Source organism: Xiphophorus maculatus, chromosome 17 (genome assembly GCF_002775205.1).
Source record: "Xiphophorus maculatus strain JP 163 A chromosome 17, X_maculatus-5.0-male, whole genome shotgun sequence".
Classification (NCBI taxonomy): Eukaryota; Metazoa; Chordata; class Actinopteri; order Cyprinodontiformes; family Poeciliidae; genus Xiphophorus; species Xiphophorus maculatus.
Genome location: NC_036459.1, coordinates 11517842 through 11662020, shown reverse-complemented (window position 1 = coordinate 11662020; position 144179 = coordinate 11517842). Strand labels below are relative to the sequence as shown.

The following is a 144179-nucleotide window of genomic DNA, read 5'->3' as shown; positions in this document are numbered from 1 at the left end:
ATGACTCAACATAACGTCCTTTACCAAAGACATTGCTTTAAAGGTGCAACACGTGATTTTAGTCAAACACTCGGCGCGTCACATGAGAGCTGGTCTAAAACGTGACCCAAGATTGAAAGAATACAGACTTGTATATGTAGGTTAAGGCCTACATGTGCACTTTTTTACAGGCGTTTAAACTCTTGTTATAACGCAAACAATAAATCCGCCAGTCGCATGGCGGCGGCTCAACATATTTAGGCGGGACGAGGTTGCATAAAATGACTTTGGTCTGTTCCCCATGAAATGGGGATCAGAACTGCAATCAATGGTATGACTGGGGAAAGTTTTCAGAGGAATAGACAGAAATAAATCATACTTGAGATCTGAGCAGGTTTCTGATTGTTTAGCTTATTATTGGTAAAGTGGCAAACCAGCTTGTTCTGCGTTTTGAAATGGGGGAACGAATTAGCAGAATTAGCTCCCTTGTTGAATAAATGCAGCACAAATATCCTACTTAGGCCCACCTAACTCATAGAGCAAACAACTATCAGTTACTTGGTACAGTCCAAAGACTCGTCAGTCAAGATATGTATTTGAACTGATGCTAAGGTGAGGGAGTTTCATGTGTTGCCTTTTCAGAGGTCCTGAAAATATTCATCCCTGTGAAGACAAGGCTCCCTGTTCAGAGACCAGCCAAGAGCGGCTTCACGCTGAAATAAATGGAAGCCATGGATTTTGAGTTAAAACCTAAAACTCTGAAAATATTTCCCCCTTTTTGTTATGTATAAAGGTGATTGAGCGTATTCAGCAGGTACCAGAGGATTAGGATTTTTTTTTTCTATTATTCTGTTTGTCCACCTCGAGGTGAGATGAGAAAGTGTGCACTTAGTGCAAAACCTTACAAATGCTCTCTGGGAGAGGAACTCATTGAAGGAAAAAAGCAGACGTATTTCCCTTTGGCTTTGTAGGCGTTTCCAGATGTGAGATCTTTGCAAGGATCTGTCTTTTTTTTTTAACCATTCCTTCCTGCTCTGAAGAGGGGACCCTCAGCAAAAAGGACTCATACTCATGAGTGGACAGAAAACGAATGCGACGATGCCAGCCGGACCCCAACTCTTCAAGATCTACAAGGAACATTTCTGAGATGGAAAACATGTTCGTAGTTTAGAGTCCGTCTCTGCTGAGTTTGGACTTATTTCAAAGCGCTTGGATGGCGTGTCTTTGTACTTGACAACTTTTAGCAGATCACATTTCATCTCTCACCTTTTTCTTTGACACACACACAGAGAACTTGCGGTCCACTGTCTGTGATGGATAAGATGTCTGCTGAGAGGTTTATCTGATTTTTCCAGCATGGGTGTGTTGAACGTGGCTTTGCTTGGCTTAACTTTATCACCTTTTTTTTTTTTACCTCTTATACTTCATCCCTGTTTGGCTCTACACCACTTTCACTCTTGGCTTAACTTCCCTTTCTTTTTCTGTCATGTTTCAAATCAACAAATGCATTTTCATATGAGAGAGTGAGCGCATAAGGCACATGTGACAACACGACAAAGTCACTCATTTATGACAACCTGCGGCACCCTCGACAATAATGTACCACATGAAAATGCAACTGTTTATTTATTTATTTTTTGAATTTACAGTTAGGCCTTCTAAGTTTATTTTGGGTATTGAGCATGAGAAAATAAATAAATAAAAGCAGGCAAACATTCCTGAATACTAATTAATATTTCGAAAATTTAACAAAACCTCTCTGAATGACTTTTACAGGAGCCTAACATTCTTACTAGTTTTCTATTTGCACATATTTCTTTGAACGTGTAAACATTTCGACCGCAGCGTGACTCATTGAAAACTTTCTCCGTCTGTGCCAGCTTTCATCATTTTGGAGAGTCGAGCACCGCGCCGCCTGACACTCCCCATTTGTCAGACTGGCCTCTCCGCATGTCAGGATGTCAGTTCGGCGGTTACCCGTTGCCAGTCAAAGTTTCGTTCCCAAACTCGTTTCTGTCCCACGGACTGCGTCTCCCCAACCCTCCCCTGCGTCCCCTCCAGTCATCAGCCGGACGGAGGCTGGTTTCGGCGCCCCAGCCGCTCAGCGTCTCTCCTTGGCAGCTGTTGGCGGTTTTCTTTCAAGTGGGAGAGATTTTTGGCGATGCTTTTGCTGCGTTGAAAGATGTTTAAGGAACCTCCCCCCTACCACCACCACCACCATCCAAAGGCTATTTCACCCCTCCTTCCCACCAGCCATTCACTCCTTACCTCACACTTACGGTGATATGACATGACCTCTAATGGGACTCTTTTCTTTTCTTCTTCTTTCATCAATCTCTGCTCTCTTCCCCCCCCCCCCGCAGGGAATCTCCTGAGATGTTTAGGCATCAGTCCATCCCATATCCAGAAGAAAAACAATGCGGTTTTCCGCACTTTGTGTATTGGAGAGCAAAATCATTTCTTCCCATTACCATAAATCTGCCATGGCATGAGACATTATACACTATTTCAGAGAACAACTCAATAACCCAGTAAATGCTTGAGTGATTTGTTTAAATTTATGGCCGATATTGCTCGTGAAACTGTTTTCACTCTCGTCTTTCAAGCATAAAGCCGTTAAAAGTGATAAATCAGCTAAACATTGCCCTGCGCGGTGTAATAAGTTTGTTCTTGTATTTCATTACTACGAGAACTGATGGTTAATTGTTTGTTTTTTATTTTTATTTTATTTTATTAGGAAGTCCAGCTGACGAGAAAAATCTCGACCACAAAAACTTTACGGTTGTTTGCAGCAGTGCTCATTTGAAGCTCCGTACATTTTGTAACGTAAACCTTACTGTATTTGGTTGTCAAACTCTTAATCGCAGTGTGAGGGAAAAAATGAACAGTTTTCTAATTATTTAATAAAATGAAAAAAAAAGATTCTGAAACATAAGGCGAGCATTTATATTCGTCTTTCAGTCGATACCCCGGAAATAATCCATCGAAATCACGTAAGTAAATAGATTACATAACTGTTTGACTTAATATCAGATTAAATATCTGCACTGTGATGATTTAAATACTTTTTTTTGACAATATTAGTGACAAAACAGCATTATGAAGACCAAGGGCCTCAGCAGGCACATTAGATCATGGAGACGTTTAAAACGGATTTGGTTATGAAACGATTAAACATCTCGCTTTTCAATTCATCATCTAAGAAACGGTCCAGCATCTAGTTCCAAGCCTTGCTGTTGGGTTTAATGAATGTTGTATATAAACACTTAATATGAGCTTGACTTGAGCTTCATGCTGAAACATGGGGTCCCAGATGGGCATGTTTATTTCCATCATAACTGGTTCGCTTTCTTTAAAACAACAGAAATGCTGCATCACAGATGATGCTCTGACAAACAGATTGAAGAAAAAAAAACAAAAAAACATTGGATCATTTCTCTACAGTGAAAAAACGAGAGGGTGAAATAGGAAATACGCAAAATATAAAGCTTGCAGAAGAAAAGCATTTTTGTGGTTTTAGACCATTTGAGTGCCGTATTGCGGTTTCACCCCTTATTTGTCATCCACATTGCAGCTACAGAATGTCGGTGTTTTTTCCCCCGCATCGTCTGTTATTTCCTTTTCGCTCTTGTAATTTGGAACTCTTTATGTGGTTTTGAGCTTCTAAACTTTAATTTCCTCTTGTTTTTGTCAAGTTAATTCCCCGTTTCCATACTCGTATTATCGAAGCTATTCTTTAAAGTGCCAGGAACATGTTCTTCATTAGAAGCAGCGGATTTGCTGACTTAATCATCCATCACACGATTTTCTTATGTTGGCAAATATATCGGCCCTGAACAGTGCTTTGCTCCCGAGTCTAAACATGAAGGAATCAAGTGCATTTTACACAAAACCAGGTCCAAGTTGTATGCCGGTATGGTTTGATGAACCACATTTTGTATACCGCATGTGTACTGGGATCAAGGGTGTAAAATTTAAAGAGTTCAGCTCTGAAATTCTATGAGCATACAGTTGATCTCAGAGTGTTGTTGCATTTTTTTTATCCATAACTTAATTCAAAGAAGGCCCCTCTGATGTCCTTTGTTTCCGGCATCTCATCGAAACGACTGCAAGCCGGAGATGCAATGACATAACATTTTGAAAAGTCGTGAAACCAAAACCATATTTGTGCCAGAAATGAGATAATTGGATTAATGAATGTTTTTTTTGTTTTGTTTTTTTTTTAACTGCAACTAATCAAAAATCTCAGATCTTGGTTTTAGAAAAAAAAAACATGCTTATAGAAAATTGTAACAAGTAAAAAGTTGAGCTGTAACACTTCGGCATCAATGCTTGTTGTGTCGAATGCAATAAATTGCGATTAGATTATGTTCTCTTTGCACCTCTTGCCCTTATTTCATGAATGAACTATTAAGATATTTATATTTAACAGACTAGTCTGACTCACAAACATAAACATGAATTCCTTCTAGGGTTTGAATCTGAAAATGAAAACTTTTCAGCTTTGACTCGTTCCCATTTAAACTGGTTCCACTACAGATTATCTCATAGTGGCATCGCTGCTCCTTCAATCTTTGCGTCTCATTAAGTTCACAGGCCGACCTCTGACCCCGCGCGGCAGCTGAAGCGCTACAAGGGCTGCGCGTCCGGGGTGTAACACGGAGCCAAGGCACACACTGAAAGTGAGATAGTTATCATTTCCGAAGCGTCCACATGACGGATTGGGATCACAAGCAGGCGATACCTGGAAACTGGACAATCAATACGGGCAGTAAAAACCACTATCTACTCAGTAGCTCTTTAAAAATACTTCTGACTGCAGTGTCTTCGATTGTTTTGCACCTCAGAGTCTGATAATCCACTTGCCAACCGACTAGAAACTCCAGTGTGTGTGGCCACCGTGGTGGCTGCCGCGTCTGAGTGCGTGACGTGTGAAATTCCTCCCATACCAGACGATCACGCAGACTGGAAGAGACGGAGAGAGAGGAAAGAAAGGGGAGCCAGACCTGGAGACTCTAAGTTTAGCCACAAGTCTTATCCAATGACACGGCAAGGCTTTGTTCATATTCCCTGCCTTTTGAATGCACAATATTTAAACAGAAGAAAGGGTTCAAGACGACGGTCCGATTCATCTTCTGAGAGTATAGTAACGAACAAATGTTGTCAGACCAACTTATTTACTAACCGTGATTCCAATTGGAAATCATGAAAACCAACATAGCCCATGAGTCCATCTTAAACCAAATTACGATTTGACCTGCAGAACCAAGAAATCTCTTAAACAGAAACATGAAGCAATGAGATCGCAAATGTGCCAAAAAAAAAACCTGATTTCCATGACGGACAGGCATAACATGGACATTGTTCGTGAGCCCTGATCCTATCTGAGTGTGCTCTGACGGAGTAATTTTGTTAGGCCAATCAATCACCCAAAGCTATAGAAATGATTTTGTAATGTGATAGATATGACTTTTCTTTATACATTTACTTTAGGGCATATTGAGTTTGTTTCTCAGATTGGGAGTTCTGCTTTTGTCTCATTTCCAGAGTCTTGGGAAAATGCTCTTTGGAGAGAAGAGACCAAAGTTGGACTTTTGGTACTGAGTACGTCCCTTAAAAACTAACTAATCTTCCAGTTATATTAAGGTGGTGATGGTATGGGGCTCCACTGCTGTCTTATGTCTTTATAATTAAAAACAATTATGCTCTCAAGCAGAATGTGAATATTTCATTAAGATAAAGAGTTTTGCAGCAGAACAATAATCTAAAGTATACCAGCATCTGCTGGTGGTTCATAGAAAGAAAAGAAAAAAATAACGATATGAAAGTTTTGGACTAGACCACAAGAAGTCCAGACTTAAGACTCAACTGAAATCTTGTTGCATAGCTTCAAACAGGCATTCCAGCTTTAAACCCTCAATGTGGTTGAGTTAAAACAATACTGGTAGAAAATCTGGAAATGTGTCATAACCGCTTGAAATGCTTTTTCATAATTTGATACTTTATATTTACCACAGCAGTCAAGTGATTAAATCAAGAATTTATCAAAGTAGGCCTTTAGAGATTTTCATAAAGAGAAATACCATACCATATGTATTATTAAGTCAATGCAGACATTTTTTTATTTTTTTTTTAGGAAACTCACAAAAAAACCAAGAAATCACACAGGCCTCTCAAAGCAATGACAGACTGCAGAGTCGCTAAAGCAAAGACAAAATGAGCAAATATCCTTCTATCTTCACCCATTTATTTTCTTACTTTACGGTGCAGCGACAAAACTAAATTACCACCGAATAAAAGCAGAAGAGAAAAAAAGCAAGTCTGCGAAACATCTTGCGAACAACAAATCCCGGCCCCCAAAACCCTAAGCCTGAAAGATGATGTGCACGCATGCACATCTGCACACGCTTCTCAGCAGCCAGATTTATAACATCCTCCAACATGAGGGAGACGGATGGCGGCGCATAGTTGCGTGAGCGGGAAGACGAACGGTGAAGTTATAAAGCAGAGCGCAGAGGGCACGGGTGACATTGTAAGTCTTATCCAGGCCTGCTACGTGCTTGTTGCGGCGTAACAGGAATCAGATGCGGCTTCGGCTTTGTTGTTGTACCACCATCGTTTTTATGAGCATAGAATGTTTGTAGTTCGGTGTGCTTCCCTCCCCCCCGCCTCATTTGCTCTAGGCGAAGGGTTTGTGCATCGCCGCCCGCGCTGATGAACTTGATGACTTGTAGTTAGAAACTAAAACAAAAGTACATTAAGAACAAAAACAAACAACAACAGGTATTGCCTTATTGCTTTGCCTCCTTGGAAAGCCTCCATTGCTGTTATGGTAACACAGTCGAGTGGAAGTCAAAACTGTTCTTCTCATCTAGAACAAAAAAAAAAAAGATAAAGCTTTGTGTCTTCTGGTGTGCCATGCTTAAATGCTGCCAGACTTCCCTTTATTGATTTAAAAGGCTCACAGGTATTCAGCTCACTTTTATGGGTTTGTCTTATAAAAACTACATCCTCCTTCCACTGCATGGAAAACCACCTCTTAAATCACGGCAATAAAAAGCTCACTGTCTTCTTTCCAGTGTTTCCCATTATTTCTCTAGCGTGGATTTTTTAATTTTCTTTTTTTTTTTTTTTACATTTCCCTTACCACTAATGGTCTCATCTTTAAGCTGCATTGCGTCATGCTCTCTACGTTTCTTCTTCTTTGTCTTTTGCGCAAATTCAGTTCACAGCCGACCGAGACGACGAGTTAGTGCCCTGCAAAGTGTTCTGCAACGAGCCTTTCCACACTCACTCGTGGAAGCAGCAGGATGTCTGTGCAAAGTTTTTTTTTTTTTTTTTTTTTTTGTACTATGAGCCATAAAAACATCATCCAACTTCTACAATGTCTGGTTTTTTTTTGTGATTTTTTTTTAATGTGCTCTACTGCAAAAGAAAACAAAACTGTGTAATATTTAACATGCACCGTCTATTATTAGTTGTGTATGAAATGAGCTTCAAAGCAGATTTCCTGGAGCCCCTTTGCAGGAACTCTTCCCACAAGCATCTGTTGAACAGTGTGTTCACACTGTAATTAACACCGCCCTCAAATTTTTTCTCGTCTTCTTTTTTTTTTTCACGCACCATAATCGGTTAGAAATATTTATTCCACTGTAACTTTGCACATTTTATGGAACTATGTACATTTTTCCCCACAATGAACAGACAATTTATTCTTTTACCCATCATTTTTCATAAAGCCTTTTCTGAATTAGAATAAATTATATCTGTTCATAACCAAGTAACTTTTTTACGAGTAAAACATTTAAGTTAACAAATGTATATATATATATTATATTTTGGGTGGTTGCTGTTAGAAACAATACTTCTAGTAAACGCACTAATCATCCGTTTTAATTCACACTAAATAAAAACGGTAACTTTTTGCAAGCATACAAGAATATGCTTGCATATTCATATTCTTGTTTTTGCAAGATTATGCAAGCATATTCTTGTATGCTGATATGAATCAGCTAGTGTTTTTCTTTTTGTTTCTACAAGAATAATTAGTACATCTCATGAGGCAAGGATGATGTTTTTATTTTGTTTTTTTAAGGCAAAAATTTCACCACATATGGCATGAGCATGGAACCGAACACCTGGATAAAATGGCTGAATTGCCTTCTCAGCATGCAGTCAAATTCCCCAGACTGCTGCCAATTTTTTTATTCTTTGATTCCAATTTAAAAGTTGCAGGACACCAGCTTACGAGGACTAGAGTTTGACAGACATGCACTAAAAAAAGACACAAAGACACAAGCTAGCAGCTGTACAGAGTACAACTACTCTTGAAGAGGTTGAACTTTGGAGATATGTTGTTTTGGGGTTTTTTTATGTCTCACACAAATGCTTCAGATCACTAAAGAAATAGCTGGGATTAGACGAAAACGAAATAAATAGAAAACGCAGGTCCTGAGTGATCCAAAACAATCTTGTCTAATGTGAAAATTTGATTGCACTCTTTGTTAAATAAAGAAATAACTATGCTTGGTTCCATTTCACGCCACACTGGTTTAATTTGGGAAAACTGGAACGTTAATTACACAGAAAATGAAGCATCCTTAGACATCTTAACCAGAAACATATGCTCTTATCTAAAGAAATTCAGGAGTTGATATGTAAACCTCAGTCTGGAATGTTTATGAAGCGCATTTCTATTGCTTTGGGACTCTAGTGAACCACAGTGGCTGTCATTATCCACAATTGACAAAAACCTGCAACACTGCTGAACAAGATCCCAAACCAAAGGCCATTTTATGAAAGCGAAAGTATTTCTTGCTTCCACCCTGTAAGAACGGCAACATTGCAAAATATTATTTCGCGTCCATAGAAGACCGTTCTCCCTGCGCATTTCTGAGTTGGCGCGAGTAATTTAGAGTCTACAGAGGTGAGGAAATGCCTGCCAGGAAGATCATATCAGCCCATACCTGCAGATTTGCAATAGAGCCTGTCCCAAACTATTAGCCAATTATCTTTCTCTGTCTCTATTTTGTCTGAGTTTTTTTTCTCTCTATCTCTCCCTCTCTCTTGCAGAGTGATCTCAAAATGATTTGCTCCTCTCCTTGCATCCATCTCTTTCTTTTTCCAAAGAAGAAAGCCGTCAGATCTCACCCATGCCATAATTCAGTTGACTGCAAAGTCAGGCTGGTCCGTCAGCCCAGAGCTACATTTCACCTTCTGGCAAAGACTGAGCTCTCTAATCTATTCGCAATCTCCCAGAAAGCCACTGCTTACCCTTTCCAATCTCTCAAGACGGCATCCACACTTTTGAAATGTTATGATGTCCTAGCAGACAACAGAGTGTGACTAATAATTAACATTTAGGCAGTTTAATGGTTTCATAATCACTTAAAAATGAAGCTGGCCTTCATTATCCCTGATTAACGGACTTTGACAACAGGAGCTGAGTCACAGTGACCTGAGTCAGGCTAGCTAGCCTGTAATTAACTGCAAAGGGAGTCAATGGACATCTCATATCAGCAAATCACAGAGATAATAGCAACACTAGCAACATTACGGACACAGAGATAGTTCTGCATTTGTCTGGAATGTGGCAATGACCCAGATAAGACAACCAAGCCAGCTGCTAATGGTATCTGCATCTTGACCTCCTTTCTTTCTCACAATAAAGACCTTCTACTTCAATCCAGCATTTTAATTTTATGCATCAATCTCCTCCCTATTTTTATTTTTTATTTTTTAGCTTACTTGCTCCTTTTTACTCTTTAACTGCCACAACATTATGCTTCTTATACTTCTCCCATTTCAGCAAAGGGAGATTAAAAATAGCTTTAAAACGTCGTTTACGGTGTAGAATCTGAGCCGCATTTCATGAGGGCACAAGAAGCTGCCAACAGTGCAGACCGACGCCACTGTAACCAGCCCATGCACACCGATAACGGGCGACTCAGCAGATGGAAATGTACCATGATGTCAAAGATTACCTGCGATAACATTAGAACTGTCGGGGCTTGTTACAGAACAACATCCGTGGGTAGCGGAGGTCAGTCCAAAAGTGTTGTTGCTGATACCTTTGTGTGTTTTCGCTAGTGTGGAATTGCATGGACCTGGGACCGGTACCCACAGTTGGGGAGAGCACATGGTGTTGGGGGAAAAACAGAAGCAAATCCTTGTTAAGCAGACCACATCCTCCTCGCCCTAAAGTCCTACATGTATAAATATGGGAGGCTAGAGTAGGGGGTGGGAATATTTATTACAGGGACAGCAAGAGATGATAAGCGCGAACATCCGTGGGAACAAAATGCTAAATATTATTTGAACAGGATTTACATTTTCCTATGCAATCCTTAGCCACTCATGGCCTCGTTAATTAGTATTTGACAACATGACTTGTAAAGCCTCCAAATGTACCCGGTCTTTATAGAGTACTGTGAGAATGGCACTCAAAATCTAACCGGCGCGGAGTCACAGAAATAGCGACAACAGTCTAGAGTTAATCCGCTTTTTCTTAAAACCGTTACAACAGTTGAGGGGAAATGTCAGAGCAGGTGTTTAACCTTTCACAAGTTCCCTGCGTTTCCTACGTAAAATAATCTGCTCTCAGCCAGGAAATCTTCTTGAAGACCATCAACAACACATTGTTGCTCTTGAGCCAAAAAGAAAAAAGAAAAAGAAAAAGCAGACATCAAAGTCTTTGCAGGGACAACATCCCAGACCAGCATCCAACTACTCATTTTGACTGAGTTGTGTTTGGTTGCTAAAGTCAGCAAGCAAAGCCAGAAGCAGCAATTGCAAAGAGGACCAAATTCCCATTCTGGCTGAGGTTTACATGTGCACAGCTGTGTATTGACACGGGTTTATAGCGCTCTTTGTTGCTGCAAACATTCTCTACGACTTGAAGGTTTGACCAAACCGTGAGCCAAGACAAAAATGTGTCCAGGCTAAGCCTTGGTTGGCGATGGTTGGAAACTGTGTGCCAACGTACTAAAGTACTAAAGTGCCTTTCATGAAATTCCACCATCTACTTAAAAACTTAAGTCTTTGTTCAACTCAATCTTATTGTTAGAGGCTAATTAAGTAAACAACCTTCCAGATCATACGTTGAGTCTCTGACCAATGCCTGTTTTTAATGTATTATAAAAGAGAAACTGACCTACCACCACTGCATGAGGCAGCGATAAATCAGGAGCGACCGCATCATGTTAGGATAAGCTTGAATTGCAGATGAAGTATGATGTAGTGAAATAAACACAAAGACTACTGCAGCACATTCTGCTGGTGCAAGAAGATCAGTGTAGCTTGAGGATCCTCATGTGTTAGTCCAATCAAAGAAACCAGTTACATAGAATAATATAATGCACACTCAGTGTCAAGCAGATTAGGGTGATGAAAGTTAGAACAATTGTGGTTGCAATTTATTTTTTGCCATTTTGTAAATACGAAGCAACTTCCTCAGAGGTTATCCACCATGCTCCCTTCGGTTCAATAATCCCAGTTGTACGTTCTGAAAGTATATAAAACTGGGTCATCTTAGTTGATCTAGTATAGTTGCATTAATCCATTTGTTATGTGCGGATTCCTTTTAATTAAACAAAATGAGATTGTGACTACAAACTCTTTCACCAAGAACCTTTTGGGTTGTTTTTTCCCCATGGCTGTTTTTCTTGGGTTAAGTGGCATTATGTCCACCTCATGTCTTTTAAAACAGAAAGGACAACAGAAATGCAAAGAGCACGAGTAGATATGCTGGTGCCACACTCCGCCCGTCTCGGTGGTGTTTTGGAACGGCGCCACTGAGCGGTCAATTTAAAGACGCAAACATGTCAACATATGTACAGTCTCTTCCTGTGCCACGTCTTTCATATGGAAAAACCCTCATAACCCAACATCATGTTCAAATTTAAGTGGTTTACAACGCAGCATGACACTGGTATCCCATTGTGACTGAAGCCTTCATCCATTTTACAATATGGGCACTATTTGTAGGAAATAAGCGTTTTCAAACTTTGCTGAATGCGCTTTTTCGCGATAAAAAAAACAACTGATGTTTGAATTTTGGCGTCAGATATTTGATTTGAGGTCTTGTTTGCCTGTGTGTGTGTGTGTGTGTGTGTGTTTTTCTTTTCTTCTACGTGTGTGTGGTGAAAGAAATGCCAACGGAGGACAAGGCAGCAGGAAGGAGAGAAGCACAGAGGAGAGCTGGCTGTTAGCAGAGATAATGGGAACCAGACCTGGTGGTAGAGAGAGAGAGAATTAAACTGCTCAGCACAATGGCGTCACCACTTATAAACTCTTCCTGACTAGTTCAAACTTATCAGGTTTTCCGTTTATACTACACATGTATGTACAGAGCCGGCAGATTGAATCTGATGAAGTGTTTGATTTTGATGATGCGCAAAAAGACGATTAAAATAAAATCAAAAGCTAAAAGGAAATTGCAACTGAAAGCTCATTAAATTAACCCATTACCCAGAGGAGCATTAATACAGCAGTGTCCCTCAGCTGTGGTATGAAAACACGTATCGCATATGGAAAGTAATCATCACTGGTCGCTAAGATGCACAAGCACTTGTCTCTTGCTATGTGCAAAAGATGGGTGTTGAAGGTTTTACCATTTTTCCTGAGCTTCTACAAAGGGGGTCAGCGGAGCCGCTGTTTATTGACCGCATGAAAGGATATTAGCTACCAGCAATGCTAGCACATCTAGAGAAATTGCTATTAAGAAAGTCAAAGACAAAATTCATAACAATGTCTACTCGAGCTACGAAGGAAGCATCTCTCTCTCTCCTTCGTTCAGTCCACACGCAGTGCCACAAAGTGTTTGCCAATTGCTGTTGGTGATGGTCAGGCCGAGAGGTTGGTGGAAGCTACGTGGGAATGGGCAGTGCTTGGTGAGAACAAGCGTCTCTCCTTGGAACGGGAGAATGAAGGCTTCTCCAAGTGTGCATGAAGGAATCATAGGAACACTCCAGGAATGTTTTTGATGATGAACGACATAACAGATAGCTCAAAAACGTCTATTTTAAATAATACACCCTCTATTATTTGATTTATTTTTAGCGCTGCCTCTGCCTCTGCTGTGGTTCAGGTCTAACTTCAGCTACAAACATGACACACCAGGATGTTTTAATCCATTCTTGTGTTTAGCTTAGTCAATTGCATGTTTCTACAAAAAGGCCCGTTTCTTCACCAAAGGCACTGGAAACCGTTTTCGAATTCATGGCATCAAAAAGTCTCTTAAAAAAAAAAAAAAGAAGAAGCAAAACAAAGAAGAAATAATTGGTGGATCAACAGGGAAAGTGGTCGTAGGGTTTTACCACAGGATTCAAATCTAAAGAACAGTGACTTCCCAGACGTCGAAGCTACTTCCAATGATCTCCTTCATTAGTTCATTAAATGAGCTGGAATACTAAAATGGTTTTCGGTACATTTAAGGATTACTAGTTTCACCGTTGTCCTCTTCACTCGTAACACCCAACCTTGTACACCCGGGCTCCAAGGGGTCGCATATGTAACCCTGCGGACGGTTTCAAGGTTCAGGGTGGCTTCAGAGCGGCGAAGGTCGCGACCTGCTATGTCACGCTCTAATTATGATTGTCATGTTGATTGAGAAGAGGGAGAGAGACGGGGAGAATTAGCAAGCTAACATAAATTTCAGCGACGAGTACTGGGGTGCGCGTATGTTTGTGTGTAGGTGGGGAGTGAGTTATTTTGTCCTGGGGCGAGCGGAAACCATTGTTTAAGCCGCAGCTCTCTTGTCTAAGAAGTGTTTGCTGTTGCGGGAAGGCTGTGGTTTTGGAGTCAGAGAACAGGAACGCAGTGTTGCACCAACAGAAACCAAGAGAAAGTGAGGAGGGGAGAGAAACCAGATGGAGGGGTAAAAGGCCTGGGAGCGAAGCAAAGGTGGATCGACACAAGAAGGGTGCAGGAAAGTGAAAGAAAAACTGGACTGCAGCCAAAGCTGAAAGAGAAACAGATGATGAGAGATTTAAAAAAAAGCAGATTGATGCTCGATGTAAATGTACACAGACAACCCTGAAAACAGTAGCAAAAGTTCATGTAGGAAGACGTGGAAAGAGGTGAATCCTCTTTTCCCTTTTTCCGTGATCTTTCTTAACCTTGGGCTGCGTTTAGCCTCGGGCCGGCCCGCTGTAGGAATTTACAGTCCAATGGGCCTGCCTGCTAATAAAACACATGTGGGCTTGCAGAGGAATGAGGAGGGTCTGAGAACAGCCTCTTTCTGTATCTATGCATTTATAGTTCGTGCACAAATACACACAGTGCTATGAAAAAGCGTTTGCCCCATGAAAGACCGATTCAGAGTTGTCTTTTTTTGTCACTATATCAGAAAACAATAATAGTAAATCCAAAAATCAGTTGACAAATGAGGGGGAAAAAAGCGACACAAACCAACGTAGATCCATCTAAAATCTAAAAACATGATGCGCCACCCTTAGTAGGATCAACTGCCATCAAGTGTTTACAAAAACTGGCAGTGAATCTTTTGCATTGCTGTGGCTCGCTTCTGCTTCTGTCACGTTGTCAGGTTTAAGGTCATCCCATGTAGATTTAAGTGTGAACTTTAACTGTGTCACTTCAAAATATTCTATTTATTTACTGAGCTATTAATTAGTGGATTTGCCTTGGGTAGTTTATTTGTACTGACCAGATATTCTCTTTTGAATAACCTGGGAGAAAGAAGAATTTATGGTTCCATAAACTTTAATAAGTCACTTAAATCAAATCAAATTTTAGTTGTATAGCATATTTGAGCAACAAGGCCTTTTAAAGTGCTTGACATCACAAAAACACCTGAAAATGCAAAGTTCAGGTGGTGAACAACCACAACTGTTCCGACTATCACACTCCCACCTCCATGCTTGACTGAAGGAATGATGCTCCTTTAATGAAATGTTGTTTTAGTCCCTTACTAGATGTAGTAAAATGCACACCCTCCAATTTACATTTTTTCTCATCAATCAAAAAAAAAAAAAAAACAAGGTTAAACACATTTAATTTTCAATAATCTTTGTCCATACTAGGTTTAGAGAGCAGAAAAATATTCTAAAAAAACCCATTTGGAAACCAAACCCTACAGTATTTGGTAATAAATGTTCCATGAACATCACCGATTTTCTAAAAGGTGAACAATGACCAAAGCAAAGTGATCTCAAAACCAAGTAAGACTAGTGCGGTATGTCTCTTGCTGTTAGAAAAAACTCAACTGACAAGAAGAACCTATTAAGCTCATAAAACTTGAGCTGTTTACATTCCTAATCGTAAATTGTGAAAGGTCTCCATCCTGCTTGCTCTTTAGTTTGGCCTCTCTTTTGAGTGTTTCTCTCGTGCTCTCGGTGATTCATCCCCCAGCTGTCCGCAAAAAATGTCCCCGCTGTGCAAAAGCGCTGGAGGATTATCCCCTGCATGGAGAAACTTGCAATTAAAAGGTTTTATACAGTTGTTTCAGGAGAAGTATGTGTCTAACAAACTCTCTCCTGTTAAAAAAAGGATGCCCGTTTCTTGAGTGCGGTACGGCTTCCAGCAGAGACCCTGCGTCCAAGCGGGGTCTTTCTGAAGTTTTTAAGACTCCGGGGGGGTCAAGAAGAAGGAGACAGAGATAGAGGGCCCTTGTCACCAAAACCTCTCAAACTTCTCTACCAAGAGTCTGCAGAGATGCATATCTGGAGAACAGAAATATGTTCAAGCTGGTCAGGACTTCCATCCAACAAGACATTACTGCTCTTTAAGTCCAGGATGGAGGAATAACTCCAGCCTGCAACGCCATTACTTTACAATATAGTCATCACGGATAAGTACATGTTAACAATCCTCGTCTTGCAACACAGTTATGACGCACTGGGGGCCATCTGCCATTGATGGTTGTCTGCATTCCTTGTTATGAAAAAGCTCACAGCCACCCCCCATCTCTCTTTTGTAAAATCCAGAAGAGCTTTCATTAATTAATTGATGAATGCAAGAATGCTTTAATATCTCATCCAACAGGATATGGGATTAAATACATTTTTAGCCCAAACATCGACGTAACTCAATTAAGATTGAGTAATTGTTGATGTAGATTGATATAGAGTCCAAATCCGATCCAACAATACAGATATTAAAGTTGATGCCTTTAGGCATCTAGAACTAAAGACAAACTTGCTGAATTTAAAACCCGGCATCTGGAGACTTAAGCGACTTGGAATGGGGCGTGCTTGGTGGGACCAGAGAATTAGTTTGAGATGATAGAACGACAACAGTTGCTAAAATGCCAGTTGTCGTAAGTAAATTATGTAGACATTCTGTCTGAATCACAACAAATCACAATTCACAAAGGATCATTAAAACTCAACCATCCTTCCAGTCGTGTATCAGAAGTTCCTGCAATGTAGGAATGTTCTGTCCTCCAGTGAGTTCCACAGTCCCAATTGAAATAGTGACAAGTTGGCGCACAACATTTTCAAAGAGGGTAAATTGACCCAGACCCCCTGACTCATTTTAGCTGATGGTCTACACTACGGCCTGTCAACAGCTATGTCACTCCAAATCTTTTTGACCTGTCCGAAGTATTTCAGTCGCCATCGAGCTGAATGTGTTTTGACATCGAGACGGAATCCATCTAATGTCATTTTGGGATGTTATAAACAGAAAACATTGTTGGGACAGAGTTTTGCAAATGTCACTTTGGTTTCTCAAGCTATTCTGCATCAAATGGACATGAGCAAGGAGGTTGGGAGGGAACTGGGTTCATTTTAAGGTTAGAGCTTAATCTGTACATTATGAGGAAGAGAGCAGACAATAATGGAGGGGCTGTGCAGGGGGGCGGGGTCCCCTGATGACATATTTTCCAATGATAATGGGGGGAACATCGGACAAGTCTGTGCAACAGCACAGTATTTCAGAAACTTGTTGGGGGTTGGGGTGTTTACAGTCAGATGTTCTGTATGATTTATATGCATCATACAAAACATCAGACTGTAAATTGCATACCATAAAAATATCTTTTTTTATTTGTGAAAGGAGGGGTTTGGACTGTTATATTGTAGCTTATATAGGTCAGTTCAGCTTTGGAATAGATGAGAGACCATTACTAAACCCGCAAATGTTTCAATGAGGTCACTGCCTCATTAAAACACAGACATAAAAACCTTTTTATTCAATTAACCAGACTTGGTGAGGTAATCATGGATAACAATGCGAGACAGATTTCGTATTCTAGTCCTCAATAGGTAAAGGAGATTTGAAGGAGCAAGCAGTTGGAGACTTTTAAGGGGTTTATTGGATGTTTTTTTTTTTTTTGGCCTTGTCTGGCAGAAAAACCTCAGAGGATTTCAGGAAATAATCTTACATGTCATAGAGCTCTAGGGTTTAGTGCATTTAGTCAGACCTCAGTCAAAAAAAAAAACAAGGACAAACTGTCATCTTACATCAATATGATGAATTTAAATACACTCCAGGATAAAAGCACAGTTCTGAGTGGATTCCAGCCAGAGCCACAGAGTAAATATAGCTATAGGCATATCAATATCAGTGCTCCGTTAATAGAGCCTGTGCAGACCTGGCAGTCATTACAGCCGTGTGTTGCATTAAATTGGTCTAAGATGTTATGACTTGTAAGGCAGCTACAGTTGCACTGTGAGAGTAAAACATCTTGAAGGCAAGTGGAGAGCAAATATAAAAGCACGCTTAAAAAAAAAAAAATTAAGCTCACTTGTCAACGGGCCGTCTTCCCTTGACAAGGGGAAGAAGGCCTTCCCCTTGTCAAGGGAAGGCAAGGGGAAGGCCTTCCCTTGCGTAGTTGCATCACCATAAGCTTTGCAAAATGCTTCTCACGTGGCTGTGTGCTCTGTTTCCTCATAGGCAAGGTGTGGTGTGTGCAATAGAGGATTTGAAATATGTTTTTGCTTCGTTAGCGAGTGAAGACAGAAGGGAGCAAAAGATTGAAAGACAGGTCAGGGTGTAATCACTTAACAGCAGGGCCGTTGGAGAATCACATGGTGAGGTTGATTTACTGATGCATTTCAGTGTAAACCTTCACTTAATTAAACAGGCTTATCCAATACAGTTGCCAGTGAGTGTGTAGTAGTTTTAGCATGGGACACTCTGGAATTACAGTATTTCCACAGGTTTCCCTTTTGTACCTATTACTTCTGTGACCTGACAAATGTCCAACATGCCAAAGTTGCAAGCTGCTAAAGTCTTACGGCACACAAAACCAAAAGAAAAGAACAAAAACTCCAAAATGGGACTGTAGGTGGACTTGCTAATGAGTTAGCCGAGATGATTTCACGTCATAAATATTTTATGATGCCTAATCTAATTAGAAGCTACATGCGGTTCATGTCATTTTTGTCATATTTAGAACAAACGCTTCAGCCGTTCTCTAACATTTGGAGACTGACCAAAACAGGAGATGATGATGATTTTCGTCGTTTGTGAGCTGACGCTATAGTGTTCTGTCATGAATCATTTGGATAAAGGCCTTTCCTGGCAGAGGAATCCCTACATTGTCATCATACAACAAGATGATTCAAATTAAATAGGTCATTTTAAAAAATATTTTCTGGGTCTCAATTCTAGAAGAATAAAATGCCATTAGTCAGCTACTATATCAGTTTATGCTTTTCTTAAATTTTTTTTTTTAAAAGAATAAGTTGTGAATAGCAATTAAAAACAAAAACCATGTCCAATTGCTATATTTCCTTTGTGAGTAACAACTGTCACAATTTAAAGCATTTTAAAATAAAATTAATCCTTCCTTTGTTAATGTGCCATGAATTAGTTGGAGACTAAAAAAAACAACATTTTTTGGGTTTTTGGGTGTCTGCAATATTCCTTCATATAAAAAAACTGACTGACTATAAAATCTGTCATAAAATGTTGCTTCCTCGGACTCCCCTTAATTTAAAAAAGGTCCAAGCCAGAAATAATTTAATTTAAAAAAAATCTCATAAATTTACTTGGGCTAAACATACTTGTCTGTGGCCCCATTTGCAAACTGTTTGTTCACATAAGCTGCAACATGACATTTAACTGCAGTGTACATTGAGATTAAGCTGTTAGTTTGCAAATTGGATAGTCAGAAGATCAGAAGGGACAAGAAGTCTGAGTGATTTCTCTCTTGTAATGTGATTTAATCTTGGTGTAGACGTACTCTTTCTAATGGTTGTTACAAAAAGATTAAAACCAGATCTCTGTACGCTGGTTAGACTGGTATGGGTTTGTGGTGGTGCTTAAATCACATTTTGGCATAAAACATTCCTGTCAAATGAGATTTTGTTTTTAATCCCTTGGGATGATTTTACCAGGCTTTTCATTCAAGAATCACGTCAATAAATCTCCAATAATGTTCTCTCTACATACCGAGGTGCAGCTTAAGCGGAACCTGAATACAACACAAACATGAAAGGAAGTTTGACAAGCAGACAAAAAGAGTCTTAAAGTCAGAGAAATCCCAAAATCCACAATCGGAGAAACGTCTAACAATGCAGAGCTAATGTCGGCCTGTCAGCGTACGCATGAAAGTGAATGGTGCTGAGGAAGATTAGGCAAGAGGAAGCAAGTCTTCTAATTGGCAGCAAGCAGCAGGTTGGCTGAGTTGCAATGTGAGGAGGTAAAGAAAAATTACCAGGAATATTTGGTCAATAAAGAGGGTTCACGAAAGAAGACAAAGTAGCTGTAAACTTCAGAGTGTTAAGTAAATATCACGGTCATTGGTTTTTGGACTGAATAGAAAAGGGTTTAAATCATGTAATCATGATTACCTGATTAACATTTCCAATCTTATACACATGGTGGGTTTTCTATATTTACTCTGTGAATTGTGTTTGCACCTTTAATAGGAGTTGAAGGAGGGATTGTTAAAATACAAAAATAATAATTCAACAGGAGCTTGAACAATTCTTTTAATTTTTTTTTACATTTTAACGCCCCGGCGAGTGCGTACATTTCTTCTGCTTCGGAAGGAACGAGCTGCTTTTCTCAGAGGATACAGAAAGACCAACAGTGGTGATCAGAGCTTGACTAGACAAAAAAAAAAAAAAAAAAAAAGCAGATTTTTGAGTTGGAGTAGAAACGAGTTGTTTCTTTCTTGCTCATATTAAGTCACGTATTTGCTCTCCAAAATGTTCCGAGCTGTCCGACAAAAGCGAAAACAGTCGACATGTGACAGGCGCATAATCCCGAATGCACAGACTGCAAAAAACAAAGAGCTGACTAATCCCGAGCGCAGCAGAATGTGGAGCATCAGATGTTACTGTATAACAGCTCTTTGTGTTACTGAGCCTACTGTACGTGTTGCAACCATTTTCTCACCGCTCGGCTTGGCTCTGCTATTCGTGCTTTTAAAAAAGAAAAAGGAAAAAAAGAAAGGCTTTCCCCTCATCTAATTGGTGTTGGCTTACACAGTCCCTGAGGTGATGGAGAGACGTCTGCTGCTCTGCAGACTAACTTAGCAATTAACCTGCCAATAAAATTTTTTCACTATAAATAAACATGGCATTGCTTAATTTAATGGATGAGCAGCTAGCTCTAGGCCAAGAAGCTTCTGTTTCATATTTAGATTGAGCAGAAAAGCTGTAGGAGGGAACGCCACCCATACAACTGGGATGAATGTTGCTGCGAAGAACTCGATAAAGACAAACACATGGTAACTTTTGTACGTGCATCCAAGCAGTGATGGTTACTCATGCAAAAGAGGCTAATCGAGCAGCAATACCCCCGCCTCCCCAGTTGCTGTAGCTGCTTTAAGAACCAGTGCTGGCCTGTCAATATGGGCTCCCAACCAAAACTGAAAGAAAAGAAAATTTTGCATCTATATCAAAAAGGATAAATTTGGTCCCACTTGAGCAGAGCTTTTATTTCCCCCTCCCCACAACAATGGCTTTCTACTTACCAGATTTGCCAGAAGTGCATTAATTTTTCTGATCCTCTTTCTTCCCTATTCGGTCACTAGCAAACCCTCAAGGCCTTCACAGAGAAACACTGAACTTAAACAAAGATTTAATTACAGCTGGTGATTTGCTTGCACCAGATTTTAGACAAGCCAGGCCAATCCAAAATGCATGACGCAGATAGAAGAACGTTGAAAACTTTGCGTCGCTTTCTTCCCACTTTGCATTGTGCGTAGGCACGGCAACCTCCCAACACGTAATGGAGTCTGTGGCCGTGATGTAGAGAAATGTGAAAACGTTCGGAAGGTACGGATAGTTTTGCGGGGCACCGTATGAGTTCTGCATGAGCCGTTTGCCTCAGGAGGCACATGTGTTAAACATTTGCCTTAATCATCCTGGTATAAACATTTTTTTGGGGGGGGAGACTTTTATGGGGTTTCCAGGGGGTTAAAAACATTAGGCACAACACCTCAGCATGCAGGGAATCTCAAAGTAGCTCCATTCTCTTGTGCCTAGTTACATAAATAATTGGAAAGGCTTTTTCATCGGGGTAATGTAATGAGTTAAAAGTAATTACCAAGTTTCCCTTTCAGTTTCCTTTTATAGGAACTTTCATCCATTCTCTGTTTGGCATTTCTCCATGCTTAGATTAGGCCCTCTTTGCCTCCAGTCTAAAAATGGCCTGACTGAACAGAGCATGAAGGCAAAGCTGGAGGACTCTGTCCGTACCTTATGTTGTTTAAAAACTGTCATTTTTATCCCTCCTTTCAGTAATTAACCCCCCATGGGGCCATGTGCTTGGCCCCGCAATCGTTTTTTGTGTGTGACTCAAACGGGTGTGGATAACATGCGCAGGCTTTATAATGGAGTCTGTTGGGTATTTAGGGATCATCCGTGGCAAACAAAGGAGAAAAAGGGTGTGAGCGACACATTTTGCAACACACAGAACACTTGCAGATGGTCACTGGAGGAAGGAGAAAATAAAAGATGAGAGCGAAACAGGAATTTTTCAAATTACTCAGAAGTTCGACTGAAATTCGTTCAGGCACGGGTGATGGTTCCGTCTAAGTCAGCATATGTTTTCATGTTTTCTTCCCCCTGCCTGACTAAGTCAATAGAAATCGGGCCAGCAAGTCACTGAATAGTGTCTTTATTCCTCTTGGCCTGCTACACCAAGAAGCTTCTCACAATTTTCTCCAAGGTGGTCTTCAAGCGTTCGCTGCGAAAAGAAGGGAGTTACTCATCGAAGTCTCGTCTTTTTATTCGAAACGACAAGATTAGCAATGCATGACGGAGGATGTTTCCTTCCAGTTGCCTTGAAAAGTGGATCTGAAGGGAGAGCCGTAACATTATTTAAAAAAAAAAAAAGGCTGTCATGTAATTAGCAGGCGGTTTCCATGAGCGCAGACATGGCTTTTTCAAGGCTGCAGACCTCAAACTGTGGCGACTCTTGCCACCAATCTGCTTAACTGGTTGCGGTGTCGGAGCAACCGGGGCACACAAAAGTGAGACATAATCCAACATGATGTATGGCTTCACGTTGGGGTGGGAGCAGCCTGGACGGAAATGCACATCCATCAAACCAGCAGCCGATCCGTTTAGCCGCTGACTAAACACTTTAAATTGAGCCTGATTTGATCGACTGCCGCAAAAAAAGGGGACGCTTGCAAACAAAATTTGCGAGATATGCCGGCTAAGTAGCAACAACCTTGGCGTGCGTGCGTTTGGGGAGTTGAAGGTCATTCGAAATGAATGGATCATTAATAACTTCGTACTTATTGAAGATGATGGTTGAGGGGAATGTACAACATTGTGTTCCTGCACCATTGCTGGCAGTCTTGAGTATAGATGTTCACGGAAATCTTTACAGGAATAATTCTGACCTTTTTAAGCTCGAGTTGTAAGAAAAGTAGCTGAATAGTAACAGCTAGTCGGAGAGGTGCCTGATGATTCGCTCATTTTAGCAATTTCAACACAACTGCAAATTAAAATGTTTCTAATTGTAGTTGTATTAGGAGATTGTAATCATCCACACTGTCAAAAGGGACTGTTTTCAAGTTTCCCAGCTAAACAAAATCCACGTTTCTCTGCCAGCATCCAGTTTATGAGCTGGTTGCAAGTTCAGAACAACTAGTTTTGTTTTGGACACTGTTGTCAATACGCCATGCTGATAAGGTCGCTCACACAAATGTAGATGTTCAACAGTAAATAAAAATAAAATTAAAAATACTGTGAACTGCTTCTTTCAGTTGTGTTTTTCCAACAGTTCCAGTTTTAAGCTTTTAGGCTTTTTTGTTGCTCAACTATCAGATTTCTTCAAGCTATTTTCGGACTCAGGACAAACTTCATCCACTTCACTTAAATGTTATGTTCTCCTATCTTTCCCGGTAAACATACTGAAATTAAAGGCTGGACTTAATCTTCTTTTTTTCTTTCTTTCTTTTTTTTGGGAATCCCAACAAAGGTTTAAGCTATTTTAGAGTTTTTTTAAACATAAGCCAAGAAGTTTCTCCCCTTGTTTTGATGCTAAGAAATCTGGAATAACCTGAAAGTCTCCACTAAAATGATGAGAAAGGTTTCATGTTTTCCTATCCGTGACTATTTGCAGAAATTTCTCCCCCTCTAGCTCTTCCAGCCATCATCAAAGCAGCAGACCCTTTAGTCCAAACATTCACCCGGTGAGTTTTACCTGCCAGTTCCGCAGTTTTAAGCTGCTCAGGAGCACCAATGCCAAATGGTGTGAATCAAATCAAAGAATGTTTCTCTGTTTAACGCTGTAAATATTGGCAACTTAATATCGCACATTAAAACCCATGGACATCACCCATAAGCTTCATGTGGAGGTAGGTCTGTGTTTTTGGAAAGACAACAAAAGTTCTGATGAGCTAATTATTATTTTTTTTTGCAGGACAGCTCTTATGACATGAAAGCAATGCATGTAACCGGGGCAAAACGAGAGCTTCTTTTTTCGAGTATGGTCCACGCAAAGTTTGGGGCTGTCAGATTCAATGCACTGCTTAATATGTTGACCCAAGCCGGTCGGTCCCGGGTGTCGCCATCGGCTCCCTTAAGGGTAGAGGACCTTTAACCCCTGCTGGCAGTCTGGGGGTCGTCGCTCTTTGACCTCGGCATTTACAAGGGTGCATTCCCTCTGAGAAAGCTGAAGGCGGTGAGCATTCGCACTTAGCACCGGCGCGCACACACATACGTTAAGACGCATAAACAGAATCGAAAATGCCCGCTGATCTTCTGCTGCCAAGTCAGCAAAAACAAACTCTTCGTTATCATAATCAGGTTTGACTTTGAAGGGGATTTTTTTTTTTTTTTTTTTTTTAATTTTTTGGTGAACATTATTAAATTTCCCCAGAGTCACAAAGTCTGCCCTGGGTTTATTAATTAGTGCAACATGCACTGAGTGATTTACAGCCAGAGACTTTGGTCTCGGAGTTGAGAGCGGTGCAAATGGGTATCATTAGTCTGCAAGACGCTCTAAGTGGCGGCCCGACTCGCATAATGAAAGCTTTCATCAGGTATCTGGGAGGATTGGTTGAGTCAGGCTCGTACGCATGAATACATGCGTCTTCCCCTCAGTGAAAGGACTGCATGTTGCTCTGCTTTTTCTGCCATTTAAATGCTTTAGTTTGTGTGTCATCGGTTTCCTGCCTTGAGATGACTTATATCTCGTATCAGCTGGAGAACGTTTCAGTGAGATTCCAAAAAAAAACATTTAAAACAACCAAGCGTCAACTCTGGGGCTCAAACATCTGTAAAACAAATAAGTCCTGGTACTTCTTATCCTACACTATGCGGCATTGTAATGTGTTATTTTCTGAAATAAAAATGTGAAATTCCAAAAGTGAACTGTTCAATCGTCCGATGCCGCTAATCCCTGAAAATATCCAGCAGAAACAAAATAGCAAAATGCACAGGGAAAAAAACCCACTAATGCAAGTGTAAATATAAGAAAAAGGAAAAAGGCCTGATTGATGTCTTTCCTGTTTAATCATAACTTCAATAAAGTAAGATAAAAGATCTCAAAAGCAACAAACTATACACCGATCTAAAGAATCTAAAAACAGACTGAGAAACAAAGTCACTAAGATCTAGAAAGATTAGCAAAATCATTTTTAAGATTCGTTTAATTTGGGTCATGTTACTGACATTTAATACGGATCTAATTATATTTCAGGAATTGGTAGAATAATTAACATCGTTTTTCATGATCTCTGCTGGCTTTCACATTTCTCCAAATTGTACATCCAACTAAGTTTGCGTGAATAAAAACCTGCTTTTTAAAAATTTTTTTTGCACACCCGTCTCTAAATGTCACACTTTTTTAAATCACAGTTACACAGCGAGTTGAGACTCACACAGCAAAACGTCCTGAGCTCTCTGCATGTGCACTGTGTAGATACAAAGCAGCCAATTAACAGCAGACAGCACCGGTTCATCATTAACACTGCGATTCGACAGAGAGAGAGAGAGAGAGAGATCTCTAACCTTATGTAATCCGTGTACATCCTGCAGGCTTGTCATCTGTTGGTGAATTAATCATTAAGTCGTGCTGCTGCACTGGCCGCAGATTTTTATTTATTTTTTCCCAAGCTGTGTTTCAAGCTGTTCTTTTATGTAATAAAATCAGATTTTGTCTCTAAATTGAGAAATGAATAATTTAGGACGGAGGGGGGAAAAAAAGAAAAAGAGCTAGACAGGTAATCCGTTAGCGTTGCTCCGTCCTTGCGGCTTATGCAATTAAGATGCTATCATTTTGCCCACATTAAAACATTTGGCCATTACCTCACGAAAAACAGACCAAAATTAGGCAAAAGAAGGACAGCTTATCCAAAGGGACATCTACTGATGGCTTTCGCTCCTCGGGGACTCATTCATCGCGGGAGATTTGATGTCAGTTCCCGCCCTTCCTGTGTCTGCGCACAGATGCTCCCATCGAAAGGCCCAAAACCTTCTTTGCAAAAAAAAAAAAAAAAGGTAAAATTTCTCTCCTTTACGAGCGAGTGCAACGCCGAGGAAGCAGCCTGGTGCGGCGGCGACGGTGAATCAGAGTTGGCAGGAACACGGCGAGGAGCAACAAACTCACACGGACACGCCGAGGTCCCACACATGGCGGAGCACCAGGTGATGAAAAAAGCTCCACCGGTCAGCATTAGAATCACCATGTTCACCGTTTGTGGTTCCAGCCCCTCCACTTTCCAACTTTGTTTATTTACCTTCCGTAATTTGTTCTCACCACACACACACACACACACATAAAGACGTTCCTTTTAACACTATGGGTTTTGCACAATATTCCAAAAAAAAAAAAAAAATCAAGTCTCAACTAAACAAATAATCTCAGCAAAAAGCTGCATTTGGAGACCTGCTCTCACAAAGTTGGGTTTGTCTGAAAACCCGTATTAAAGGTCATAAAGGCTGGGATGTTTTATATGAATTGAGTCCATACTATAGCAACAATTAGAATTGTGTGCACTTCAACAAACTTTAAGGTGGAGTAGCGCAGAAACACGATGTCTTTGGAATATACGTTTTACAAAAATACACAGATTATAAGGTCTGCTCTGATGATTCTGCTAGAATAAAAGTTACACATATGGATGCACACCCAGCCAGCTGATTATTGTAAAAGACACCGTCACAAACGGGTGTATTGTGTGTCACTTAGGCGGCAGTTCAAAGGCCTGGTAAACAACGCACGGGCTCCCAGGGGTGGAATCTGCGCAGTTTGTCAAGAAATGCAAGCTGTGAATGGAGGTGAAATAAAAACACCAATCCAAACAATTATCCGTCGCCCTTTTCATCTCTCCTCTCGCACACCTGAACCCATGTACGAGAGCGGTAGTCCACACCCAGAAGGAGTCCCGAGAGGACTTGGTGCGGGTTTACAGTTACAGCACGAGCATGCTTGGATAAACCGGCACTCACTTAAGTTCTCAAATGTGTTATTTTACTAAAAGCTGTTCTGCAGAATTTATTAAAGGTAAATATGTTTCAGAGCCAGAAAGCTAAAAAAAATCTTTACAGTATTAATCAGTAAATCCCACTTTGAACACAAAAAGACAAACATAGTGAACTTTTTTAAGATGTAGCTTGGATGATCATGCAAGACAGAAAAGAATGGAGAACTCCTTTTTTTCCCCCCCTCGAAGATCCTTCATATTGAAAAACTGTGTGAGATTTGTGAAAATAAAACGATGTACATGACAGATTTTCCTAATTCAAAACAGTCTCTCTCAGTTGACGTTTTGCACCAGAATTATAAAACAACTGGAATCTGTGTGGGGAAAAAACAACAGATTGTTTGCATATTCATTTTTTGCTTTATGAACACTACTCTTGTCTTGGATGGCCATTATGTTTTGCAATGGACCTCCAATCTGTCGTCACTCTTTGGAAACATTTAACTCCATGCTTGGCTGGGTTGCTTGTTTTTCTTTTCTTTTCTTCTTTTTTATAGCATATTTATTTACTTCGGACCTGGAAATGGCTATAATCACCAGGAGCCTGCATTCAACTGAGAAAAAAAAAGCAATAAAACTGATTAAAAAAAACGTCCTTAACTTACATAGATGTATGTTGATCTACCACATCCATACTGTTACAACGGAGAGTTGGGGCCACGCTACGAAAATAGAAACAGTGGAATTACACGAATAAAGCTGTGGAATTGTCTTAGAGAACTAAACAAGCCATGTGTTAAAATGATAACCTTAAATAATCTGATTTTTCACGATTTGTATTTGAATGTAAAAATATAAAGACAGTAGTAGACAGTCTTATTTTTTTTTTCTTCTCTAGACTCACTTCCCATGCCATGGCTTTCAGTACATCTATAAGACAAGGGAGGGACAAAACACTTAGGGCCATAGATTTTAAGTGGCAGAATGATAGATGGATCAGACACATGGGAGGCATGTTCAGAGGATACAAGCCAAAATTTCTGTCGGAGGCAAAAATCCAAGAGAGCACTTTCTCAAATCCCACCCTCCTCCTTCTCCTCCTCCTCGTTCTCGTCCTCCTCCTGCTCCTCCTCCTCGGAGAGTTTCATTCCCTCCCATTGATGCTGTACTTTCCAGCCATACTTTCCCTATCCTTAAAATCCCCCCTGCTCTGCTCTCCCTCACTTTTTATGGCTCTCCTCTTTCCCAATGCCCTCCATCTGTCTCTGCTCCTTTCCCTCGTCTTGCTGTTCTTCCCCTTCTCTCCTCCACTCATCACCGAGGCGATGACAGAACTTCCCGGGCACATGTTGCTAAAACATCCAGAGTCTGTGGAAGAGCACCAACACACACAGACACCGATACGCTAGATACATGCCGAAGGGATTAAAACAACTGTCCTTCACCAACCTAGGTGATGGGCCATGCACGGGAAGCAAACTGAAGTCTGTGCGTCTAACATTTAACCAAGACAATCCAAAATACCCTCTATTCTTCTTCTCTAAGAATCTCCATTCAGTTGTTTACACACAACAAAGTAAATGAGTTGGAGCATGAGTTCGGAGTTTGTCACTGAAACTGAACTGAAAGAAGTACTCTGAGGAAGATGGCATTAAAACCAAACTACAACTAAAATGGCTTGTTCTGTAGTTCTTTCCTGCGGCTCAGTTTGTAAAAATGCTACGACTTGCAACAAAAAGCACAGAATAAATTCTCATGCCACAGTTAGGCGTGATTACTAACGGAACTGCACAACCAAGAAACCACTTAAATAGAACCTGTCTGACAACATGGGCTAAAAGATCTGAAAAAGTGTTGGGATCTAAAGAAACATGAGAACAGATGAGATAAATGGCAAACTACATTGAAAGCCATTATCTGCAAATGGGAAAAACATGAAACGGAGGCAAACACTTCAACAGCACCATTCATTACTATAAGAAAGAGATAGGGCAATGAAGAAATCAATTAAAGAGTTCAGAGGAAAGAAGCACTGCTAAGTAAGACGAACAAGATCTGTCTTATAGTTGCCAAAAAACATGTTGTTGATGATTTTTGCAAAGATATTCATGGACAACAATATGCTTGGGGAGGAGTGTCTGGACATCGGATATGAAGTTAATAGTGCATTTAAGAAAACAACTTTATGTTGACGAACTCAAGCCAAATTTAGATGCTGTGGCTTAACCTTAAACAAAATTCGGCAAAGAAGAGTCAAACAAATTTCCTCTACAATGTAGAAGTCTTGTTGCCATGAAGGTGGTAGTCCTTACTAGGGTGCCACAAACAGCTCTTACGAGTTTATCACATAGGGCGGGGTTAGTCTACTTTATTCAAAGGACTGTGTGTATTGTGAACCATGGTTGTGGAGGGTTGTTGATCTGGGCGTGTTTTAATGAAAATGTAAGCTATGGGACTTGCGATCAGTCTATATCATGAATTTCTTGACATACCAACAATTAGAGTCACGTTTTAGGCCATTTGTTAGACAGCTGAGGTTCGACAGAACAATGCTGTCAAGCCTAGCAGAAAAATTGTACTGGTTGCAAAACAAATGGGAAATTACAGGGTGAAGTAAAGAATGATTACTTTGAGTTATTGGTGTTAAAAGCTCTCGAATCAGGACGTAACCGCTTGTTTGAGCTCATGCGCCTTGTGCATTTTGACTTATGAGATTTATTTTGTATATTTTAAGACCATATAAAGAACCAGCTGAGTCTTCCTGATGTTTACCAGCTTCAAATAAAATGTTGCTATGACTGCATGTCTTGGCTTATTTAATAGTGAATGATCTCTCCGGATACACCGAGTGAACACTTGGCGTCCTTATCTACCTTATATGTCAACTATTTGGAACAATAAAAAATATACGTATTTGGATTACGTGAAAATCATTTTTCGTAAACGGCTCTGTGAATATATCAGACATGTTTCCTTGTTGCCAGATGTTTTTTGTGTTTTTTTTATTACTCAGGGAAAATAATGACTGTATTATCTGGCCAGAAATCTACATTTGTTTACTTTCTAGAGCCAGCAGGGAAACTTGCTTTCCCACTATTCAGAACTGCAAAGCATTAGCTCAGCCCTCGCACGTTTCTCTGGCTGTTGTTCGACGAGAAGGCATGAAACCTAGCATTGCATTTGCACTTGTCTATATCAAGGCAGATAAGTTGCGCGGGTCCAGATTACTGATTACATCCTTTGTACAGTCCCATGCATCGATCAACTGAAACTAACACCGGTGTGAATTGCTCTGAGTGTGAGCGGTCGAAGTACTCGGTGGTGGATGAGGACAACTGTCTGTGTGTGTTACATGTGTTTCTCATTGCTTTGTTCGCCTATCTGAGCCTGTCTCTCACCTCCAAATCTCCGGGGACTTATCCAAAGGGAAGTTTGAGAGAACTTTGAGGAATAGATTGTTCTTGCGTTACAAATGCAAAGGGAAAAACTGAAATATTTGATAGATTTGCTTTTAAATTTAAAGCAGAACCCCTTTCTGCTCATCCAGTTTTTCAGCCGCAAGCATTAACGTATAAATATTTTTTTTATTTGATGTGATAGACAAACATAAAAATGTCTATGAAGTGGAATAAAAATTATAACAAAAAAACTTATATCTCTTTCAATTAATCTAAAAGACAAAAACCAGCCCCCTTTACTCTGGTAACCCTCAACAAGTGCAACCAACTACCTGCAGAAGTCGCATAGGAAAGACTCGGTACATCACCCAATTCATGACAAACTCTCTCCAGAACTCCATTGAATTCTGAGGTAAAAGTGAGACCTTTATGTAACCTGGAGTGCGAACTCCAAAAGTCTCCTCAGCTCACTTCCTTGACAAGTCCTTAGAACTCAGGAATGATGACATTGTTGCCAAGCAAATATCAGATTGTTTTACGCAACAGTTTGAAAGTTTCTCTGCGAGACAAAAGGAAAAAAAAATCTTTCCCCAAGACGCTTTAGTTTGGAGAACGTTCAAAGAGTTTTCACATAGATTATTTGTCTTATATTTTATCTCTCTCCAAGGGGCTGCAGTTTTGGGACTCTAGGGAGGATCTGAGATACTTGGCTGCTGTTGTAACAGTGACAGGAAAATTCATTCCTGGACTGCAGAAGACATTTGTTTTCCTTGGCCTCCCAAGTCGAGAGTACAGTCCAAGGTCCCTCCCGCCCCTTCGTGATTCTTCGCTCTCCTCCTCTCCTTTCCTTGCTTGCTTTCACCCTCTTTCTGATCTCGAGCCTTGCCCTTGGCTGACATCCCTCGGATTTTCAGTGAGTGGTTGTGCGCACACGTGTGATTGTGTGTGAAACATTCCTGAGAATGGACTCAGGAGCTATGTGCTGTCACACACTTCCTCCATGAGGTCCACAGCCTAAAAGAGGAGGAGGAGGAGGAGATGAAGATGCTGTAGCAAAGGGGGAAAAAAAGACCCAAACTAGGTGAAACTTGTGCTGAAGTACAACAGAAAAATAGCACATGATCAGATTCCACCTCCAGAGACTAAATGTAAAGCAATTGAGTGTTTGAATGAAGTGATTCTGTCATGCACACTTGTTGAAATCCAGTACTTTTTTTTTTCTTTTAAGCTAAAACATAACAGTAGGTCGCCATTGTTGTCACTCCCTCCATTGTGTATATGCACAACACGCATCTACAGTACTACACATTATGGGTAGAAGTCTATGAAGAAAATTAGCTCTCAGTTTTTCATTTTTTAAACACTTTTTATTACATAACCCTGTAACAAGTGCATTTTAAGGAATGTACCAGTTATCTATATACAGATAATCATTCTGTATGTTTTTGGTCATTTAAATTGGGTATTGAGACAAATCAGCTGTATTTCGGACAAAATAAGTTTTAATTATGCAATATGTTGAAAAGCTTTCTGCAGTCTAAACCATCAGAACATGATCTTTTGTTTTAAAGGACACTCTGGCATGTAGTGTCAAACATTCAAAAAGAGAACTTTTTATCACAGCGAGGTTTTCAGCACGTATCTTGATCTGGAGGACAAAATGTTTATCTGACCAGATTTAAGTCATAACTAACACAGTATGAAACAGGTTCAATCATAGGTGTTTGAATGAAACACAAATAACCCTAGCTATTGTTTCATTAATATAATTAGGTAAGTGATTCTGTGTTGTAAAAAAAAAACTTTTTGACCCACAAAGTTCCCAATAACCGTATCATCATATCCCTTCAATGCCTCTTTTAGCCATGTCGCTAAAAAGCCTGGAAACAAAGACTGAAAAAGGAGCGGCAAAAGCAAATGAGGTGGATAAGCAGTGCTATCCAACAACTGATAGGGTCATCCAGGATATTCTACTGTAAGAAATTGTCTCTACTGCCCAGATAGTGAACTGTTAGCATGTCAGGATAGTAATGAGACTGTTATACATTTAATCAGAGGCTTATTCTGGTTTGTTGCAAAACTGACCACTACTGGAGCTCTATCCTGCCCACAGTATCACCATCCACAAAAAAGATCCACAAAGAAAATTCTTGAATGAAATGAGTTACAGCAACATTTAACTACAGCTGATAAATGACAATTGATTACCTGAGTAAATGCAATGAACAGTTTTCAAGTTATGATTTCCGTTAAGAGAAAAAGGCATTCCTAACCAACTTGGCCAGATGCAAAACAGTATTGCATCTGACAACATCTGACCGGTCATGTGAATGAAAAATATATAAAGTAACTCAGAGGAGTAGACATGAAAGCATCTTGTCACTGTTCATATAATTTAAAATAAAAAGGTTATTACATGTGCTCACCCAAATAAATGAATCATTTAAGCAAAGAGTTGCTGTTTTATCTTAGGTGCAGTGGTTGTATATGAGCTGAACTTACTAAAGTTAAGCCAAACTCCCATGAGACCATGTATGGTCATGGACTGTTGAGTAAAACACTCATTGCTAAGGTATGCCAGCTATGGTAGCTCCACTGCTGGAGGCCCTGCGCAGGTTGGAGGTAGCATTCCGGATGCGATTTGTGATTTTTGCCTAATTAGAGGTGTGTGTGCCTGTGTAAAGTCTAGATGTCTTGAAGTCTTGATGTGCCCTCAGCTATGACCAAGACATCTACCTAATGGGATTACAGTTTAACCAGGCCATTCACTTGTTGCTGCACACCTGTGAAAAAAGTAAGCGAACTGTCAGGAAACGGACCCTGCAGGGGAGCGGACGATGTTGATCTACTTAATTCAACTACTACCTCTCAGAGGAGGCAGAAATTCCAGAAATGGGCAAGGGTTATGCATTTGCAGCCTTTCCTCTCATAAAAATACCTGAATGAAATGACTTGGCTTCGCTGGTGTCACTCTATGTTCCCCCTCAAAGGTCTGCTTGTCTTCTTCAGGTGCAAGTTTCTTTTGAACACTAAGTTTTAAATAAAGGAGTATCCTTGTGAGCAGAATGTGGTGCAAGAGCATTAAGACCTTAAATAAGGAAGTCTTTGTTAACTAAATGTTCAGTGCAGAGCAAAAAGTATTCATACCTCTTGAACCTTTTTTGACATTATCACGTAGTTTTCCACATTAAAAAACTAATAAGAAAAACTAAAATATGTGCTTTACCTTTAAATTCAACCCACTTGTCTAATGCCATGGACCAGAGCAGCAAATAAGATTTATTGTACCATTATTTTCAACAATGTGTTTGTTTTTTGCCACTTCCCTTACACTTCCCTAATCCATCTCTACTTCTTTGAGGTATTTACTGGCAGCCAGCAAAGTAATAAAGATTGCATCTCTCTCTCTACCCTAATCCAGTTTGTCATGATGGCAGAAATAACACAAGCAGGTAGACACATGATGGGGATGAAACAAATCATTGATCAGAGAGATAAATAAAAGTGACAGTAACTAAGCGGGTATGTTGCTACTGTAAGATCTATAGTCAAATTAGGACAGGGAGTCCTGATCACTGTCTCCGTTAAGATATTGTTAAGAAACTGTCGGATGTTAGGGATGTTCTGGAAAAACAGCCCAGCTTGCCATGGTTTGACTGACAGTTTTCCTTCAAACCAAATCTCGGACTACTTACTTCACTCTCGCAAAAGATTTTGGTGCAGGGTTGTACGGGGTCACAGTAAATAGAGTCCACAGAGTCATGACCAGGAGAATGAACCAATTTTTGTGTTGTAGAGGAATTAATCCAGGCTTTTGAGATCAAATTTCGGTTACAGTTTAGGCTGCGAGTTATCATGCAGCCTTCACGAGCAAGATTGTAGGGAGAAATTAGTACCAAACTTTAAATTACAATGGTTTTAAAACACAACTGGGTGCAGATAACAATGGGGATCCCTACTTGATCATACACATTCGAACAAGCCAAAACATAATAGAGTTGACAATGGACCCCTGGTATTCGCGGGGCTTAGGGACCACAGCCAACCCGCAAATAGATAAAATCCACCAACAAGATTAATGTTTGGAGTCGAAGGGAGACTTTTGAACTCAACAACAGCAGCATGGTGGCGGGAGCATCATGCACAAGGTCTGTTTTGCTTCTTGACAAACTGATATTGTCTCTTACTTCACCTTAAATCAACAGCTGTAAAGTTGAAACCTGGACTTAATGGGGTTTTCCAACATTGCGATAATTCCAAGCACACACGGAAACTTCTTCAGGAATGGACACACTGGGAAAAGGAATGCTTCAAATAAATCGATAAATGTGTGTTTTTAAACCTCTGCCCAGATTTGTACCACAACACTAGTTGTGGTACAATGTGTAGTTTGGTTTCCCAGCTGGTCATGACCCAGCACAATGTGGCTCAGTTTACCCTACAGGGTTAAATGTCAGTTAAATACCCAAATTCATTCGTCACATTAATGACCCGGTGTTTAGTTTTGTCGTGTTTTTAATATCCAGATATCACTTTTCAGAGCTCTTCTGAATCCCTCGGCTGCACTCTTTTGTTTTAATATTGCAACGTTTTCATGCATTATCGCTACTACTTCACATTTGTCTGCCGCAAATTAATTACCAAACGTGAGACGTGATGCAAAAGTCCAACGGCTTTTCAATCCCCAAAAACATGAAAAATCTGGGATAAGCAAGCAGGCCGCTGCATGACAGATGGCGTGGATGCCTTTTATCTGTTATGAAAGCCAGATATGCTGATTGGAAGATAAACCGCCTTACGTTGCAGTTTGCCATTCACTGCACATGACACCTAAGCCAGCATCACAAAGTGTGCAGACCCACATCAATCTGGATTGTTTTCAAAGCAGTGTTCCATAAAGATGACGGAGAGAAAGCGAGATCAGAGATCTACCAGCCCGGTGTGCCCGACTTTGTGGCTTTTATCAACCAGCCTGCGGTTCCGAACTCCAGAAGGTTGCAGGGTCAGGATTTATTGACCCGGAGGCCGCTTTTGTGCTCTCTACACAGCACTGATCCTCACTTCCTTTCCAGCTACATGCGTTGGCCTATAGGCTTACCTTTCATGCCCTACTCCCCTTTTCTGTGTCTGCTGTAAATAGGCTTACAATGTTACAGATGTCTGTGAGAGGGAACACAAAGAGCTAAGGGGAAGCACAGAGAGTGGCTCTATGCTACAGTGAGGCAAGGAGAACAGGTGGAAAGAGAGTCATCTGGATGCAGAAGATGATACGATTTCCCAAGGAAAAGCTAAGGTGCTATACGCAAGACCGCTTGAAGTTCGCGCAACACTCTCGGTAAGTTAAGTGTAAGAGTAAACAAGCAAAAGTATGCCTAAAGTATGAACTGTAAACTGCAAATCAAGCTGTCAGGACGTTAAAGCAGCCACCAGCAGGGTGAACGAGGGCGTTCCGTGCGGTTCTTACTGTGTGGGCTCACTGGCTGGCAGGGACAATGAGCCATACTGTTTGACCTGCCCCAGTCTGTCTCACTGCCAGCTTTACGGACATTCAAAAAGACCCACGCTCACTCGCCCGAATTCAAAGCCTGGAATGAAAACTCAATCCAAAAGCTGAGCCCTTCAGATCAGCATCTAAGGCTCCGACTTTATCTTTGGCAACACTGCCAGGGTGGACCCTTTGACCTGTGGAGATAGGCACAAGCCCCTCGCAAAAAAAAATGAAAAGACGTTCCTGTACATCTGCAACCGTCCATACTCTAGATGCATAGGACCAAATCTTCAGGTGGGTACCTGAGCCTGGTCGACCAAATGCGTCACCATAGATTCTTATGCAGATTTCCTGAGGTATCAGTATGTCATTGTGCTTTCTCAAAAGAAATCAGTGTTGGGTAGCAACAGCCAGTGCTGCTTTGCATTCCCACTGAAGCACCTTCTTTGGATGGGATTATTTAAAGCCAATCACTTCCTCCAGTTAACAAGTCCACAGAGTAAAATCACTTAACCCACTGCGAACCTATAAAGTTTAGTGAGCTGCTCTTACTAAACTACATGAGAAGCAGATTTTCAAGAGAATCACTTTTCTAATGTACGTTTTCCTCCACAATTGTTGGCAACCCCCGCTCACCTTGAGTCCAACTTTCAATGTGACCACATGTTTTCGATAGGGGAAAAAATTCCCACAATTGATCCACACAAGGAATAATTGTGAATTCTTTAACTGCCTAGCCCAAGTTATTGGGACCCTTTTCTTGCTTATACTTTATACATCTTATATTCAACTGGAACAACAATTGATTTTCTCATTTGACACTTTATAAGGTGGTAGTAAACATAGAGAGGAATATTTGTACAAATGTTAGTCTCTAGATTTTCCAGAGTTCTAGTTTCTCTCTTATAATCTGTTTCCCTCAGCTCAAAGGAGAGAAAGACTAAATGATGAGCTATTTTCTGTGTTTTTACTTGTTCGTATTTCAGCATTGAGGATGAAATGCTCCCTAACAAGGCTTCTAGAGTTGGAAGGTCAAAATGCCAATGGTCAGATGTTTGGTACGGTATTTTAAATGGGATTTGCTAACTAGTACTGACAACATCTCATTTATGAAGTAAATGTAGCAGTACTGATGTTCAGATTTGTTAGGACAAATCATTTTAGTACACAGATTCAATGCTTTTAGAGGTATTTGGTGCAGATTTGAGCCTTTCTAATCACATTTACAGTCCCACTCTTGGAGAAGTATGCAAATCATCTGCGATGACATGCTGCTGTTTCATCCTCACTCGCCTACACATTCCTACCGGAGCGAAACCACGTAAATTAACTTTGAAAACCCACAGCTGAGCACTGAAATGCTACAGTAAATGATGCAGGAAACACAGTATGACATTTTATTTCCAAGAAAAGAGCAGGCGGTCCTGTGACTCAAGTTCACTTGGATGTCAATTAACGGCTCATTAAACCTGCAAGCAAAGGAGTGTGCGCTGGTTTACAAAATGTGCTGGGTGTCCTGGCTTTTCTTTTATAGTTGGTTGTACAGATCATAACCAGCAGTGTTTGTCTGTATAAACCATGTGCACCACTGATCTTAACTTATTAGGACTGAATTTGAGGAGGCTTTTTGTGTCTTGTTGTAGGATTGTGTCGGTGAAAACAAATAGGAAATAACAGCTTTTTATTCCTTTCATCAAACTAATTTATCAGTCTGGACCTTGCTGATATTGTTTATCCAATCTAAAACTAAATTTGCATATTCACTGAACAACTGAAGCCAAGAGCATTTTCTGATTTAATTACGACAATTTTACTATTAGTTTGAACTTATCTTGTCCATATAGGAGTCTCAACTTTCCTAAAAGTGCATGCCATGCATAAATGTGTTTCTACACCTCTAAAACATATGGGCTCATGAATTGGAACCATACAAAATGTTTAGGTGCCATGCGTGCGTATGTGTGGGAGGGAAATAGAGGCGTGGGGATCTGCGCGTTTCAGCCAATTGGCGCGCAGCACCACAAATGTGTTTTCTGGACGCCTTAACTCCGTGCCAGAGCTGCGCATCACTCTGCCCCCGTGGTGCGCCCCTCACTCAACCTCTCTCCGGCTCTGCGCATCGTCATGCACCGAGATACTTCGTTCCTGAGCTCCTCCATGACTTGAGTTGTGATTTTTATTATCTTTTCTTCTTCTTTTTTTTGCCCTTTTTTCCCCCTATTTGCCTGGATGCGTCAATAGTTGTGATTTCTACACTTTGATTTACGGATTACTGCGCCTGAGTTGTTTACGTCTTTGGAGGTGAGTGTTTGTTATATGAGGTCTTGTGAAATTTAGCGGTCGTTTTTTTATGCTTTCTTTTTTTTTTAAACTGTCTTTGCCATTGGTTGACTTTAGTTTGAAAATGCATGTTGAAAAATCGTGCAGTTTATATTATCTACCAATAATACTTTCAACGTAAATGTGAGCGTAAAGGTGCACTAAATGTAGGGTTCCGTGTGAGTTTCCAGATGTGTGGACTCAGCTGTTGCTTGTCACTCAGGTGAGCTCGTTTCAGCCCCTCCATCCCCCCCAACCCCACATACACCCACCCCTCTTTTTTTTATATTCTTGCCGGTGTGTTTTGAACTCTTGAGAGACCCCATCGGTGTTGACAGACCGCATTCCAAAATCCACAGAAACTCTACGAGCCACATCTCTGCAACCGCGCCGTCCACAAAGTCCACAAACCCCTCGTCCTCCTCTCCACACTACGATTTCAAATATTTTACGATCAGACTACCGGAAAATCGATGGTTTATTATTATTATTATTATTATTATTTTAATTGTATTAATTTATTAGTATCTATTTTTTTCTTGTGTGTGATGTCAAAAGAAAAGGGAGTTTAGATTAACTTTTCTCTTTCAAACGAAAGAGTCCAGTGGTGGCACCTAGTGGTGGCAAATATGCTGTACCGATGTTTGGTGCTTTCCATGTTGTAGAAATATTCCCAACTTTTTTTTGCTCTGTAAATAGAAAAATATCTAAAGCGCAGCAACACTGTGTATGTAGCATGTAACCTGCCTTGTAGTTAGCAGATCTGGAGGTGTTTCCCCCACCCCCCGCTGTGGGAGGCAGGCTTTGCTGGGGGTATCCACTCTCTGCAATGCTAAGCCTTTGTTAATGAGTATGTATCCCTGTCCCTTCTCTGTGTGTGGCACCGGCTCTAAGTGCACGTGGATCCAGGTGTCCATTACGTTTAATGCTCGTGTGCGTGCACGCATGTGTCCTTTTTCCTCCTGTGTATCTGCACTCCTGTCGCTACTTGCGTGTTTATGCATGTGCGATAGAAATAGGTGCTTGGACTCACGAGTTAAGCTGCTGTTAATTGGTTAGCCATTTGGACCACAGGGGAGACTGGAGTCAGGATGAAGTCATAGGGATGTTTGGCATGATCACTGCCTACTAAGGGATATATAGACTGCTTGTTGCTAATATAGATTCCCAAAAGACTCGTAACACTCCCATCCATAATTGAATCTTTTGTTGAAACATTTTTGTTGTCTAAAAATGCAGCAGTTAGCTAGATTAAAGTCACTGTGGAAGGGAAGACAGGAACTTAAAAACTGGATGCAAAAGTAATGGAATAATAATAACTTTCAATGTAAATGTTTTATGCACTACCAAATACTGTTAAAAATGATTTAGTGCGAAATATCTTGTGGCTGTTGTGTCTAGTCTGTGACTAAGCAGTGGTTGGTCAATTTCAACCCCAACCAAAATGTGCAGCGACTATAGGGGGTCTAAGTCCAAGTTTGAAGTATTTTTGTTGAAATAGTTCAAAAGGAAGTCGTCCTCTATCTGCTGCTATTTGTGCAACAAATTGTACTCTAGATAAACTATAGCAAATAAACATTACTGAGAGTTTATCCCAATGTTGTCACCACACACTAAGCCTCAAAATCAAGAATTCCACACTAAAATATTCAACACATTACAATTTATTTGGCACACCAATGCTGTCTGTTTTTTTTCCAAATCACTTCTTGCTAGCTGTAGCATCCCAGTATTAACACCATACATCCCAGGCAACCGTTTCTGGTGAACCAGAAAGTTGCTCCTTGCCTGTCTGATGCCCAAACGATCCAAGTTTTATATACAATTTCAACATCCGAGAGGCTGCGATACTGTTTCAAAGGTTCATTGAAGAGCTTTGAGAAGATTTGGAGTCATTTTGCCACTCATAAAATTACTTTATAGAAGTAGTTAAATATTAACAGATTGATTATTGGTGCTTCCCAGTCTTGCCAAGAAAGTTAAGAATGATTTCCAAAAATCAGCACAATTTGTTTTCTTAATGTGGGAAGTTTAGCCCAAGACCTTTTATTGGTTTAACAAACAGTAAGATGGATGAAAAGTTGAACGTGTCGTGGGAAGGAAGGGAGAAGGATGTGATGCAGATCTTGTTGAGAGGACCCTCAAGAGTCGTAGCTGTAGCTGGAGAAGTGCTTAGACTTTTGAAGGCCGCATTGAAATTTTATTACAGAACTGCTTGTGTTGTGTTTGTGGACAGTTTTCAACTGGCAAACTTGTTTTACAGGAGCTTCACCAACAGCTCTCCTCTTTTTTCCTTCCTGTGAAACCCAAAAAGTCACAGAGGAAATCCAGCTTGAAGATTGTTTTTGATATTGTTGGACACTCTCCTGGAAAACCTTTTTTTTTTTTTGCTCAGCGACCAAGCATGCCTGATTTAGTGCAATAAGATCTTGTGGAAAAACACATTGTCTGATCGCAAATATAACGCCGAAGACTTCAATGTGGACAGTGATTCTGCCTAGAACTGCAGAAATTAAGTCAGAAAAAAAAATTAAATTGATTTTTCTCTGTTCCTACTGTGACTTCAAGAACATTCTGTTCCCTAGAATTTGGCTTTTTGAGCAAAATTGCATCAGGATAAAAAAAAAATAAAACACTAATAAGAACCATGAGCTCAGATTGGACGCTTGAGTGAATTTATGTGTGTTAAAGTAGAAAAAGAGAAACACAAGAGACTTCCCTTTAATAGAAAGTCTGCACTGTTCTGTACAGAGTATACCATGTGTGCGTACAGGACAGTTTATTCTGTCATACTGCAAAACAATCAAGTCCATAAACCATTCTAAACCTTCACTTCCACCTTCTATCCAGCACAAACTCATGCACACACACACAGCTTCGCAAACAACTCAACACACTCAGTGCAAAGGGCCAAAAATTAAGGGGCCAATAGAGGGAAAAAAGTGAAGCAATCTCATCGTGTCATAAATACGATGAGATTGCCTGATTTATGACATAAGGTAATTAGTTCTAAAATTGTTCAAGCTAAAACTAAGTAGGTGCTTTTCAGGTAAATGCAAATGCAAATACATACTCTACGTTCGTAGAGTTTGTAGAGAGACAATATTTTCGGCATTCGCTTTGAAGGAAGTTGCTGCATTGTTAACTGGTGTATCACTTCGACACGCTCAATTTGACCCTTACGCGCTCGTCCAGGTAGTCGGGGATCTTGCTGTGGTACGTCGTATTTATAGGCACTAACCGTTATGAGATTCTCACGTTTCCACAAATCTGAAACAATATAGCCATCCTACACAATTTAGATGTCAAATGCACTTTTCCAAACTCGACTTTCTGGAGCACGCTGTCCTTTAGTTAATTTTAAAAGCGTAAAATAGTCAAGTTCATGACAACATTTGGGTGATATTTTGCTGCAGTTGGTTAGGAGGGAAAGACTCAACATAAGGTCAGGTAGGGATTAAAATCTGGAAATACAAATGTTTCCATACTCTTATTGCCTTGCTCACACTTATAAGAATGCACAAGATCTCTCATGTATATAACATAACCTAAAGGCCTAATTTGAAAACCAAACAGAGAAAAATCTTTGAAGTGCAACACTGATTGTTAAAGTTACAATGATATCTATACAATTTACTGTGCTATACATATTTATATAGAAATGCTCAATAAACAACTAGTATAATTACTAATCATTACTTAATTACCACTAACCACTGTCAGGCATCAGTCTTGATCATGGATTTTCATGTGTGTGGGAGGGCTTGGTCAGTAGTCCTTCGTGTACAAACACTTAGTGTAATCTTTGCGCTCATTGAGTGGTTTCAGACCAAACCCTTCAGGCCGCATTGGCTCCAGAAACCTAGTATTATGGTTAGTTTGTGGGTTGGAAAAGTAATCCAAGGCTTAGCAGACTAGGAGACACTGAGTAATGGAGTCCGAGGAAGAGTTGCGCTAAATTCTGTGTCAGAACTTGCAGCGGAGTCGAAATGAAGTTGCCCGCAGCGCTTTCCGGAGCAACACAAAAAACGGCGACGCAGTGCAGAGAAGGGCTGCCGACTTGTGCCTGCGAGTGAGAGTTGATACGGCACCACCTTAATTACCTATGCACACAACTCTATTTGATGATGATTAAAGCCACCCTCACACGTCTGCTCAGACCGCCAGCAAACACGGAGACATTAAAGGCAACGATCATTAGATGACGATAATTAAAATACTTTAAAGTTCAAGTACAAGTAAAAGGTATAGATGGGAGTAGAGCGTCGCATAGGAAGGCAAAACTGCTTAGAAGAAAACACGTAATTATTTCTTATCAAATGACCACCCTGGGGGGGAAAACCTCAAATGATAGCTTTCTGTTTTGTTTTTGATTGGGGACAAAGATAAAACGGTCCCCAGAGCGGATTCTGGTTTGATGAGTTTTACTTCCAGACATACAACATTGCTCTTGTGGTGGGAAAACTGTAATTTGTTTATTCTTTCACTTGTTTTCTTGATCATGCTTTGAGTTTGAGGTTTTTCAATGTGAGCTTCCCAATAAGAACCACTGCTCTGCCATAATTATTCTCTTGAACTTGTCCACATTTTGTCACAGTGGAACCATAAACCTCAATGCAGGTTATTGGGATTTAGAGTGGCAGAAAACCCTCGTAGTGTATGAATACATCAGACATGATTCCAATTTAGAAGAAAGTACTTTCATGGGTTGGCATTGTCCAATCTAAGATCAGGTCTATATCCACTCTACTTTTACAAAGCACTGTATCTCAGCGTGTTTGACAGACCAGATTTAAATGGAGTGCCGTAGTCGATTAAACATCATCATGAGGAAAAGTTGCCTTTTGCAAGAAAGCCGTAATTGAGCCAAAATACAAGAGATGTGCTTGTTATTATAGGATTAAAACATGACTCAGCTTCTGCCTCTTCTTAAATTTGTTTCATGTGTTAGACATTTTCCTCTTGAGGCAAGGACAGACCCTTTAAGTGACTGTCTCAAGTCAGTTCTAATAAAGGACAGTTTGTTGCTTCCTCTCTTCGTTTTACCATTTTATTTTGTTTTAATAAGTGCTTCAATTGTTAGTCGGGACAAAATAACAACATGAATTGTGAATTTTGCTCTTTAAACATTAGAAACATGTTTTCGAAGATCTTTAAGTACTTGTGAGAAATGCTAAGTGGAACCTGTTTATCATTACGTCGGGTGGTTGTGTCTCTCCAGTCGTTCCCTGCCTGTCACAGTTTCTCCACATCTCGTTACATCATCCCAGAGGAATAGTGGGTCTTTAATTCATTCTAAGAGGAAATGGTTCCCTCGAATCTGATGCCACCCGGAGTCAGGAAATGGACCAGAGTGATAAATGCAGCATAATGAGGGTGGAGAAAATTACAGGATTTTCACAAAATTTGCTGAAAGCTACACATTTTTCCTTCACTTGTCCAGAAGGGAGCTTAGGTTTTTTTTTTCTTTCTTTCTTTAAAACATTGGCTCAAGCTAAAGTAGTAGTCTTTCCATTGCCAGAAGGTAACAACACAGTAAATGTTTCAGTTTTCAATGCAGTGCTGAAACCAACAACTTTTAAAGTGACGCAATACAAAATCAAACTTGAAATCAACTTAGTTGTATTAAAACAAATGATTATGTACAGTTTACTTAGTCCTCTACTGTCAATGCATGTTTGAAATATTCCCAAGGTAGGTGCGAATTCAAGTAAGATTAGGAATTATGTCTCTTGGCATTTGGCTTCTTTTCATACCCAGAAAATTTGGAGTCTGAAAAGAATCGAAAACCTCGGTGACATGTAGCGCTTTTCAGGCGCGATCCATATTCAAACGCTGAAAGAACTACCTCTGGCTGAAGTCTTACAGCTCAACTTTTCCCTTTAGTATTAATGTTGAGAAATTGTGTATGTAATACACTGATACAGTCTGGTCTTTTTATTTTGACTGCCACACTTACGTCTGACCTGAAACTCATTTGTTTTGCCTTACTTCTTTCTGCTTCATAGATCTCAGCAAAAACTTTGACATACCTCATCAATTATTAATGCTTAGCAGCAGGCAATGGTGATAATACACAACAATAATATTAATAAGAAATGTTTCGGTGAACACAATTCATAATGTTCCTATAATTTTTACAAGCTCTCTGCTGCCCCCAAGTGATAAAACATATTGCTAAGATTCCTTCATTTACAAGAGAAAGTAGTCATATTCAATAAAATAGGAAATGAGGCTTGTTTATCAGATTTGAAGGACTTTTTGAAAACAACCCTCTGTATTAAACATAGTTTTTACTAAGCCCACATTTCTGTGCTATTTCTTTAGTTGTCTGATGCAATAATCTAATTTTAAATCTTATGTTTCATTTGCTGTAAGTGGAAAATCATAATTAAGGCTTTCAATAATATTGCAATTAATTGAATACGTCTGTACGACTGTGCACAACATCTTTATCTTACAGAGATATCTTCACTATAGCTATGTTTTGCTACCCTTTACCTCTCTAATTAATTCAACTGTCATAAGTTTATTTCCGCAGCCCCAATTAACAAAAATAACATATAAGAGAAAGATAAACTGCTCCGTTTTATATCCAAATTAGTCTAAATTTTAAATTCTGCACCTTGCCAACTCCTAAAAACATATTTCAGATAGAAGAATAGAATAAAGAAAAGTTTGGGACTTTCCAGTTACATTTTGTAAAACCTAAGAAACAGTAATTTGACTATTATCTGCGCTTCACTGCTGTTAGACGCCAACGTTTAATTCAACTTTCGTTTTGTTTGTTGTGGAAAGGTGATTAAAATGGCCGCTTGCATTAATGAGTTGGTATATAAATGTCTTAGGTGTTTACACAAATGATCTCCAAACCCCAACAGTAAAGTAGGGGCTGAGGGGAATCATTATCTCCAACCAGCCACCCATGAAATAACAACATGTGGGGCCCTGTTTGTGTGCGTGTAGTGCTGATCTACATTTGTGGGCCAGCATGTGTTTTTTGTTTATTCTATAATTTGCATGTGTGTATTTTAGTGTTTTGGGGTGTCCTCTGTAAAGAATATCCCCTGTATTCCACAAGTTAACAAAAATGCAGACTGATGGGTTACATCTTGAACTAAAATGTGCTTTTCGGCCTGCCGGGAGTCTCTGATTTGCACATCGTTGCAACAATGCTCAGACTTTGCTCTGAACTTGGTTGAAACCCTATCGTTTGGTTCAGAGGGGCACAAATATGTTGTATATCCCTCTTATACTACTTCCTTCCCCTAGTTGTTTCCCATCTGTTGCAGATTAGTTTCAGTGTGTTTAGAGAGAAAAGCCTGTCGCCGAGCAGGACTGATAGTAAACTCACAAGTCAGAACTGTCAGGTAGGTCCGAATTAACAGACGCCAGCTGAGGATATGGCAATCGGAGAGGTTGGGGGCATGAGGAGGAGGGGGCGCTGCAGGAACGAGACGGACAGAGAGAGAGAGAAGGGGAGTCTGAAATTACACGGCGAGACCACCAAACGGTTTCTTCTGTTTACCCACTAAGCTGGCCCATTACTGGAGGGCCAGTGTGGAATGCCAACGCCGATTGCCTGGCCAGATTTAAGGGCAGAGGGCAAACACCCTACAAGACATGCTACGTCGGCTCTTATGACGGGGTTTATTTAAGCATCACAAGATGTCAGTGTGCTCAAAGCAGTTGTCCTATTACACATAGCTTTGATCACCCTTTTGGCATTTAAATTTTAAATGTTTGCTAGACCATGCAGCTGCTTTATTCTCATCTTCTAAAATGTCTTTCAGTCTAAGGTGGAAAAAAAAAGTGTTCAAGAAAAGGTTTGTGGCTTCACACACATCTTTCTCTGACTCTACGGCATATTCAGAATTGTGCAAGCACATGTTGTCCCAACTTTAGCAATGGGAGTGACAAAGTGCCTCGGGGCTGCAAACTTGGTCCGACCTGTCGTCTTTCCCAGCCCTGTTTCTAATGGTAAATCATGGGAAAAAAAAATATAATAACAAATAGGGTGTCGGTTGGGTAATAGGTAGGTGTGTGTGTGCATGTAAGTGATGTGTTTGTCTGTTCTGGTTGAGTGATGTAGCATCCCTCTGGGGTCCTATTATTAAGGCTATGTGTACACAACCCCCCAAACCATGGCCAATATCTATCTCGATCCCTCTGTCAGAGGGGAATTCACACACTTACACCGATGTACAAACAGCTTTTTCCTGAAAATGTGATGCAACGATACTTCTTGATTTGCCTGACATATATTAAATGCTTCTTGCTGTTTTTCATGCAGCCAGTTTCTCATGATAGCAAATTGCACGGATCCGCATTGAGTGGCACAATTCATTAAAGGTCCTGTTTGTGTTGGCCAAATAATGACATTGCGTAAATCACTCGAGCTGATGCTCACAGCGGCAGAGGGACTAAACGTAGCAGCGATTTATCACTCCTAGATAAATCAGAGTGATAATGTTGGCCAGCAAAAACAAAAACATGCAGAATTTTGACAGGTGCACATAAAGTCGGCCATTTCTCTTTATCTGTCAAGACGAACAAGATAAGTTAGTTTCTTATCTTTTGTCGTCATCTCTTAGTTTCAAAAACATGAAGTCATGGCAAGTTTCTTTTGTGTGATTCTTACCAAGCAGCTCATGTGAAATATTTCCCAATAGTCTCATTACTTTAAGTGATGTCAGTGGAAGACGTTACACCAACCAAGATGTGGGATGTATGGTGCTAATTTGTTGGGCTAGTTTCCACATGACATTTCTAAAGAACTGGGTTTACTTTCCTTGTAAATAGCAACACCTGCATTTGTGGAAATGAAGTCTTGCCAATTATTTTGGTTTGAAGTCCTTTTATCGAGATGCTAGAGAAAGCGTCCAACAGACCAGATTTTTGTCCATCTCCAAGTAGCATAATGTGGCGCCATGCATCCTGATCACCCAACTGCTGTGGCACATTGTTGGTCAGCTGGCAAATTTTTTTTTAAATTATTTTATGACATGGAAAGCAATTTTAGCCTCCCTTTTAATGTAAAACGATTTTAAAACTGTAGTAGCCAATCATGGCTATCAGAGCTAATAGCTCAACTACCAGTTGTTAGTCTTAAAAGCATAACACAAGGAGTGATCTGATCAATAAGACCTTGAAAACCACCAACATAATGATGGGTATTGATCAATCAATCAATCAAATTTTATTTGTATAGCACATTTCAGCAGCAAGGCATTTCAAAGTGCTTTACATCATTACAAACACAGAAACACAAGGCAACATAGAATCAACAATCAAAACACGACATTAAGTCAGGTTCCATCAATAAATTTGTAATTGATTACGTTTCAAATACAATCCTAAACAGGTGGGTTTTTAGTCCTTTGATACTTTGGTTTCCGCACCATCGCTCTCCATGTCTTGTTTTTTTTATGACTGGAAATATCTTCAATCAGCTAAGCTTATTCTTTATGTAAGTTGGGAAATAGTGCAGCAGCCTTCCTTCACTCAACTGACTGACACCGACTGGCCAACACACCACAAAAACTAATGTTTCTTTTTAAAGGAACATTATGGCGTAGCATTTTTGTCATTCTGAAACCAGAACTTGTTACAATTTGAAATACACATCGATTAAAGCAATTGGACCGTGTCAGTCAGCTCCAGTCTGTTCTATTGTATGCAACTTCTTTTTAGGTTGAAGCAGGCAACATGATTTCAAAATGCTTGAATCTCCACACCCCCCCACACACACAATTAGATACACACACAGACACACAGCAACACCCCTTTCGAAGCAAAGGGTAAATGACCTTATGGCTTTTATTAAAGAAGGAATGCATCACTTAAAATGATCAAATTAGAGTTGGATAGGAGGCACAAGACTGCCGGCCCCCACATGCCTGTGACAGTTATGTATTTCTCTAACGTTTTATTTGTTCTGTTTAGCCTATAGGTTTCTCTTTATTTTGTTCGTTATTAGACAAAGTCTTCAGCTCAGGTATTGCTTGCCAAAATTCGAAGTGAAAAAGTGAAAAAGTATGGGTATAACTGATCTAAAGGCTGATTAACAATACTGCATTCTTTCAGTACACGTGCATGCCGTACCAATGCCAGTTCTGAAAATCATCAGTACATGTATTCTGTCGCCTCTTCACAATAACTACAGCAACCGTTTTGATTTTGTCGGCCATTATTTCTCTGAAAACTGATATCCATCCAAGGCAATAAAGAACATCATCTTCCAAAAGGTGGCTTTATTCGCTGAATTTCTTACCACTATTGCGGTTTCAAAAGAAGTTCAATGCAAAGTTTTAAAACCTAATTCCTGCCTGTGCTTCCTTCGCAGTTGACGATTTCCTGCGTTTTATAGTTCTTTTATTGCCACTTCTGTCATCCTGGAGGTGTGCAGCTAACACCCTGCCGTGGTTAACAAATCACGGCAGAAAGTTTTACAACTCGAAAGTTAAACTCCACTTGGAGAATGAGTGTCAATGAATATTAACACTGACCCGACGGGACGAACTACAAAGAAGCTCCGCAGACCTGATACGGCTGTGGAAAAAGGCAAGTTGAGCCGGTGGGCCTTGTTAGGAAGAACTGAAGGTCTACTTTCCTGGCGTGAAAGGCCGCCGAGAGGCGTCTGTCAGCATGGAAAAGTATGAATGGGTTGAAAAAAGAAAAGAAAAGAGAAACGGAATCAAAGTGGATGTGAATTGAGACGTTGCTCTGAGGGTTTTATGTGAATTCCACCTGTGTAAGCTGCCTGTCAGCCACAAAGGAAATAGCTTGGGTAAAGGAAGCTTGAATACACTTCAGTTGTCAGATAAAAACTCTTCCTTATAGAGATGTCTGTTTATTTTCATTGTGTTAGTGACAACGCCGTGTTAATCTCACTCCCTTGCTGTTGGAATCCTGGGTCTATATCGCACATATTTGTGTCTTCGACAAAATGCGACCACTTCAGTCGCTTTTAATTGTGCGGAGCTGTTTGCACAGTCCTGCATACATCATTGTGTCTTCGGACTTCATGCGTACTTAGCTTCTGGAACAGTCTCTGCTCTGTTTGAGCTTGGCTTTTATGACAAACTACCCCGCAACACGTTGAGATATGCGACTGTCCTGGCTGATCTCCGTTTTGAACAACCAAACAAATCTCTCCGATGTCTTCTTTAAACGATCGAGTAAATCTCTCCTGACAGACTCCAGGTGTGAATATCTGGTTGAATGTAAAAGTAGAGTACAATAGAAGAAGAGCATGTTTGCTTAGTGAGCCATCCCTCCACAATACCAACCCCCCCCCCAAAAAAAGAAGAAGAAAATGCCAAATTATCAGGTAGACTGTGTTCCTAAAGGCAGATAAAAGGTGCAGTCATGAAGTGTATGGAAGTGTGCCGGGTGTCTGCCTCCAGTCGGTGTCTAGTTTCAACTTGGATTTCAAGTGCAGAAAAGAGCAACAAGTCTTGTCTGAACTGCCAGTCTTTAGCTTTTGCCAGGGGAAGATAGCTTTCCGTGAAAAGTTATTGAGGAAACTTGATCAAAAGATGTGTCCCCCAACTATTTTCCCATTTGACTATGTTTAAGATTAAAATTATACATAGGTCCAATAAAAGCTTGGTAGTTTCTTTTGGATATGAGCCCAGCCCTTGGTAAAGAATGTGGAAAAAGCCACACAATTTTATCATCTGAAAATCTAAAAAGCTTTCTGTTAGTAAAGGTGGAAGAAATGTCTAATTTTATCGATATATAATTACACCAAAATTTTATTGTAAAAAAACATGTATTTTTAAAAAAATGTTTTTCACAGAAACCAAACACTTCTCCTTCCTACTCAGCACTTCAAGGCATCTCATTACAACCACAGAAACATCAGAACTTGCGGAGAAACAACTTCGTCTTACCATAGAACATTAAAAAAATGTGGCTTAAAAAGGAATGTTATAAAATGATATTTTTAACTACAAATGCCACAGAGTAGCTATACACTTTTAAACATATAACTGTAGATTATCACTCTCTTTTCCCAGCCTTTTGCCGAGTTCTCCATCAGTTGTGCACTACTAAATGAGGACGCCATTATTTATTTCTCGAAAAAATAGACAAAGAAAGATCAAATTAAACTTGTTTTTAAATAGTTATGCCCTGAAAATCAGGCAAGCAAGGAATATTATTGGTTTTTCAAGAAGGTGTTGTTCTTATTACAAAAATTAAAGCGACATGATACAGTTGTCTTGTCTCTCGCTCTAATAAACAGCCCACTGCAGGCTACACAAGCAAACTAAATGACTAGCTAACATTAGCATTGTTGCACTCAAAGTTGCAAATAAATCTTTAGAACTTAAGGAAAAACAATTTTACTCTAGTTGCATGCAATGCTAGCCTGGTAACAAACAGCCCCTAGTGCTGCTTTTCTTCATAAATTGCCAAATGTATGAAGACTACAGCTCTGCAGAAAGTCGAAGCTCACAATTCCTCCTCCTGTTCGCTGATTGAAACACTTCCTGAGAAATCCAGCTCAATGGGAGAAAGCCCAGACGGGGCACTGTAGGAAGGTGAGCATCGAGGGGAATTGCATCAGAAGGAAATGGCTAAGCTAATGCAAGACATTTGTGTCTACTACTGCAACTGTTTTCTTGCTTCTTGATGTCGGTACACAACTGAGCCTACAGCTTAAGGGCGGACATTACTTTAAATAAAAATGCACATTGTTTCCATTTGCTATTACACACGACACCACATTTTCCGCTACTTTTTGCCTCACACTATGAAAAATAACAGAAATAAAAACAAAATTACTTCATTCTTAACACATAAAGGGTTTAGGATGTTTTGGATATTTCAGTATTGCCGAACTAATCACCTGTTTAACAGTAGCATTGTATGATATTCTGATAAGTGGTACTCTGTGACTGTTGACCTTGCTGCCAGGATTTAGGAGTTTAACTCCAAAAAAGGAAAATAGATCATTTAATCTTTTTAATGTATTATGCACTTTTGTCCTCATTTTTTTGCGCTGTTGCACTCTTTATATTCTTTTAGGAGGAAGCCAAAGAGATGGGAAGGTCAGCTGTGTTTTCTAAAGAACCATAGATCTTTGGCCAAGAGCCCAGGCCAAGTCTGAAAGACAGATTTCTATCCATTGTCAGCCATAAAGCCAGTCATCCTCGGCCCTGTCGTCTATTCATGCAGGAGCATTCTTCTCCCACTCGTTCCCTGTTTTCATTATTAGGATTAAGTACCTCGCTGTCAGAAAGAAAAGCAGAGGTTGTCTTCTCTCTACCCATCTGCCCAAATAAGATCTGCAGAGCTTCTGAAATGCATATCCAGATGAGTATCTCTGGAAACCCAATGCGAAACCGCTCTGAGTGGGGGGAACAATGAGAAGCTTTTGCAGCACAGCACTGCCAAGAGCGTTGGAGAATCTTGGAGCTTTTCTGAAAGGTTTACCTTGTGATGTAACATGACTTTCTAAATATGAATCGGAAGGCCAGAAAAAAAAAGAAAAGAAAGAGAACTTGTCTCTCTCTCACACTCCCAAGCTAATTAGCAAAGTGAGTCATTTCTCATTTCCAGCAGGTTATGGCATGCGACAAACAGCTCCGCTGCCCTGTTCGGGAGCCGACTTTGTTGGCTCATCAGAGAAGAAGGCGTCATTGTCCGCCAGACAATTGACTAAACTCATTTCTCATCTTTGACTGCTTAAATGAAGCCGTTGCTGCTTTTCAGCCTCTCACAGTGATGGATGGTGCAGAACTTGATCAAATAATCACAACAAACATCTCCAGGCTCATGTGGCGAGTTTGCTTTAACTCGTGCGACGGTTTGGTGGACAATCCCGAGTGATTCCTTCGGAATGATTTTCTCCACTGCTATATATGCCAAATCGTTGAGAGTTTCCTGAAGCAAAGTGGTCCGTGACAATAACTTCATTGTGATTGCCTGAATTGAGAGATGAGAGCGGAGGACCCCTCTCGTCTACATCATTCAGACCTCTAAAAGAAGAAGAAGCGCAGTGGGGACGTCTGCATGGGGAGGGTGTGACTGGACGGACACCGACCATGAGAATTTCCCGAGATGGATGAGACTGGCTTGAGAGGAAGCAGGGTTAATATTTAACTCCTGACTCACCAACAAGACATGAGGGATTTTTAGCTGCTGTTAAATACGTCAAGACCTTCAGCACAGGAGGGACGCTCTAAGTTAGGTGTGGAAACGTTGCCGTTGAGGAACAATTTTAAGTTTGGCAAAATTATTCTCTGCATAAACCCAATAACTGCCCATGAGATAGTTTTTATGCTACGTTCGATTTATCTCCGATATGAAAAATGGATCTGGGAACAGATACCACAATAAAGTTCACTGTCTAGCTGTTGTTGCAAGTTCGGAGACAGTTGCCAACTGCTAGTTGCTAGTGCTAGCATTGCAAAGGGATAGTAGCAAATGTTCCATGATGTTAGGCTTTAAATCAATCATGTAGTCTTTGCATAAAAAGGATCTATGCTAGAAGTCTTTGAGCATTCTTTGCACACAGAACCATGAGTAAACAATCTGTTTCTGTTCCTAAGATAACGGAGCAGATGGGCTAAACGCACTATAAGCATGACCCTAATATAATCAGCGGCTGAATACAAATTAATGGAAAACTGGGAGAACAAATCATCTCTAACGCATTAGTCTGCACTCTCACAGACAGAAAACCACAACATGCAACCATTTTGCATCAGTACGATGAATTTCATATAGATGAATGTGTCAAGGAAAGACAATAAAATAAAGATAACGTTTATTGTAAGCAGCACGAAATACTGCAAATTCAAGCACTTAAGCTGGTATGACGGGGCTGAATATTTGTCTAGTAAAATATTTTAAAACTTAGAGACAAAAAGAGAAGACATGTCATCAGCAATCATGCAGCCCAGTGCGGTGCTGCTGGCTGCAGGGCCCGGTGTTATGCCGGTGGAGGAAGGGAATGCGGAGATAGAGACGATGGGTGAGGGGGGTGTTGATTCTGAAGTGTGTTTGTTTGTGTGTGTGTGGGCGTGCGCGTGTGTGGGGGTGTGTCTGCAAGAGAGACTGAAGTGCAGAGACAGGCGATTTCTTCTTTAGGGCAGGAATAAGGGAGGGGCCGACGAGGCTTGGCTGCCCCAAGAGCCCACAGTCACAGTGGGATCAGAGATATAGCAGATAGAGACGCCACCTCTCTGCCCTCCCTGCTCCCTTACTGGACTTGGAAGTATTTAGACTGCCAAACGGGTTTTCTCTTCCGACTGCTTCGGAGCTGTTCTCTGAGACCGTCGTGGTAGCTGAAGTCGACTTTTAAAAGCCGTCTGAAGAAGGCTGGAAGGAAGGGTTGTTTTCTGACTGATCCGGATCCGATTAGAGCATGGATCCGTGCTGCAGAAAGGTGGCCAGAGCTGGGAAACGGAACGACTGGGGAACTCTTTGAAGTTTGTCTCAGTTTTGTGCAACGGTGGAGAGAGACAGATGCTTTTAGCAGAGGTAAGACTGAGATAGAGTCTAAATCTGTAATGAAAAAAGCATTTTCTTAGATTTTGGTGTTTTTTTTTTTTGACAAGTGCAAGTGGTCTCATTTAAGCTGTGTCAAGTCTCATGTGCATCTCCTAAAATTGCTGGTCTTTTATTTAACTCCCTCAAACTGTCAAAAAGCAAAAATCTCCATCTCTGAGCTTATATAATAAACTTCCATAAGTAAATTCCAGCACATTTAGACAATATGAAAGTGATTTTCTTTTTCATTAACTCTTGCTTGCTAGCAGAAACTTTGATGGATTGATACTTTTATGCTTTTCTGCAAACTCAGTATGTGACGCACATATGTGCATACAAGCTCACATTAGAACGTCAGCACAGCTACCCTCTAATGTAACTTAGAAAAGCAGCCGAAAACACATAAAGCATTTTGTTTTGTATTTTTGTCATGTGGAAATGTTTTCTTGTTAAAAACTAAAGTGAAACCCTCCTTCACATGGCTTTGTTAGCAGTTTGTTCAGTTATTTTGCCACCTGTCAACTAACTTTGTTTCGGTTTATTGTTTCAGTTCAGCTTGGAGTTAGTGTTAGTACAGCTTACTGCTTCTGAAAGCTAGAAAAGTGGAAGTTTAGTACTTTTATGAAACTGTTAAATGGGTTGAAATTGTTCACGATTTGTTTAGCCATTTATTTTTTGGTCATGTGGCAACCATTTGTATGTATGTATTGTTTCTGTGTCGGTAAAAGCTAGTGGTAGCACAGCTAACTCCTACAGGAACTTAGAAAAGTAGCAGTCTAAAACAAATTAATTGTTGCTTCAAAAGTCATGGAGTTGTTTTTATTCTTTTGTCATTTGGCAACATGTTTTGTCAATGCCTATTGATTTTATTGAGATGCAAGCAAGCACTGAAGTACAGCCATCTGCTAGAGGAAGTTAGAAAAGAAGTAGGATGTTTGGATAAGTAGCAGTTTAGTCAATTTGTTTATTTTTTACGCAAAACCCTGTCGCTACTTTTGCATACTATAAACATTCACGTTTTCAACAACCTGCTTTCGGAAGTTAGCACAGTGAACAGCTCCAGGTATTTTCCACATAACTGACATGAAATGCAACACTCGTATACTGACCAAGATTATTACAATTTAAAACTATATTACATAATCAAAGTTATATAAACACAACAATTATTTTTTGGTATACTATTAGTCTTTACATTTGTCCCCCGCCAAAAAAAGGGGGAATGGGATGGATTTTGTTGATATGCTTTCAGTTTGCAAGCTAATTAAAAAAAATAAAACTACATCTGGCCTGTGTTTACTCCAGTGCAGTGTTGTGACTCTAAATGGCTGTTTGAAAAAAGGAAGAAAATAACTTTTTCTCTTCAAACTCCTCAACCTCCTTCTGTTGCGCCTCTGCAGTTGCCCACATCTTGAAGAGGAATACCTTTTTGTTTGTGTGTTTTTTTTTTTTGACAAAGACAGCCATTGTGTTATTGCCAAGTGGTGACATGGTGAAATGTGAGTTGCTGTGTATATTGGCTCAGAAACCCGCAGTCACCTTTCTTTGCTTGCGGGATGAGAGGCAGGGGAGCTGAATGGCAGACGCACATTGTGACAGTGATGAACGAGGGCGCACCGCCTCAAGTTCAGTCAAAGTGAAGTAATGAGGGATTTTTTATTATTATTATTATTATTATTTTTATTTATAAATTTTGAATAAAGTACATAGGATGGAAAATACAAGCTAGTTTTGGTAACTCAAAACTACTTTTGCATGAGAAATAGAAATTTTTCCACCTCCCAAAATTATTGGCATGTAGATAGGTTCAAAAGCTTTAAAACAAATGGTAGGTATGGGGATTGGTGACGCCAAGTGACTGATCCTTGCAAGCAGCTCTGAGATTTGGAGATTTCTTCCACAGACAAATGTGTCGCAGTGGCCATAATATATTGTCATTACATTGATATAAAACATACGGCTCCAGTGATTTTCATTTTCTTGCAGAGGACACCAGGATTTTTATTTAAATTATCAAGATGACCTGGGTCCTAATCCAGCTCTATTTTTCTTATATGATTTTGGTTGTTATATATATATATATATATATATATATATATATATATATTCTTTTATTTAATTATTCCTCTGTGGTTTAGAGTGGTAGCTGGTATTTTCAATTGTAATCAAAGTAATTAAATATAGCTTTTGTTAGATTTTTTTTAAGAACATAATTGTTTCATCTCTAGAAATTTGCCCATTTTATGTTGGACAAAGTGCTGTATAAATAACAATGTCATCTGCGTAGCATGAAACTGTAACTGGGTTTCATGCCATTCATTTATCATTTACTTATCACACTTATTTCCTGTTGTGTCATTATCTTTCCTGAAGTGAACACAACGCTCAAATTAAAAGTTGGATTTGCGCCGCTGTCAGATTATGTAACCGCAATCAAAAATGAATTTGATTATTGGCAGCTTTGCAGCAAAGGTACCAATAATTTTAGAGGGTGCTGAATTGTAGCAGTAATTAATGACGCAAACTTATTTTTTAAACAGGTTTTGCATCTAATCTCATCATTTGTTGATCTTAACTGGTTCAGATGAGATGATATAAGACGAGTAAAGAGAAAAGCTCCTGCTTGATAACACCGTCTATCTCACTATTACAGATTAGCCACCAAGGAACAAAGCAATGAACACATTCCTTTTTGTTCTTTGATAAGAGCTGCAGGTTTGCTTTAAACTACGACTCTTATCTGTAAGTTCTACGTTCTGCCGCCTTGTATGCTAATTGGAGGAATGCTTGTTGTGCCCAGAGTGTTGTTCCTGGGGTGATGTTGGAAGCCAAGGGGTGAAATTTTATATAATACAGGCCTCCAGAGTTAAGTGTAGGTTATTTTTATAGCTTCAAACATTTTTATTGTTCTTTTAGAAAATGAAAACAATTAGCACAAAATAAAGTGAAATATTTATTACCTAAAAGTATGTCGGTGGAGATTTCTACAGATGTGATTCATTTAGTTGTAATACACATCAGAGAAAAGCACGACAAACAAAACTATGACATGAGAATTCTCAAATAGACTTCAAATAGACAACACCAAGGAGCTGTTGAAGAAGGCACAGCAGAGACTGTACTTTCTGAGAATACTCAAGAAGAACCGTCTCCCCTCAGACCTGCTGCAGGCCTTCTATCACTGCTCCATAGAGAGTGTGCTCACGTATGGTCTGTGTGTCTGGTACGGCAGCAGCACATCTGCGGACAAGAAGGCGTTCCAGAGGGTTGTTAGGGCAGCAGAGAGAACCACAGGCTGCCCCCTCCCCACTATGGAACAGATTTACACTTCCAGGCTCCACAAGAAAGTTTTGGACATTTTAAATGACTCTTCACACCCTGGCCATGGTCTCTTCCAGCTGCTGCCATCAGGCAAGAGATACAGAGCAATAAAAACCAGGACAAATCGCCTAAAAAACAGTTTTTACCCGATGGCAATCATGGCACTAAATTCAAAGGCATAAGAACTTCTGCTCTTGGCACCACTTTGTTAAAAATGTAAATTCTGTTGCGACGCCTCCAGGCGCTGCAAAACATCTTCTGATGTCTATTTATTTCTCATTTTGTACTATTCATTTCTTTATCTTTGTATATTACGTATATACACATAACCTGCATCTTAACTCGAGTCGAGCAAATCTCAATCTCGTTGTAATCTGTTGATGACAATGACAAATAAATCTTATCTTATCTATCTCTCACAATTTGAAATTTGCGTGCGTTTGTCCCTGTATGTCGACACGCGGCCCATTTATCCAAAGCGACTCGCAGGTGAGGAATTTTACAAGTGTAATTAGAGGCATTGAAATTTCACACTGATAATTATAGCTCAACGCAAACTACCGAGACGTGATTGTCCCTCAAAATTCTGTTCTTATGTAAAGCATCTAATCTCCATACAGTTTTGAGGTGGGTGTGTGAGGTTTCTGTCTGTCTTTCACCCAGACAGACAACTCTGGTCTTTATTTGCATGGGAAAGATGCAGAGTTTGGGTCCTGTCTGCACGGGAAAGTGGCTTTTTCGACACCTTTAGCTCTTGTTATCGGGCTGAGGGACCTGGAGAACATAGCCGCCGCCGCTGCCAGATAAGAAAGCTACTGCTGAAGGTGGAGGAGGGTGAGACGGAGTTGGGGAAAGAACTGATGGCCCTCCAAGCATTAGCTGGTCCAACCGTTTTGTTTTTTTTTGTTTGTTTTTTTCCAGCTCATAGAACAAAATCCGTTTGCAACGCTCCTGCATGTAGATTCCTGCTGCAGTTTGTGTTTTGTAAACTGTTGCGCCTGAATAGTTTCACAGGATTCAGTTCAGACTGTTGGATTTTGCATAAAATGGAGCTGTGCTGTGTTGCATTTCATGTCAGGCTCTAAACATTAGATTTGTTTACATTGTGTGCATCTCAATGGTAACTACATTTTATGCGAACGATTTGTCTGATAGTTTTTGTCCAACTTGGGTCTACAATGGATAAAATGTATAATAGACTGGGAGTGACATCTCTTTTTTTTCAGACTTAGGGTTTCTTATGTTTAAGCTAAAAAAATAAAAAACCTGAAAATGTTATCTTTTTGGTATTTCACAAGGTGAATTCAGGTTTTTTAACCGTCATAGTGTCATATCTAATAGAAATTTCTGTGGGAAGAATTATAAGGTTCTTTGAGCAGTTGTGTGTACTGTAAAAAAAATTAAGTTTTGCACTGTTTGCACTTATGGCTAGTCAGTATGGTATTCTCACAGTGGTTATACATTGTATGTTGTCTGTTATTTCCTTTAGTTAATATTTATTGTGGGGAATTTTATATTCTAATTCCTTGAAGATGCAGGTAAATAAAAGTCCCTTTAAAACTCCACTTAAAGTCATGTTTGGTTGTAGAGGGTCTTTGAATTATTAGATTTTTTGTTCTTCTCTATAAGCAATCTGTAGATTATCTAAATTTAACAGCATTTTCACTCAGATACTAATTTATAATCACTACATTTTATTACTCTGACTCGTGTTAATTCTTGTCTTAATTTATACATTTTTTAGGTTTTCTTTATGTTTTGTGATAAACCAAATTTTTAAAACTTTGTAAAATATGTTATTTGTTCCCTTTGTGCTAATTCAATAATGAAAGTAGCTTTATAATCTACCCTAATCCAATTAGAATCCAAGGATCTTGTGGCCGTGGCCACCCGTTGGCCACCTCTGCACTGCGCCCCTGCAATTGTTATTCTTGTGTTTGACATGTAAACTGGCTCGGCGCTAAATTGAGGAGAAACTGTTTTTACTTCACTGTTTGTTCTTTGCTCCTCGAATGTTTTGTTTTCAGCCAGAAAGTTAAACCCTTACAACACCGCCAGGGCAAAGGCACTTATCTCGTTGAGACACTAAAATAAACAATGGCAAATTGACCGATTGCAAGCAATTGATAAATAATAACTGCGAGAAAATACAATATCAGCAATACTCCAACCAAACAAATGACGAAATGTCAAAACGCAGACATTTGTGTATAATTAGGTTGGAAACGTGCCGGAGGCAGAGAATTTGAAAAATAAAGGGCCACTTTTGCAAACATTAAATCGCCAATCTGTTCCATTTGTCCTCACAGCACCTGAGCGCGATGAACCCAGAGCGCAGCGACAGAAGGGAGCGTCCCGCACCCCGAGGGCCAGAGATGGAGGCTCGCTCGGGGGGGAAAGTGGGGAAGATCATGTCCGTGGGCTTCCAGAGGAGCTCCACCTCAGATGACGACTCTGGCTGTGTGCTCGAGGAGTACGCCTGGGTGCCGCCGGGACTCAGGCCTGAACAGGTAACAGCCTTCCAAAGGGATTTAATCTGACCACTTGGAGAGCTGTACATATAATCTTTGTCTTTACGGGTATGTTTTAGAAAACCAATCTGATTTTAGTGTAGGATAAATTGCTGACAAAGCCCGAAAAATCAACACATGTAATTGGAGTTTAATTGTGCAAAATTGTTTGCTATAAGCAGGAGGTTTAGTTCAAGTAAGGATATGTTGCGCCGACATGCCCCGACACTGAGCATCTGCTCATCCACATTTAGCTGTGTTTACTGAGGATAAAGACATTCATTTCAACTCAGTCAGAAAATACTTTGCCATGTTTTCTTTTGCCTCCAAGGACATGCAATCACCTTTTGCTCCGGCTTCCGTTTCTCCTGTCAAGGGAAATTAACCGAGGCAAACATTAACATTTACAGTCCCTCGCTGTCTGCTTTTGTGTGAAGAGATTTCACAGTCGGGCGCCTGTGACTAGATATAGATTGACATGTTTGGCCCGTGGAGTCACAAAAGAAAGGCACACAGCGATATGCCCGGTTGACAGCCTAAGACTCTCCTCTCTTTAATGCCTTTAAGCAATCCAAAACAAAGAAGTTACCGTAAGGCCTGGCGACGGTTCAGAACTGCTCATGCATGTGTCTCTCTCCTTCTCCAGGTCCAGATGTATTTCGCCTGTCTGCCAGAAGACAAAGTGCCGTACGTGAACAGCCCAGGAGAGAAACACCGGATCAGACAGCTCCTCTACCAGCTCCCGCCACACGACAATGAGGTACAAAGGCTTCTTGTTCAGCGTGTGACAAGAAAAACACAGTTATTCAGATAAGAAACAGAGCAAATGTTCCAGTTACACAATAAATACCTAATTAGACAACAATAAAACTAACTTTTCATATTGTTCTGTTTGTTATGACCGATATTTCTTTTTGTATCCGGCTCCTTTTAGTTTTTCACTTACAAAATGCAGACATTGTTGACGGGTAGCATCCAGCTGCATGTGCGAGTTAATCCCAAATGCGTAGAATATTACAAAAAAAGACTTATTTATATTTTGTTTCACAAAATATAAAATAAGTCTGCAACGGCCAAAGGCGCAAAAACGGAGAAGAAAGCCCAAAGCGAGAATGTAAAGTCGGGCAGTGACGCCGCTGCATCCAAAACTGCTGGCAAACGAGTGTAGAAGGCGGTGTAAAATAAGGAAACTTTAATTTCCTTTTTTATGGAGACTTTATGTAGATTAAAGAGAGACATATCAACCATTTATTTCTGTTATCCTTTATGATCATGGCTTAATGACATCAATTGAATCATCCACAAATAGGATAAGTCACAAAGAGTCTTTGCAATTGAAGCTGGCCATCCATAGATTGCTCTATCCAAGCATATTGATGGAAAGTTGAACGGAAGAAGAAAGTGTTTCAGATGCTTGGTAAGTCCAAAATTGAGGATTTGTCCCCACAATAACCAATATTAAGCAATAACAAAATGACCCAAATAACCAAAGAAGGGTCACACTTTAAGCAGATAGTCGAGGTTATATTTTGTAAATCCATTGAAATCACTTACAGAACTGCCGGGAAACCCGGTAAAGAATTATACGAGAACATCCTCCATCAAAAAATTCCACTGTGCTGCACAAAATCGTCCTGAAGTTCTTAAAAATAAAATAAAATAAAAAACGGATACTGGAGACGTCCTCACATATGCTGCTGGTCTTGGGTTGACAACTAAAGATCCAAAATCTTTAAGGTTAAGGATCTCCCCAAGCTAAAGGCTGCCAATTGAAACGCAAACGCGCCTACTCATACACAGTCAACAGCTTCGTTGGCCCTAGATGTGTGAGGAGAGTCCTGGCACACAACATGTACATGACACAGGTGTTAAGTGGACAATACAGTGGACTGGGTGGTGAATTAATGAATTAACTGGCTGAACATTTCTAAAAGAGAAACCTTATACAACAGATGCTTTCCCTCAAACGCAGCAAAATACAAACGTGTGACAGTAAAGCAAATCTCATTTGTTTGCTCCGCTTATGATGTTCAAACCAGCTCCCCTCTTTCTCACTTACAATACGGGAGTTGACATTAGGTGATATGATGGAGGGTTATCACCAGCTGACTAACAAGAGTCGCTGGCAAGGGTGCTCTGTGTGTGCACAATTGGAAGAGAGAACAACGGGTACACTCGCAGTGTTTCAGCAGTTTTATGATGTTTGCTAGCAGCGCTGGCAGCCTGGGGAGGCGAGGTGATGCTGGAGCGGCAGTGGTTTGGAGGGGATAAGCCGTGTGTGTGTGTGTGTGTGTGTGTGTGTGTGTGTGTGTGTGTGTGTGTGTGTGTGTGTCTGGGTGAGAGGAGAAAGAGACAGAGGCTGCATCGCTAGCTGTTGTTTAGAGATCAACTGAGCTGGTTGTTAGGGCAGCCCTGCTCTTTTATCTGAGCCTTTATCCTCCTCTCTAAATACAGAGGAAGGGTTTGTATATTGTTAATGCCGTCCTTTCAAAGCAGCCTTGGGCAGAGAATTAGCTTCAATTAAACTCTTTCTACAACCATATTTGGAGCCGCTTCACCCAAGCACACAGATGAAAGCAGTGCTATCTGCTGGACTTGGTGCTCATTTAGCTTTCGCTTTGCACTTAAAGGTATGCAGCCATATCCATTAAGTGGACAGACAGTAATGCATTGTTGTGCAAATAAAAATGTTTAAAAAAACAACATATATATATATATATATATATATATATATATATATATACACACACATACATATATTTGTAATTCACCCCTTTTTACTATACCCATATAGAAATCCAATTCACCTAATTAGCAAATAGATTCAAGCTGCATGTAATTTATTCCTAAATAAATCCAGCATCCTCATTACTGAGATAAAGCAGAATAGATTGTGTAACTGTATATTCAAAAGCCAGTAGATGACAGAAAACTTACACCCTGAACATACCATCCTCACTTTGAAACATGGTGGTGACGGCGTCATACTTTGAGAATGATTATCAGAGTTAATGGGAAAATGGATGGAGCCGAATATAGGGCAGTCCTGATAGGAAACCTGTTGGAGGTTAAAGACTGGGGCAGAAGTTCACCAATCAACAGAACAATGAACCTAAGCATTCAGACAACTGAATGTGTTGGTGTAAACTACATTTTTTGCATTAAAATGGCCTACTTAAAGGCAAAAAATAAATGTAGTTGAGAATCTGTTGCTAGGCTTGAAAATAGTTGTTTGTGGAATCTCCATTTCCAGTATGACTGAGTTTTAGCAATTTGTCCAAGACTTGATGCCTCATTAATGAGATCGCCAATGCTGATAGAAACACACGGTCTCCAAAGTAACCCCTATATATCACAATTTTCAGATTTACTCATAAAAATGTTGAACCCAGTTTGTCATAGTTCACTTATCCACCACATATTCATTCCTGAGAAAGTAGATATAAGCTTTTGGTTGTAACATAAAATGTAAATAATTGACCATTAATGCTTTTTAATTCCATTTTTTGTTGTCGTTTCCTACAGTTGCGCTACTGCCAGTCGTTAACGGAGGAGGAAAAGAGGGAGCTTCAAATGTTCAGCACCCAAAGAAAGAGGGAGGCGCTGGGGAGAGGGACGCCAAAGATCCTCCCTAGAGCCCTGCAACACACTCGCTGTGAAAACGTATGAGCCTCCCACACACACACTGGCATATTATTGTGCACACATGCGCTGAGGTGCGAGAACAGTCACAGAGAAACCAACCGGAGGGTCTTCAGCCATTTAAATCACGTAAAGCCGATCCACTATCCTTTTCTGGTCCTGACTGGCTAATATAGTCGTTTTAATCACTAACATAAACTTCCTCATTAGCGCAGGAGAGGAAACAGGGAAATTGGAGGGCTCATGTTTAAACCAAGAAGAGAGGCCATTTTCCTCATGAGGAGCTCAGCCAATTTCCTGTCTGCCATCTATAACCCAGCGTGAGAGACTGCAAATAAGTGGCCAGATTAATTAGTAATTCTTGCACAGTCCCAAAATCCTGTTTTTATCCAAACGAGTCACAGTATGAAGCAGGTAATTCCACATTAAGTGCTGTAATTAGAGCATGCGGAGTTGGTTGCGAGGCATTTTGACATTTTGAATGAAGTCGGGTTGAGCTCAGGACAAGAAGCAGTTGCGTTTGCAGATACTGTAAACAGAAACATTAAGTACTGCTGATCGTATTTCTGAAAAAAAACAGAAAGAAAAAAAAAAACGCCTGCCTTCGTTTCTCCAAACGTAAATATTGGTGTTATGCGGCTTCCGATGCGAAGAGTGACTCAACCACATCCTCTTCCAGGCCCCCAGGAAGGAGCAGATGAAGCTAATTCCCCTCCCCGAACATTCAGATGCAGTCTGTCACCACTCAGACACAGAAGCTAAAATGGAGGGGGGATGCAAGGTCACACACATGCTCCCAGGATTCCAACGGACACATACACACACGGTGGACCGGACATGCATATCTTTATGGCAGCTCTGCAGACATATGCTATTGTCAACCACAGGGCGTTTAATGACAACACAAACCTCATCGCTTTGCTAGGCTTGGCTTGTAGTGATATGCAACACCACAGTTTTCAAGGCCCCAGTCTGTCCAAAGTGGTCATAATGGCTAACAGCTGGGCATGCTGTCCCATAGCTCCCTATGAATGCCTTGTAAATATGCCTAGTTATATAAAGACTGCATGTTCAGGCAGGCTGTAACGATCTCTGTGGAGTCATGAGACCTTTTGTCAGAAGGCCAAGGCCACTTTACAGACCAGAGGTGCTTTCCTATGAATTACTGACGATTGGACTAGGCAAGAAAAAAATGGTATAGGTCCCCGAATAATCTTTAGCTTCAGTATGTTCGAGGTACGACCACCTTTACGTTTTTGCCTTCTTTGCGAAAATTAAAACTTAGCAGATATACAAGTGTATGTCAATGAAAAATGAAGTTCTACTATAAGAATGCCACCGAGCTGCAGGTATGTCCTTGTACTGCACAGTATATGCACCAACTACATCGCCTGGAGTTGCTTTTCTTTGGATAAATCACTCCCTTCGTACAGAGTGGCATGGAGCCGAACAGCCTACGCCGCTGCTGAGGTGTGAAGGAAGTCGATCTTGCTTTAATATAGGCTCAGCTGCATTGCTGGATCTGGTGTCTAACGCAAGGAATGCCGCAGCTGTAGATACATCCGTCTTTGGTGGCTCTTGAAGCACTCACTTGAGCCACAGTTCACACCTTGTAAATCTCTACAAAGACTTTGGCTTGAATGGGGTTCGCTTCACAATCCTCTCAAGCCTGCTGTTTTTAATTCATTTCACCTTTCACTAAATCTTTCAGGAATATGCTTGTGAACAGTCATCTTCTTTACCAATAACCTTTAGTCACCTACCCCACTTGTGGAGGGGTGTGAGTGATGATGATTGGATTGACAAAAGAGGGACAATTTTTTTTATTGCCATACTCTAATAGAATAAAAACTTTATTACCAGGCGTAATTAATCTGTATGTATTTTACCCTTTTCATTAAATGTACTGAAATAAATTTTTAAAGACACTTATTTATTAGAATGTTTGTCATGTATGTTTGGCACTTTCCACTGTCTACTGATTTAATTCATTCCACATGCCTATTTTGAGGTTTATTTCGCAATCCGCCTTACTTAGATTTGCAAGGAAGGGTAATTATCACTATTAGCGTTGGCAGCTTAATCACACATATTACCTCCTGTTTGTCTTTGACAGTGTTGTGGCAGCATCAATGGAGGGGAGATGGCGATTTTTGCCTCCAGAGCAGGGCCGGGTCCCTGTTGGCACCCGGCATGCTTTGCATGCTCCATGTGCCAGGAGCTTCTGGTGGATCTCATCTATTTCTATCAAAATGGCAAGATCTTCTGCGGGAGACACCACTCAGAGCTCATGAAACCTCGATGCTCTTCTTGTGACGAGGTAACTGGCCCGATTATTTAACTAGCAACTGCTGTATTTTAAGTTGATGCAAACTAACGATGGTTTTGCGAATATACGTAGATCATCTTTGCAGATGAATGCACCGAGGCTGAGGGACGTCACTGGCACATGAAGCACTTTGCCTGTTTTGAGTGTGGGACTATGCTAGGTGGACAGCGGTACATCATGAAAAATGGACGGCCCTACTGCTGTGGGTGCTTTGAGTCGCTGTATGCAGAGTACTGTGAGGCCTGTGGTGAAAACATTGGTAAGTCATACTTAAAATCTTGAGAAACATTTTGTGACAAACATATGTCTATGCATGAATTTGAGTGTTAAAACATTAAACTTGTGACAAGCATTTGTATTCAGCCCAAAGCTGAATCTACTAAGTAGCACCTTGAATACAAATTACTTGTTAAAAATGTAAAATGTACAGCTTTAATATCTCAAAATGTGGACCACATTGAAAAAGATTCTATATCAATCCCTGGTCAGACACATGAAAACAAGATTACGGTAACGTGATTCTTACTTTCATTTCTCTAGGTGTTGACCATGCTCAGATGACCTACGAAGGCGTTCACTGGCACGCCACAGACCAGTGCTTCTGTTGTGCCCAGTGCAAGACGTCTTTGCTGGGTTGTCCCTTCTTACCCAAGCAAGGGCGCATCTATTGCTCAAAGGCCTGCAGCCAAGGGGAAGATGTACATGCCTCAGACTCATCAGATTCCGCTTTCCAGTCAGCCCGCTCTCGTGAATCCCGACGGAGCGTCCGCATGGGGAAAAGCAGTAGGCCCGCTGAACAGTGGCGACAGTCACAGCTGTTTAGCTCTCCTACTACAGTCACCTCTTATGAGCACAGGTTTGTGGAGGGTGAAGGGGACAGAGATGGCGATGGGGACATTGATATAGTGGGGAGCAAGCTAACTCGTCTTGGTCTGGAGGAGGAGAGGTTCTGGAGGGAGCGGGAGGAACAGGATGCCGGTGGAGAGGAGGATCCAGAGGAGTGGGCTCAGCATGAGGACTATATGACTCAGCTCCTGCTCAAGTTTGGTGACCGTGGCATGCTGCACCAACATCAGCCACCGTCCCTAAAATCACCTAGCCCCAACAGTGACTCAATGCAGGTAATAAGTACGTCAGATCCCTGGCTGAAGTCCGATTCAAAATCTGTGGGTCTTAACCCCTCGTCCCCCGCCCCTAACAGTCCCACCCAGAGCCAGACTTCTGATCAGTCTCGAGCCAACAGCCTCAGTCCAGGCTTGATGGACAAGAAGCATCTACCTGAAATGTACTGGGCCCAGTCACAGGACGGCCTCGGAGACTCAGCATATGGAAGCCATCCAGGTCCTGCCAGTGCAAGAAAGATCCAAGAGCTAGAGTATGACCAAGATCAAGAGCAGTCTGGAGTAGGAAAGCAGGCTTTTTGGCCAGATACAAGGGAGTGGTACGAGGACTCCCTGGAGTGTATTGCTGACGAGCTAAGGAAGGCTGAGAAGGGTGTTGGAGACTCCATGGATTCCCTTGCTTTGTCAAACATCACTGGTATGTACAATGCTTAATGTCGTAATTCGGTTCTTCTTACTTTTGATCTCAAAAACACATTCTAACAAATATTCCTTCTTCACTCTTATTTAGGTGCATCAGTGGATGGGGATGCACCCACAGTCTACAACCTTCATGGCATCCAGGATTCTTCCATGACTGTCGAGTGTGAGAAAATGAGCAACATGGGAACATTTAATTCATCCCACATACACCACAGCGCAAACTCCCTTAGTCTCAACATGGAAAAGAGAGTTGAGGAGGCAGAGAATGGGATAGGGCTTGGAATGAGGGTTGCTGCTCCCACAGGACTTCACGCAATATCTCCACATTCAGAGGGCCTCCCTGGATCTTTTGTTCAAGCTCCGGCTCTAAGAAGGAGCAAGTCACAATCCAGGCCTCCTCAAATGGTGAAGTTCTCAGAGGACACAGTGGACAATGGATACAATGATGGATTTGAGGTTAGTGTTATGAAACATCCCATGAGTGAGAAGCCACAAAGGAGAGCGTACTGCCCAGATGAACCCAGCAGAGCAAGAAGCCACTCGACAAGCCACCACGGCAGAGGGAGGCCCCAACACCACCGACAGGGCCGGCGCCACAGGAGCCGCAAAACCCGCTCGGACAACGCGCTTCACATGGTACCTGTAGAGAGAGCGCAGAGGCTGTTTGAGCCTCAGCAGCAGGGTATAGTAAGTCCACCATATGGTGCGATGCGTCTTCAGAACCCCACACACATGCTGCCGCTGGCCTACTCCCAAACCCGATCTGACTATATGCTCCGTAGCTCAAACCAGAATGACCCACGGTTTGAACATTTCATGGGTCTCCACAGAGATGAGGACGACTGGTGCTCAACTTGCTCCTCATCATCGTCAGACTCTGAGGAAGAGGGGTATTTTCTTGGCCAACCAATCCCACAACCTCGAGCGGTTGGGCGCTACTATGCAGAAGACTACCCAACAAGGGTGACCGCGCTCACGGCCCTCAGCCACGGCTCACAGACTGGTTGCAGAAAGGGCCATAGCTCCAAAAACTGCATCATTTCTTAGCGAACCATGCCATTAATCTTATGAAGTGCACTACACAAAGCAATATGGTGAAGATTTTTAGTTAGGTCTGTCATATTCTGTAAAGAGGCCATTACTGAGCTGTTTAGACACTTATTATGTGTATGCAAAGCTGGTTAAAATGTTCAACATTGATACGATTTGAATATCAGTGGAAGTTTGGAATTTCACCATGAGAGGATTTTATGTTCAGTTAATAGTTTTGCAATGGTAAATATGGTATATGGTAAAAACATTTCCCCCCTCCAGAGGTTAACAATGCAAGTAGAGCCAAGAAACTAACCAAATAACTATTTAATGTTTACTAAGACAACATAAAAATGTAAATAATAAGTTAAAATTTCAGTTCTAGTATTTTATACTCTTTTAAAAGTGTAAAAATGGTTTTGCTTGAGTGAGAAGAATCACCAAGTTGTCCACAGAAAAAGGCCACATTATTCCTGTTTGATGTTTGCAACACCTTCCATATTATGTAATCACAAACCAGTACAGAACTGGCAGCAACACACCTGTATTTGCACCTGACCAGCAGCATTGCTCCAAGATAACCAACGTACGCTCTGTGATGTAAAGGTGATTGCAATAAATATTTTTTCTCCAATTGTTCAAGAATGCTCTGCTTGAATCGGGTTATACAATTTGTTATATAATTTTGACTTCGAATAGACAAACGTTCTAAATACTGAAATAAGAGGGGAAAACAAGCAAATATGAAAGGAATGCAAGCTAGGTAGTCTTGACCTTCAAAAGTCAGCAAATGGCTACAATACAGAAAGCTACTCAAACGTGTCTGTATCTATAGACAGCAAAAGTAAAAAAAAAAAACGGACAAGCTTTTACCGGTTTGCCATATTTCCCCAATATTTGCACTTGATCCCACAAGATGAAATTACTAAAAAATTCAGAAAACTTTTTCACATATATATATATATATATATATATATATATATATATATATATATATATATATAAAAAACACTTACTATAGATCTTTCTAAGTTAAAGGACAACCAAGTTATTTCCAGTTTTAAAGTAACTTTTGCAAAAAGATAACCAATACCTTCACTTCAATGGAGTGTTTCCTAGTTATGGATTTTGGCAACAAAAAAATTATGTTCATTCTAGAACAATTTTCTAGTCATCTTTTTTTAAAGATTATTTTCCATTTTGAAAAGTTGCCAAAAGAAAAATGGAAAAGACAAGAAAACAAATCTCAACTTCCCGTTCTCGTGGTGCATAAATGTGTGACAAAAACCCATACTTCTCTTACTCTTCAAAACGGGAAACAGTCACAGATAAGAATTCAAAGTCAGGCAGTCTTTGCTCCTTTATAAGTCAAGACATGGCTACAAGGAAAAGCTGCTTGCTAATGATAGCCACATCTACACATACCGCTTTTTTTAAGCTATCAAAACTGAAACGGTTGGGTGAGGATTTATAAAAACTACCAAGTGACAGTCATTCACTTGGTAGTGAATGACAATTTCTTTAACAAAAGCCCTTTCAATAAAAGTTAAACACCTCTCCTTCTAAATACACACAGCTGAAGTATCGTCTTTAATTTCTAGTTTTTTAAGCTGATCAGGTTCGTCAAAAAACTTTACATGAGTGATTCATGACTTCTTGTGTCGCTGAGCTACGAAAAGGGACAAAAACAAAACAGGAAATTTCTCTTTGTCACTTCAAAATGGGGAGACATCCCCGACTTCCTATTCTGCAAACATATGAGACATAATTTGCTTAGAAAGTCCTTAAAATGGGGGAAAAAAATAGAATGTGTCAAGTCATTCAGGTAAATGTGTGATAATCTTCATAACTCTGAGAATGCACATGAACTGCATGAGGATTTTTTACTTTAAGTAGGCCTATCTAGAAACTTTCGATTAGTAATTCATAACTTCTGGTTTCCCTGAGGTATGAATCTGAAAGGCCTTTTTCCTTTTTAGCCATTTTTCAAAATGGAAAAGATTATATCTTTGCAAGACAGAAGGATGGATCTGACTTTTAGTATATTTCGGGAATATCTAAAAATGGTCAAGCTTTGTGCATTTTGCTTTTTCATAAGTGTCAGATTGAGATTTCAATTTGAAATATTTTAACAGTACAAATTTTTACGACAACTTGATTTCTGTCTATTGCAGCACCGAGTGATACATATTTATTCAAGTTACACATCAGAAAACAAAACTTTCTAAATGTGAGATCATGCTTCAAAACTGAATGGCATACTAAACATCATAAGAGCCATGGAGGACTTGTTGTTTTTAAATATTTAAACAAAAAAAACTTTAATGTTTTTACATTTTTCATAGAAAACTTGAAGGTAAAAATGGTCCATTCAAAAATAACACTGTTCGCTCCTGCGATGAGTTCCTCAGGTTGCTGTGACCTGCAGTATGTTCAAGTCCAGCAATCCTAAATCTGAGCTGTTAATCCGAAAAAAATAAAAATAAAATAAAAATTCTCAGTCTCACATTAATCGGAGCGGACGTAGACGAAGCGCACCAGAAAGAGGATTAGCTGTGGTTCACTCCGGTTTTTAAGAGTTTCTGGGTCATGGCAGGAGTGACGGAGTCACAGACGAAGGGTTCTGGAAACCGGACGTCCTCATCCAGCTCTTTGATGAAGTGCTTGAGGTCCTCCAGGCAGCGCTCGCGTATCTCCCCGAGGTTCTCCCTGAGCGGGACTTGCAGCTGCTTCTCCAAGCTGGGATCCTTTGCCACCAACATTTTGACCACCATTCCGAACGTCTCGCAATCCTGCCTGTAGACCTAAAGGACAGGGAAGTTTGATTACTTTCTTTATGCTGTAATAAAAACTGAGGAGTTTTCATATATTTTCATATATTATTAAGCCTCTAATTTGGGGGTGAGGAACCGCCTCCGTTCTTCTCTACCCGTCATCTGGATGCTTCACAGCACTACACTCGAGCTTACTCCTCTGGTGTGAACACATGCAAAGCAGTGTCAGAACATAAAAGACTTATTCTTCTCTTGTACTTAATGAGCCCACTTGAAACAAGCTGAGAAACAATAAAAAAAAAAAAAACATTTAATTGGTGTTTAGAGGTTTACGTTGGGCGTTAAATGAGCAAAGGACATTTATGTGCTTCAAAATTCTCCACAATAAAGTGACTATCCTTTCTACACACGTTTGAGTGATAAAGCATAAACGTTGCGTCGGAAAAGCATTAATCTGTTTACAACGTTTCACATTTGAACAAACTACAACCACAAACTATTTTAGTGGGATGTAGCAAACGGTCTGTGTGCAATTTAATCTCAGTATAAATTTAGCAGCTGTGTGAAGGTTTCATTAAAAAGGATATTACCCCAGAGTGAAATACGATGTCTTTCTGTAGCAGGAAGCTGTCCCGAGTTGATGGTAAAATGGAGGACAATCCCGAAAGCAAAAAGTTTTTAGATGCCGCAGAAGACTTTAGACTGTGGCTGGGATTTAACACCCAGCTGGATTGGTCAAGACACACAGCCGGAGCAACAATGGAATTATTCAGATAGATAAAAAGAACCGCCCAGTCAAAGACCAGACCAAATCAATACTTTTGCACACTTGGTTTCCAGATTTTATTTAATTTTTTTTTTGCATTTTATTTTTAGGTCATTTTGGGGATCAATGTTAAAAGCTGTTTTAAAATTAGTTAAGTCTTATTGTCTGTAGGTTCAAACAAACAAACAATGATAAACTTGAGTTCTGATTTTCAGAGTGTATTCTAGGGCTATTCAACAGTTTTGTAGCATCTGTCGTTAGAACAGCTTTCTTAGAAAACTTCTGAACTTGTCAATTCAGGAATGGACTACTGCATACTGAAATCCAAAATTTTAAAAACAGTTTGTGAAGTTAAATTATTTTATTTTTGTAAATCCCTAGCAAATAGAAGTTTTGTTAGTGTTCTTTGTTGGCATTTTAGAGCAGATTCAAGAACCATGGGTCTGAATTTAAAGTTGTCTAGAGGCCAAACAGGTCTAACAGATCCACACCTGGAAAGTAGCAAAAGCTATACAGTTTAAAACTGCATAGAAAATATAAGAACCTGCAGAAAGATGGGTAAAAAAAACAACAAAAAAAGAAGGCACATCTAAAATACACTCCATCCAGTCTGACTGAAACTCACTCCAGAAGAAACATTGGCTATAACTGACAAAATGTGAAAAATACAGAATCAACATGTATGAATATATGTTGCTATTTTCCAACATATAAGCGTTTGCATGTGCCAACATTTTATCCAGGTTAAATAATTGCATTTATGGGCCAAAGAAACCGACACTTTTTCACAACGTGACATTTAATTAGCTAGTCAATCTCATCTATCCCAGAGTTTTCTTTTTCTTGAGTCAGAACAAAATGAATTCACAGACACTGATGATGTTACACAAGTAAATGAGCTAGAGGGCTGATTCACAAACACAGTTCAGGTAAAAATGCGCAAATACAAGTATGTGCCCATCAGGCTGTGTGTTGTAAATTAGGCCAGGCAAGACAGACTTTCAGTTATTCACCAACAGCGGCTTCTGCACTGCGGGGCGCCCTGACTCACCAACTTATTTATAGGATTCCATCCTTCTCTACAGTAGAGACTGTGTGTGTAACTCGAGAGCCAAAAAAGGAGTAAATAAATCAATGAGTTTGATTTAAACGCATGTTTTGTTGCAGCAAATCTAGGACAAAAGTAGTAATCTGAATGTCAGATAACGTCTGTTATTTACCAGAAGTTATTATTTGCATCCTTCAGTTAGTGGAATAATCAAGTCTAGAATTTAAAGATCTCTCTTAGACTGTGTAAGAAGCCTTGTGGGAAAACGTGAGATTTTTTAAAAGTGAACACTGGCTGTGTTAGTTTACATGTACTGTGGATTTTTCTTTCATCCTTTTAAGATCAAAATTATATCTGAAGGCTGAAAAATGTATATACACCTCCCTCCTAGTATTTTGGTGAAACATCCCTTAGCATATTGCGAAGAAACCACTAAGTTTTTGGTAGCCATTAGCAAGCTTTTAGCATATTTCTGTTTTTATTTGTGAAAGGAACCAAACAATAGTAACTAAACTTTTTGCTAGTTGAAGTCCAGGATTTGGCTAGACCATTTTATATGTTAAAACAAAATCTCCCCCCCAAAGAAATTACACGTGTTTCAGGTTAGTATTAAGCCGTTTGCTTAATACGACCTGGACCCAATAAGTCCCAACCTTCTACAAATACTTGCAGAGGGAGGGGACAAAAAGTGGTGTTGGTTTTTAAATGATTTACTTTAACAATAGGAAGAAACAGTCACATCAATCACTTCAGAGGAAACGTACGCTGGTCATCAGGATACAGTTTCCAAACCAGAGGGCGACACAAATTAAACACACCCTGTCCTTTAAACTGGGTGTGTTCCGTACACACCTTGTGTATGTATAACATGAGTTGGGATGTTATTCATACAACGTCTGATGGTCTCACTCAGCAGCTAACCATTTATACTATTCGCTCAGGATGCGTTCAATCAGTGTGCGGACAGCAGCTTCTATGAGTACAGGAAGAAGCCGTTCCTAAAAAAAACAATGTGCTGGAAATGAGTCCCACTTCCTAAAATCCATCCGGTTATCCAATCAGGAAAAAAAGACGTAGTTCTCGACAGAATTAGAGCTTCTTTCTTAAGAGTTCTTGTGTACTTACACTCCTCACGTCATCCAAAAATCAGACATAATTACTGTAAAATATATCCATATTTAATGTGAAAATTTTGGTAAAATTAGAATTAAAAAAAAAAAAAAACTAAGGGGGAAAATGTATTTTTAAAAAGTTGCAAGAAAAATCTGCATAATTAGAAGTAATTTCAATACATTCCAACATCTATCAAACAATAGTAAGGTTTTCTATTGCTACCAGATACATGCGCAGTGCAAAAAAAAAAGTACATTATGACTGTATCTAAATTTACAACAGCTATCAGTTTAAAGTTAGCACAAGTGTAACTATTACAATTGGTAACATTAGCTCTATGCTCTCTGTAGAGAACTTTATACATAGATAAGGTTCTCATCTTTACAGCACCTCTTTACTGACACTGTAAAGAGGCATAAACTCATCTGTCATTGTTTTGGCAGCTTTGCAGAGAATAATCAGATGCTTAGAATGATAATAAATCTTTATGATTCTGCTGATCAATGGAAACCTTTCCGCAAACGTCAGTAAAATCCTAACGGTGACAAGATATTCAGATTCATAATAATTTAAGAGTCTGAACTCAAGAAGACATGTGAAAGTGAGATCAGAAGATCTATAAGCCAAAGTATTTATACATGTGCACGCTTATGTAACAAAATCATTGGAGTTGTTTCATATTTACGTGACAACAAGCATGATATTCTGAAGGCGGGTATAAACTTTTCAGGTTGTGTGTTTGTATCTCCCCTTCACCAAAGAATGTAGATTAAGACAGACTGAAAACCAGGACTACCATCCCCATCCAGCTCTGCGATCTTTTTAACAAAAACAGACGAAGCGCTCAACAGTTCTTCTGCGGCCAAATCTATTTATACTCCTAACCCAACGATATAAAACTGCCTTTGTTCCACAGCCTGGGCACTGAGGAGTAAAACTAACCCTTTTATAGCCTGCATGCCTTGTCACTCACTCCAACCACTTTGGCCGAGTTTCAGATCAAGCTAGCTTCAAGACTGAGGCGGCCCGTTAAGGTTTCGACGTCAGACGGTCGCTGAGTGTTTTTAGGAGCTGCTTGTGTTTGTGTCTGTGAGGGCACTAAATCAAAACGGAGAGCAGAAAACCAAACATGTGGCCCACACTCGTCATGTGAGGAGGAATACTGTTTTGACTCACTGGCAAAAGTGAGGGTAATTGTATTATTACAGCGTAAAATAAACTAAGTGAGTTTACCTGCGCGTTAAAGGGATGATTGCAAATTATGGCCAGCGGACCCGACGAGTGCTCTCAGACGTTTTATAGCTGCTGGTGCAGAGTCGGTGTGAAAGCAGCTTTTAGGTTTTAGTTGGTGTACAGAAGCGCCAACTGTTCTAAAATGAATTCACTAATTAAGAGGAAAAGAAAGAAAGCAGTAGAGATGTATACTCTATGAAAAATGTTGATTAAGTTACTTTTGTCTGGCAGGATTATGTCCTAACAGTCTGCTCTCTTATGAAAAACCACCTTCAAAATCTGGAAATCATAAAAGCTTCAGAGAGCAACGACAGAACAAAAAGCTGGAGTTGCAGAAGCAAAAGAAAAAAACACTAAGTAAATATTTTATTCCCTCACCAGGCTCCCCCATTTTAATTTGTTTCTCCCCCCCTGACTGTTATTTGACAAAGAACTCTGATAACATAAAGCAGGACACATTCTGAAACATCCACATTCTTTAATGCAACATTTTAATGTTGCATTACAATGAAAAATCTGACCTACAGTCAGCAACATGTATCAGTATAGAAATATTTTATTAAGATAGCATAATGACACATTGAAACGTGTTACAGAACTCTATGCTTTGGGTTCATTTTTCTCCCCGCAAAATCTTCCAATGGGAGATTATGTTGCTTACCAGGGAGAGGAGGCAATTAAAGTGGCCTGTAGTTAGAATGAGACCATAAGGACTAAACAGTTGGGCTGTAAAGCAGGAGGGAAGCCGCGGCGTCAGCAACAGCACTGCAACAAAGCTGCAGGCTCGCTGGTGCAGCGCGATGTGAGAGTGAAATGTGTCCTCCAGGGCAGAGTTAGCTCAGGATTTAATGGTTTCAAGTAAACCAACGGTAGCGTTCACTGGTCCGGGAACGGCCTTCATTAGACAAGTGAGCAGGTCTGGAACCTTTAGCCTGGGGTGCTGCAAGCTCTGTTAAACGCAAATCCTTTCGTTTATTGTGCGTATACAACTAGTCCCAAACTTTGCTCAGTGGCCAGCTTTGTTCAGCTGCACCTATGTCAGAACTGTTACTAGAGCTACGACACAATGCGACACTTTTATAAGTAGCGAAAGTAGAAAAGAAAACAAAAAATAAATTCCGAGCTTCAGAACATTATAGCAGCATTTGCAGCAACACCAAATCACAGAATCTCAAAGTACTGAATCTGTACAAAGTACTGATTCTTTGTAGAATCTTGAGTTTCTACACAGAATTAGCAGAATACATGAACTTCATTGGCAGTGTTATTTTTTTATTTAGTTTATCCTAAGTAGTATTGTTTTCATTTGCAAATCAGATCAAAATGATTTAAGGTTAGCTCTAAAAACATCCTGGAAAGACTGTTCATTAACCTTATCAGTGCAAAGTAAATGCTTCCATCTCAGCACCTTTCTAGTGTAGTACAATAAATTAAACTATGACATTTAAAAATGGCAGATCACTAGTTCTAAGTAGATTCATTGCACTATGGGTACCTTTTCTATCTCCTTGGCTTTGGCTGCGATGGCCATGGTTCGCCTCTCTTCTAGGTTCTCTGTAGACTTTTTGCTGTCTTCAGTGACCGGGGCCACGATTGGTTCCTCCTTTTCTGCCTCTGGAGGATTACTTTCCTCCTGTAGGGAGAGGAGAAGAGAGCTTTATGTGAATCCTGGCTATAAAGGAAGCTAAGAAACTGAAAAGCAGATTAAGAGTGACTTTGAACCAAAGGAAGACTTGGAATGTGGGTCAGTAACCTGAAGCCCAGCATCAGTGGATCACCATGACCTGACCTACTGTTGCTTCTTTTATAGGAAGTCGAAGTAAATGTAGTAAAAAGGTCAAACTTAGCTCTACAGCAGTTTTTCCTACATGAAAAGTCGGAGTCACTTATGACAAATGAGTAAGCTCAACTTTGAACTACATCTACAAAGAAAAGCAAAAGGGAACGTTAGGATTCCTGTTGATGTTTTCATTATGTATCAACGCTAATCTAATAATACTCGAGCGGTTTCTACTCATCGACTTGTCCGGTTTTGGACAGGAACTTCAGAAATTGGGAAGCTTCGCAACAAAATCAAGCCTTCCATTGAGCAGACTGGAAATTGTGCGTAAATTGGGACGCATTCCTGCTCATTTCCTGATTCTACGAGAGTTTGACGGGCAAGGAGCAGAACTGCCCAACCAGGACTAAAGTTCGCTCATTCATCCAGGGGAAACGGGCAACGGACCAAGTCATCGTTCATTCCTAGAAGTTCGAGTAAAGACATTACAAGCGACGGAGCATCAAGTCCGGCTGCGGTCTAAAAATGAAAAGCACAACTCATAAGGAATCATCCAATTATTCCTTCCTAGTCATTGCCGAGCGTAGCTCCAGGGAGAAGTCCTGCGTACACGCTTGTGCACGTATGAAAGATCACATTTGTCAGGCTCCGGCCTTCTTTGCTCGAGTTAATAATGAAAGCAACCATAACAGAGCCTTATTTTAAGTGGCTGGAAAACAAAGCTCAACTAGCTTTGCTCTCAAGTCAAAGCTTATTTTTTCCACATATGGGGAATAACGTGAATGTGGTCATTTTTAGAGTATATGTCACGGGCAACAAAAAACACATAAGAGCAAAAAGACATTTTCATTCCAACATATTTTTAGCTTACTTTTCTAGACAAACATAAATGCCTGCATGGTCTAAAACTGAATTAAGATTTATGTTTCCAATGTTGTAACAGTTTGCATTCATCGGAGATGTACTGTCGCCATTGCCAGGGATTTTCCAAACTCTCCAAGCACTAGTACCGACTGAGAAAGTAGTACTTTACAATAAGTTGATATTGTAGGAATAATTGCTACAATGAAGAAGCTATTGCTACATATATCAAAAATGAAACAGAAAAAGCATATGATACCTCGCAAATGTAGAAACAAACCTTTCCCCAATTTTAACCACCAACTTCCTTCAATTTTCTAGGAGTTTTATGTGAAAGATCAACATGAAGTAGTTGTGAAGTGAAAACAAACAGATACACTTTTTTTTTTTTAAAAGTGGCATTTTGTTTTCAGCCCCCTTTACTCAAATACCCCGAAATAAAATCCAGAGCAACCTATTCAGCACTGCTTTTCGAAGTCCTGTTAATTTAATCTCAGTAGAAACGGAGACATTCTGTGAAGGCCTCAGAGGCTTTTCAGAAGACATTAGTGAACAAACATTGTCATGAAGAAGAAAAAACGCAGCAGACAAATCAGGGATACCACTGCGGTGAAGTTCAACGCAGGGTTTGGTTATGAAACAATACCCTCGGCTTTGAACATGTCACACAGAATCAATCCATCTCCCAAAAACGGACAGAATATGGCACAACTCTAAACCCACCAAGACGAGGCCGCCCACCTAAACCAGACAAGGGGAGCATAAATCAGATGAGCAGCAAAGAGGTCGGGAGAAAATGCGGGAGAATTTGGCAATGGAACAAACTAAACGTCCAGAGAAACCATTGTTGGAAAAATAAGCGGTAAGAAATCCTGTTTAGAGTTTGCCGTGGAAAATAGCAGCACTGATCATATTAGAGCACAAACCTTCAGCCTGAACACAGCTTCCCCACCATGAAACATGATGGAATCTGTGGAAATCTCTGAACACGGGTTCAGACTCTCTCTATCCGGTCGGACTCGGCTAGAGATATCTTACAACAAAGAACCAACAAAGATTTCAAAAATGGGCAAAACTGACAGAGTTACCCTGTAAGACTTGCAGCTTTAATTGCAGAAAAGGTGGTTATACAAATAACTGACTCGGGGTGGCTAAACAGAAACGCACACGGCAGTTCAGTTCTTTATTTCTATTTATTGTTGTGGTTCATTTATTTCATTCACCTTCGTATGTCTGCACAGATTTCCATTGGCCTACCCCAAAAAATAGCACTGAAGTTCATTTGTGATTGTGAAATAAAAAAAAAAAAGTTCAAAGGTTAAGAATACTTCTGCAAGATGCAAGAATCCAAGTATCTTGTTATTTTACGTGGCCAAATATGAAATGGCAACAAAGAGGATTTTTGTGCAGAGATGAACCTCCTGGTGACCTTTCCTTTGTTCCAAATCCAGCTCTCCACCCATAGACCACCCTGGCTCACAGCCAGAGGTGGAGCTGCTCTATAGTTACCCTCCTCTTCAGTCAGAGATGGCTCCAGAAAGCCTGCCTATGTGTGAGTATGTCGGCGTGTGCGTGTGTGTGTGTAGAACGGCCACAGCAGGCAGTGACCCAGTCTATTAGAACAAGCTTTACTGAATGTGCACAGCAAAAGGCTTTCATCTCGGCCAAGGTTATGGGCATGTGCCCCAGGAACAGATCAAACCCAGCAGAACGGCGTGTATGTGCGTGTGTGTGGAGAGGTGGGACAGTAACAAACTTTTATCACAGCATTGATTGAACAGGACATGCGTCAGACAGAGGCATGTTTGTATTTTGCAACAACTCCTTTGTTACCCAACTGTTTGTGCTTTTTCTTTTATACTTCCAACTAAATATATTCTTGCAAAACGCACACAGTCCTCTCAGTTTTTAAAACTCTCTCTCTTTGTCCCAAAAATTAAAAAGCAGCTTTTGATTGTGGCTGTGGTAGACCAGACCTCTCCTGAACTGGTTCACTGAAACCACAACACCGTTGTGACCATAATATAGCCGGCCCGTTTCATTGGATTTTTGATTAAAGTAAACTCACCACAGACTTGTAAAATGCTACAAGTCAACTGCTCTCAGCTTCACTTTAGAGAAATGAGGTCGGCGCTACAAAAGCAGTTTGGGATAACGTTTTCGGAACGTCAAAATGAAATTAAATGACTAAAGGCCAACCAGTATGGGTCCCCATTGCAGATGTGTGGTTTTTTTTAACCTATGGAAGGATTTTTTTGTTTTCTTCTACCGTACATGGAATACTGTTTAATTGAGATGTTTGAAACATTTATAATTCTGTTAATCTAGCGATGCAGACATTTAAACCATCTACACGTTGTTCATAACCCATTAACAATACTCTGTTAGAGTCAACGTAGTTGGGAACGCTGAAAAAATGCACTTCTTTTTGAGATGAAGCACAATTACACAAAAGTTTTCCTCTCTGAATAATTGCATTTCATTTTAGAACAGTATTCTTTTACAGTGTTTTGCTAAAATTTCCACTACAAAAACTACAAGGAGAAGATCAGGGTGGGATGCAAACAGTAAATGGAATAGTTTGAGCTCTTATGCGCATAAAATTCTTTCACATATCGTTATTGGTCAACAGATTTTCCCACTTGAGCTGTTCATCTCTGCAGTTTTAAACATGAACTTCTTGGCTGCTTTTCTGAATCATGTTCTCATTGCCCGGCCTTGTCAGTGTAGGTTTGCAGTTGTGCCGTACCATTTTCATTTTGGGATAACGAGAGATTTTACAATGTATACAACTTGAGATAATGTTGTAGAATTTAACCTTGCTTTAACCTTCACTGGTTTCTCTGACCCATGATGCCGTTAGTTCACTAATGTTCTCTAACAAGCCTCCGAAACCCTGTAAAGAACTGGATCTGCAGAGATTAAATTATACTGAAGCTTATAGTTGCTAATTTTATTTAGTGGTATGCAAGTAAAGTGGGCTTAACATAAATGCACATCACACTTTCGTCATATGCCAATTTCTGTTCGTCAACCAGACAATTTCAGCAAAAGCTACTTCTGAAAATACTTGTACACAGAATTTATGCAGTAAATTCTGTGTACAAGTATTTTCAGAAGTAGCTTTTGTACAAGTATTTTAATTTCTTTCTAATTTGGTTAAAAATAAAAGTCAAGTACTCCTAAAAAAAAACAGAAGACCAATATTGATTCACAGAATAACATTTTGGTAGCAAAAACCGTTCAATTCTAACACTGAACAACCTATGTAACTTACAGGAATAAACACTGAAGTGATTAACAAGCAAATCTTTCAGAGCATTTACATTTTTGCTCAAGATCTGAATGAGGCGTAAAATACAGAAGCCTCTCAAATTCAAGTCCGAACGCTGCTTACGAGACTCGTGTTGCACATCGACGTCTCAAAAAAAAAAAATTAAACGTCCAACAGACACTCTTGATCTGAATAAGGAAACGATTGTTCAGTGTAAACAGCATAAACACATCTTAATGAGTTCTGTTGGGACTCCGCTGTCTTTGCGGTCAAGATCATGTGATAAAGTTATGACTCGGGCTACTGACTTAACCCCTTGCTTCTGGGTGGCCTCTGCTGCGCACACACACACACACACACACACACACACACACACACAGATCCCTAATCACAATCACATCTGATCTTATTTACCCTCCTCTGCGCAGCTGAAGATGGATGACATGAGCAAAACAAACTACTATTTACAATTTGGGCAGGAGCTGTACACTAAAAGTAGTTTTTAAAAACTTGGTCAACACTTGAGCCACTTTCCTTTACCATTATCAGTCCATCTGACTGAAGTCTGCTTATACCACAGATAAACAGTGCAGGCCTGATGGCTTTTTATGCTGCGGCTGAACGCTGCTTTAAAAGCCATTAGCATGCTTCGGTGGGACTGAACGCTTACAGCGAGGATGGGATTTAAGAAGTTCCAGATGCACCCTGCTGGAAGGCGTCGAAGGCAGAGAGCAGGGCGACCGAGTAATAAAGTTGTTTTGCATGAGCAAATTTAAGCCCAAGTTGGTTGTTTGTTAAAAACACAAAGGGTTCTTATGCTCTTATGCTCGAAATATCCTTAAATTTAAGCAGACGTTTCTTTGTGGCTCACCTTGTTTGATGTCGCACTCTGTGGGGAGCCTTCTCGTGACAAGCCAGGAATTTTGTCTGTAATTTTAGGAAAACAAAGAAGAAAGAGGACAAAGGGCTGATACACTGAGCTTTAAAACGGCAGCAAACATGAAACATTATCCACCAGAAAAAGGAGATTCAGGGAAGGGGTTGAAAAAAAAGTGATGAGAAGCTGGGATTCTACGACGGAACTGGAGAACAAGAAAAAGGCGTGTAGCTTTCGTAGCTAAAACACAGCAATTCGTTAAGTGTGGTCACCAGTCGAGCTCTTTAATATGGTTTTTCTTTCTTTTCTCCCATTTAAATTGTTTAAGTTTTCTGGGTCAATTAAAAAACTAAGGTAAACCCTAGGCGCCCAGAAAAGAAACATAAAAATACGCCAGTGGAAACACCGGCTTCAGGAATATCCATCAGGCACTCTTCACCCTCTTCCCACTACTTCCCCTGAGCGTGAGCTGGTGGCATCTTTACGAGCCCTGATAGACGGGAGGACAGAAACGAGGAGAGGGGCTTCCTGCAGGACACATTAGAAACGCTTTCTGTCAACTCAAGTTACTCGGACTTAACCTTTTTGTTTTCCATTCATTTGTACTGGAAACCGCATTTTTACTTTTTAGAATTAGTACGACTGATTACAGAAATATTTTGGGACAAAAAGAAATGTGTATTTTATTTTATTTATGCTTTCTTTCCAACAAGTCCTTTTGCAAGAACAGTTGCATTCTTTCAGAGTTTTTGCCCTTTTTTGTAGAGGACAAGAAACATGTGATGGACAATGTTCTGGTCAGAGGAATTTGAACTGTGTGACATGCATTTAAAACCATCTGTGGTGGATGCAACGCACCTCGAACACAGTAGCTGTGAAACAAGGCGGTGGCAGCATTGAGATGTGGTGATGCTTCTCGGGTCAGTGAAGCTTGAACTAGGATGGAGTAAAGTACAGGGCAATCATAGGAGACTTTGTGTTTGTCTAGCACAAAAAAATCCCAATGAGATATATGGGATTCGTGTATCTGTAAAATAAAACGTGGAGAAGTTCCGAGGTTGCACGGCCCTGGAGCCATATCCTCTAACCTCAAACAATAAAGAATTGAGAAAGCAGAATTAAAACACTAGGATGATACAGTTTTCGAGTCCTTCCCATATCGGCTCAGCAGGGCCAAAAGGCCGGAGTCCACCCTGACGACTCTGATGGCTCAAATTAGCATCCCTTCTTCAATTGTAAATGTGGTCGTTGACCGTCAGGCCAGAAGGTAGGAATGTGAATAGTCCATGTTGGGGGTGGGTATCTATGATACCAGCAGGAGATCAGGTCTCCTGTAGGTAATGCTCTTCAGTTTAGTTTTGAAGCATACATGAAGTGTTTTTGGAGAGATGTGACCTTTTGCAGCTGATCCATGATGTTGTGCTGCATTATCCAGGTCATTTTGCCAAATGTACATAGAGTTTGCAAAACATAGAATCTGTTTCAAAAAATATGCAAAGGTTTTTCTAAAAGAAATTAGTAATGTTTCTCTTTGAAATAAAGCTAAGAGGGTATAACATGACAGTTTAGAAATAAACTAACCAAATTAATTGTGTTGATCCACCTCAAAAAAATCATGCAAAAAGTGTAAGCAAAAGAAATCTGGGAGACTTTGCACATGCAAATTTGCATGCAGCCTTTTGTGCTGTGGAGGATAAATAGGTGACTGCTTCACCTATTTAGTTCACAAGAACTAATGGCATTTATTTCAGTCATAATCTTGCGGGGGGTGACCAAGGTTCCATCACTATGTGACAGCTGGTCAGCAAACCTGGCAAACATGATTGACATGGCAGCACTGAATGCACATGTGCTTTATCAGGCATGCATTGGGGTGCAGGAGAGACGGGTGGACTTCCTGGTTGAGCTTGCAAAAGAGTTCGGTAACTCTCATGTGAGTGAGAAGAAGGCACACAAGGAGAAACTGCTTCGGCAACAACCTTCCACACCCAGCTCAGGCAAAAGGGCGAAGTGTCAGGTCAACCATCGATGCAGGATGCGTGTCCTGAGGCCGAAACATCATCAGTGACCCCTCATACCCCCACCATGGACTGTTCTCCCTGCTGCCCTCTGGAAAGAGGTTCTGCAGCATCCGGTGCAGGCCCACCTGGTTCCGAAACAGCTTTTTCCTACTTGCCATCAGACTTTTATTTTACTCACAACATTGGAACTTCAAACATTATCCTGAGCCGTATGCAACGAAATTTCGTTCTTTATACACCCTGTGCATTGAAAATGACAACAAAGTCAGTCTAAGTCGAAGTCGAAGTCTAAGTCTATTGTGCAACTGTGAGATGCGTTGAGGCCATTACCAGGGTACTGATAAGGTAATGGCCCTATTTACTGAACAAAAGCACCTGCTAGATAAAATCCTTCAGGCCAGTTGGACTATCGAAGCCGATATAGGTATACGTCAAAGTGGACTAACTCTAGCCATTCTAGTGTTAAACTGCTAAACTGGGATTTCTTGCATTTGCATTTTACATCAGTAATACTTTTAATAAAAGTCCAGGTCAAGTTGGTCACCAACAACTAGACTGAACTTCACTTACCAATAATCTTGGACTCAGTATAAGTTTCTTCATACCCTGCAGGAAGACCAAACCGTAAAATCACTAAGCCGAGAACGATACTTGGGGAACCCAACATAAAAAAAAACACAAAACTATGACCCGGTCCCTTTAATGGAAGGTTTAGTCACGTTTCTCCGCCTTAAGGCCATTTTATCATGCACCCCCTACCAGTTAAATCATTACCAAAACACACCATTATTGTTCTGCAATGTAAAGAAAGCACCTATACTAATCAAAATACCTATTTTACAGGAGAAAAGCTCAAGGTGAGATGGAAAGCACAGGATAGCACCAGCTCTCAGAGCAAATTGGAAAGTTAAAGGTTTGAAGGCAACAAAAAAAAGAAATAAATCATGCAGCACATAAAGAGATACATTAGCACTTTCATGTCTTTACATTAGATCTGTCAGTGGGTAAAATGTGAGAATTTTGTCAAAAAAGAAAATTTAAAAAAAAATCTAATTCTACTATAATTAAAACTACTGTAACAGTGACAGTCAATGAGTAGGAACAATGAAATGTGCTAATGTACCTCACAACAACAAGATGAGGTGACTTCCTTGTTCTAATTAATGATTACCCCCACTAGGTTATTGTATATTTAAAACTCATGAGATAACTTGCTTAAGACCTGGGTGAAAAATAGACTAGAGTGAAAAACAGCTGAAGTTTCTGGGCTCGCGTCTTAACTTTAAATGTTTACAGTAAATGTCCCGATTCCAGAAAGCCTTTTAATCCTTTTATCTTTGCTGCAATCCTCGTCATGTTTTGTGCACGATAAGGATGCAAAAAATGGACATCACCCAGGTCCAAGCTCGCTCACGTGAGTTGGTGTACAGACCCAAAATGTCATGTCCGCTCTGAGGAAAGAGCCCCCCCCACAGGTGCTCAGAAACACCTGTGTGACTCTCTGGACCGTCCAAATCTGGAAAAGCCAATCAGCCAGATTGTCAGTCAAAGAGACAGAATGGGGTAAGGCAAACAAAAGAAATGGAAAACAATGGCTGCACATTTTTTGACAAAACGTTTGTTTTTGTTTTGTTTCTGTTGAACGATGCCTACATGTATTCAATCTTTCTGAAAAAGTAATTTGATCTCTAATGAAAAATGCTTGACATGCTTATGTTGAATGGATTTCTTGCAGGACTTGGTCCAATAACTAAATATTTAGTAGCTTGAAGTCCAGAGAACAAAACATCACAGCAAAGTAATAAATTACTGCGAAGTAGAAAGGAAATCTCAGTTTTCAATACATTTACGAAGAAATTGAAATAAAATCTGAAAACAATGTTGAATTTTCTTTACTTGTCACAGTAAGAAACTACTTAAGTTTTGGTTCATCACAAAATACCCCCAACAAACTGTTGTTGTAAAATATTAAAATGTTAAATGGCTCATCAAGCTATTTATAACCCTGATTTCAAAAAGCTTTGAAATATAAAAAAATAATGCATGTTTTGTACATACTCTTGCCTTGCTGTGTGGAAAAAGGCAGGTTCTTTGCCCTGTCTGGCGAGTAGCCTCTGCTGCTCACGCTGGAGCCAGAGCGACTGTGAGGGGAGCGGGCCACCTCGCGGCGGACAGGGGAGCGTTCTCTTAGGGGAGGAAACAGGGCCGCCTTCCTCCTGTAAGGATCCCTTTCCTCCCTGGAAAGATGAGAGACATGAATTGGTCTCACGTTTGTCGTATTCCAACATTTCAAGTGGAAACTGGAAAATTGTTCTCATTTGATGTCAGATCCAGTAATTTGCCACAACTTCTGTTCACGGTTCCATTTATTCTAAAAAGCAGTGCAAAGTCGCCATCTAGCGTTCACTATGATGTACTGAACTTCATTTTGGATGAAAATATTGACTTATCTATCCTATATGTTGCATCTTCAGCCTCTAATGACTTTCTAACATTAGCTTGAGACAGTGCAAAGAAACGGATTCCCAGGTCGGTGATCAGCAAGTCCTTTTCATACCCTCTGTCCAGGTTGCGGATGGCTTGCACTAATGTGTCTTCCCCGCTTTCTGGCAGCGATCTGGCAGCTGGATAAACGCCCTGGCTTCTCACACTGGGAGGTGGAGGTGCACGAGCACTGAGGGGAGAAAAAAAATTAATTACATGAATGAATAAAAACACTGATAAATGGTTGCAAAACTCTAAGATGATTTTTGAAATGAAATATACAAAACAAGTCTGGATTTATATCCTGACTTGTTTTAACTAGTCAATTTTACTGAATATTAGTAAATGATTTGCAGCAGCATTAAAATTGTATGCAGTTTGAGGAACAACTCAAACAGTTTTTCTGCATTGCCAGTTCATTCACTTGTACTTTTTTTTTTATCTTTTCTGTTATTACAAAGTATATACATATATTTTTTTATTAAAAATATAATAGAAGCTGTTGCGGTTAAAAACTAAGGGTAGAAAATACAAATAACTTATTTATAGAAAAGTGCTGAAGGCTGAAAGGAATGTTTGGGGTTCTCTCCTGTTCCTGTTGCCCTTAGCAACTTGATCTTGGATAAATTGAAGATCAATTGAAGGACTTTTAGTTTCTTTAACACCAAACTAAAGTTACCTAAATCATATGACCATTATGTGAGGCAATGTGTAATAATGGATGATCAATGAAATATTAAAGCATTGGTATTCATGACTAACTCATCATTGTGGTACAGAAATGAGGTTTTTAGATGGAAAATTTACTAAATGTGTTCACCGTGTCATTTTGTGCAATACTCCAAGAAATACAAAAAAGGCAGGGTAGTGCATGAAATCTTGGCAAACAACCTTAGACTTTAACAAAAAGACTAAAAGAGAAATAATTACCCAAACTCCAAGGATCGTCCCGCATGAGGGTCTTCTCTCGGTACTCTGTAGGGAAAGTCTTCCTACAATTTTTTTTTTGTGAAAAATACAAATAACGAAAAAAAAAAATGCAGTAGATTAAGGTCTTCTTTGTATGCAATTTAACTTTCATCAATACTTGAAGGGTAGAACGATTGCACATAAAGAACGTCAACTTCAATAATGTGACATTTTATCAAAGCAAACATGATAAATGTATGCAAAAAAGAACTAACAAAGGGATCGTTTTATATATACCCTTCGTGCTGGTGGGATTGCTCTGCGCTCAGGAAAGTGGTGGCCCTCCACTTGGTAGCCCCTCTGATCGTCATGGAAACCTCGAGGGCCGCCTCCATTCGGGTAAAAACGGGGACCTCCTTCGTATTCATACCCGCCTCGACCGTACTCATCCTCCGGTCTGCCAAACGGGCCTCTCCTCTCGATGGCTCCGGCTGCCCTTGGATACGGACCCTACGCAGAAGCGTGGAAAGTAAGAATTCTTGGGAGGAAAAAAAAAAAAAGTGCATCTTTTGTTGTCTAAAAAATGGTTTTGTTGGCATAAACAAAGCTTGCAACTTGTGCTCCGAATGACAAGGGCAAAAAATTTAAAAAAGTAAGCCTCTACACACTTACTGGCCTTTCTTGCATAAAGCGGTCTTCATACACCTCCCGTATACTTCTGTCTCTTCTGTATGTCACTGTGAAAGAACAATAATATAAAGACATCGCATCATTTCAGAAGGGAAACTTGCATTATATACATGTGCAACAGAGTGAAATATGCCAGGCTTTTAATTCTTGTAATTTTGATGATGATGGCTTAGAGATAATGAAAATAATAATAAAAATAAATCAGCAGCTCCGAAAATTAGGACATTACTTAAGACAAGCGAAAAATGATCATTTACTGCATCAGTGGCGAGGTGATCAGCCTGTGGTTCTGCTGAAGTGTCACAGGAGCCCAGGTTGCTTTGAAATCATCCTTCAGATCATTTGCCTTGTTGACTTGATGCCTCTTATATTCCTCTTGAAGATACCTCAAACTATGAGGTTCAGGTCAGACCAGCTTCAGGTGCCATTCCCTACCACTGCCGGTAGGGAATGGCAAGTCAGCATCTCCATGGAGCTGGTCAACCCTAGAAACATTAACACTTCTTGGTAATTGACTGCATTGACTGGACTTTAGAAAACAGCGGACTAACACCAGCAGACTGAATGGCAACCCCAATAACCGACTGTGGAAACCCCACTCTGGATTTCAAGCAATGTGGATTCTCTGTCTACTTGTTCTCCAGACTCTGAGACTTTGATTTGCAAGTTAAATGCTGATTTATTTTAACCCTATTTTGAACCACGGAGCAATTCAGTTCTTTATTTCCAAATCCCAGTGAACATGCTTCATATCTGGTTTAGATGCTACTTCACACAAAGAAAGTGAGCTTTCATCGATGTGTAGTGGCTCTTGATGTGCCGACTCCAGCCTAAGTTCACGCCTTCTGAAGCTCCACAAACACTAGAATGAATTTTGCTTGACCATCATCTCCACTCTTTCCTTCCACTCAACTTTCTATGAATATACTTGGATACAGCACTCTGAACAACCAACTTCTTTAGCTATGACTTTTTGTGGCTTACCCTCCTTGTACACGGTGCCACAGCCAATCTTCTGGATACCTGTCAAGTCAGCACTCTCCCTCATGTTTGTGTAGCCTCCTAACCCACACTGAGACCATCAGAAAATGTTTGCAGGCATTTTGAGTAAATTAAATTAGATTAGGATATGAGATGAGTTTCTAATATAGAGTCGACAAATGATTCATTTTAAATAGACTTTAAAACACTTTTGTTACTTTATAAATCGCTAAAAGGCTTAGCGCCACAGTGCATTCAAGATTTGCTCTTGATATATCAACCTTCCAGACCACCAGGGTCTTCTGGTTCTGGACTGCTCTGCATCTCCAGAACCAGAACCAAACACGGAGAAGCAGCATTCAGATCGTAAGCACCACAAATCTGGAACAAGCTTCCAGAAAACTGCAAAACAACTCTCACATCTCATGTGATGAAAGTCATGGAGAGACTGGTCCTGGCCCAGCTGAGGCCTCGGGTGAGTACGTTTCTAGAACCCCTGCAATTTGCCTACCAGCCCCACTTAGGAGTTGACGATGCCGTCATTTTCCTGCTGCAACGAGCATTTTCGCACCTGGATGGTGGAGGAGACACTGCGAGAATCACATTCTTTGATTTCTCCAGTGCCTTCAACACCATCCAGCCTCTGCTACTGGGTGAGAAGCTGCGGAGGATGGGTGTCAACGACTCAGTGATCTCCTGCGTAACTGACTACTTGACAGGCAGGCCACAGTTTGTCCGTCTGGGCAGTGTCCTGTCTGATGTGATGGTCAGTGACGTAGGAGCTCCACAGGGAACTGTGCTTTCTCCCTTTCTCTTCACCCTGTACACCACTGATTTCCAGTACAACTCTGAGTCATGTCACCTACAGAAGTTTTCTGATGACAGCGGTTGTCGGGTGTATAGGGGATGGAGGGAAGGGGGAGTACAGGACACTGGTGGACAGCTTTGTGGAGTGGTCTGAGCAGAATCACCTGAGGCTCAACATTAGTAAGACCAGAGAGATGGTGATTGACTTCAGAAGGCAGAAGACACCTTCACGGCCACTAAAGATCAAAGGGGAAGTGGTGGAGGATTACAAATACCTGGGAGCTGTAATCGGCAAAAGACTGGACATCTAACACTGACGCTGTGTGCAGGAAGGGGATGAGCAGACTCTATTTTTTTAAGGAAGCTGAGATCCTTCAATGTGTGCAGCAAGATGTTGGAGACCTTTTATCACAGTGTTGTTGCCGGTGCCATCTTCTTTGCTGCTGTGTGTTGGGGAAGCAGCATCAGAGCCAGCGACTCTAATAGACTAGACAAAATCATCAGGAAAGCTGGCTCTGTACTGGGATTAAGGCTGGAGTCCCTGGAAACTGTGGTGGAGAGGAGGACACTGAAGAAGGTTCTGTCTATGATGGACAATAAACAGCACCCTCTCCACCACATAGTGGACAGACAGCGGAGCACCTTCTCACATAGGCTGCTCCAGCTCCGCTGTCGTAGGGACAGATACAGGAAATCCTTCCTGCCACATGCCATCTCACTGTACAATAAAAGCTAAATCATTGTTCTGCACTAATCAGTCCAATTTTTTCCAATTTTATTGTGTCTTGTCTCTATGTTGTAACTGCAAAGTAATTTCCCTGCTGGGATGAATAAAGTACTTCTATTCTATTCTACTCTATAAACTGAAGTTCCTTTAAATCGAGCCTAAAAACCCACTTGTTTAAAGTTGCTTTTGAACCATAATAAACAAAGCACTGACCAACATATTTGATTTGTATCATTTTGATGATGGCACGCCTCAAAACGCAATGCTTGTTCAATTGTTGACGGCATGGTGTTTTCTTTATCACTTTCTGTTTTTTGCATGCAAAGCACCTTGAACCGCACTGCTGCTGAAAATAATCTGAAAACAAACTTGACCGACTGATTTAACTTCTCCACAATATTCTAATCTTCCAACATAACATTTACTTTCACCATCAGTTTGCCATAATCATCAAAAGTACAATGTGTATTCAATCCATATAACTTATGAGTTATACTTTCTGAATGATGTGACAAAATACAGAACTTTATTACAACACCACCACCTATAGTTTTACTGTTACCAGATTCCCTAGCCTGCTCCACAATACATAAAGTAGAATTTACATGTGTACAAGTTTGTAGTAGTATTGTGATAAAATGAGAGAAAACAGGGATGGTGAAATGCAGCCCTTGTTTTGTTTACTTGTCCCTTAAATGGTGCCTCTACTATAAAGGCTTGGCTGGTTACTTACTTTTCAAGTTTGTTGCTTTTCGGGAAATACGACCTCCAATCAATCTGTGGAGAGATTTTCAATTGCATAAATAGAATAGCTAAACATTTCTGAAGAAAGCATGTACACATCTTTATGTGAACACAAAAACATAAGATGTATAACACAACCAAAAGCATGAACGCAAGATAATTCAGTGTCAAGCTTATAAAATGTTATTTTACCACACAAAAACAACTAGTTTCTGTTTGACTTGACCGATTTCGTTTGGGCTTGTTGTCCTGGAATATCCTCGCCTTTGCTCTGTTGGCTTCGACAGCCATTTATTATCACAACACTGTTGGTTTTAATGTATTAAATACACCAACTCAATGCAGGATAAAAAAAAAAAAGAAAGAAAGAAGAGCTAACTCGGCTAACCCGTCTGTGCAGCAAACATTCGCACGTTTTGTTTGACGTAAGTGCAGGTTAGCTTTCAGTCACTAGCGCATAAATGACCCAAAACAAATATTTACAGAACTTCTGGTCGTGCACAACCAACCGTATTTTAAAAACAAAGTAAAAAAGCAATTCCTCTGAGCGGAAAATATCAAAACAGTCTCACCTCTTATTGCCGTTGAGCTAGCCTAGCCTTTCAGAGTTGCTACACAAGACGTATTTATTAGAACGAATGCGTCATCAAGCTGCGACGAGCAGGCGGCGTTTGGTTTCTGTTAGCTTTGTTATTTAGAAACACAACCATTTTCTTGTTTTGACATAACCAAACTGCGATTTATTAGTGACATCCACATAGGTAAGTCTTGCATTGAACTCACTTGCGTACACAAAGCCACATGACAACAAAATTTATAAGTGGTTATGTTCTTTTTTACTATTATTGTTTTGCATCGACAGTCTGTCCACTATGAGTGGGGGTTTAGCTCCAAGCAAAAGCACAGTTTATGTATCAAATCTACCATTCTCTCTGACAAACAGCGACCTGCACAAGGTAATCTGACTTTTTTGAAAATCATTCTATGCAAAGAGTCTTAGCACAGTTAAAATCTACTTATTTTAATCAACTAATATGTCCGTTTTTGTACACTAACATACAATATTCGGGTCATTGCAGTTATTCACAAAGTATGGAAAAGTCGTAAAGTAAGTATTGCCTTTTTTTGTATTTTTGTTTTATAACCATTCCTCACATGAATTGAAATGCTATGTTGATTTCAACTTTTTATTTGAAATTAAATATTGGGTACTTGAATATAGATTTTTCCTGCATGAATTTACCAAATGCAAAGTTTTTAAAAAGCTATACTGAATAAAAACAAATTAATAATAATTATATTTTGCTTGCACTTGGTAGTACCATAGGTTTGGAGCCAAACGCCTTGCAACACACAAGGCACCTCAAAGAAACCAAAAAATTGGATAGGCTATGAAAGCCTGGTCTGTTCATCTCTATGCGTCTTTCTTTTTGACTGCCAAGTGGTCAGATATTTATTTTTTGTACTTGTGTACATAAGCTGTTCTGAAAGTGGATGCATGGTGAGGCAAACTAGCAGGATTGGAATCATTATTCATTTATTTATGTGGTCAATTTTGGTGGGAGTAATGAACAATGCAGCAGCCCTGAAGTACTAAAAAATTATGACCATGTGTTTTTTTTTTGTTTGTTGTTGTTGTTTTTTAGTAACTTGGATGTTATTTTGATTAATACAGGCTTCCCTGACCTCCTTTGTTACTTATTTGATGTCACCAGATGCATTTACACCTGAACGCTTTTAGAAAAAAATATAAAGTTGGTGTTTGGCTTGAATACATCACAATTTACGTAATTGTAGCAAAAGAGAAACAAAAAATGTCTATAATATATTAGTCTATAGCCAACAAACTATACTTGAGTTCAAGTTGGATTGATTTTCCATAAAGGTCTGGCTTGTTGCATTAGAAAACATTTAATCTGCTCACAATTTCTGTGCTGTTTATTCTAGGGTTACAATAGTGAAGGATAAATTCACCCGACAGAGTAAAGGAGTGGCGTTTGTCCTTTTCTTGGACAGAGAAGCCGCTCACAATTGTGCAAGAGCAGTGAACAACAAACAGGTAAGCAATACTGAATGACTACTTGCACAAACTACAGATTTCTGTCAGTGTTTCTGTAATGCATGTTTACTAAAGTCTCACTTTAGTTATAAAGGAAATTTCTTTATCCACCCAGTTGTTTGGCCGAACAGTTAAAGCCAGTATCGCTGTGGACAACGGGCGAGCAGCAGAGTTTATAAGGAGACGGAACTACACGGACAAGACCAGATGTTACGAGTGTGGGGTGAGTGAACAATCAACTTTGGGAAAGGCAGACTTGTAGGAATGGCCTTTGTAAATTCCATCTATGCATTACAGGAAACGGGACATCTGAGCTATGCATGTCCTAAAAACCTGCTTGGAGAGAGGGAACCACCAAAAAAGAAAGAAAAGAAGAAGAAGAAAAGGGCTCAACAACCTGAGCATATGTAGGAACTGTATTATAGTGAATAACAGAATGTATTTTTTGTATAACTTGGTATAGATATTATATATATATATATATATATATATATATATATATATATATATATATATATATATATATGCATTTCTTTTAGTGAGGAAGAGGAAGAAAGTGAAGAGGAAGGAGAAGACCCTGCCCTGGATAGCTTAAGCCAAGCCATAGCTTTTCAGGTAATTCTCAGCATTGCCGTATGTGTAACATATTTATATTTACCATGTGTATAACCGAAGTCTCTTGCTACATTCGCTTCAGTTAAAATCTTGCCATAATGGAAGGGTGGCAAAAAGACCGAAAAATATACAGAAAGTTTTAAGAAGTCCCATTTGCAGATTACCACAATCTATGTGGCAAACATGTGGAAGAAGGTTATCTGGTCAGATTAGACCAAAATTGAACTTTCTGGCCTGCATACCAAGCAATTGGTGTAGAAAAATTAACACTGTGCCTCATCCTCAAAGTATCGTTCCTACAGGGAAACATGATTGATACTTTTGTTCAGAAAGTTGGAGTTGATGGAATGATTGATGGTGCTAAGAACTGGTCAACCTCAGAAGGAAACTATATATAGAGACAGCAAAAACTTTAAATGCCAAAAATCACATCACATTGCCCTATGGAAGTTTGGAACCTTCCCACAAAGTCACCAATCAAAGATTTGAGAATACCAGCATTTATGTGGTGCAAGAATTACAAAACCATTGATGAAAGGAGATTTCTACAACTTTTTATGAGCCAATTTGCTCAAATGGCCAAAGTGACCCTCTGAAAAATTGCAATCAGTGCGTCTTCCAGGAGTCTTGTAAGCTTCATGAGCTGAAACATCAGAACAAATAATAAAAATCTGTTTACTCTGTGGTAGATGTTTCAGATGTTTTTGACACATTTTGTTTTCCAGTATGTCTAATATGGTAGAGTTTATGTCAACTAACAAACTGTCTTTCTGGGGCGTCTCTCCAGCAAGCCCACAGGGAGGAAGAGGAGAAGAAAAAGAAAAGGCAAGCGGAAGAGGACAATGTCTCGACATCCTCAGACTCTAAGAAACCAAGGATTAAAAAGAGTGCATACTTCAGTGACGAGGAGGAACTGAGTGACTAATACATAGACTTTTAAACCGCATACATATTTATCAAATTGTTTTCTGGTGAAGTTGAGTTTTATGTTCTTCAAATATTTTCTTAATAAAATTAGCTTTGCTCATGTGTGTGTACTGTACATATTTATTGCTGTGGGGCGGGTGCTAATTAAAAGTTTAATTCATATGGGGAATGGAGGAAAGATATATTTCTTAACACTTTGGCTGAACTGACTGGAGAAATTTTTTTACAATGCTTTTCAGTTGGCAAATTAGCTCAGTTGTTTTAGAACTTGAAACAGGAGCAAGGTTAAGAATTTAATTCAGAAGAAAGTGGAACATGTTTTCAGTTTTCAATTATTTATTTCTGTTAAATCATGAGGATATCTAATGAAAACACTATATTTAAGATTAGACTAATACATCACACCAATAAGAATTTTGCTTATGAAAAGTAAAACCTTAAAGGTTGTTTTCAAAAGGCATTTTTAATCCAACAACTCGTATTCTAATTTATTGAATATGGATTATAGATGCAGAGTGCCATCAATGTTTATTTTGTCACCTGTCATAAATTACATACATAGAAAATAAAAAAATCACTTTCTCAGAAAATTTGAGTATTACATAAAACCAATGAAAAAGGGCGCAGAAATGTTATGTCTCACTTCTATATGAATTACCCACTAATTCTGCAAACTCTTATAAAGCACCGAGTTAGAGTGCTGAGTGCACCCATGTAGCCATTTGTTGGAAAGTTTAGTGGAAGGCAAAATTCGGGTAGTCAGACATGGATAACCAAACAGTAATAACTGTACATCTTATCTGATCTAAAGAGAAAAGTGACTGAATTGTTTAGCTGTCCAGTGTTTCCAGATGAAAGAAAATTCTGCATTTTAAGTTGGAAATCAACCCAATCTCCTCCATGCCATGCTTCATTGTTGCAGTAAAGCCAGGCATTGAAAGGATATAAGAGACGTATTTTACCATAGGCAGACATTTCACATTTTGGGTTTTAATTTTCTGTAAGCGCTGACCGTCAACATTGAAACATATCAATCTGTGCACAGTGATTTTGCAATACATATGAGCTTAACTGTTATAATGCGACTAATTAAATTCTTATCAACGTAGATGCACCTGCAACTCGTTTCCGGTACAATAGACCCTTTTCACATGACGTCACACAACTTCCGTTTTGGCTCGAAGCTGTGTATCCTTAGTTCCGGTGTACATAGTAAGTAATGATAAAGTTGTCTATTTCATATATATATATATATATATATATATATATATATAAATATATATATATATATATATATATATATATATATATATATATATATATATAGAGAGAGAGAGAGAGAGAGAGAGAGAGAGAGATATGTATAAATCTGACAGCATATGTTGATCAGACAGATCACCGGAGCATGGAGTTTACACAGTCTCTAAAACATTTGCCTAAAATAAGATTTGAAGATATATCACGATTTGCAAACCAGTTCTCTCTGACAAAAAAATCTAAATTAGACAAAGGCTACAAATTCTTCACCGAACAATACCTGTTTGACTATGAAGGTAGGTATTTTTGTTTTGCGTAACCGTTAGCTTAGCATTAGTGAATTTTGTTAGCTAGCTAACTACGTGACATAACTGTTCCTTAACCAGAACTTTTTACTGTTTTTGAACTATAACGTTTTAGGCTCTAATCTTGATCAGATTATTAAATTATAGACTGGAGTTGCCACTCATCCCATAAAATAGGGATTTGTTTGTTATAAGCAGAGATGTCCGGTGCCGCCGCTGCTTTGTAATGCCTTTAATCGGACCACTTTTTCGGTAACGAATAATCTAACGAGTTCGTATTTCAAATCCAGTAATCAGATTAAAGTTATTTATCCAAATCATTGCACATTAATATTTTCTTGTGTATTTATTTTTATTCCTTCTTTGCGTCTTTGGGAGAGACTCTGTGACAGTTAGCAGTGACAGAAACATGAACAGTGCATGGAGATGCGCATTTTGTTGCTGGAAAAACAGAAATATCGTCAAGCCCAACTGTTATTTGTGGCTTTTGTCTTGTTTTTTCTAAACTTATAAAAAATAATGATTCACCGGTTGCGTTTTTTGCGCTGACAGAGAGTATATTTTTCCTAAATGTGGCTAAAGCTGCTGCTAGGTGGTTTACTCTCCGATCGGAGGCTGTTTATTTTATACACAGATAGAGAATGGTGAATTTACAATGATTAGTAACAGCTATCTAACACTTAAATGCTGTTATTATTAAACTTACCTTTTATTATATCCTTAGGATTATGAGAATGCGGGAAGTTTTCAGCTTGGTTCCCAAGGCAAAATCACACCGGAAGTAAAGATACCCAGTTTTGAGTTATGGCGGCCATTGTCTGACGTCACTGTGAAAAGGGTCTATTTAACAAGGACGACTCGCTAATAGGAGTTTCCACAGTGTCCTTGAATGCAGCATTATTCATCAAGAAGAGGAATGTCAGCCTCAGGAAATAACCGGACTCTGATTGGCCACTTCGAGTCACGTGGCGATTTCCCAAGCGGAGTTTCCACGACAGCTGGAAGACGAGCGGGTAAAAGGCGCATCGCTTCTTTCCTGAAATAATCGGAAAATAACACGACTTCTGCTCGTCCCAGCTCCTCCAGAGAAACCCTGGTCTGGCATGGGCGACAAGCGGAGCCCCACAAGGTAAGCAGCGCGTCCTAAATATTTTAACCAGGGGAGGGGAGCGGACACAGAGGCAAGCCCACGGACCACGGAGGAGGGGGGGAGGAAAAATGGGCTTTTCTCTTTCGGTCTCTCCCTCTCCTTCTCGTGTATGAGCGCGTGCCATGTATCCTCGCTCGGGTGTTAAAAAAAACCTCATCGCCAATTACGGTGTCAGATCACTGCGCGCGTGCAGATGATGGTTTCCTGAACCCTTTAGGCTTTTACCAGAGGTTTGCTTTCGCTATTCGAAGTCACTCCTATCCCCCTCATTTTTGCTTATAAACTCATTCTTTTTAAAAAAAAAAAAAGTATTTATTTCTCCTTCATTTCCACATTTATTGTCTTTAAAGGCCGAAGCGTCAACCGAAGCCCTCCTCCGACGAGGGGTTTTGGGACTGCAGCGTCTGCACCTACAAGAACACGGCAGAGGCTTTTAAGTGCATGATGTGTGATGTGAGGAAGGGGACGTCAACAAGGTAAGGCGATGGATATGGCATTAGGTTTTGCGTGTTTGTGTGGGCATTAGTGGGTCCCCTGGGAGGGAGGGAGGGATGGCTGGGCTGCCCCCCACCCCCTTACATCAAAACGACACTTTGTCACGATCACCTCTCTTTTGCTGCCTTTGCATAGATAATAAAATTCTTTATTAAGCATTAATAACACATTCAAACCTTATTCCAAATACAAATATGGCTTAAAAATAGTTAACAGTTGTGGGCCACGTGCTTATTTTTTAAAGTTTTTTTTTTTGTAGTTTGTATAAATGGTGGGTTTGACTACTTGGCAGAGTCAGGTCTACAAAATAAGAAAAATTGGCTTTTATTTATTTATTTATTTATTTTTTTTACGTTTTTATATCCTAATTTATTTCTATTTGGCAGTGCTTAACCCAATTACAGACTATTACTGCAAATTTAAATCAAATAAAATTTTAATGCATAGTGATGTACAAAACGGTTTCTGGTAACCTTTTTATTATTAAATCTTGTACAGCATACCCAAAAACTGTGACTTCAGAAATATTGTCAGTTTTGTCAAATAATAGCTCTAATTTTAGCTGGATGAGGATCCTATGAGTTTTAAAAATAGCTAAAAGAAATGTCTCGATAATTCACTGCTCTTATAGCTTAATCCACTGACCGTTTTGGATGCGCACTGGTGGTCATCTGTCTGAAAGAAGGCTTTCATACTTATTGTGGTCAAGTTAAGACAATTTTGACTGTATGGTAACATTTCCAGTTGAAGAAAATGAGCAATACATGTAAAACCTTTTTCTGAGGTTTAAAACAACATACGGAACGCTAATAGTAGCGTAATAGAATGGTCAACTACAGATTCTATCCAAATGGATTGCTATACTTGTCTTACTCTTGGAAAAAGAGCAGAATAAAATATAATTTAATCTTAAAAATTATACATGTTTTTTCCTCTTTGGTATTTTTTTTTTCTTAAGTGAAATGTAGCAGCAGTCATATATGGATAAAATCTTCAATAATATGTTGTTAGCTTCATCAGAGAAAAAAGTTTCTTCTGTTATACCTATAAATAATATAGATGTATGCTTCTTTTGTGTAAAATTGTCCTATTTTAACTCAGTGTTATCATGACAGTATTATTCTATATACTCATCACTAGATTAGTATAATCAACCATATCTCATCTGGTAAGTCAGTAAGACATTTTGCCAGGATAGTCAACTCCAGGCTTTTTCTCTGTTTTCTCATTAAAAGGACTTCAAACCTTAGGAAAAGATATGAAACTGTTGCGGTTTAATAGCGCAACCGTTTCACTAAAACATTGATGTACTTTGCAACTCGCCTATAGGGAACCAACTTCTTTCAAAACAATATACACATCCTCGATAGATGGGTAATTACCCACACGTTAATGGCATTAAGGTGCACAGTTCATGCAGATATATTCCCTCACACTAGAAACTGGAAGCAGGAAATTGGAGTTATTCCTGAGCGACTCTCTTTGAGAAGGAAAAACAATACAAAGGAATAAAGGAGAGGAAGTGTGGCAGTGCACTCCTGCCATGGGACACGGTGTGTGTGTGTCGTTCCATGATCTCCCTCTTGAGTGAATTACTAATTCTCCTCCTGCATTAGCACAACTTTCTCAGTGATTATGCTATCTAAAACAATGGATCTTTGATGGCCTTTGTGGTTATTTTCCCCCCCTTCGTGTGTAATGATTCCGTTTATTTCTTTGTATGTGCGAGTGGGAGTCTTTGTTGTTAAAAGAGCAGCTGCCAGACAGACAGCCATAGCTCATTACTATGCAACAGCTTAATCATCCTGCTGTCGGAGGGACACACACATGCACGCACTTGAGCCCAGATGCGCCCATCATGCAAATTTTCAACATGACTGCATGCATATTTGCAGGGTAATACACACACACACGCGCACACAGGCAAAAAAAAAAGAAGAAAAAAGCTGGAGTTCAGTTGTTTAAAGTGGTTGAAGCAGCGGACATGCTGCTTTTCGCCATGTAGAGGACACTTCATCGACTCATCAAAAGTAGCTTTCAGCGCTGCCAAGAACTTGTCAAGATCCTTATAAAAACAAACGTGACATTATTTGCCTTCCCCATCTTTTTGTTTTGGTTCTTAAGGATGTTGGCAAGGACACAGCTCAGAATTCCCGTCCAAACCGCAAATTCCAATAACATCTCCTGTGTTTTGGAGCAGACATGCATCTTTAATCTCTCCTCTTTGCACACCCTCAAGTCTTTCACAGTGTTGCCTTCAAAGTGTATTTGGAGTTAGTGCCAGTATTTGGGTTTGGGAACTGAAAGAAGGTTGTGTTTCTATGTAGCGACCGTTTCTGTGTCGATTCATATGTTTTGGATACTAGTACAGATTTTTCCTGGTACCGTACTCTAGATTCTAAAAAATCCTGATACTTCAAAGTCTATGAACCATGCATGTTCTGTAGAAGTGACCCAGCCCTATAGCATCAAAGATGTTCTTGTTCTTCCTGGGCTTCACGCTGAACCCACATGGAGTGTTTGTTGAATTTAAAGCTCAGTCCTAGTCCCAACTGACCAAATCAGTTTCTGTTGAAATCTCAGTTGGTTTAAGCAAACTCCATGTTAACATTGGTGAATGGAGGACGGAAGCAACCTTTCCTGTTGTTTAGTGATCTGAAATGTCACATGTAGCCAAGAGAAACAGAAAGATTCCTAATTAGAAGTTTCAAGAAACTCTGTTTTTAATTCATACTTTGGCTAAATATATGTCCAGATATATAGTTAGAGGCATTTACTTTAAATAGGTCGCTGCTAAGGGTCTCTTTGAAGGTCATTATTTCGCAACCAAAGTATTGAAATACTGTGACACTAATGTGATTGTGCCAAAAAGGCTGCGCAGATATTGGTGACCAAACGCTTCAAAAGAGTTGATTTCTCTTTGAGCTCATTGAAGATAAGCAGATTTTTATGCTTGGTACTTAACAAGAATGACTGAGCTGTAGCTGCGAAGCAATGGATTCCTGTTTGACAGGGGCATAGTGTGTGCACATGTCAGAAGAAGCATCTCACAACAGCAGCTAATGGGACTTTAAATCAGCCTACCACACAGTACCAGCACAGGGTTGACACGTGAAATATCACAAAAAAGATATGAAAGCATTTGATTGTAGACTTTAGTCTAGACATCAGGATAAATGTTTTATGTAAGCAAAGCTTAGCACATCTTGTAGAGTTTAGCACATCTTGCAGCCTGGATTCCAGTGGCGTGGGAAGATGATCTGCTGCAGGGGGTCCAAAGCCGTCTGCTGACTGAAAGCAGCGAGACGAGCCTGTGATTTTGACTGCATCCAAGCAAGCGCACATCAGCAGAACTGGACTCTTATCGGAGGTAATGGTGTCTGCAGATGACAGTTTGACGAAGTGGGAACTGGCTGATGTTTCACTAATGCTGTCAGCAACTCAGTAGTCAAATTTAACGAAGCACAACCTGCAGCACACAGAACGTTTTGGTATGTAGTGACTTCGCAAGAGCATTTTTACCCCTTGCATAGTCTACTTTGTGTTGGTCTCAATAAAGTACGACGCAACTTCTGTCTGTAACGTAACAAAACAGGAGAAAATCTAAAGGGTTACGAATACTTCTGCAAGGCACTGTATTCGTGGTTCTAAATTTGAAGTGGTAGAGAAGTGACTTTCTTGCTGCAAATCGAATGCAGTCAAATGTACAAATTAATACAGCAAATTGCGTTGCTCCTCTACTGCTAGCTTCTCATTTACAGTATTTAATCAAAGGAGCCGTAGAGGAGGCAGCGGATGAGGCACTCATTAAATTACCAGTTTGCTGAGAAAAAGCGGGGCAGATTTTTATCTTCCTGGAAGAGCTTGGGCTCAGGCCCAGTTTTTTGAAAACAGATGCTGAATATGGAGGTCATGGAGTGGTAGTATTGTTGTGCTGTTTGATAAATGAGGGACAAAGAAACACATACACGGTTACACAGGCTCTTGAGCAAGGCACAAGACCTACATGCAACCAGGATAACTCGTTCCAAAGGTCTGAGTATTCATGGAAAGCTACTAAGCAACTTAAACTTAAAGCAACTTGCTATGTATTGCAAATTTTTGCTCAGGTCCCTCATGAAAATGAGATCTAGATCTCAACGGGGTTTACCTGATTGAATAAAGGAATATGAATAAAGTCAGGCCTCTGGTCTGATGTTTGGAATCAAAGCTAAATATGGAATAAATGCTTCTGACAGGGAGCGTTAAGGCCTAAAGACTCTTAACAAAACATTACGTTGCGTAATAACCTTCTCTGGCGTCGACTTCACCTGTAACATTTCACTGAGCTGACGTGTCAGAGCCACCAGCAATGCGCTGAGCGTTTCAGATCTTGTTTTGCAACATTACAGACTCATTCTGCAGGTCAGGACAGTGAGCCTGCTCGTGTTCCCGTTAGTCCTCTCCTTTGTGCTCATCCCTCTCTCTTTGCGTTTGCTGTTTGCTCTCTTTTTTTTTTCTCCTCCTCTCCCCCAGAGTCGAACTGAACCTCGGGCGCCTTTCTGACAGAATGACTGATGTGCAGGTTTTTTCGAGAGCTCCACCTAAACAAGCACAAGCTATTCTGGCTGACTGGGAGCCTGTCAGTATTTGGCTTTTTTTTCTTTTTGGTTAGATGTTTTTTTCCCCTAAAGCTCATCCACACAGTGAAGGTGCAAAAGCAAAAAAGTTTAAAAAACAAAAAAACAAAGTGAGTTGTTTTTCTGTTTTCCCCTTATTAAGGTTGGTAATGTTTTGGGGGGTGTTTTTTGTTGAAACATTTGACAAAATCTCCAAATATTTTTTGCAGTGTTGATTTAACTGCCCAAAAACCAAATGGCAACTATTTAGCTCAGCCTTTTTTCAGCTTCTCTAATGAAGTAAAATCAAGGATTGGTAGAAACTTCCTAAGTATTTATAGCACCAGGAACAAAATCATGTTGTTTGGACATAATACTGACTGCCACTGTAATATTCTTGGCAATTTTTTCTGCTGATCTATAAATAAGCAATGAACAGGTGAACTGCGTCATATCATCAACTTTTACCAACCAAAAATACCAGCTGACTGTATTTTTTTTTTTGTTGGCTTCCTCATGGTGTACATAAAAAAATGTTTCTACACTCCAATCAAAAGCCCATTATTTCCCAGGTGGAAATGTTTTGTTTCATATCAACTTCCTGCTGCATAAGATGGAGGAGGAATTATGGGTGGAGTTTGTTGCGTTTTGTGAGCAGAGGTAGTGGCAAGGCGGAACCGAAGCCTATTTTAGTGTAAAGAACCAAATCAGAGGACTGCAAATATGCGTTTGTTACCTCTGTGATTCTACCATGCTGTAAGTACTTTAACACGCACAAGGATTCTGTCCTGAGGCTCACCGTTTTGCTTAGCTTGAAAGTGTAAAACTGAGCAAAAGTGATGGATTTATTTCAAAATTTTTGTGAAAAGGCCTATGGATTTTCATCAGATGGGAAAATGTGTACAATAAGTTGGAGATTAGTGCATCTGTGTTCTGGTGTTCTGCTTTCCTATAGGGACTGATGCTTTTTCAGACTGATTCCATTGTTTATGGCTTTCAGCTAATTCTTTTCCCCAGAAAGCTTGAATATTACATAAGCTCAATAAGATATATTCTGTTTTAATGAGATGCCTCTGCACATGTTGTCTTTTCTCATGAGAAACGCTGCATGCAAGCCACAGTTTTCCCCATTTTCCTGCTTTTATAGTGCCTGTGTGTGTGTGTTTTTCTCTCTAATTACTCAGAACTGTGATGTTAGCGGAGAATAACGCCTCAGACAGTCAAATGTTTTCATCCCCTTAGGTGCTGATAAATTCCTTGGTTTGTTTTCATTGTTCTGCCGAGCTTTTGAGGCTCAAGTCATTGAGGAATGAGTGTTATTAAACACATCCACTTCTCTTTTGTGCTGGCTTTCTCTGAATATAAATGGATGCCATGATTACATTTTCTGCTAAGTGTCGCAGATGGGTCGTTAGTGTGGGTTGCCGGTATTAGCGCTCACACATTGTACAGACAGAAAGTGTACACCTCGGACAATGAAGCTAGCTGTTATCACATCAGCGCAGCTCAAAAATTATGGCTGCCCGATAAGCCTGTAATCACTGATTATGACACTGATGCATGACGCATTGTGTGTGAAGGCAGGGGATTGTGTGCAGCACAGTGTGGTCAGTGGGCTGCAGAAGGTGTCATAAACCAAAGGACAGAGAAAGCCATCTGTTTGTGTATTACAGACACACACACAAAATGGTAGCATGTACAGGCAGGAAAAGACATTAATCATCGGGTTGGAGGAGCTCCCAGGAGCAGCGCGCAACCTGCTGCTAAAAAAGACAAAACACACACACGCCGTCATTGAAGGTAATCAACAGGGTGGAAAATATGCTATTTCACAATCATCACTGAATAGCAAGATGAGATTCCCTCATAGCTGCCCTCCATCGTGCTGCATATGTACATGAAGACCAACAGCTGTTCCGAGGGCTGTTTGCTCGTCACAGTGTGCTCGACAAATTATGGCTTGTAGTTGAAACATCTGCGGAGCCATGCTTAAGATCCAAATCATTAAAAGATCAACAGTTCAGCGGGGAAAAAGATCAAAGTTTGTTGCTGTGTAGAAAGATTCCTTTCTACCCCTTGAAGCAGGATCATATGTGCTGCTCCCTAATGCAGTTTAGATATTGGATGGTGTTATTGTGGAGATCTATTTTTATCCATTTCCTGTTACTCTTTGCTTTTTTAGAGGGAATCTCCCTTATTTAAGTTCACTCGCTTACAAAGAAAGGAACAGCTTTTAAAATGATGAAAAACACTGAAATATGTGCTCTACAAAAAGCTAATTTACCTGCAAAGATATGAGAATAATTGAATGTGAAACTACCAGGTTCACATCCTCCTCCAGTTGTCATAGTCCAGACCTTGAACCTGACTGGAGGGCCCGGAAATACAAGGTATTCAGTTGTTACTGACATTGCTAAGAAACTCAATGCTCATATGGACCGGTTATAATGAAGGTTTTGGGCCGAAGATTACCTCAAATTTAACTCTCCCTCCTACTGCTAGTTTTTGGAATACATTTTCATCCAAATAGTAGTGCAAAACACATCTGCATCTCTCAGGAGGACGGTGGTGTGTAGGGTTAGCTACACGTCTCTGAGCAGCACCTGCAAGGCTCAGTCAATTTCCTACATTCCAACCTTTTCACCCTCAGGCAAATTTCAGAAAGTTGTTAAAGAACATTAGGTGCAAGATGATAAGGAGGTCTGTTTTCATACGTCCACTTAAATTGTAAGGGGGCTTATTCTTGGTTCAATACATCACGACTTCAGATTTAGTTGCTCGATTTAGTTTTTGAACACACACTTTTTCCAAAAACAAAGGCAGGCCTATTTTGGCCTTTTTAAATTATTTTTGGAAATAATGTTCAAAAGGACAATTCCTTTACTTCTGGTTCTTAAACAGGGTTTGGTTGATGTGCCAAATAAAACACTTGACATTTTTGCTGATTAAGAAAATCAAATTTAAGCGATCTACTTAATCTAGAATATTCTATTCCACAATTGTCTGTGTTTTGTAGACTTTCACTAACATTAGATCTAGATGCCAAAAAAACTATAAAATGGCCATCATTGCAAAGGAATACCACTTCTCCACTGTTTTGTAGGGATTAGAGATGTTATGAAACTCAGAAAGACCTAATAATTGCAAAAGAACGGTACAAAGATCACAATAGACGCTTAAAAATGTGTTGTGCCAGGTAAATGTGCACACACACTGTTTATAAGTCTGTCGGCAGCAATAAAGTTACCATCTGTTTCCAGCCCGGGCCATTAGTGGAGGAAGAGTGTGAGGTCAGTGAGTGCATCGGAAGGAGGGAGAGGAGTGTGAAAACCCACACTAAGATCGTGATAGATAGCATGTGTGTTTGTGCACAACGTATTCAGGATGAGGTCAGCCAGAGTTCCCTGTCAGTAAAATGTGAGGGTTCAGGTTTTTTGTTTCAACTGTGCACGCTACAGGACAAAGCAAGTTGGTCTCCAACCATCTCCTCATTCTACAATGAGCTCTTGTTTCAATCTTTTACAGGAGAATCTTTTTTTTTTTTTAAACAGACTGTGCGGTTTTGTTTGGAAAACTTTTGTCATCCAGCTTTCCCTTCTGAAATCCATGTCTTTGGTTTCTCCTCACAACATCCCAATTTTTCCACATGAGTAACTGTTGCAGAATGGATTGCCTGAGTGGAGCAGCTATTGACTCCCAGCTACTCATCCAACACCCAATATTGTCAAAGAGAATGAGCTGTTAGCATTATGTGCTGAAATTATTTTCGGAATCGATACGCTCTCTCTCTCTCTCTCTCTCAGACTGCTAGTCAGCAGCCAGAGAGAGCTCAGGGAAGGGCCTAAGTGGTAAGATAAACACCGTTTGATTGGGTTACCATAGCCAGTCCTGTTTAGACTGGCTGCCTTCCTTCATTCTAATAATACATCCGCTGATTGCATTGAGGTTTGACTTCGCAGCAACCCCTCCCTCCATTTACTTATAGCAACCTTCTCAGAGTTGATATGAAGGCAAGCAGACGCAAACCCTTGTAACAAAAATACTTCAAGCCGGACAATACGACACCGTCTGTGCATTTCCTTGCTTGTTTTCTTTAAAAGAACTGTGGCAACCAAAGGGTCAGTGAGTTCACCGCCATCACGTCGGAGTTGCTACAACAGAGCTTGCGGCAACCCTGAAAAGGCTTGCGGGCTTTGTCACAAAGTGACACAGCTCGACGTAGATTCACTGTTGAGCTGTGGCGTTTTTTCTATGGCAACAAAGAAAAAAAAAATCATCCAGCTTAGTCAGGAAAAATAGGCAACGGTGGCAGAAAGTGCAAGTTACCTACTTTGTACTGGGTGTCAAATGTTTGCTGCGTATCTCAAAATGGCTTTTCAACAATATTAAAGGGGAGTAACTCTTTGACTGTTGTCCAAATGGCAATTATCACGCTCATTTTATTTAATTATGCGATTGACTTAGTGCTTATTTTGACAGCCTTAAGCATGTCCTTCTATAGCAGGTACAGACTGGTAGATCACGGTTTAGTGTTCTCTGATGTATTGCATTAATGAGGAGTAATAGACTTAATGGGTCTGTAATGACAGCAAATTACATTGCTGAACAAAGGATTTCCATATAATCACACTCTTTTTCACCGTCTTTCATTGTTGCAGGAATATTTAACATAAAGAAAGCTTCAAACTCTTCACAGCTCTGAAGACTTGGAGGCATCTATCTTTAGTTTAACGAGGTTGTCAGCAGTTTTGCTGCATCTTGCTGACAGGACAGACATATTAAAGCATCTCGCTATCTCCTCCCTATCAGACAGTTATGTAGGCCAAGAGACCCATTTGCATTTCACTCTACCCTTGCTTGTACCAAATTTGATTCTGTAAAGACACTGATAAGTCTGAAAAAAAAGGCTAATAAGAGCCTTTTTGAAGCTGTGCCCAAATTTAGGTCACCCCAGAATCGCTAAACAACCATTTCCCCCCTCTGAAGAAGACAGCTGACCGCATATTCCCTCCTTTTGGGGAAAATGGCCAAAAGCTGCTGCATTAAGCCGAACGGGCCATAGAGACTCATTTTGGTAAAAATCTGGCCCGGGGTTCTGCAATACTTGTCCAAATGGGCCGACACTGCAGATGGTTTCGGCTACTCTGTGTTACCAGCCTTATGATTAAATTTGGCAGCTACAAACGTCCATTTAATTTTCATGAAGCCAAAGTCTGCAGTTTGCTTCTGGTAGAGCATACATGAGCTTAAGTCAGATGCATATTTTGATACATTTAGCAATTCCACATTAGGGAAACTTATTAAGTGTAATAAAAAACTATTTTGATGCCACATTAAAATGATATTTTTAAACAATCTATTGGTGTTTTTGTTGTAAATATATCTATGTATCATAAGGCTGGCATACAGAAATGGAAAACTCTCAGGTTGAGTCATTTAACTGATCACTGCTCTCAGTCTACATTTCACTTGGCATATTTGCATCAATCTGCATGCATTGTTGCAATAAATGCACCTCAGTGGACAATTTTGCATCTGTTTTTTAAAGACACTATTGTCAAAATAAATGACACCCCCGCCCCTTTGTGCAGCATTTGTCCAGGTTTGCTTTGGAAAGCACAAACCAAAAGCATTTCTGAACTTTATGGTGCATTCAAGGAACAACTTGTAGATTAGGAAGCATACAATGGTCTAAAAATGGAATCTGCAACTCTCCAGTTTCTAAGTACATGTCAAAAATTATTGGTGGGGCTGATGTGCCAATTGATTTCCCTTCCTAGTCCAGTATAGGGATTCAAATGAGCGGTAGGGAAATTATTCATACAGCAAAATAACATGAAGGGTTGAATTAGCTAAAAGTAAAAAGTCTTTTAAGTAACTTGCAAAATATGTTAATCAGTGTCAACAGGCAATAGTCCAAACTGTGAAAAACATAAAACTAATTTACACAAAACAATGCAATTGTATTTATCTTACAAGGAGCTCAGCTAAATCTTATAAATGAATGTTAATAGATTTCAGTTAAACAGGACTTCAGCTTCTCCTTGTACAACACAACAGAAGTGCCATCTTACCCAGCAAACATCAAGAGATCAACAAAACATCATGATAGTAGCAGAAGCTCAAAAAGACAATGACTAACAGCATCATTAACAATTAAAAAGAAATCTTAGCAACATTTATCCAGAGCTGCATTAGCAATATTCTAACCAAAGAAACACATGCACTAAATAAAACAGCAGCCACATTCACAAGTGACTACCAGCAAACACCAAATGACCAAGTGATAGAAAAAGAGCAGAGTAATTTGATAGCTAAAACAAATAAAACATGCTGAGGAACAGAAGCTGTAGCTTACCGGTCATTTGTAAAATCCTCTGCATTGTCTTGCAAGGTGGAGTAAACTATCCCTAGATTGTTATGATCAAATTTATCACCACTTTCCCTCATTATCTTCTTCTTGATTTTTTTTTTTTTATTGGCGGTTGGCAAAAACATCTTGTAGTCATTACCGCCACCTACAGGTTTACCCATATATTCCTGGCAGGTGAAAAAACTCAGAGCACCCCAAAGACGAGGCTAATTGGTTAAATGTTTTAGTTTTCCCTAGTAACAAAACACGATTGGCTAATTAGTCAAACTAAGAGGGCGCTTTGAGAAAAAACAAGAGTATGTAGAAGGAAATTCACTGTTAAATGTGAGTTATTGTGTAGGGTTATGTAAATAAATAATTCAGATTACATTTAGGCTCACAGTATAAAGGAAAACTGGCTGCAAATTTTAAATAATGTTTGTAGATAATTTTTGTAAGTCAAGCACTGTGTACCAGTCAAGTACAGAATAAAGATATCAAAGGTTAATAATGTGCTTTAGAAAATCTAAGATTATTAGGGGATAATCCAGTCCAAATATCACAAATCTAATTACTTTTTATGATTTGTAAAATACATTTTCCAGATATCAGAAAGCAGTGCATTAGCCTGTAAGCTCCACACTGTCAAACCAGAAACCACCTTTCAGCTTGTTGGTCGATGATTTGTTCAGCAGATAGATGAGACCCGACCGACTCCTGCCAAAGCCTTTGAAAGTATTTTTTTTTGCTGTCAAATGTCTAGAATGCTACAAAAACTGCTGCAGAAAATCTGTAGATTTGAGTTTGTAGAAGTGTCAAATTTAAAAATGAAAATTCCACATTGGGTCCATTCACGTGAACCAATTATGTCCTACAACATGCATCTTACCTGCAAGAGTTTTAAAATACCTCTGCAGAAATTTTATGTCTCTTGAATCGTGCTTTTGTAATATGCCATTTTGAACCAACATTAAAACTCAGCAGTTCCGTCCTTTCTAGTACCAATAGGCTTTTTTAGCTCTTCATTACAGCAGTAGGCCAGCGAGAGGTCATGTGCTCTCTGTGATTTTCACTCTCATTAATCTGCCACACATCTCTCTTCTCTCTGCCGCTTCATGTCTCTCTTCACTGCCCTCCTCCCGCACAACCAGGAAGCCTCGTCCCGTCTCCCAGCTCGTCTCCCAGCAGCAAGTAACACAGCAGTTTGTTTTACCATCACAGCCCAAAAAGGAAAAGAAGGAGAGGGTCGAGAGAGACAAGAGTGAAAGAGAGCCAGCACCCAAGAAGAACAGCCACAAGAAGATGAGGTAAGCAAGTTAATTCTGGTTTTAGGGGTCAGTATGATACTTGCACCAGAACTAAGTGTTAATAAGCACAGGATTATACATTGTTTACGCTTTGGTCCCCCTATTAGGCCAAGATTAAAAAATATTGACCGGAGCAGCGCCCAGCATCTGGAGGTGACAGTTGGAGACCTCACGGTCATCATAACAGACTTTAAGGAGAAGGCCAAGCCCTCATCCACATCCACTCCTTCCTCCAGCTCCGCCTCATCGGCCGACCATCACAGCCAAAACGGCTCCGGCTCAGAAAACACGGAAAAGAGCCTCTCCCACTCTTCCCTATCCAGAGGAGAGGGAAGCTCAGTAAACGGGGAGTCCCTCTGATCCCCCCCCACCCCCCCCACCCCCCAACACCTCACAGGAAACCTGCGTCTCCAGGGCCCTCTCCATTGTCACTAGTGGAAAAACATTTTGGGACAAGGGGTGATGTTTTGAAAATTCTGTTTTTGAAAGGTAAGATTTGTTGTTCAGCCACCCAAAAGATTCTCCACAACATTACGAAGACATGTTTTGCTGCACTGACTAAAGTCTGCTGCTAGAATATGGACTTCCAAAAAGTTTGGTCCTAATGAGGAACTTCTTATTAAAACTTGGGACAAACTTTGGACAGAGCACTCGATCACCTTGAGTTGAGATTTAAAGTTTCCTGTAAGAACTGCACAGTCCTACTGTTATCATCATGGTCAGCAGCTTCTTCTATCCCTACCTGGAGATTTCCTGTTTAAAAACTTAAAGCATGACCTTTCTCTGTCTCACCAGCGACTCTCGAACCCTACAGCGAACCTTTACAGCTGATCCGGAAGCTTCTTTCTACCACTACAGCTTATTGCTAAATTTCTACAGGAGATTTGCATGACTGAACATGTTAAAGTCGTCTGGCTGAAAGTCACACTGATCTGAAAGGTAAAACCTGGAGTTGAACGACGTTGCAAACAATCTGCTTTTTTCCTCTCTACAGAGAGAGGAAGTCAATACAAGGTGTTGGGCGGTGGAATAAAATATTAACCCAGGACTCTCTTCACTAGACACATCAAGACCTAAAGTACATTTGTACTTTTAATCTCAGAGTAGAAACATTCCATCAGGATGCCTGTTATGCTGCCACTTTTGTTTGTTTTTTTTAAACGTTGCTATAGTTCCAGTAAGAAGTCAACATCCACTCACAATCATGAATATCACATTCATTTTGGGCCTTGTGATTAGAATACAAATAGAGGTTTCAAGCCTGTATAGCTTTTGATTTCAGCAGAAGTCGAAGTATTTAGAGGTAGTCCTTCTTTTGTGCCAGTCCCACTCACAGCAAAACATAAGCGGAGCTTCAACATAATGCTTCCCCCACCTTTCTTGACAATTGGTACTGTATTTTTCCTCCAAACTTACTTCTTGTCACTATGACTAAAACGTTTCTTATTTCTCTAGGACTATAAAGCTATCCCAAACACAGATCAAACCTCATCTTGGAAAGGTTACCTCGACATTTCTGAATGGTAACCCCAAAGCCTTAGTAAACATATCTAGATTAAGTTTGAACCTCTACAATTCACACTTGCCCTTTGATGAGTGGACGTAAACTTCTCACTGCGGAGCCGGCATAAATCACGGGTCATAGCGAAGGCATTCCCTGATGTCAGCCTCTTTCAGCGCCATGACGGTCCTTGTGAATCTTCTGGGGAATGTGACGAGTGGTCGAGGTGCCGACTCAGCCTCTATTTCCACTCGTTTTTGGCCAGCTGCCTCCACCTTGTTGCACTACACCAGTCTAAAACTTTGTCTGTGCTTTTTTTCCCCCCGCCTCAACTTTTTCTCTACAAAAGGTAAATAAACTATTAACATTCATAATGATATACCAGGGATCCTACATGTCAAATTCCCTCAGATGGAGATTTATATTTATAGACATACTCTAAAGGCTGGAGATGTGCAAATATGCAACATTTTTGTGCTTTCTTTGAACTGGAGCTCGTTTCAAACCAGGTTTAGTTAAAAGTCGCTGATTGCACAAGAAGAGGACGATATCTCAGCTAAGTATAGAAGGTGGTAAAGTGACTGAATGTGGCGTAAATGACTCCGGTTTGCTTCTTGCAACCTGCGTGAGCTGCAGAGAGGGCTCAAGTCCTTGTGGAAAAAGCACAAGAAGCCAATTTTTACCACTCAGCGCAAGATGCGGGTGAAAAATAAGAGTGGACTTCTCGACATGAACTTTGACAAAGCGAGGACTTCAGAAACTTTCGAAGACAATAATCTCCAGCAGAACCACCACAGATGAACTCCACCATAACCTCTAAGACCTGTAAAATAGTTGAACAGAGAAAATAGCTTTCTATAATATTCTACTACAATGTTTGGATGTGGTTATATTCATCATATCAGTGTTGTCAAGATTTTTACATTTGAGCTCACAGCCAGAGAAGTGTCACAGCATGATATTATTAAAGTCTTGATATATTGTGGAAACGGCGGCGTCTCTTAGTTGTTAGGACTGTTTCATGTGTCCGCTGCATTCACCACTCTAGCTGGGACTAGGTGTGTGAACTCAAAGATTCATTTGTGGCAAAAATGGAAAGAAATTGCAACTTTATCACTTATTGGTAGTTTTTATTATTATTATTATTATTATTGTCATTTGTCATGCTTTACCATGCTCCTTTGTTTAAACTGTGTTGTTTATTATGTGTCTAAATAAGAAACTTACCAAATTAAAAACAAGAAAAACTCGTCCTGCTTATTGTACACACACCCAGCTATTATTTCAGACGTGCAAGAGCCTGTAGGCCTCAGCTTTCTTTCTTTTTTTCCCCTTCTTCCTTCTTTCTTTCTTTCTTTATTTTTTAAAACCTTTGCTACCGGAGTGGGAATAACTATTACTGGTTCTGTTTTCCTCACAATACAAGTAATATCAGTTTTCATCAAAACAAGCATTGCTCAGTCTCAGGGCAGATGAGAGAACTCCAAAGCACAGCAAGATCAAGTTCTTGTGTAGTTCCTTATATTTTCATAACTTTTGATCAAAATACCAAAGTGTATTTGATACCCTCCTACTAACCTTATTGATCATCGATGCAATTTTTCCTCCCCACACTTAATGATAATTCAATTGACCTTCAGATCTGTCTGTCAAACGTACCCCACTCATTGAGAGCAACTCTCTTAAAGCCAGACTGAATGAGTCCTTTCAGGGAACCCTATTCATTTTTCGCTCCCACCCTTCCCCCCTCCGGAGGGTCTCCTCCTCCTGCTGCTGCTGCTTGCTACGGCATCACGTTGAAAACCGCGAGGACAGAAGATCTTCTTCCCTTGTGCCCCTTCAGAATAAAAGCACGTGAGCCACGAGGTGAAGTGAGTCAAAATTAAACTTTTCAAGCCATTCAAAGTTGACCATTCCTGATCACCAAGAGATTGTGACTCCTCGATAAATTTTCAGATTTAAGCTTCTTTTTTTTTTTTTTTAACTTGCATTAGAAAAAAGATGCATTGGAATTAAAACAGACCAGTAAATATCTAACAATTTAAAAGGATGAGCAACAGAGGAAGTACAGTTGCGAGGGTTAGTAATTGAACATCTGAGATAAAGAAAATTAAAATCTTTAAACATCAGTAATAAACAGAAGAAACTACATAATCATTTACAATGTTTACTAAAATTAATAAAGTAATTAATACAATGTAATGGGTGACATGTTGTGCTTAGTGTTTGTAGATTGTATTATTGTTTTTACGTTTTTGTGATGTAACAGATACCTCTTGTAAATTAGACAATGAGTCTCAAGAGTTTTTTTTTTTCCTGTATAAATAAAGAATTATTATAACTCAAATCTACAAATGCAAACAAATAATAAGGTCCACTTAATTCTTCATGAAATAAACGATTAAAGCGGCGTAGCTTAAAATGTTTGCGGCGGTAGTTGTTGGTCTTCAAGGTGACCACCAGAGGGCGACGTCGTCTTCGTTCGATTCAGTCAGAAGGGTTTTATTTTCTAAAGCGCAACCGGAAGTGCTTCCACAAGTGGTCCAACTTCACGGCTAGCCAAAATCAGAAAACTGTTAGTTTCTGTGTCATGACTTTGGTTCCGAGATGCGTTTTCGGACACCATAATGCGGCGTTACATACGTGCACTGCTGCTGTGCACGGTGTTCGCCGTGTTTTCGGGCCTGTATGTTTACAGCAAGCTGTTTAACACGGACGTCTCGGCCGGAGGACACGGAGCGAGGAGGGCTTTCATCCCGCAGAGAGGCACCGGAGGCAGGCGGGGGTCCGCGGTCAGAGCCGGGCCCCAGAAACCCCACTGGTACAATAGGTAGTTCGGGGTATTATTATTATTATTATTATTATTATTATTATTATTATTATTATTCGGGAATAACGTGGGCTAAATTTAAAAACGTGTTCAAACTGCATGTTTGAAGGCGTCCAAAAGTTCAATCCGAGAGATGTATAGGAATGTGGCAGTGATTAAGCACTCGTATGCAACAGTTGCAGAAACATCAACTTGATCAATGTCTATAAAAAAAATGACTCTTTTTGTAATATTTACATCTTACATAATGAATGTGTTTCAGACATTTTTACTGCACCCATTATTTTGTGTAAGAACACTGGTATTGTTGTAGAGGCCTTTAGGGGGCGCTGTTATTGTTCTTTAAGTCATAATTAATTTTGAAATCATTCATTTCTTATGTAATTTATTGATCTTTATTGACAGACCAGTCAAACTACAAAGTGTGGTTTTCAAGTGAAGTCAAACAAAGAGAAATCTGAAAAGTGTGTTTTTTGGGGGACATGTCTCTGCAGATCTAGAGTGAAATTCTTGTCTGTTCTTTTTGGAACATTAGCTGAAATTCAGCCAGGTAGGATGGAGAGCCTCCATGAGATCTAGCCCACACCATGACACTGCCACCACCATGTTTCATCATGGGAATGGTGCATTCAGTGGACATATTGGTTTTCAGTCACACGTAGGGATGTTGCATGCCGGCCAAAAAGTTCCATTTCAGTCTCATCGGATGAGGGTTCTTCCTCCATGTCGCCATTGTTTGCTTCTGGACCTTTTTTGTGAACAAGCAAAAAAACAAGCAGAAATAATGTAATAGTTTAATCTCTTTAGAATACCTCTTTCTGTAATATAAAGCTCAAGTCTTTCCCCTCAGGTATATCATGCGTCAAAGCGGGCAGATAGAAGGTGAGAGGAGCGGCGTTCGAAGGAGGCCTGAGCCCACCATGCACCTGGCCGTGGTGGCCTGCGGGGACAGGCTGGAGGAGACCCTCACCATGATCAAATCCGCGGTGCTTTTCAGCGTCAAGCGCCTCTACTTGCACGTCTTCGCTGAAGATCAGCTCCACGCCAGCTTCGTGGGGACTGTGAGTTACGTTCCGTGTTACTAATCGGGAATTCTCCCTTTCCCGCTAATCATCGTCGGCACTTTGTACCGATGCGTTTCAGCTGGAGTCGTGGCCCGATTCGTTCCGCTCGAGGTTCAACTACACCGTGTACTCCATCAGCTTCCCCATCGAGAACGGCGGCGAGTGGAAGAAGCTCTTTAAACCCTGCGCTTCTCAGAGGCTCTTTCTACCTGTGAGTTGCTCAGAGGAGAAACTATACTTGGAGCAGCCTCGAGGCCAACATCTTTGTGATCGGATTTGTGATTTGTAATTTTGCAGCTGATCTTAAAGGACATCGACTCGATTGTGTACGTCGACTCCGACATCCTCTTCCTTCAGCCTGTAGATGGCTTGTGGGACTTCCTGTCCCAGTTTAGTCCTTCCCAGCTGGCTGCCATGTCCCCTGAACACGAGGAGCCCCGCATCGCCTGGTACAGTCGCTTTGCAAGGCACCCTTTCTACGGCAGGACGGGTATCAACTCTGGGGTCATGCTTATGAACATGACAAGGATAAGAAGCACCTTTTTTAAGGTGAGCTTCCTCCTTTTGACCACAAGAGGGCCCCATTCTCCTGTACCAGATGTCCGGGAATTTCTAAAAATGCCCGTTTGTGTTGATAGAACGATATGACCCGAGTGGGTCTGCGCTGGGAGGAGCTGCTGATGCCTCTCCTTCAGAAATACAAACTGAATATAACCTGGGGAGACCAGGACCTTCTGAATATTATTTTTCATCATAATCCTGGTAAGCGTGCACATTGTTGTGGTACAGATTCTGCACTTTCAGACGATATATTTCAATTAAAAGCTTCAAAATTGAACACATACTTTGGTAATACCATAGATTTAACAAGTGAGCGTTACCTCTTTTTTCCTGTCCATCTGCTCTCAGAGTTTCTGCTGGAGTTTCCATGCAAGTGGAACTATCGCCCTGATCATTGCATATACGGCAGTAACTGTGCCTCAGCTGAGGAGGACGGTGTCTACGTCTTGCACGGAAACCGAGGGGTTTACCACGACTACAAACAACCAGCTTTCAGAGCCGTTTACGAGGCAGTAAAGAAGGTTTGACATTGCCAATGCGCAGGTTTTATTTTGCATTTCTGTGTTTATTCTGAAGTTACGTTTTACAGTATTTTCCAGCTCAAAGACGTTTTCCCGTGCGCTTCAGATCCCCCAATAGACTCTTTTGCCCGTTTTCATACTTTGTTTCAATTCAGACCACTAGGTTTCATATCTCAAGGTATTTACCAACTAACCTCGCATTTCTAGGTTATGTAACATTTATTTAAAAGTTGCTCTAGATAAAACATAGCTAATTCAACAAACGTATTAAAGGAAGTCAAAGAAATATCTTTATAGTGTCGGACGACAGAATTGACAGATATCAAACATATCACCGTACTTGAGGAGGGGTGGATATTTATTGTAGTGTTTATTATTTATTGTGAAAAATTCCTTATAAAAATTTTGATTCATCGTCTCAAATTTCAATGAATGATAATTTAAAAAAAAAACTAAACTGGGAGTTTTATTGCAAATGTAATTTTTACTATTTTCTCCACTGTTTGTTCCACAAGAGAATCAATAAATATCAGTAAATAAAAACAGTTTATGTAGTTGGTGTGTGCAGATTAGTGATATAAATCGGACTTCTTTAAGAAGAATCCCATTTCAAATGGAAATGTTTTAGAAGAACTGCATTTTAAAAAGTAGTACTAAATAGTTTTTCAAAATCACAATTTCTATTGTTTTCACAAAGTGTCATGATAAAATTCTAAATACAACTATTATGTGGCTTGCAAACAGTTACTAGAGTGTTTTTCTATTCCAAGTTTGCCTTCCTTCCTTCCTTCCTTCAGGAACAAAAAAGTCTCCTGGGTACATCAAAGTTTAAAGAGCGGATTTGACAGGGCCGCTCTACGTCTTGTTGGTTTAATTTAGCTTGACAACTGATGAAAGTTGTCTCCACCCTCGGTGACCCAGCTGCTGTCCTCCGCCACCTCCTGCTTCTCTCTCTGGGATGAGATTTTGGATTGCTGCTGACCCCAAAGAGCAAAAGGGCTTTAGAGTTCGCAATTGCCTTGTGCAGGAAAACACCAATCTTCATCTTTGGCAGGTGCTCGGATTGAAAGCTAATTTGCCCCATGAGGATGTTTATGGGTTGCTTACTTGCTGTTTAATGATATTGAGGACACAAGTGGCATTTACTTAATGAAGCCATCAACACTGCGGGTCTCATTGCTTTCCCATTGAACGTAGATCAAACTGATGGTTTATCCATACCTCACCCATAGCCTGGAGTTAAGACTGTAGCTTTATAGGACGGGATCAATGACACTACTGGACACGTGTACTACCGGCTGTTCACATGCACATTTTTTCGCCACTCCGAACAATGCTTTTTATAGATTTGTGATCAACTCTGATTTGCCAGGAGGTTCTGAGCAAATTGGTTAATCTTCTGTGTGGTTAAAATGTCTGGACAGACTATTTAATCCATTTCAATCTTATTTAGATGCAGCAGCGCATGATTTTTGTTTCCCACCTCATAATTCATCCGAAAGTGGTGGAAGCTCATCATTACAGAGTTCCTGCTCGACAACGGAGAAATATTTCCAAATCTATTCATGTATCCGTCAATATCAACTTTCCTCCCTCCGTCATCGATCTGTAATTCCATCCATCCCAAGTTTGGTCCAAGTTTCCACTGTAACCGTTCAACTATGTTTAGTTTTATCCTATTATCCAATATTATTTACAAATAAGGACACAACAATGCAGTTAATATCACTGGTAGCGTTTCTTAGGTAATTCCAACATTGTGGAATGACAAATGAAAAAGAGTCTTGTTTTTCTGTAGCGTGGTATTGTCACTGCTGGCCGACAATCCCTCGGCCAAGTTGTGACACTCATAAATGTCAGCAATAATAATTAAAAAAATATAATAATCATAAAGCCAAAGGTTTAAATAAATAAACATTAAGACATGCTGATGCACCCCTACTTCTGGTCAGCAACACAGCCCTCCTTCCCTTCCCTTCGTAGCAAAAAGTCTGACAAGCAGCTGTTCATTTTTTTTTACCACTAGCGGTGCATTCGGAGCGTGATTCCAGGCACGGACAGCCACACAAAATCAATAACACCAACTGTAAACGCAACTTTATGAGCGACGGGCCTGTCTGGCTTCGGGCTCGTAAAAATGCCGATCTCTTTGCGACCCAATATCAGGGAACCCAACTGCAAGCAAATGAGCTGGCATAAAAAATGTTAATTCCCCTTTGATTTCCTCGGAGCATTGTAAAGAGCCCTCCATTATTGGGAAATCATGAAACCTCTACTGCCATCTCTGGTTATTACTGGATACTAAGCCTATAGAATTACCCGGAGACCGACGGTGTAGAGCAGTTTATGTTTAGCCAGGATTACCGGTCACATTTATGGGCCCCAAAGGACACGAGTTTGCCTTAAACCTTACAACAAACGCATTCTTTTGTCTTTCCAGTATTCCTTTGGATCAGACCCGGTCCTGTCTTTGTTGGATCCTTTGACGGAGGAACTACTGAAGACGACTCACACCTACTGTGGCAAATCCAATGCACTCTTTACCAAGAGACTAGCACTCAGTCTGGAGAACATAAACAGGAAAACTCCACATGGACGATGATGTCTACGGTAAAGTCGAGTTGTAACTCGCTTTGGTAAACCAGCTGACAGAACTCTCAAATCACACAACTTTGTGATAACAGGCAGTGATGCAGTGAAGATTTGGAGATCCTTGGAGCCCCTAAAGCCAGCTGCGATTGTGTCAAACGGATGACAGGAGCATCTTACTACTTGTGAGTTGCTCTGGATAAAAGTATGGCGTAGAACCACTGAAACCTGCTGCAAACAGTCCTGGACTAACATGCTACAGATGTATAAATACTTGATTAGTTGCCTAATCAGGTATTTGTTTTAGTGGCAGTGTTGGAAAAATTTACATCTCAAAAGCATTTTTTGGTGTAGCAAGCCTCTTCCATGGAGGAAACGGAGATCTTCTTGATGTACTTAGTTCTAAATCTGATTGAAAGTGTAAAAACTACGAAGAAGAAAGGCACTGGAATTTCCATATTGGAGAGTTTATTGAACTAATTTTAAAGGAAGTTGTAACCACTGGAGAAGTGGATAAAAGGTTTTGATAGTGTGCAATGGACCACTTTTTGTTTTCTTTTTTATAGCTTTTAGAAATTACTTAAACTAGGAACCTCCTGACTCCGGGACTCGGGATCAATAACTAAGTTTTAGGGGGTTTTTTTGTTGTTGTTTTTTTTCTTGAGCTGATTTGCCCGCTATGCTACGTAGACGACTATTCAAGTTGAAGAGCTAGTAGCAGCGGCTGAAACATGAAAATGAAAACTTTTGATACTCAAAGCAAAGCGAAACGTTTGGAAAGTTAGTGAATGTTTTCTGTAAGTTCTGTCTATCCTGAGAGATGCTACCATCTGTCATTATCAGAGTAAACATGCTAGCATTAGCCTCTCACTTCAAAATTAATTAGCATTAAAAAATGGAACAAAACATGAATTTATTTTGGACTGTAGTTGTGGAATCACTTGTATTTCTAAAATACAAATGCTTAAGCTACTCAAACTTCCAGTGACACAATGTCAGAATATTACAGTAGCTTTCTTAAACTAAGTAATCGATGTCAGAGATGCTTAAGGCCGTCTTGTAAAAACTGACTTGAGGGAAATGAATAAGAGAGACTTCAGTGTCTGGAACACCATTTTACGAGTGAGTTTAGTGCTATGCTGTTGGAAGACTAATGTAGACCAGGTAATACTGGTAAAACTGTTATTTTATTGATTATAAATTGATTTTAATTATGTGTCGGACTGAGTCTAGGGCTGGTATCAGGGACAGATAATCCTGGTCTTGACATGCCAATCTTACATACATGTCCCTTAGAGAATGTCTTAGTAAAAGTGACTGTACGTTGAAAATGTTTAAATATTTAGCAGCTCTTTACTTGTTGGTGTCACATTACCAAATCATATATATATATATATATATACTGAAAATGTGGGCAAAGTACCAAAATGGAAATTCTACCCCTTCAAAGTTTTCTTTTTTTTTACAGTTTTAAAAGAAAAAAATATATATTCATAGCTATTGTGTTAATAATGTGTTTTTAAAATAATGTGTTAATTGGCAGTCAGGTGTAAAATAAGAAGACTGTTGAATGTGTGAACGACCCACTTCTGATACCAAAGACTTGCTTCTGTAATGAAAGTTTGTGCGCCACTGAATGTATTTCATGTTGTAAGGGGTTAAATGTGTCTTATTCAATGCTGCCGCGTCTCCAATGTGAGGTTTTTGTGATTTCATTAAGGAACATTTCTTTTTAAAAAATATATATATTTCGACAGTACTTTATGTGGCCGCCAGGGGGAAGCATTTTGCAAACGTTTATTAGCGGTCATTACTTGTGCTTTAAGAAATGAAACCTATTATTTTCAGATTAAGTTAAATTAAGAAGGCCTGCCGCCCTGCAAAAAAATATTCATCATTGAAATTTTGTTGTTTCACATTTAATTGAATAAAATCCATGAACCTTAAAGGACTTTATTGAAATGTTATGTGGTAGACCAACATCATGTTTTAGATAATTGTAAGGTGAAACGAAACTAGACATGTTTTTTTGTTGTTGTTGTTGTTTTTGTAAATGCATCCATAAAAAGTATAGTATTTAACTCCTTGTTTATTTTCAATATCAATCCAACTATGCTGTGAAGGTTTTGGAGAACAGTGAGAGAACATTAGCACCATGAAGACCAAGGGGAACACAGTCAACCTAAGCTTGCAGGATGGGCAAGAAGGCCATAATCAGAGAAGCAAAATACATGTAGTAACTCTATAGGAGCTGCAGAGAACCACAGCTCAGGTGGGAGATCTTGATGTTGGGAAATCTAAACTGTGGTTGAAAACCAACTCTGAACACGCCATGCTCCCTGTGAAAAGCGGTAGCCGTCTCCATGTTCAGAGTTGGTTGGATGAGGGTTGGAACCAAATACAGGCTGCTGCTGAAGATTGACCTTCCAGCAGCACAACGATCCTAAACATGCAGCAAAAGCCACAATGGAATGACTTCATTTAGAGATGATGATGATTGATCGCCATTGCCCTTACACATTTGCCTGGTATTGTGCAGCCCTAGGAAAAGCTCAAACTATAATCATGTGCTAGAATGGCTTAAACCCAAATATCATTAAGAATTTTTAGCAAGACAAGAAATTCACTTCACTAATTTCATGACAAATCTGTGAGAAAGGCATCTTTTGCATGGCATTATAAATCAAGTGCGTAATTCCACTTTTAAAGCAAGACTTAAATTTTTTTTTTTTGCCTGTTTCATGGTAAAACGACATGTTCTATAAAAGTTCTAGGCTGAAGCCTGATGCCATGTTTCAAACACCATCTGACAGATCAATGACTTCGCCAATAATCTATGACTAGGCCACCCAATTCAACACTCCTTGCACCTCGGCTCCAAGCCGCTCATAAAGTGTAAGTGATGGACCAATAACACAGCCGCCCTATAGGTGCCCTGTCTTTGATGTCCCATTGACTACAGCAGATGAGTTTATGCTTACTCCCGTTGTGGCGGGGCATACCGTTGTCTATTTATGGCTTCAGCGTTAGTTTGATTCATTACGCCATAAACGTCCCCCATTCATCACTATATATCTATATGAAAGCTTATCAATTACCTTTATTGACCTGTGCGCTTTACAGCAACGTGTAGCACTCTGGGTCCCTCTGGGTGGGGGAGGGGTTGAACGGAGCCCGATTTTCAATAGCTCCTCTTCCAAGGTTTAATTTCCCTGAAACCACATGTTTCATATTGTGATAAATTACTCAAATTGGATTTCTTTTGTGCCGTCTTTTTTTTCCCCCACTGCGAGAGAAACTAAAATAAATACGTGACCTCCAGCTCTCGGAGCGGGTCGAGTGGAAGATGCTTGGAAAACAACAAAAAAAAAAAACGGCAACATTGTGCAACTGCATGATCGCAAGTGTGTAGGTGCGTGTGTGTGTGTGTGTGTGTTTGTGAAGGACTAAGGGAAGAAATAATGCGAAGGGGGTGGAATCCAGGTGAGGTTGGCCATTTTTCGGCATTGTCAGTGGAGAGCAAGGATTGAGCGAGTAGTGGGAGGACGGAGAAAAGGCTCATGGAGAGTGTTAGTGATGAAAGAAAAAGGCCGTCATAGCCGATACAGCAATTAAGGCGCTTTGTGGCTTCGGAGCTCGATCTTTCGGAGGCTGACTGAAAACAGAGTTGAGCTCTCAAAATTATATCATCAAAAGGAAAAAGAGAAACGGGCCTTTCTCTCTCTCTCTTTTTTTTTTTTTTTTTGGTAGGGGGAGCAAACATGTTCTTTGATGGCACGGTGTAAAGCCACCACATGGCACAAAAACAACCACAGAGAAAAGGAGAGGTCCTTTTACAGAAACAGACTCTCTCTCTCTCTCTCTCTCTCTCTCTGCAGTAAATTACAGGTGGATGAGTGCAGCATCATCAGGCTGCTTTAATATTAAGGTGGAAATGTACCCATTACTGCATCAGCGTCAAGTTTTAGCAAAAAGAATACACACTTTCCTTTCAGGTCTAAAGTAAATGGCAATCATTCAGTTCCCCTAACATCATGAGGTTCCCTCATGGTTTCTGATGATCAGTTCAACAGCTATATATTATCATTTCTACTACTTTTGCTGTCCGGTTGTGTGCAGACCGATAGATTATGGCAGTTGCCTCCATTTTCATGTCAAGAAATCTGTAACCAAAATAAAACAGGTTCTACAAGGCAGTCAAGCTGTTTGAAATCCTTTTAAATAACCAATACGTAGCACAATTGTCAATTCCAAATGCACAAACTTTCCTATCAATGAATGCTCTTAGACTAATGATGCAATGATACAATTACATCAAAAAACATTCTCAATGTTTCTAGAAAGGCTAAAAATAAAAATACTGACTGGTCTCCATGGTTTCATCAGACTGTCGTTATTTCATAAAAATAATATTAATTAGAACAATAGCAGCTCTGCCAGAGATCCAATTGTTCCTCGAACTCAAATAAGGTTTTAATGACTCACTTCTGGCCTATGAGACAATAAATTACGAATCAAACCGCGTCGAAACGATTTCACTCAGCGAACTCGGTGTCTAAGCAGTATTTGTAATGTTTGTTTCTTTTTTTCCATGTGCACTTTCATGTTTCCCATAAGAAAAAGAAAGAAAGAAAGAAAAACATGACAGCACAACAAGCCTCATACAGGCTCAGGTAAAGGACACACAACTCACACACAACTCTGCAACGCGAGCATGTTTGTCACACTGTACCTCTAGATCGCACAGCAGGGGGGCGGGGGGGGGGAGTCATTTACATGCTGTAATAGGGTCTGCATGTCACAAAGCTGCAGGAGATGAGAGGCCCAAACAGCCCCTCCTCACCTCCAACAAGCAGGATGCCATGTTCTGCACTCGTTTTATACATGTTTGCACCTCTGGGGGAAAGTTTGATGCCCAGAGAGACGAAAAGCGCGACTTTGCTCCAACTGGAACTGAATTTGCTGCAGCGTTGTTGTTTTTTTCTTCTCACAGCGCAAAAACCGACAGAGGAATTGACTGTCGTCAATAAAGCAGATTGCTTTGTTTACTGTGCATGTTTGACAGGCTCTCTGCACTGCAAATGCCACGAGGAGCCGTGCCAGGCGATGCCCGTCCACCTCCGGAAGAAGATCTAATTTCTGCCCCCATGCTGCCTCTTCTGCTTCAGTCTCTGACCCAATTTCTCATCTTGATCTGCAGAAGAACTTTTCCATGCCACTCCAAACCCACACGCACGCAAATAAAACCCTACTATGCACCTTGATCAGAGAGTATTTGGGGATCTTGACTTGGATAAAATGCAGTGTTTTCAAACAAGGCCGATTCTCATCACGTTTGCGACCATTGCTGCCGTCAAGGACTCAAGCCGCTCTGCAAGCCGTTCGTGTTCAGAAATCAGGTTGTTCCAATGCGACAAACATTTCCAAGCACATGGGAGCACAAAGTTAAGTACTTTCGAGGATGTCGTTTTGCAGAGATGCAGCGTGCGACAAAATTAAGGTTCGAAAAGGTCAGGGGTGTTTTGAGGGGCCGTATTTGATAAACAGGAAAACATGCAAGTGGGGAAAAAGGACAGACCTTCCTTCATGTTCCCTTCGGGCTGTGAGTGTCCTACTGATACATGTGATGCTTCCCCAAAATTTGGCCTAAGGACCTTAAAGCAACACAACGGCAACATTAAACTCAGTCTTATTTCTGTAAAACACGTCTGGCACTCTGAAGTTTGCATAGGGGACCGCTGTCCCCTAGAATAATTAGCTGTCAAGATTAGACATGCCAATCCTAATTTTGTTTTTCTTTCTACAACACACAGTAAAAATACTGCAGATAGAGATCGCTTTTAAATCCAACAGGAATTTAAGATACTTGTAAATAACCTTGCTCTCAGTTTCATTGAGCTCAAAAAGCGAATCAGAGTACAAAGTGCATCGTTTTGGTTCACGTGTTTATCGAACCAGAACGCTAGAAAATTCTATAGTTTCAATGGTTTTTTTTAATGCAAATTTTTGTATTGTTTTATCCATTGGACTTTAAAAAATTGAAGGTAGAGTTATGAGCCTTAAAAACCAGATACTTATGAAAGAGCTCTTTGAAAACAACAAAACCTCTTAAAATCAGGAAGCAGGTACCATGAATTGATTATGTGTTGTCTGCAGATTCTCATGGACTATAGTTTTCTTGAATAGAAATATGTTAACTGCACAGCCACAATTCCCCCAGAGGCTAAAGTAAGCTGGTAGTTTTTTTTATTTATTTAATTTTTTACATTTTATTATTTTACTACCCAAGTTCAAAGCTCCGTTATATCTCCAAGACCTTCTGTGTTATCTAACACTATTCTTGACCAGTGGGATTATTTGAGGCTCCAAGAATTGATTTTAAAAAAAAAAAAGAAGAGGAATTTAACAGGGGACAAAGCTTTTTCCCTAACAAGCCATTTTCCTGTAAAACCAGCTTCCAGTTTGGGTTTAAAAGCCAAAAGTCCACTTTGCTCATAAAACTTTACCTTTTGATGAAACTTAAACTTACATCTCACCTGGGGGACCATTGTGGTGCTGTTGGCCCTTAGTGACAGGATCTACAGTCGTACATCCCCCCTGAATTCTTCTCATCCGCACTCTGTGCGCCGTATGTCATTATCTTTCTGCGTCTCTCATCCAGAGTTTGTTTTTTTTGTCTCTCCATGTACCTTTCTGAAGATATTTCTGTTTCCGAGTTGTATTTTTCCAAGACTCGGTGCCAGCTTGACGGCATGCCAGGATTCTTTTTCTTTGTTGCCGTCTGTCTCTCTCTTGCCGTTCCCCCCCCGTCTTTTCCTGTCGCCTTACCCTCAGCGGTTGAGGCGGATGGCCCCCCCTCATTGAGTTTACTTCTCTTGGCAACTTCCTAAAGAGTTTTTGTTTCCTCCTCCTTTTCCGTCAAGGGAAACTTTCTGTCTTCTTTTGTAGGCCTCATTTTTATTGATAAATTAATTTCGTGCTCAGAGAAAATTTTTAATTCATTTTTAAATGTGCCATTCTTTTAGAATAGTTTTCATTCTGATGAGACGTGAAGCTAAACTCTACAAGATGTGACCCGTTTGTGTCCGACAAGACATGCATTTTACATGATTTTCACTTTCATCTTCATCAATTCTATTCAGCAGTTCTAAAAAAAAAACAGAAAACTCTGAAGACCGTCTTAGAATTAAACCAGCATGGAAAAAATACAACACATAAACAGCATTGTCATTGATTACAGACGCTTTTAAAAATACTATTTGCGATTTGTTAAAGTTTTAATCATAAAATGGGTAAAGAAAAAAAAAAGAAAAATAGGAATTTTTTGCTCTTCCCTATATTATTGCCAAAATCTAGTTTCGTCCTTGTAAGCCTGATATTCTGTATCTTCTCCTGAGCTGAATGTGTTATTTCACCCCTTCCAAACCAGACCTTTAAAATTCACACCACAGGTTCACAGCATTCCAAACGACATCATTCCTCGAATCGTCCCTTAACTCAACTCCATGCTCTCCCTCTGACCTCTCTGTGACCCCTTGCATCTGTACCTGAAGCTGGACTAAACAATCGGTTTTTAGTGAAACATTTTCTTCTCTTATGTCACTTAAAGTGCAATGTCAACATTAAAAATGCTTCTTTTGTTTTTGTTTCTTTTTTCTTTTAGATTGATCTGGTGCTCATGCCCACCCCCTTTTTCATGCCACCCTGGGCAGCTGCCCATGCTGCTTCATATAAAACAGCACCACTAATCCCTTACTTAAGCCACACCTTTCAGCCAAACAGAGACAGTTGGTTTGTCATTACAGAGCTACGGAGGGAGCTTAGCGTTCATGATGATAGGGTTGGGGCTTCCAATTCAGAAACGACATGATGCAACTGAACAGAAAGTGGAAGCAAAGAGCAGAACTTTCCAGCCGTCTATATTCTGTGTGTCATTATAGACAAGTGGCTAGCTCAGGTGTAAATTGGCATGCATGTGTCTTTCATATGCGAATGTATACACATGCACACGCACGCCCTCTTGCATCACTCGTGCACCAGCTGCTCTGCAGATGTGAAAGAAACTTGAAGTCAAAGCAAAGAGGCTGCAGAGATGGGAGAATCTGCCATCAGAAGTGAGCGAACCTGCCGCTTTGATTTTTCTGCCTCTCCGGACCCCTCCTCTACTTCCTCTCCTCCCCCCGCCCTCCCCGTTTCCTTTTCTTTTTTAAAAAATCCTCATAGCACAACAATAGATTCCCCGTTACGGCCCTCGCCGTCCGCTCCGGAGATATTGGCCCGCGGAGGGAAATGACTCCGAAAAGATGTCAGGCTCCCGGCGTGTGTGTGTGTGCGTGTGTGTGTATGTGCGTGGTCGGGTGCGTATTTATCCATTTGTGCAAACAAATGTCATAGAAAGCAGATGTGCTTTCATAGTCAAGTGAAGTGTGTGTGTGTGTGTGCGCAAGGGGACGGCTGGGAGGCTTTATTGTAAGCGTATCTTCTCCTTTCCCCACTTTTTACGCTCTTCTCAACACACCTTTTTTCTCTCCATCTCTCTCTCACACACACACACACACCCACACACCCTCTCTCCCTTCCCTTGTGGGCTTTTCAATTAGGTAATTACAGTGGCAGTGAATAGAGCCTGTCTGGACACTGGCGCTCCACTGTAGAGGCACCTGTCCCCCCGCAGACAGCAATTACCTGCCAGGCTGGAGGGGAGTTGGAGGCTATTGTCTGCGTGCGTTCGTTCGTGTGTGTTTGCAAGTGTGTCGCTTTTCGTGACCCGTATGTATTTGCGTCAACACACAGGTCTGTTTTGTGCTCACACATGTTTAGGCTCTAAAGACTCCATTGTGCGTTTGCCCAAGACTCTTTCCATATTTATATCCGGCAATAAAGGAAGTTTGGGGGATGTAATTTTATCTGAGCTCATGCTTACCCAGGCAACCATCAGCTTTATCTTTAATTATAAATATTCCACAACACCAGCGAGACGTTGGGCGGTATGTGATCAGAGAGCTGCGGGAGGTCAGCTGCCGCATTTTTTTAAATTTTTTTTTTTATTGCCTGCTGGGCAAGCCGCTCACATAATGCTACCACCTACGAGCAACACATTAAGAAAGCGCTATTAAATATTTTGTTAATATTTTTGGCAATATAGCGAGTTTTCTTCCAATGTAGCAGCAATTAAATGCAAAAAAAAAAAATCCATTAAGAGAGACTGTCGAGTTATTAGGCACGGGGCTTGAGAAGGAGCAACAGCTTGAACTCAAATTTACATCCAGAGTAGCTCTGACATGATTCTGCAGTATACCAGCCAATAGACCACTAAACTAAAAGCAAAAGTCAGCTTTTTGTACATGTGGTGCTGTGGAAAAACAGCAAATTTCTTCTGATTTTGCTTTTTCAAAATAGAAATTTTAATATGAAAGGTCAGCTTAGTGGGTAGCTAACAACCGGCTGTGCCGCCATCGGCAGCAACGTCTGCCATCAAGTGTTTGCTGTAGCAGAATGTATCTAAAAATGTTAGATACTTTTAGTAATTGTTCTGTGGAAATTAAAATAAACTATTACATTAAAAAACTGAAATACTGCTAAAACCAGCTTTTTTGTTTGTTTGTTACATATACATTCAATAGCATAAGTTGCTTCATGTTAGCTAAAGCTAAAAATGTGAAGCGAAACTCACAGTAGCATCCCTGGATGTTTTAAAGGATTTTTTTTTTTTTTTACTAAAGTCCTATTTAGGCTTGAATCAGCATGATAATCTGTTAGTTTTACAACTCTCCTCAAAATCATAAAAACAACAACAACAATCGTTTGAATCTTTTTACCACTTTCACACATTCAGGAGTCATAATTGTAACACCATGAGAGTCCATGCATAATTCCCCAACAGTTGACTTCCTTATTTAAAATAAGAAGTACATTAGCGTTTGTTCAGCCAGCTGACCAGCAGGGTGCAACAACAGATTGGGGGGAGGAGTTTTATTGTGCTACTCTGCTCTCACATCATCGGAGTGGCATTCATCTTCCTCGGTGGTGACACGCCGTCAAGAGCGGAAATGAGGACGACTGTAGATGTTAGCTTTTGCGATAGTGCTAAGATGGTTTACACTGTTTACATTAATTCATATTAAGGTATTAATATCAAGTGTTTTCAGATGTAGAATTTGTGGATTTGAGCTTTTAGCTATTCACCGATTACTGTGAACGGCTAAGATAGCTAATCCCAGTGAACACCGGGGGGGGTCCACTGTATATAAAATATGCTTAAATACTGCTTTGAAAACGCTTTCCAACACACACACACACACACGCACAAAAAAACATGTATTAAATTACACCACTAACTACTTGTCTACTCATGCAGCAGCAGCAGCACTCAGGCAGCAGAAGTGTGTTTGTCCAAATTACACCCCGATGGATCTTGCGCTGCTGTGTTGCTCTCCAGTGTGTTAATTCACACTTGGGTTCGTTTTATAGTGAGCGCCTATTGATCTGCCTGGCCCACACATGTAAGCCCGTCCAGCTCTGCTGAAGCAAAGCAAAAAATATCTACTTTCAAAAAACGTGACGGAAGGCCAGCGGTGTGATTCTCTTGTCACTTCAGAGCTCAGAACCCATCAGCATTTCCCCAATGCCCCGCTGTCACCAAATGAAGGCTTTGAAATGTTCATTATGTGAACAGGTTGTGAGCGTTTATCATTAGTTCATGCTCATAGCACACATGAGCGCGTCGCATTTTAACGACGCGTCTCTGTAAAAAGCCGTTTGCAGCCAGAGTTAAACGTTGTTAAATGACATTGATGAGAACACTGGAAAAAAACACAACTACTCCTGGCTGGGTTCCAAGCTACGGCAGCCCGGTGGGTGCTTATCAGGGTTGTTTATCGAGCTTTTGCTCTCCCTGTTGTTCCGAGTGGAGGAAGCGAGGCAGGATATGAGGCTGACGGTTCGGATCAGTCACCGATAAGCATCATGCCGGACTAACGACGCTTCCTAACGAAAGGAAATCTGACAAGGCATATAATTAGAAAAATCCTAATCATAATCATGTCCCTCAAAGATGGATTCCTGCTGTGTGAAGGTGGAGGGGAGGGAAAGGGAGAAGTGAAATATAAGGTCATGTATCTTGCCAGCCCAAAATGTTCTTTGTTTTTTTTTTTTTCCTTTAAAGCTTATGTTGGCAAGTCTCCAACAGACTGCTTGATTTTTATTTTCCACATTAGTTTGAAGCTGTCCGCCATCGCCCCTGGACTTCTGCGCTTCAGCATACTCAACTTTGTTTTTATCCTCCGCTCCAAAGTCACTGCTAGCATCAAGTCCTCCTAGCACCCATCAGTCTTCACTAGGATAATCCTCCCTGGATGGAATTTGCTCCACCATCCTTTCGGCCTTCCTATCCCAGGCTTCTGGTGACCACTGCAAAATAAGATGCAACTGATCGCAGCCGTTTCCTCCGTCAGAGGTTTAATTTATTGCTTCTTCCAACAGCAAAGTGGAGTTATTCTATAAGGCGTTTGAAGGAATCAGCAAGATTAGGACAGTGATTTTTGCACAGACCATTTACCTTTCATGATCAATTAATTACTATGTGTAAGATTAAGTGTTTGCCCCAGATTTGATGCGTTGCTGGCACTTCTATTTCTTTAGACTGTTTTAATTTGCTCTTGATCAGACGGAGGGTGGGACTCTGCGCCCGCTTATTCACTCCACATGGCCTGAGTATTCCGCTCTCTTAGGACTTGCGGATAATTTGACCCGAAGATTCACTGCAGCGCATTATGAACATCTGGTAATAAATTGGCTTCCGCTTGTTTGACCTGCCAGCGTTGAACCCATTAGACGCCGAAAACACGTCGACAAATTCTAAAGCGGCTGGTATCACTCACGGAAGCGGATTTGCTCCGCAGTGACAGCTTCGTCTCAGGGCCGAGACTGCGCGTCAGCCGTTATCAAAATTTAAGGTTTTAATCAGCGCCAGCTATCATAACTGGATGACGGCTGAAATAGGGCTCCCACTCGCGGAGAGAGGCTGTTTTATTTTTTCATTTTTTTCTTTTAATGGCGACAATCAATGAAACACTTTGAAAGCACAACTTTACCGTCACTGACCTTAGGGGGAGTTACGATTGGAAGTTGCCAACATCATCCACGTTAAATAGTGTTTGTTTTTACGTTCTCCTTTGGGGGAGGAGGGGAAAGCACATAAATATATTTATAAATGTAATTTTCATTATTATTATTATTAGGCTTTGACAATCTACTGCTGGCCGTGCGTCATTTATGATCGTCTCCAAGTTTCCATTTTTTTTGGCCGATGACTTCGTTGAAAACGGCTCAGTCCAGAGAGTCTTTTCGAAATTTTAATTAAATCATAAATTGAATCTCACCAAAGAAGAAAATGAAATTCCCTGAAAAAGTGGGCGGTGAGGGGTGGGGAGTCTCCATCTATCTTGAGGAACATTAGGCTAATGGCTGAACCCTGTCCAACCCTGTAACACACATTTTATTGGAGGGTTTTGCAGTGGATGTTCAATCAATTTAGCATTTCAAGTTATTAACCTCCTAATTAATGAATCCTTCTGAACACGGGATCCTCTCATTGGACAGCCAGAGAACGGAGGGTGCTGCTGCAGCACCATGGAGACATGAAGACGTCAGCATTCAGGATGACCTTGAGGACGTTCACACAGACTGGTTTTTGCTGAGATTCCTCACGGTCCACCATCGAACCTCAGTTGTGACGCTCATGTGACAGTTTTGTCTTTCTGTCTTGGTGTGTAACCATGTCTCAATTGCTGTTGACAATGTGAGCAACTTCTCTTCTCCACATCCTGGTGAACTAATTCCCAGCTCACGAGGTTTCTATACAGACTGGAAAAGTATGGGATTTGATTTCAGCTCTCCCCCAAAGTCTGGATAAGTCTGGGAGTATGAGACTAAAAACATTTCCAGAGTTTACTCCCCATATCATTGTCCTAATGTGTCCTCCTTGTTCCTCCCTTGGTCCCTTCTCGCACACGTCCTACTTTGTATCCGTAGTTCATTTTGCTTTTCTTATTCCTTTCCTTCTTCGTTCCTAGAGCCATTCATCCTTCTCTTTTCTCCTTTCATTGTGTGCGTTTTTCATACACTCATCCCCTTGCGTCATGCAACTCTTCTTCCTTCTGCTCTCCTATCCTCTCGTCTCCTTATTTTGGTCCTTTCCATCTCCTTCTTCCGTTCTCTGTGCCTTACATCCCTTCCTTGTATTATCCTACCTCGCCATCTGCGCTGCTTTTTCCAGGTTCCACATTTAAAGCTTGTCCACCGTGGAAAGATCTACGGTGCAGTGAACTCAAATAACCTTAAAATCAAAGTCACCCAGGCAAACAGCTTATAATAATTCTGCAGGGAGCTGCACATAGCTACTATGCAAGTTTATTAAAACCTTTATTTGTAAATTGTATCCCAACTCAGGTTGCAATCAAGATACAAAAAGAAACAAATTTGTAGTGACAGGAAAATATTAAAATATATCTGACCATCATTTGGCTTATATACAGATTTGGATGTGGACATAATTTGGTGGATGTTTAGACCAGTTATGGGAAAATATTTCATTTTGGCAAGGTGCTGCAACGTCTGGATTATTAACCGTTGTGACGGCATCACGAGTGTCTGACGGACGCTGCAGGCAGTTTCCTGAGCATCTGACGGCGTGTCATAGCGGCGAGTGAAGAGGCAAAAATCAAAAGACATCTTGGATGTTTTACAGTGAATTATCAGACTTTGACAGAGTCTGGCAGGGATTACAGTCTTTGCCTTATGTTTTGTGCGTCTGAATGTATTTTTGCACTTGTACATTTAAAAAAAATTAAAAAAAACAACACTGCAATCGGCATCCAAAGGCGTCACCAGTCCCTTCCTTGTGTGCTTCGAGCAGACACTCAGATATAGATTGTTTAGATCTACAGCTCTACAGAGAAGTAATTACAGCTTCTAATTGCATCAACTCGGAGCTCTCCTGGGAGCAAAACAGCTCCAAAACAAAGACGAGATTAATAATGAAATGATGAGACATGAACCATCAGAGGATGATGCTCTGGGAGGGGAAGCAGCAAATTTAAAGATGTGGACAAGCGAGGCCTTAATCACTTTATCTGATTGGTAGTTGGAGTCATGAATCTCAATTAGCAGGCCTTTAGGATCTTTCCTTGGCAGCTACGCCGAGTCCACCTCCATGATTGGACGTTCGCCGCTCGTCAGGCGGAGTTATTGTGATGCATTAATGGATACGCTGTTAAGACAGCAGAAGACAGCAAGCGATGCGAGTGGACAAACTTTAACCGTAGATCTGTGAAAAACAAACATCCGCGTCTTCATGTTTTCGCATCGTCTCAGACTCAGTTCCTCTTTTTCTCAGGCTGCCGTTTTAACCTCAAAACCGACGACGTGCTTTTGTCTCCACATGCTCACCGACGTCGCCAGGTCTTTGTCTACCATAATTACTGCCGAGTAGGAGAAATTGGGCTTTTTTACCAACACCTCCTTCTCTCAGCAAACCATATCTTTCATCTTTATTCACGCAGCTTTACAAAACGGCCGCCTTCGTACCTGCTCGGGCTATTTCTAATTGCTAAGAAACCAAACGGTTATCCAGGTTATCTGTGGCCAGGCAGTTTAACTCTCTCATTTAAGTTTTCTTCACGAGTTTTGTTAGAATGTGGTTTGAGCATGTATAATGAAGCAATTTCATGTCAAAAGTATTCATAGTCATTCAACATTTTTCAAAGTCATGAATAAATACAAACATAACATAACATAGTTTGCCACAAACCATGCAGGAGTTAAAATGAACTTGTGCAACAAGATGCTCTTCAGAGATTGGACCAAAGTTGAATTTTACACTACTTGCAAAAAAGTTGCAAGCAGTCATGCTGAGGGGACGCGTTTACTCAGCAGGAACACAGCAGCCGCTCAGAGTTCACAGGAAGACGGATGGAGGTAAATAGAGGGCAATACTTGAAGAAAAGCAGCTACACTCCAAAAATAAAAAAAATGATGAAGGATAGCAACCATAAAGATGGGACCAGAGATGCAATGGAATAATTTAATTTTATCTGATTGAACTTTAAAAAAAAAAAAAAAGGAAGATGTCAGTCTTTAGACGCACCCCAACAGGACTGTAGTTACACAGTATGAATGTGGAGTCTTGGCACACTTTCCAGATTTCTATTTGCAAATAAATCTTTTAACCTCATCCAGCTTAATTATCTACCCATCTGTTGTGGTCAATCGCATAAAATCCTCAGCAAAGATATTACATTTTGTGATTGTAATGGGACACGATGTCAAAATGTTCAACCGGTATGAATAACTAAGCCAGTATCTACCGTCACTAAGCAGGCAATGGTCTTGAAAAGTGGAATCAGGGAATAACAGAACTGATTTTATCATTATTTCCATTCTAGTCCCGCTTTTTTCGCTCTCTAGATGAAATAAATTGCAGGCAACTCATTGCACAGCGCCTCCCTGACATCACCTGGGGTAATTCTGAGGGAATGCTAATCTGCGATTCAGTTTGATAATATGCCTATGAAATATTCACACCTCTCTGCTTCTCTCAGCATTGATTTTAGCATCCTGTGAGCGGCTTCTTTGTGGAACGCGTGTCTGATATTGGCGGAGGCTCCGCGGAGGAGTGTGTGTGTGTGTGTGTGTGTGTGTGTGTGACATGTGGGAATCACTTAGACGAGTATCCTACTTGACAGTTGCTCTCCACCATCCAATGCCTCTCACCTAAGGCACAGGCGCTGACATCCTTCAAAACCGGTCTGCCTGTCGTTCGCCGCTAATTGATTTGTCCTTGGATAGAGGTGTCTGCAGAACACTTTTGGGAGGATATGCTTTTTGACAAACGTGCTGCGAAAAACCATGTACTGAACAACGGCAAAAAAAAAAAACGTGGGGCGGGACCTCAACAACACGATGCTTTCAGTGCCTTGAGGTGAATTAGTAGCTTTGTGATGTGTCGGATTGTTCCATCGAGCGCCTTCATAAAGCGGAATGGGAGCAACTTAATAGCGAATCTGGTTGTTATGAATCGCACACTCAACATGTTGCAGGCAATGAGTTGCCTGCAATATGTTCCTTAAATTCACGCTGACGTTCCAGTTTAGTTCAGCTTCATTTGACAGGTGCATGTCAGCTTTAGAGGGAGGATGTTGTAGGTCATGTAGTAAAGCTGCCAAGCAAAAACAACAAAACGTTGACATGAGTTCTAAAAACACTGTGGTGGTGAAAGTTTGCAGCCTAATGAATTGTAAATTAAACAAGACCAGAATACGTCTAACAAATATCTCTAACATAAAAAAAAAAATAAACATTTGAATTTGATGTGTTCGTTCTGAAAGGTTACCATGATGTTTGGAACTTCTTCGCTTTTTTTCTTCCATCTTTCTACTTTTTGCTGTGATTGAAATTCAGTAAAAACCCTTTGTGGGTTTCATCTTTACTCAAAATTAGTTATGCAAGACAGACCGCAGTACCATTAAAAAAATGTTAATTTTAGGAAGGTGCAAAATGGTGTAATAATAACAACCAGCAGCTGGTTGTTATTATTACAAATGGCCGCCATTTTAAAAAAGCATTACTAAACTTCGCCGATCATACATTTGTTTATAGAGCTACTAGCATTAGCTGATATGTGCTGGTACATACATGTGCTCGCCACTGGGTTGATCCTCCACAATAACTCAGAATATAAAAGATAACCCACTGTTTACTGTATACATTTATAGTTAAGCACAAATGCAGCTCAGATTGGCTCACTTGCAGAAAGACCAAAAAAAAAAAGATTCTGCAATAGCACTTAGTTAAGCTCTGGGACTGATGTGGCGGAAATTCACGCAAGACCGGGAAAGGAAAAGGCAACCACAGGTGGAAGTGACCTCTATGACTTGTGAATACGGATTCAGAAACAGCTACTGTCCATAGCAGCCAACAGGCCTGAAGCACCAACATAAATACATCGTCTCTTCTGACACCGAAAGCGTCGCGTTTCTTTGGGAGCACGACTGCGGAGGATACAATGAATGCAGAAATTGGGCAATTATTCAAAAAAGACGACGCACGAAGCCTCGAGCTGAATTGTTGTAGCCTCTTGTGCTCAAGTTCACTCATCACAGGGGGATTGCTTAAGAGAGTCATCTCTCACTGAATAATAACTGCATACCTTATGGACCCCACTTCCAACAAAAGAAAGAAAAAAGAACGCTTTAATATCGTTCAGTCCTCTCTCGTGTTATAAAGCCGAGTCAGACGGCTCATTTAGCTTTCCGTCTTGTCGTCTGCTTTACGCCGCGTGATCCGTCATCGTCAGAGCACATCTGAAAACACTTTTCTATTCAATATTTATGTGTCAGCTTTCAGCGTGAAAATGAGGATATTTAAGGCACTAATAAAACAAAAGTTGACCTCTAAATATGAGCAGCATCTCGATACAAGAGCCATAAAAATGCAACATTCTGCTCTGCTTATTACCATGTACGGTCGCTCCCAGTGTGATATACTCTTTTCTCTCCCCCAGCTGTCTGGGAAGGCAGAGGAGGCTTCACACAGGACCAGTAATTGGTGTGGCCTCCATTCCCCGGTGTTTACGCCGAGCAAGGAGGGCGGCTCATGCATCGGTGTCGGAAAAGGTTAAATGCCTACGCTGGCATTAAAATGTAATTAACGTGGAAAGAAAAAATGAAAACGTATCGCATCTCGAGCTAAGATATATGTATTTTTTTAATATTCCACTACTCCGATAACGACAGAGATCATTACGAGACATACTCTCTGACACTGGGTTCCGTTTCAAATAATGCTTTCTGCACAAAAATCACCGCATCCCGGAGCGTGGGTCTACGTGGAAAACGAAGCAAACATTACTCTCGGGCACAGGCCCGATAAAAGATGCAAGTTTAATTATTTGATTGTAGTTAAGCTGAGTTTCTTGCACACCTGATAATGGCATGAATGTCTGTTGTTGAATGTCTGATTCCTGTGAAGCTTTGGGCTAGAGGGGCTGATTAGCCATTTGCATTTAAATTATGTGTCGACACATGATGCCGACACATGGCTCAGGTGATTCTGAGGTAAAGGGGGAAGCCAAGATGGAAGGAGGGACCAGTAAATATAGACGGTACAGCTTTAAAAAGCAAAAAAAATGTTAATCCCCCAACTCTTCTTACCATGGCGACTCCTCTCCCCCCTCCATCACCAATGAAGGATCGAAAGATTAAAGGTCTTAGCTCAACTGTACTTTATTGGCTTGTTAACAGGGAATCAGCACCCTGAGGAAAATTCTGAGGTTATTGTAAAGGAGATTTAGGAAGGTGAATGAGTGGATTACCTCATAATGGAGGACCCAACAGGGAAGCAATGTGTTACCAGACAACAAATAAGGAATAACTTCAAATAAGTGGAGTTATTTTATTATTTTATAATGTATTGTTTTAAGCTGCATCAACTTGTATTGATTTATTTTTTACTCACAAGACTTTACAATTTCATAATTCATTTGTAACTTTGCTCAGAGTCAACTCTTTGCTTAACTCTGATTTATTATCAGAGTTAAAACATATGTCAACTAAAAAAAACGAAGCATTAAAAAAAAAAAAAAAAAAAAAAATCACAGCAGGCCATTAAAATCAAAGAACAACTTGTGACTCAACAAAATGCTTTTGAATCTCTCTCAGTTTATGTTGTGTCAAAGCAGTTGATAAGAAATTGCGCAGAAATTTTGTACTGTGGTTCATCCGTGTTGTTTTTAAAAGCACAGCAGTTTGTTAAAAAAGAAGCAGGTAGATGACGGGAAACCCAGGATGCAGGCTGGGAAGGTTTGAGCTGCCTTTGGAGACTTTAGGATGATTTAAGCCAATAATGTTGCAACATTTTCTGTCATAATGATTGTTATGAAGGGCCCCAAATTCAGGAAAAGAGGAGCTTGGAATGTGAAAACTCCTCTATGGAAAGAGGCAAAACAAACAAACAAAAACAAAATAAAACAAAGAGAGAAACTCAAAAGGCACTAATGGCAACATGAGGAGCTAAGAAGAAGCGAAGGAAGCTGGAACCTCAGGACATATTAAACAAAATCAGGACTGAGTTACTTTGAGCATAAGAGCCTTTGACGTGTCAGGAAAACAGCCAATCAGATTTCTCATTGCCTTGATAAACCTTTAAGTGCAGATAAGTCGTTTTAAAATACACATCCTTTTAACACAAAAAGAGGTTTCTGCATCATGTCTCCTAAAACCGGAGGAGACATCATGATGATGATGATGATGATGTTACATCATCAGGATGATGATGTAAACATTTAGTGTGTAAACTAAATGTTGTCCTTGGAATGATGTCTAAGACCACTACACAACACAAACGTATAACAAAGGTAAAAGTACATGATCACTATGTTGCTGGCTAGTCATTCTAAAGCTATTCTGGTGTTGCAGTTTGTGGGGGCAGAGATTATTCAAAAGGTAAAGTTCACTCAACTTGACTTTTCCCAACTGACAGCAACTTTTAAGACGACTCCCACTGCGAATTATACTGCTTGTTCCAGCAATAAGCAAAATGTGAGTGTTACAGCAAATCACAACTGTTTTATTGATTAGTGGCACGATGAGAGCCCAAAGCAAAACATAAGAGTGCACAGATTTGGTCTGTATTGACTGTATTCAGAAAGCTCGGCTGTCTGATGTAGTTAATTAGCAGAATCAATTCCAAAGCACACAGTTCTCTGTCATGTTGTCAAACAGCCTACTACGGCTTTCTGTGGTTTCCACAAGCATATTTTATTGATTATTTTCCTCTTGCTCTTCAATATATCGTATCTTCCTCTCTGCCAAGTTCGAATGTTGTCTTGAACTGTGCATTCTGCTGGCTAATCAGACGGAGGGGCGGCGAAACCAAACCGATTCGCGCCGCAGAGAAAAAGTGATCAGTCTTTGCTCAGAGTGACCCGTTTGCAAAAGCGTTTTCTTGCTTTCCTTTCAGAGAGCGCAAGACGCTTCAGCTGCCGTGTCTCCGGCCGACAGACGTACTCCGAGAAGAGTTTTCCCGATTTGTGTCCCTCTTCCCCAGTGGTAGATGCTTTCTGCGCCCAGCCCGGCTCTGTTGGCCATCATTATTTCTGCTTTCTGCAGCTCTGGGATCATTACGAGCCTGCTCCTTCACTTGTCAGACTGCCAAAAAGAAGAAAAAAAACCCGTCCTGGACGTTTTGAGCTACTGCAGCCTGCCAGGCTCAATGGCTTTGAAGTATAAAGGCCCATCATTAGCGAACACCTTCCCTGTCCTGAGTTTGGACCTAACCTTTTATCTGCAACAGAGAGCTCAAGGGTTCCCTACCTATAGACTAGATGTATTTCAGAACATTTGGCTTTCATCTCTTTCTACAGACCTACAGACCCTGCACAAAGATCGATGTGTGAAAAGACACAGAACTTTGCAAGGTAGCAAATTTAACTGGTTGGAAAACCGAGTTTTATTTATAAGTAATGCATAAAGTATCTGTTTCCCCAGTGTCATCAACTGAATGTATATTATTGGTAAATAACTCTTAGTTCACATAACTATAGCGGATGAGGCTGATGGAACAATAATTATTTGACTGGCAACAAACCAATCGCATCTCGACTTGTTCAGAAGCACTTTATGTCATTTATAGTTCTTGAAAAGTCAAATTGAGCTTTTCAAAAACAAACATCGCGCCCATTGTCAAGCACAGTGGATAATCTGTGATGCTGTGGGCCCGTTTCTCTTCCAAGCATCCTGCAAAAGTTGTCTGCGGACACGACATAATCAGGGCTTTAAAATAAATTGACATCCGAGGTAAATTATGGGAACGTCTGGCAGAAAATAGGTTGATAAACGTCTAGGAGACACGGTCAAAGCAACACAGTATGAAACGAGACTCCATTTTTAGGAATTCAAAAAGTGGCGGCAGATATAACTTTAATGAAAACGGTGAGCCAAATCAGGAGAATCAAAACACTTGTTTTTCTGTGGACACATTATCTTTAAAAATTGTTTGTTTATGTATCTAGAACCACAAAGAACACAAATAACTGCACTGAAACCACTTTATTCTTTTCTTCTCAGTTCTTCAATCCATGAATCTAAGTGGCTTATATGAATAACACAAGATCCTGTTAGAAAAATGGGGTTCCTGCATGAAGTGTTACAAATTGGGCCGCGAAGAAATGCCTCATCTGTGTGTGTTTTTATATGGTTGCTTTTTAACATGAAACTGTTTCCCTTTTCCCCCCCCCTCAATGAATAGATCTACTTCAATTAAACGCTGAATTTTCTCAATTTTTCTAAACAAGCCTGTTTCCTCATCTCTACTAGCTGGAGCCGATAACGGTGGAGAATAACCAGAGATGAGCTTCTCTGGGCGGATCTTGAGCTCTATTAGGACCATCAGGAAATCTACGAGATAAGCTTCTCATTATGCAGACAGCAGCAGATCAGATCTCAGTGCTTTAATTGTGTAATAGGACTGGAGTTGCAAAGGAGAAATTTCTGGAAGCTTAGATGAACCCTTATTCTTTTATAAAGTCTCGACCTTTTGGAGTTGCAAGATTTCAGGACTTCCACACCTAAATATTGTTTTCCGACGGATTTCTGTTCTGTTTTCTACCTGTCCCTTACAATCGCGTATACACACACACACACACATACACACACACACACACACACACACACGTCCAACAGATATTGCCAAAATCACTATAATTAGTTCAATCATGCTAACAAAACAAGTTTTCATCTCAGTCACATCATTTTGATTTTCAACAGCAGAGTAAGATTGAATGTGGTCAATCCAACTTCTACAGTTTTTATTTTTTATTTTTATCTAAGACCAAACTCAGCACTAGCACTGAAGTTATATAAATTCACAATATTGACGGAATGACTTGAACAAAGCTGCTTTTAACTAAATCTTTCCCCAGACACAAACCGACTCTCTTTCACTCCCGGTGTGATTAAACCACTTGGGTCTGCAGCTTCTTGTAAATCTGCAGCAACTGTTTCCAGTTTCTGGACTGATTGGTTTTAATTTACCGAGTTCTTCCTTCTTCACTGCTTCAAAGGGGCAGTGAAAGACGGAAGCACCGTCTGCGCCCCGTTGTCCAGTCATACAAAATGTATTAACAAAAATAATATAAACATGTCTTCTCAACGGCTAAGGTAATCTCATGGAGACACTTCTCATTCTGAAAAATCAATTTGCTTTCACCAAGTCTAATGGCTCTTGGTTGAGGGGATCCACTTGGAGGGAGCCAGCCGTTATTTTTGTAGCAATAAACTTTTCGAAAACACCTCAGCGTCTAGGGAAACATGCTGAAATAATCAAAAGAGCTCTTTCTAAATGCCAGCGCTTTTACTTGGACGCCATGTTTATTTACTTCGACTCGCACCTTTTTGGATTTACGGCTGTGTCGTCTTGTAATTTCGCCAAGAAGTTGCACCTCGCCGCAACATTTTCGGAGCTTTCCTGCCTTTCAGTGCATCACAATTGGATTCCTGCAAGTGTAACTCTACATAAATACGAGGTTGCATCGGCTAATTAGAGTCAGGTACAAGTCAGCAGGGTGAATCGTGGCACTCGGTCCTCGCAGACTTCCAGGAGGACTGCTGTGGATCCAGTGCTGTAGTGGCACAACTTTGTGCAAGCTTTCAGAATGTTCCTCTCAACATGCAAAGTTACTGGACTTAATTATCCCGTAAATGACATCGTGACAGGCCTAAAACGCAATGCAAGGGATTGGAAAGCATTACCTGTCATTACATCACAATTTCTTCCCTGAGCTGAACATTTTTTATTTTTTTCTTGCATCTCCTTCCTCAAAACCTCAGCAGTCAGTCGCTGGTGGAGCTGAACACCAGTTCATACTTCAGTTTAAAACAAAAACTAGTGATTAATAAAGCTACGTTGATAAAGTTTATTGGTCTCAAGAAAAAAAAAAGGAAAAAAAAATCGATATTAAAGCTGGATTATCTTTACCGGGGAGCTGGATTACACAATTAAACAACGTGAGAAATCTGTTTCTGAAGAAATATCTATTTTAAATATACCAGTGTTGATACTTTCTGTTCAAATTGAATCCTTTCTTGGAGTTAGATCCCAATACAAATGAGAATTACTAACATCTGTTTTTTTTTTTTTTTATGACTAAGGAAAGATTTAAAGTAAAAAGGAGGGAGACCGCTGATATCCAAAGATTACAATCAGCCTGACATAAATTGAGTCAGGTGCTATCTTTATCCTCAAGTGTCACAGCTGTAATAGATGCAATACAAATGAAAGAGGGAGAAAAATATAATAAAAAGGACATGAGAAAACTAACCTGCTTTCTGGAAAACGTTCTTAAAGTTGAAACAGAGCCTCAGCTTCCTCCTGCTAGAAAGGCGCCACGGGAGTTGAGCGACTGCCACTGTTGTTGTTGTTCTTATTTCTCTCAATCCTGTAATAACAACAACATGTTGCTTCAAGAGTTTCAAACTTAACCAACCTGGTTACCGTCTTTGTGCAACAAAAGGCAATTCGAAGACGTGTTTTGCTTATGTGCTTCAAAATAAGCAATTATTTGGTAAGACTTTCATTTTGGTCGTTACATTTATATTTTAACGGGATTGTTTAGACGACCAAACCCGAAGCTGTGCTTTCAGAGCAGCATCTCCTAATGGCACTTTACAGTTGGGCTTCTATTCTTTTCTTTGTCTGTTTTTTGTTTATATAACTTTATTGGGCTTTTTCTAAAATAAAAAGGGTTTTCTGATGTTTGCTGCCAAAAGAGCAACAGAGAAAAGCGAATGGAGAAAAAAAGACAAAACACAAAAACCCCCCCCCCCAGCTTTCTTAACGTCTCCGCTCAGAGTGCACCGAACTCTCCAAGCGGAGCAGAGCCGGTATTCTCAGCAAAGCACTCTAAACCGGCGAGCCCGTAATGATGCTTTCAGTGAACCAGTGAGATCAGACGCAGTCAGCTGGATCAATAGTTGAGCACATCACTGTTCAATCAAAGCCTTCGCCCCACAGGATAAACCAGGCCTCAGATCCCCTGGGTAACGAAAGCACGTGGACGCTCTATTGTCACTACCCTGAGACAAAAAAAACAACAACAAAAGAGTCGTCTTTAAACAAACACTTGACAGAGTATTTTAGATTTGCTTCTTATACTGCGTTGTAGTGCGAACGGGTAAAAGGGAAGCAGGATGTTGCACAGGAAAACCCCCTAACATCTCTCTCCACCATCCCATGAAAGGATAGTTGGTCTTTTTTTGTTGTTTTTGCCTCCTGCTCTTTCTCTGTATTCTGTCCCAATTATCTCAAGTGTTAAATCTGCAGTGTTGCTAGGCCTCTGAATATTTTATAATTCTCGTTAGGCAGAGGTTGAGCCACATTTATTGAGAAGCTTACAACTCTGCATGACTTTGCGCTTGGAAAGAAGAAGAAGAAAAACAGCTATCAGTGCTTCCTGGTATGTCTCAATCGGTGGCTGATCGGGTTAACTCTTTAAAGTTTGTCACAAGGAATGATAGACAAGTCCAACTGATTAACAGCCATTACTCCTGTGTCATCATAAATACATTATTGTAAGACAAATACATTTGTTTGTTGCATATTCCCAACAAAAGGGCAGATTTGCCACCATTTGCACCAACAGATTTTATGCAAGTTGTAATCCTGGGAAACATTGGAAAAGGGGATTGTACAAGTACAAAATAAAAGACGGCTTCCACCACTGGAACCAATTAACAAAAAAAATACTTCTACTTTGAAACTCAAAAGAAAGGTTAGAAATGTTGAAAAGCTTAAACTTAACTTTGTTTAGGAGGCAGAGGTCTAAAAAAAAGTGTTTCCAAAATCATACAGAGCTTCACTTTTTACATATTTTCTTATATCACACTCTTATCCTAAATTGTATTAATCTCACCAAAATGCTACAAACCAGGGCAAACAGTCTGTTACCTGAGGAGAGTCCTGTTTGTCTCACCAAGCTGTGATTCGATGAGCTGATGAGAAACTGGTGAGCTTGCAGGTTAAGCCCGTTAGTAGGCGG

The 144179-nt window shown here is 40.2% G+C and overlaps 5 protein-coding genes across 15 annotated transcripts; 4 read left to right on the top strand and 1 right to left on the bottom strand.

The window, feature by feature from the left end:
• Positions 1-37735: 37735 nt before the first annotated feature.
• On the top strand, positions 37736-68727 carry LOC102237424 (prickle-like protein 1). 2 transcript variants are annotated; one of them, XM_023350190.1, is made up of 8 exons: positions 37736-37969; positions 59122-59322; positions 59969-60082; positions 62848-62985; positions 65081-65284; positions 65366-65552; positions 65834-66832; positions 66926-68727. In XM_023350190.1, the coding sequence occupies exons 2-8, from the start codon at positions 59134-59136 to the stop codon at positions 67882-67884; spliced, it is 2790 nt and encodes a 929-aa protein (XP_023205958.1). In that variant the 5' UTR covers positions 37736-37969; positions 59122-59133; the 3' UTR covers positions 67885-68727. The 2 variants fall into 2 exon arrangements, with proteins under 2 accessions (XP_023205958.1, XP_023205956.1); XM_023350188.1 differs by lacking the exon at positions 37736-37969 and adding an exon at positions 52795-53482.
• Positions 68728-70027: 1300 nt separating this feature from the next.
• Positions 70028-142482, bottom strand: pphln1 (periphilin 1). Of its 9 annotated transcripts, none has more exons than XM_023350645.1 (13): positions 142464-142482; positions 90948-90991; positions 87682-87746; positions 87307-87519; positions 87031-87092; positions 86174-86290; positions 85675-85853; positions 85049-85132; positions 84187-84222; positions 82454-82531; positions 81590-81645; positions 76299-76436; positions 70028-70673 (listed from the first exon to the last, which is right to left on the bottom strand). In XM_023350645.1, coding segments are annotated over exons 2-13 (1284 nt in total). In that variant the 5' UTR covers positions 90949-90991; positions 142464-142482; the 3' UTR covers positions 70028-70418. The 9 variants fall into 9 exon arrangements, with proteins under 9 accessions (XP_023206413.1, XP_023206412.1, XP_023206411.1 ...); XM_023350644.1 differs by lacking the exon at positions 142464-142482 and adding an exon at positions 96828-96858; XM_023350643.1 differs by lacking the exon at positions 142464-142482 and adding an exon at positions 91531-91606.
• zcrb1 (zinc finger CCHC-type and RNA binding motif containing 1) lies at positions 91592-94659 on the top strand. Its single transcript, XM_014468778.2, has 8 exons — positions 91592-91719; positions 91821-91914; positions 92038-92066; positions 92906-93017; positions 93133-93240; positions 93315-93424; positions 93557-93632; positions 94420-94659. Exons 2-8 carry the CDS (start codon positions 91831-91833, stop codon positions 94555-94557), a joined length of 657 nt encoding a protein of 218 aa, XP_014324264.1. The 5' UTR covers positions 91592-91719; positions 91821-91830; the 3' UTR covers positions 94558-94659.
• LOC102236902 (YY1-associated factor 2-like) lies at positions 96923-112774 on the top strand. The gene is made up of 4 exons (XM_005799098.2): positions 96923-97250; positions 97622-97747; positions 109868-110023; positions 110131-112774. Exons 1-4 carry the CDS (start codon positions 97225-97227, stop codon positions 110381-110383), a joined length of 561 nt encoding a protein of 186 aa, XP_005799155.1. The 5' UTR covers positions 96923-97224; the 3' UTR covers positions 110384-112774.
• Positions 114060-121170, top strand: LOC102230971 (glucoside xylosyltransferase 1-like). 2 transcript variants are annotated; one of them, XM_023350651.1, is made up of 8 exons: positions 114060-114354; positions 115205-115415; positions 115498-115629; positions 115716-115967; positions 116057-116180; positions 116328-116500; positions 118941-119110; positions 119185-121170. In XM_023350651.1, the coding sequence occupies exons 1-7, from the start codon at positions 114152-114154 to the stop codon at positions 119100-119102; spliced, it is 1257 nt and encodes a 418-aa protein (XP_023206419.1). In that variant the 5' UTR covers positions 114060-114151; the 3' UTR covers positions 119103-119110; positions 119185-121170. The 2 variants fall into 2 exon arrangements, with proteins under 2 accessions (XP_023206419.1, XP_005799133.2); XM_005799076.3 differs by having other exon boundaries at positions 118941-121170.
• Positions 142483-144179: the final 1697 nt, after the last annotated feature.

Excerpts from the sequence above, each read along its gene's own strand:
- LOC102237424 (XM_023350188.1), top strand. Across the intron at positions 62,986-65,080 it reads AACACACTCGCTGTGAAAAC|TGTTGTGGCAGCATCAATGG; the intron begins GTATGAGCCTCC and ends TGTCTTTGACAG. Across the intron at positions 65,553-65,833 it reads GGCCTGTGGTGAAAACATTG|GTGTTGACCATGCTCAGATG; the intron begins GTAAGTCATACT and ends TCATTTCTCTAG.
- pphln1 (XM_023350645.1), bottom strand. Across the intron at positions 87,093-87,306 it reads CAATCCCACCAGCACGAAGG|GAAGACTTTCCCTACAGAGT; the intron begins GTATATATAAAA and ends AAAAAATTGTAG. Across the intron at positions 70,674-76,298 it reads AAGCCAAGGAGATAGAAAAG|GTCTACAGGCAGGATTGCGA; the intron begins GTACCCATAGTG and ends CCTGTCCTTTAG.
- zcrb1 (XM_014468778.2), top strand. The coding sequence starts at position 91,831 with ATGAGTGGGGGTTTAGCTCCAAGCAAAAGCACAGTTTATGTATCAAAT. Across the intron at positions 93,425-93,556 it reads GCTCAACAACCTGAGCATAT|TGAGGAAGAGGAAGAAAGTG; the intron begins GTAGGAACTGTA and ends CATTTCTTTTAG. Across the intron at positions 93,633-94,419 it reads GCCAAGCCATAGCTTTTCAG|CAAGCCCACAGGGAGGAAGA; the intron begins GTAATTCTCAGC and ends GCGTCTCTCCAG.
- LOC102236902 (XM_005799098.2), top strand. The coding sequence starts at position 97,225 with ATGGGCGACAAGCGGAGCCCCACAAG. Across the intron at positions 97,748-109,867 it reads AGGAAGGGGACGTCAACAAG|GAAGCCTCGTCCCGTCTCCC; the intron begins GTAAGGCGATGG and ends CCGCACAACCAG. Across the intron at positions 110,024-110,130 it reads AACAGCCACAAGAAGATGAG|GCCAAGATTAAAAAATATTG; the intron begins GTAAGCAAGTTA and ends TCCCCCTATTAG.
- LOC102230971 (XM_023350651.1), top strand. The coding sequence starts at position 114,152 with ATGCGGCGTTACATACGTGCACTGCTGCTGTGCACGGTGTTCGCCGTG. Across the intron at positions 114,355-115,204 it reads AAACCCCACTGGTACAATAG|GTATATCATGCGTCAAAGCG; the intron begins GTAGTTCGGGGT and ends CTTTCCCCTCAG. Across the intron at positions 115,416-115,497 it reads ACGCCAGCTTCGTGGGGACT|CTGGAGTCGTGGCCCGATTC; the intron begins GTGAGTTACGTT and ends GATGCGTTTCAG.